The sequence below is a fragment of the Cnephaeus nilssonii genome (genome assembly GCF_951640355.1).
Source record: "Cnephaeus nilssonii genome assembly, chromosome: 19".
Lineage (NCBI taxonomy): Eukaryota > Metazoa > Chordata > Mammalia > Chiroptera > Vespertilionidae > Cnephaeus > Cnephaeus nilssonii.
This window is the reverse complement of record NC_137090.1, coordinates 8,648,202-8,784,789: the sequence shown is the minus strand read 5'-3', so window position 1 is coordinate 8,784,789 and position 136,588 is coordinate 8,648,202. Positions and strand designations below refer to the sequence as shown.

Genomic DNA, 136,588 nt, shown 5'->3' with positions numbered 1-136,588 from the left:
ACCCTGGGGTGCACGGGCTGATGCTCTACCACGGAGCCAGTCCAGCCAGAGCTCCCCACGTGCCTGCTAAGTGGCAGCACACACCCCCTGACAGCCTGTACGCACAGGCCAGGACGGAAGGCACATGCCCTTTGCGTGCATGCATTACAGCCAGGTGAGGCTGGGAGAACAGAGGTGTTGTTGTCCTTGTTAATCCTCACCCGAGGATATTTTCCCCATGGATTTTTAGACACAGTGGAAGGAAGTGAGGGAGTGGGGAGAGAGAAGCATCGATGTGAGAGAGACACATTGATTGGTTGCCTGCTGCCCAACTGGAACGGGACTGAACTTGCCATCCAGGTATGTGCCCTTAACTGGGAATCAAACCCGTGACCCTTTGGTGCGAGGGCCGACGCTCTACCCCTTAGCCATGCCGGCCGGGGCCCAGAGTGATTTCTGTCTTGGCAAAACAGCCTAGGGGGAGAGAAGGGTCTTGGGCCTGCACACCGAGATGGGGTGCGAGGGACTGAGGGAGGCGGTCAGCATGCCCAGGGTCAGCTTGTCTGACAAGCTCCCTTCTTAACCTCGGGACTGGGGCTAGCCATCTTGGTTGCAAGTGTTCTTAAAAGGCACCTTCTGGAAGAACAGATTTTCTTATCAAAACCGTCCAAGTTCCTCTCCAGGGGCCCCAGGGAGGCCTGGTGCCCACTCTCTGCAGGCCCTTTCCCAGGAACCAACTCAGACAGACGCTTCCCAGCAGCCCCAGATCCGAGGCCCTGTGGGGTAGGCCCCAGTGTGTGGCCTGGACCTCGGACTGTGAACTGTGAACCGTCTCCTCCCTTTTTCTGTTTGTTTTCAATCCTCTGACCCAGGCTGGCAGGTGAGGAAGGCAGAGGGAGGAGACTCTGATGCCAACACGCGCGCATGCACACACACACACACACACACACACACGCACGCACGCACGCACGCACAGGCACACACAACAGAGTCTCCTGAGGCCCCCAGTCTCAGTGGCTGGTCAATGATTGATTGGCATTTCACAGGCTGCTGGTTCCAGACCCCCGTCTGTTGATCCTTGGAGGTCACCTTCCCTAAGCCAGAGCCCCTTCCTGCCTCTCTAGTGCCAGTGGTCACCTCCACTGCCCAGGGGCCAGGAACCTGCCGCCCAGAGACCTTCTCGTGCGGATCTCATGCATCTGTCCTCGGGCCGGGCCCCTGGTTGGCTCCCCTCTGCCCTGTCGTCTTCCTCCCCGGGGCCTTGCTGGACCCTGCAGGCAAACTCTCAGGCTCCTCTAGCAACCACGTTGGTCCCCCCACTCCCGCCCTCCGCCAGTGCCCTCCCCTCCCAGCCTTTGTCCCTCAGACATCCTCTTTCCTTGGCGCTCCTGCCAGGCCCTGCTGGAGGGGCAGGGGAGGGGAGAAGCGAATCAGCAGCGCCCACCCCGCCCCCCTTCCTCTCCTCTTGTCAAACACCAGACAAGGCTTTTTCCCCTTCCTTCCCAGCTCTGAATGGGCTCATTCTCTCTGGGAGCCTCGGCCCTTGTGGAGCCTCCTCCCCAGAGCGTGAGTGCAGACCTCTGCTCCTCCCTATCCCACTCCCGCCCGCTGGCTCCGCCCCCCCTTGGCAGCCCGCTCGGACTGACCATTGTCTGCAGTTTGGGTTTCCTTCAGGGATCTGGGATGCAGAGAGGGTGGGCTTGGCTTGGCTGGGCCGGAGAGGCGCGTGGGGCCGGTAGTTAGTTTCCCAGATTTCTTGGAGGGCCCTCCTCTGGATCCCCTGCGGGGGCATGGGGTGAAGGTGGGTTCATGGGACCCTTCATTCCGGCTCTGGAGTGGGATGGATGAAGCCAAAGCCTCATTCATGCCTCAGTTCCCATTATCTGGGAACCTGGGGTTTCCTCTTCTGTAAAACAGGGACAGATTACACCTGCCTCCTCTGGCTCTAGGACAGAGGGCGGCGCAGAGTAGGGGGCCCCGTAAAGCTGTCGCAGCAGCTTTCCTGGCTGGACCAGGCCTCCTAACTTAATGTCAGGGGGGCTGGGGGACCCTAACACCCTGATGGTCTCTTGAAGGCCGAATACTCACAAGCCCAGGTTCACGTTGTCCAGTGTGTGACCAGCAAGTGACTCCTGGAGCCAGGTCACTGTCTTCCCCCCCTGAGAGGCACCTGACCAGGTCCTGGGCTGTGTGATGGGGGTGATTTTGCTGGCTGTTCCACTTTTTCCTCATTAGCCATGAGAGGGTCCTGGACAAATTGGTTAACTCGTTTGAGCCTGTTTCTTTGACCCTCACCCGCTCTAGCTCTTTTTTTTTTTTTTTAATATATTTTATTGATTTTTTACAGAGAGGAAGAGAGAGGGATAGAGAGTTAGAAACATCGATGAGAGAGAAACACCGATCAGCTGCCTCTTGCACACCCCCCACTGGGGATGTGCCCGCAACCAAGGTACATGCCCTTGACCGGAATCGAACCTGGGACCCTTCAGTCCGCAGGCCGACGCTCTATCCACTGAGCCAAACCGGTTTCGGCATCTAACTCTTAACTTAAACCCTAGAGAAGAGAAAAGAGGGGTTTTGACGCCCACCCCAGAGGGCAGCTGTGTCTCCATACACAGCAGGATTTCTTGACCGTTTATGAGTATTATTCAAGGAATAAATCCATTGGCCCTCATCACCAGGACACACATTCCTTTACCCACCCTTACCCTTCCTGCATGTGATGTCATGAATCTTTTCGATTCCACTCTATTTCTTTTAAAATTTTTATTTATTGATTCTTGAGAGAGAGAGGGAGAGAGAGAGAGAGAGAAGAAGGAAGAAACACTGAACTGTTGTTCCACCCATCAGTGTGCCCCCCCCCTCAATGGTTGACTCCTGCATGTGCCCTGACCAGGGATCGAACCCCCAACCCTGGTGCATCGGGACAATGCCCCAACCAACTGAGCTACCGGGCCAGGGCATTCCGTTCTATTTCTTAAACAAACATACAAACAAACAAACAAAAATTGTCTAAATTGGATTCATGACTGACCTTCTAATAGAACCTGGCCTGTGGTTTGACGATCACTGGTTAGAGCTGGAGCACGCGTCAGTTTTTGTGTTCATAACTTTTGTATTCCTTTTCCTAAAAAGAAGCCCCCAAATTCCGTAACTTTCAGGCCGCACAAAACCTAGATCTGCAGCAGTCTGCACGAACCCTGAGACCATTTACTGAGTAATTCCTATGGGCAAGTACTGTGCCGAGTGCTTCAGGAGCATTATCCTTTAACCAAAGCACAGAACGCCCGATGCTCTTTTACTAGTGAGCAAACAGCCTGAGAGAGGTGCAGTCACTCGCCTGCGGGCACACAGCTAACCTGTGGTGGAGTGGAAATTTGAACCCAGGTCTCTCTGATCCCAGAGCACCCTGTTCTCCATGCCCCCTATTGCGAACGTGCCCGCCTGCCACCAGGCTAGGGAATGTGCAAGCAGATTAAGAAAGGCTAGTGCCCAGCCCTGTCCGGTCAGCTCCGCCGTCCAGATACGCCAAGCTTGCAGGTTCGATCCCCACTCAGGGCACATACAAGGATCAACCGATGCATGCGTAAGTACTAGTAAGTGGAACAGCACATCGATGTTTCTCTCTCTTTCTCCCTCTCTCTCTGTTTTCCTCTCTCTCTCTCTCTCTCTCAAATCAATAAACATTTTTTTTAAAGAAGAAGAAATACTAGCCCTAGCCGGTGTTGCTCAGTGGATAGAGCGTCAGCCTTGGTTGCAGGTTCCTCCCAGCCTAGGCCCTGGTCAGGGCTTGTGCAGGAGGCAACCAATCGATGTGTTTCTCTCACATCCATATTTCTCTCTGTCTTTTCCTCTTCTCTTCCACTCTCTCTAAAAATTAATGGGAAAATATCCTCGGGTGAGGATTTTTTTAAAAAAAGGAAGGAATGCTACTGTCCATTGTCAGCTCCCAGGAGGTGCCTCTGATCCCCGCCTTGAGCAGCACACGCGTGCTCGTGGCTGAGGCATCCCAACCAGAGTGACCAGGTTTGGCAAATAACAAGAAGGATGCCCAGTTACATTAGCATTTCAGGTCAAAAAGTAATCACTTGTCAGTGTAAGACGTAGTGGTACATCCCGTGAAATGCTTGGTTGGAATTTCCAACAAAAACATGTCTTTCTCCCAGCCCCCCACCCCCAACCCACCCCCCACTGGCCTTAAGTATCGGGTCAGGGGCTCCGGGGGAGCGGGGGAGGGGTGGGGGGGGGACGGGGGAGGTGGACATGAGCTGCTTCTGAAAGGTGCGGGACAGACAGGAACCCTGGATAAATTGGTGCCGAATGCCCCAGTGGTAAAGAAACAAGAGGGATGTCCTCCCAATGGGAGGCCCCTCCAATGGGACCCTCTCTCCCCAAACTTGCAGACCCTCTTTAAAACCCTGCTTTTCAGACTGGAAAGCACACCTAACAGATTCGAGAAGGCAAGCCAGGGGGTCCCAGGAGCCACAAGTTAAACACGACACCCCCCTCCCCCCCTCCTCGGCTATCAACGTTACTTAAGGATGGGGTGGGAAAACCATTATTTGGTATTAAAACCAATGGGCATGTGATGGAGTAGGCTGCAAACTCGCCAGGAATGTGGACGATGAAACCAACCTGCGCCTTCAAGAGGAGGGCAGCCCAAAGCCCTTGCCCCAGACTCCCGGGGGAGGGGGCGCAATCGCCTCCGGTGCTTTTGGGGGTTCCGCACGGACGCGGGTGGGAACGGCTGCGGCACCCCGGCGTCCGGGCGCTGGGCGGGGCGCACCCAGGCCTGCGCGGAGGGAGAAAGTGGAGCCGCGAGTGGCCACTCCCCGGGCCTCGCTGGAATGTGGTTGGAGGGGGCGGGGGGCCGAGGAGCGCGCCGGCTCCCAATCACCGGCGGCGGAGGGGGCGGAGGAGGAGGGCGGCCTCGAGGAAGTACAAGAATGAAGTTGTGGAGCTGAGATTCCCCTGCGTCGCGCCCAGGGAGCCGCCCGGAGCCCCCCAGGCCGCTGCCCGCCCCTTCGTGGGGGGCCCCTTCGGTGCGGAGCTCCCGGCCCCGGCGCCCGCCGCTCCCCCCGCCTGGTCCGGCCGGAGCCATGGGACCCGAGCCGCGGTGAGGACAATGGAGCTGGCGGCCTGGTACCGCTGGGGGCTCCTCCTCGCCCTCCTGCCCCCCGGAGCCGCGGGCACCCAAGGTGAGTCCGGGGTGCGGAGGGCAGGGAGCCGCGACGGGACCCTGCAGCCTGGGAGCCCCGCCGAAACCCCCGGGCGGGCGGGCGGGCGGAGGGGGCCGCACGAGCTCCCGGACCCGAAGGGTCGGACTGTCCAGGCTCTCGGCGGGGAGGGGGCAGAAGAAGGGGGTCGGGGCAGGGGCGGGGCGGGGGGGGGCAGTTACCCCGCAGCGCCTCCCGCGGCCCCATTCCGGAGACCGGCGCTTCCCAGACTCCGGGATCGCGCCGGGAACTTGTCAGCGAAGTTCTCTGGGATTGCTCAGAAAGTTCCCCAAGGCTGTGCTGCACGCTGTGGGGTGTGTGTGTGTGTGTGTGTGTGTGTGTGTGTGTGTGTGTGTCTCCAAGCCTCTCCAGTTGGCAGCCTCCGCCTCCGGACGGGCCTGGGCTGGAGTCCTCGGGGGTCCCTCCCGCCGCCCCCTCCCCGCCCCTCTTCGGCCGCCTGGGCTCGGTGACTCCTGCTTCGGGCGAGATCTGGGTGTGGAGGGGGAGGTGGGGAGAGCGCCCTGTCCGCCGAGCGCCCGGAGGAGGGGGGACCCGTCGCCCCGCGCAGGAGTCTGGGGTGGGGGCGGGGGCGGGGGCGGGCGAGACGTGTGTTCTGAATCAGTGTCTTCCAGGCCAGCGCGGGGCCGGCGCTCGGTGGCTGCTGGGGAGCGGGGGTGGGGTTCCCGGTCCGAGGCGCAACGTGGGAGAGTTCTCCGCGAGGGATACCTGGGCGCCTGGTGCGGGGAGGCCTAGGGCTGGGGCCAGGTGGGCGGACGCCGAGGGCGGGGGAGCCCTGCCTTTCCCTCGTGCTGCGTGCGGGGAGGGGTGATGGGGGCGCCCCGTGTCCTGCCCCATGTGTCCATCTCTCTGCGAGGACGATCGAACCTGGAAGTACGCTGGGTGCCAGGCACCGCGCATGGTGTTTGCGTGCGCTCCCTCTTTTAACCGCAGCACCGCCCCGGGAGAGAAGGCGGGTGGCATTCCCATTCTCCAGGCGGGAGCCGGGCTTACGGGGGCCAGGCAGTGCGCCCCCCACCGCACACTGCGCTGTCGGTCTCCCTGGATGGAGCCACGGGAGACACTGCCCCGCATCCCCAGGTGGAGGGGGTTCTGGGAGTGGTGGGTGGTCCCAGCGGGTCCTGGTGTCTGGGGAAGGGGTGGTGTCGTCTTGTCTGTGGCCGCAGGGCCCTCCGTCAGAGCACTGCTGTGCTATCTGAGGGGCCTCTATGCTGGGGTGTTCTTGAGCTGTGTGGTCTGTGTGTGTGTGTATGTCTGGGCTTTGTGTTGCTAAACACAAAGTCTCTCTTTGCTGACTTGGGGACTTGGTTGAACTCTGCCCTCTCGAGGAAGGTGCTGGGCCAGGGCTGCTGTAAACAGCGGGAGGTGGCCCCACGCCTTCTCTCCCGGGTCCGGAGGCTCCTCTCCTTGGAGCCCTTCCCTCCCTCCCTGTTTCCCAGGCTGGCATCTTCACCCCTGACCTTCTGCTGAAAAGGGCGAGGCCAGGCTGGGCTGTCCTCACCTGGGCCTGTGAGTGGGGCAGGTGGGGCGTGGCTGGGTGGCTGCTGTGCTGGGATCTGAGGGGTCGGTTCTGCAATGACTGGGGACTCCTTCCGACTTCTCACTCCTCAGGGTGCACTGCTGGGTGCAGGGAGAGATGCGGGGTGTGCTGTGCAGGGAATGGTTAAAATGGTAGCACACCACCCCGCTGCCTCTAGCCACCCCCATTACATCCCAGGACTGAGGGTAGGAACGTGGGGGGAAGGGGAGAAGGGGAAGTCCTAGGACTTTGCTGAGACCCTCTCTTGGAGTTCAGGTTTTGTAAAGTGCAGCAAACACATTCTTTTTTATCCTGCAGAGCTCATATTTAATCCCTGTATGAGTCTCCCAACACTCTCCTTCTTCTTTTGACTATACTTAGGGAAAGGAACTTCATTTCAATATCCACAATAAAACAGTTGAAAAGAGAGTATCAAATGCAAAAAGAAAACACATTACATTCCAAATACAGAGCACTTTTTCTTTTCTCTTGGTGGGGAATTACCCACACTTCTGCTATGAACTTTCCTTGCCTTCACTTTTCAAAAATGCACGGCTGGCTTCGTCTATGCCGGGTTCTTCTCCGTGGACAGTTCCGTTCCATCTCTGCAGCAGCCCTGGGAAGTAGCTGCACGGAGGAGAAAACGGAAGCTCAGGGAAATGAAGCGACTTATCCAAGGCTTCCCAGCCACCCGGTAATGTCCAGGGCATTTTTGGCTTCTAATGAGGAGGTATTCGGAGTTGGTCAGTCTTATTCTCTTGAACAGGAATGAGTTGAGCAAAGCCTCAGGGGCAGCCAGGTGGCCAGACTGGGGTAGAGGTGCTACTCTGTTATCCAGGTGGATGAGCTTCCTTATCTAGGCTAGGCTATAGAAAATGGGGCTGAACCGGGCACCCCGCACACCCCAGGTCCCCTCTTGGCTTAGGAGTCATCTTTCCCTGTCCACCTCATGCCTGCCTTCTGCTTGGGTCCGCCCTCCTGGGATGGCAGGGGACTGAGGGCTGCAGTGGGGTGGAGGCCGGTGGGACCTGCAGGGCTGTGGAGACGGCTGCATTAGAAGCAAGAGGGACCAGGCTGAGGCTGGGGCTAGGGGAGCTGGTGTAGGGCCCAGATCTTTATGCCTGACCCTGGGTAGCTGGAATGATCTGGAAAAAGATGCCTGCCCTCTGCCTCTGGGAAACCCCTCTGGGGTGACACCCCCATCTTTTGCTAGGCCACCTTTCCTGTCTACCCCTGAGAAGAGAGAGGAGGTGGGGGAAGGGTGTGCTCTCTCTCAAGGAGTAGGAGAGTTAGAGCCAATGTTTGTGTTGTCCCAGCTCTGTTTACCAAGCCTTGTCATGTTTACAAACTGCTTTTTGATTCATTTTCTCATTTAACTTCCCTGCAGAAAGGAAGAGTTGTTATTGTTTTATTACTCCCTCCTTATAGCTAAGTCCAAGGCCAGTAAATATTCATTGAGGGCCTACTAAGTCACAGGCACTGCTGGCCAGAGAGATGAACCTGATTTGGCCTCTACCCTGGAGGTCCAGGATATGCTCAGGGTCACAGAGTGAGTGGCCCAGCTGGGTTCTGGTCTGGTGACCCTGAGCCCAGGCCCCCTGATATACCAGCTGTGTGGTCGGTGGGTCTGGGGGAGGTGAGCTTTGGGGATGCAGGTAGTGTTCATGGAAGCCAAAGGAAGTGTTGGCTTTCATGCTGGTGAGCAAGAGAAGCAGCTGGGCCTGAAGGCTGGCGGGGAGGAGAGAACCCCCTTGAGGACACCCCCAGAACTGGGACCAAACCCTGACCTTTGAAGTTTATTTGGAGGGACAGGTGGGAGGGACCGTGACCAGCCTCTCAGCAGTGGGATGGACACTGTGACCTCAACTGGTCCCTTTTGGTTTGGAGACTCTTGATTAGACTCCATCCACCCATCCATCCACCCACCCACCCATCCATCCATCCCTCCCTCCACCATCCATCCCTCCCTCCCTCCCTCCCTCCTTCTTTCCTCCCTCCCTCCCTCCCTCCACCCACCCATCCATCCATCCATCCATCCATCTACCCATCCATCCATCCATCCATCCACCCACCCATCCATCCATCCCTCCCTCCCTCCACCCACCCCTCCCTCCCTCCCTCCCTCCCTCCCTCCCTCCCTCCCTCCCTCCCTCTCTCCCTCCCTCCACCCATCCATCCCTCCCTCCCTCCCTCCCTCCCTCCAGCAAACACCGTGCTCACTGTGTGTCCTGCCCTATTTGTGGCTCCTAAGGGGCAGGTGTGCTGGAAACAATGCGCTCCCCTGTATGGAACAGGACCTCCACCCCCCCCCCCCCCAAGAAAACCATGGGGGCTGAAGGTGGGGATGGAGGAGTGGGGAGCTGGTGAGGAGATGGGGAGGAGGAGAGGAGGAAGGGTCCTGGTGAAGGGGAGGGAGGGGGCGGTAAGGGAGGTATTAGGAGGCCTTCTTGGCTTTATGTCAGGTTGGTGTGTGCATGCGGGGATTAGCACTCAAGCTTCCCGCTCCCTGGGAGTGGGTCTCAGGGCACCAAGTTTACCACCTGTTGCCAACACTTAAAAAGTCTTAATCAGACTCAAATGAGCCACAGACAAATTCACTAGTGGGGTGGGGCTACTGCTCTTTCTGCTCCTGCCCAACCCAGCAACTCTGCCCTGCCCGGCACCTGCAATGTTTTTCAGGGGCATCAGTAGGTTGGTGCGGGGTGTGGGGTTAATCTGTGTGTGCAGTTAGGCCTAGTGGAAGAAACGTAGACTCGAAAGGCACACGGACTCGAGTTCAAATCCTGCTCCCTACAGGCTTCATCCTCTTGGGAGAATAACCCCTGTCAGCCTCAGTTTCCTTCTATGCAAAATAGAGGTCCCAGTCCCAGCCTCTGCAGGATGTTATGAAGCTCCCGCCAGAGTGCCTGCTGAGCACACAGTAGGCCCTCAGTTACTGCAGCTGCCCCCGCTGTTCCATTGTTGTTGTTTTCCTATTGCCTGGCTGCCACAGCTGGTGTCCTTTGGAAGCCGCACTGGGCTGCAGGGGGTGGAGACAGCCCCGGCCCAGCGCTGCTGGTCCCTTTCCCGGGCTTGGGCCAGGGCCTTGGGGTCTGGGCCTGGAACAGCTGTGACTACAAAGCAGCTGAAGCTGCGGAGGCTGGGGGAGGTCCTGGCAGCGGGCGTTATTTTGGGCCTGGCCTGCCACCCCGCTCCTGTTTCTTCTGGGAGCTGGGAGGGGGGAGGGACCCTTGATTCTATTTCTGGGCCCTCCCCTTCCTCCCTGTTTGCTTTCTTCCCCGTCTGCCCAGAGGGGTGGGGACAGAGAGCACTCTGGAGAGTACTAGGAGGCCCAGGAAGCAATGAGGGGCAGGGTGGGGCTTGCCCCCCAAGCCTTTGCCCAGCTTTCTGGAGGCAGGGGGTATTATTACCGGCCCCCCTTTCAGGATTTGGCCTCCAGCTCCAAGCTGATGGGAGAGCAGGAGCCCTGGTGTCAGACCTCGAGGGCAGCCACCCTGCGGTTCCCCTGAGTCTGCACGTAGCCTGTAGGAAGTGGAGAGGGGACCAGCAGGAATTCCCGGCAGCTCAGGCACCTGTGGGCCTGTGTACCTGGGGGTGCCCTCCGCCCACTCCCCCCCCCCCCCCCGGCACACCCTCCTGGGCAAGACGCACCAGGTGATTCATCTTCTCACCAGAGCAGAAAAACAAGTTCAACTGGACAGTTTAATCTCCCCCCCTGCTGGCAGGCATGGTGCCAGCTGCTGCCCCCAGCGCCCCCTCACCAGGGGGAGTTTACCCTTCGGGTATTTCTGGGCTTCATGGGCATTTCTGGGTTCAGGGACCCCCAGCTGGGGTCCAGGTCGGCCTGGGGGCAGTTCATCGTGATGTCCCTTGGCTGATAGTTGGCACTGGGCAGGCACCCGGGGCTGACGTAGTGCTCTTGTGGCAGGAGTTTCGTGGCATAGATTGTGCCAGCTGCTTCTGGAGTCTTGCCCTGAGGAGGTGGCAAGGGTGAGGTACCGGAGGAGGAGCCTGCGGAGTAGGCATCGTTCTGGCCCAGGATCTGCAGCCTGGGTCCGGATGCCCATAGATGGGGTCTGATGCGCCTTGTCTCTGCCTGGGGGAATTCTAGAGGTCCCTGCGGTGGCCAGGCCGCTGGTGGTCTCCATGCCCCCGCTATGACTTCAGCTGACCCTCCTTCCCCACTTTCTGGGTGGCATTGTGGGGGTGGGTATCCCTTGCCAGGAGGTTGGCACGTGGGTGGCATTGGAATGAGCTGGGGAGAATACCCGGGAGTTTGTTGGCTTGGGAGAGAGATAGGGGGTATCCAGAGGGCTCATGATTCACCAGCACCTCCGTTGGGGGATTTTTTACCCCTTGGCCCTGAGTCGTGGCTTTGGGACAAAGAGGCTTTCTTTGCAAACAGCCCCCTGCATTGGGAGGGCAAGCTCCCTAAGGGTTACACAGCGGGGCCCTCGCTGCTCAGAAGGGGCTGAGTCAGACGGAGCTCTCCCCTGAGTTCCCTCCTCTTCCCAAACTTGCGAACTTTCTTTTGCTGTTGCACCTTCTGCAGGTGCAAGGGACATGAGAGGAGGGGTCCTTGCCCCAGATGGCATGACTCTGGGGATTGCGTGTGGAGGAGGCAGCCGGGGTGGAGAAGCTCCCGGCACAGTGCCCTCTGACCCGCCTCCTCCCTCCCGCCAGTGTGCACCGGCACAGACATGAAGCTGCGGCTCCCCGCCAGTCCTGAGACCCACCTGGACATGCTCCGCCACCTCTACCAGGGCTGTCAGGTGGTGCAGGGTAACCTGGAGCTCACCTACCTGCCTGGCAATGCCAGCCTCTTCTTCCTACAGGTGAGAGCCAGGGGCAACCCAGCCAGTCCCTGCCTCCAGCTGGGCCTCTATTTCCTCGCTGGTGGTTCCTCACCTGGAAGTCCTTTCTGCTCTCTAACCCCTATCCATTCCAGTGCAAGGCCAGCTGATTCCTTCTCTGTAGCGTGGCCGGCCATGGACATCTCTAGGAGGAACGCATCTGTTCCTTTGCTAAATTCTTTTTAAAAAATATATTTTTTATTGATTTCAGAGAGGAAGGGAGAGGGAGAGAGAGATAGAAGCATCAATGATGAGAGTGAATCATTGGTCAGCTGCCTCCTGCACGTCACACACTGGGGATCGAGCCTGCAACCTGGACACGTGCCCTGACCAGGAATCAAACCGTGACCTCCTGGTTCATAGGTTGACACCCAACCACTGAGCCACACCGGCCAGGCCCTTTGCTAAATTCTTGCTCTCTTGCCAGTATGATCACCTCCCCCTGTCCAACTGCCCAGCCACTGTCCCTCTCCCACCCGGAGTAGCGGGAAATGTGGGTCCCAGGGCCAGTTCTGCCACTCACAAACCATGCGAATGTGGCCTAGGTTCTTGTCTGCACTGGGTCTCAGTTTTCTCATCTGTGTATTGGGAGCAATAGGCATGCTTTGCCTCCCCCTTTTTGTAGATAAAATGGGGAATGTATGTGAAAGGGTCATGAGCAGGACAGTGGAAACCAGCCTGCTGAGCCTTTTCCATGGTGCCCTGGAGTGGGGTCAGGTATGCAATGCACAGATGGCATCTCATCTAAACCTTTCCTTTTATAGATGAAGAAACTGAGAAGCAGAGAGGGCGGGGCACCTGCTCCCGGCTTACCGAGTTCCCCCCCACACTCCATTATCTTTCCTGATCATACAGGAATCTGGTTTGGGGAGTGGCCTTGGTTTCCATTTTACACATGAAGAGAGCAGGACTGTTCAGTGGATAGGGGCCTTGCCCGAGATCCCCGAGCACTTGGTAACCCCGAGGAGGCCTTGTTGCAGGACCCAGGCCTGCCTCAACCCCTACCTCCCTTGCGCCCTCCCAGGACATCCAGGAGGTGCAGGGCTACGTGCTCATTGCTCACAGCCACGTGACCCAGGTCCCACTGCAGAGGCTGCGAATCATCCGAGGCACCCAGCTCTTTGAGGACAACTATGCCCTGGCCGTGCTGGACAACGGAGACCGGCTGGACAGCGCCACCCCTGTCTCCGGGGCCGCCCCAGGAGGGCTGCGGGAGCTGCAGCTTCGAAGCCTCACAGGTGGTCACCATCACCCTTGACATCGCCTGGTGATCGAGAGCTGGCCAGGGCCGCTGCTAGCCAGGAGGCTTTGGGTGGACTGGAACTTGCATCCCCTCTGGGTGGATGCAGGTGGCGCTAGGGAAGGTGTCCTCGTGAAGAACAAAAAAAAAATTCCCTCTTCCCGGCAAGTCACAGCTTGTTCCAGCCCACGCAGGTTGACAGTGAGGATGCTGGGCGGTTCTGCCCACTTCTCGGCTGAGGGCACGTGTGTGGGGAACAACCTGTGTAACTGTAGATGGGAGCCCCGAGGCTGACAGCGGCCCAAACCCCGCGTGCCAGCGGCTGTGCGTGCAATGATTCTATTTCAGTCGTGCGCGATCTCGCCAGGGAGCGTTCATGGTATTCTCACTTTACAGATGAGAGAACAGGTTGACGGAGGATCAGTGACTTGCTCGAGGTTGCACAGCTAGTTAGTGGCGAGGCGGGGTTTCAGACTCCACAGTCTCTCTTTTTACAGCGAGCACCGAGCAGAGGTGGGAGGAGAAGAGAGAGTCCCTGGGCATCTGGACCCTGACATGGACACCTCCCTCCTCCCGGGCCTCAGTTTGTTCGTGTCTGTGGGGGCGATGGGGCGGGGGATGGTCCTCGTAGGGCTAAAAGATGCTGAAGGTGTCCTCTCTGCTCCCTGGGGAGTCTGGGGTGTGTTTAAGAAGCCTGCTCCCCTTTTAGAAGGCCGGGGGCGGGAGCAGAAGCTGACAGACAGATCTCTGTTGTCCATCCCACAGAGATCCTGAAGGGAGGGGTCTTGATCCAGCGGAACCCACAGCTCTGCCACCAGGACACGGTTCTGTGGAAGGACATCTTCCACAAGAACAACCAGCTGGCCCTCATGCAGATAGACACCAACCGCTCGCGGGCCTGTAAGCCGCGCTCCTCCCTGCCTGCAGCCTCTTCTTTCTCAGCCCCCGCCCCCTCCCCTCAACTCCAGGTTACATCCCCAACCCTGCACCAACACCACCCCCTTTCTTGGTGCCTCCTGCCATCTCTCCATCTCTGTGGCCCTCTGTTCGGTCTCCCTTTGCTTCTTTTTTCTTTTTAATTTTTATTGATTGATTTTTAAAAATATATACTTTTATTGATTTCAGAGAGAGGAAGGGAGAGGGAGAGAGAGAAACATCAATGATGAAAGAGAATCATCCATCAGCTGCCTCCTGTACACCCCCCACTGAGGGTCGAGACCTGACTGGGAATTGAACCCGAAACCTTGGCATATTGGAAGCTCTCACCAACCGAGCTCCCTGGCCAGGGCTCCCTGTTTCTCGATTGTGTCCCTGTTTTTGGAGTTCCCTTTGCTCTCCCGGGTCTCACCCTCTGTGCATGCTGCCTCCTGGCCTCGGTCTCACCGCCTCTCTGTCCTCTCCCCAGGCAAACCCTGTTCTCCATCCTGTAACCCTTCCCACTGCTGGGGAGAAAGTTCCAGGGACTGTCAGATCCGTGAGTCTCCGGGAGGCCCGGGATCTGGGGGGTGGGGCGGGGTGGAATAAAGGGGACGGGAGAGGTGGGTTACCGGACCCCAGGCGTGTTCCCTGGGGCAGGGACTCTTCCCCAGAAGGTGATGCTGGTGAGGGTCTGGTGCCCGGGTGGCCACCCAGCCCTCATCCTGCCCTTTGCCTGACAGTGACGCGAACTCTGTGTGCCAGCGGCTGTGCCCGCTGCAAGGGCTCACTGCCCACCGACTGCTGCCACGAGCAGTGTGCTGCCGGCTGCACGGGCCCCAAGCACTCTGACTGCCTGGTATGTGCCCCTGGGCCCCACCCCTCGGGAAGGGGCACCCTGCCTGGTGCCGCCCTCTTGCCCCTGGCCCATGGGGAAAGCAGCCCAGTGACCACCCGCTGCCTGTCCCCCCAGGCTTGCCTCCACTTCAACCACAGTGGCATCTGTGAGCTGCACTGCCCGGCCCTGGTCACCTACAACACGGATACCTTTGAGTCCATGCCCAACCCCGAGGGCCGTTACACCTTTGGTGCCAGCTGTGTGACCACCTGCCCCTGTGAGTGCCACGGAGAAGCAGGGTTTCCGTGATGTTGCTGGGGAGGTCGGTTTACGTAAATGGGAGCCTGTTGTGAGTACCGTCTGCCCCTGGCTTTGGGGAGCTGCCTCGTTCTTCCAACAGCTGAGGAGCAGCAGAGAGGGCAGAAGCGAAGAGCTCAGTCTTGGGAGCCAGACCACTTACTGGTCGTGTGACCCTACTGTGTCTCAGTTTCCTCATCTCTAAAATGGGTACAATAATAGCCCCAACCTCATAAGGTGGTTATAAAGTTGGAATGAATGCAAATCCTGGCCCCTCCCCTCACCAGCACAATGACCTTGAGTAATTTACATAAAATCGAGCTTTGGTTTCCCTTTTGGCAAAATGGGAATCTCACTGTGTCCACCGCCTAGGTTTGTTGTGCGGAGTACATGAGTGGTAAACGCTCAGACCTGCCGTAGGGGCCTTTCAGTCCTGGTTGATTCATTCTTTTTGTGCTACCCGGGCACGGTGACACTGCTCACGGTGGGGTGTGAAGGGCTGGGGCACGTGGACACACAGTCCTGGTCTCCTCAGACAACTACCTGTCAACGGACGTGGGATCCTGCACCCTGGTCTGTCCCCTGAACAACCAAGAGGTGATGGCTGAGGACGGAACACAGCGGTGTGAGAAGTGCAGCAAACCCTGTGCCCGAGGTACCCACCGCCTCCCAAACCAGCTGTGGTTCCGGGCCCTCTCCACCCCTGCCTGGCCTCGCCCACTGTCCCCCCTCCTCAGACCCTCCTGGGACTCAGTCCTTGTCTCCCACCATCTCTGCCCTGCTCCCCCCCAGATCAGTCCCACAAGCTCCCCCATATCTTGCCCGTGTGGGGAGAGGGCATGTGGCCCTAAGAGGGGACTGTGGACAGGACCCAGGAGTCTGAGTTCCTGGTGCTCCACGTGGGGGCTGATCAGTCCCGTTGCCGGGGCTGAGCTGGCCCCTTCACCTGCCCACTCCCACAGTGTGCTATGGGCTGGGCATGGAACACCTGCGGGAGGTGAGGGCAGTCACCAGTGCCAATATCCAGGAGTTTGCCGGCTGCAAGAAGATCTTTGGGAGCCTGGCGTTTCTGCCAGAGAGCTTTGAGGGGTAAGGATACGCCGATTAAGGGCGGGCACAATGGTCGGAGGCAATATCGGGGCAGCCACCGATTCCTGAAGCCCCAGAAGTGGCAGCATCTGGTGGGGGAGGGGGGCCAGGAGACAGGTGGGAGGCCTGGAATTCAGAGGGAGTGGGGACTTCTGGGAGGGGTGCTATTTCCATAAATGACATGTTATCCGTGAACGTGCACTTGTGTGGCGGTCAAGCCGTCCAGGCCAAGTTACATTCTCCTTGAGTTCATAGCAGCTTTATCTCCTAATAGTCCCAAACTGGAAATAACACATATGTGTATCAGTAGGTGAACAAATAGATGATGGCCTGTCCGTACAATGAAATTCTCAGCAACAAAAAGAAACACATTGATTATATACATGTTCTCAAGAACATTATCTTAAGGGAAATTAGCCAGACAGGACAGTCCACACTGTGTGATTCCCTTTATGTGAAGTTGCAGACCAGCCAAACCACCCTGGTGATAGCAGTCAGAACAGCGTTGTCCTGGGATGGGGGACAGGAAAGTGACAGAAAGGAAATTTCTGGGATGATGGGAATGTTCTGTGTCTCGATTGGACGGTGGAGTCTTGAATGAATGCATTTGTCAAAACATCAAATTGTCTAGTAAAAATCTGTGCATTTTATTATATGTGAATTATCCTATCTAATAAAGAGGGAATATGCTAATTGACCATCACACCCTTACAAAGATGGTGGCACCCACAGCCAATAAGGAAGGAATATGCTAATTGACTGCCGTGCCCTCAAAGATGGAGGTGCCCACAGCCACAAGATGGCGGTGCCCAGTCCCTCAGCCCTGCCGGGGCAGCAGGTGCACGGCACCTTCCTCCGGAGTCCTCCAGTCCTCTCAGCCTCCCAGCTGCCCAGGGCTGGCCCAAGGTGCAGGCAAGCCTCAGATGGCAGCTGCCCAGCCACCCAGGGCCAGCGGGAGGCTCAGGTAACCAGGGCCGGCCGAGGCTTGCGCTGCCAGCAGTGGCAGCAGCAGAGGTGTGATGGGGGCGTTGCCTTCCCCTGGTCACCGGGTTGCCTCCTGCCCCTGAGGGTTTCTGGACTGTGAGAGGGGACAGGCCGGGCTGAGGGACTCCCCCCCCTCCAGTGCATGAATTTTCATGCACCAGACCTCTAGTATTTCAATAAAAAGGAGAAAATTCCTTTCAACACTTCTTCCACCTTTACTGCCCTTTCCAGAGGAGACACTGTTAATGGGTTGTGTGTCTTCTAGGCCATTATATGCACTTGAACACACGGAGAAACATAGTTTCAGTTGTTGTTTTTTTTTTTAATTTATTGATTTTTAGACAGAGAGAGAGGAAGAGAGAGAGCCGGAGTCAATATGTTGTCCCATACATTCATTGGTTGATTCTTGCATGTGGCCTGACTGGGGATCAAACCCACAACCCTGGTGTATGGGATCGGCACTAACCCACTGAGCTACCTGGCCAGGGCCAGAAACATCGTTTTCATAGTTCTGCTGGGGAGGGAGGGGGTTGTTTTAGGTAAACGGAGCTGGAGCATACCTTGGGTGTTGTCTGCTCCTTCCTTTAGGGGGCTGGTCGTGATGGTTCTGCCTCATTCTTTCAACAGCTGTGGAGTAGGTGGCCGCTAAGAGCCCAGGCCTGGGAGCCAGACCGCCTGGGTTTGAAACCTGGCTCCACCATTTACTGTTCATGTGACCTTGCTGTGCCTTAGTTTCCTCATCTTTAAAATGGGGGCACAGGTAGTTCCAACCTCATAAAGTGGTTATAAAGTTTGAATGAGTTAATAGGCATCAGCTCTTAGAACAGTGCCTGGCGCACACTAAGGGCTCCTGGATGCCAGCTTTTCGCCTGTAGCCTGGAGAGGTCAGGGGTATGTTCAACAGCTCCCCTATGTACTGATGGGTGGTTAGGTAGTTTCCAATTTTTGCTCTTACAGACAGTTCTGCCTTGTACGTGCCTCAGGGGCCAGTGTCCCTCCCGGCCACATTCCTAGAAGTAGAATTTCTAGATCAAAGGATATAAATACTGTTTTGATGGGTCCTGCCAAACTGGGGCCTGGGCTTTGTAGCTCAAGATGGGAACAGCCGGGCTTGACAGAGGGTTTAAGTGCGGCTATTAATAGAGGGGAGGGTGGGGAGGGCGGCAGGGCCAGCCCTGGGGGTTGTGCTCACTCCCTCCTGGCCCTGCTCACTCCTCTCATCTTTCTTCTAGGGACCCCGCCTCCAACACTGCGCCCCTAGAGCCCAAGCAGCTCAGAGTGTTTGAGACCTTGGAGGAGATCACAGGTGGGCTCTGCCCCCCGCATCTTGCTCGGAAGGGGCTGGGGGGGTCATCATCCTGTCCCCACACCCTAGCCTCCCCCTGTGCCTGCAGGTTACCTGTACATCTCCGCGTGGCCAGACAGCATGCCTGACCTCAGTGTCTTCCAGAACCTGCAAGTGATCCGGGGACGGGTTCTGCACGAGTGAGCACCTGGATGAGGAGGGCTGGAGCGGGGGCTGGGAGACGTGTGGGCAGGTGGGGCCTCCGGTTCCCCAGGGGCTCCAGGGGCAGCCTTTCTATGGGGACAGCAGGTGAGGGCAGCCCTTGCCGTCGGGGGAGGGGTCAGGGGTGCGCTGCCCACCCTGCAGCTGAGCACTCCTCTCCCTCAGCGGCGCCTACTCGCTGACCCTGCAAGGACTGGGCATCCGATGGCTGGGGCTGCGCTCGCTGCGGGAACTGGGCAGTGGGCTGGCCCTCGTCCACCGCAACGCCCGCCTCTGCTTTGTACACACGGTGCCCTGGGAGCAGCTCTTCCGGAACCCTCACCAGGCCCTGCTCCACAGTGCCAACCGGCCAGAGGCTGAGTGCGGTAAGACGGCGCCCAGCGCTGCCCGCTCCCCGTCTGCCAGCACGCAGTGCCCGTGGGCCCTCCCGGCAGCCCCTGGGGCGCCACCCTAGACACAGCTCTGGCCGGCTTGACCCCTTGGCATGGCTTCTAGCTGAGTCCTGCCTCACTGCCTCGGCATCCCCCCCCCCCGCTCCCCGCCTTCCCTCTCTGTTCCTGGGACCTCAGAACTCTTCTCTCTCCCTGCATCGCCCAGGCCCTATCCCACCCCTCCCACCCAGAGCCACCCCACAGCCTCTTCCCCTGCTTCGCCTCGACCTGAGCCTCCCTAAGAGTCCCCTCTGACTCCTTCCTCTCACTGCAGTGGGTGAGGGCCTGGCCTGCTACCCGCTGTGCGCCCACGGGCACTGCTGGGGCCCGGGGCCCACCCAGTGCGTCAACTGCAGCCAGTTCCTTCGGGGCCAGGAGTGCGTGGAGGAGTGCCGCGTCCTGCAGGGGTATGCGGGGCAGAGCAGGGGAAGGGCGGGCGGGGGGTGCACAGGGGCTCCTTCCAGACCCCCTCACCCGCATCTCTCTCTCTCAGGCACCCCAGGGAGTATGTGAAGGACAGGTACTGTCTGCCTTGCCACCCCGAGTGCCAGCCCCAGAATGGCTCAGCGACCTGCTTAGGATCGGTGAGGTGCTGGTGGGCTCAGAGCTGGGCGGAGGGAAGCAGGGTGGGTTGGGGCAGACTGCCAGGGACCTGGCCAAGTGTGGTGAAACATCTGCCGAGAGAGCCCTGAGCTCAGACCTGAACAGCAGGAGGTGGAACAGTGGGAGGATGGAACAGCGGGGGGTGGGACAGCGGGGGTGGAACAGCAGGAGGGTGGGACAACGGCGGGGGGGTGGGGTGTGTGGAACAGCGGGGGGTGGAACAGCGGGAGGGTGGAAGGAGACTCCATGCTGGGGACTGTGAGTTGGGTGGTGGGCCCTGAGACCCTTCAGACTGTGCAGAGATCCAGGGAAGCCTGCGTTCTTTTTAAAATATTTTTATTGACTTCGGAGAGGAAGGGAACGGGAGAGAGAGAAACATCCATGATGAGAGAGAATCACTCATTGGCCACTTGCTGCATGTCCTGCACTGGGGATCGAGCCCACAACCCCGGCATGTGCCCTGACTGGCAATCGAACTATGACCTCCAGGTTCATAGGTCGACGCTCAACCAGAGCCACGCTGGCTGGGCGGAAGCCTGTGTTCCTGGCTGTGGCTGTGCCAAGGTGGTTGGTTAGGCTTGTGGGCTGAGGCATCAGACTATCTGGATCCAATGCAGGTCCCACTTCCAGCCTCATCTGTAAAGCGAGTGCCATACTAGTGCCTGTTTCCTTAGGGCATAGGAAGAGTTGATGTAAAGTTGGGTTTGCACAGTGCCTGAGCCCGGGAAAGGCTGTCTACATGTTCGTACTATTACTACTTGCTGTTATACCTTAGACCCGAGGTCGGCAAACTCATTAGTCAACAGAGACAAATATCAACAGGACAACGATTGAAATTTCTTTTGAGAGCCAAATTTTTTAAACTTAAACTTCCTCTAACGCCACTTCTTCAAAATAGACTCGCCCAGGCCGTGGTATTTTGTGGAAGAGCCACACTCAAGGGGCCAAAGAGCCGCCTGTGGCTCGCGAGCCGCAGTTTGCCGACCACGGCCTTAGACAGTGAACTCCCTTCCTTGGCTTCCAGTTCTTCTTCTGAAGCCCGCAGCTCAGGGATCAAGCTTTGAAGCAGGGGTGGGGAGTGGGGTGAGGGTGGGGGTGGGCGGACCTGGATGAAGAGCAGGGGCAGTAGACACAGCAGGTGTAGGCTGTCCCAGGAGCGGTGTGGAAAGTGCTGCTGAGTGGCTGTCCGAAGCTTGAAGGGGACTCAGGCGCCTCACCCTACACCCAGCCCCTCACAGACCTCCCTGCCTTCCCAGGAGGCTGACCAGTGTATGGCCTGCGCCCACTACAAGGACTCTCCCTTCTGTGTGGCTCGATGCCCCAGTGGCGTGAAACCTGACCTCTCCTTCATGCCCATCTGGAAGTTCCCCGATGAGGAGGGCACGTGCCAGCCGTGCCCCATCAACTGCACCCACTCGTGAGTCTGAGGGCCCTTTCCTGCAGAAAGGTGGGCTTTGTCCCAGGAGCCTCTGCGGCATTGCACAAGGGGACAACTCTGCTCTGCTAAAATCTGAGACTTAAGTTTCGCCTCCTTTTTGTCTGATCACCAAAGTAACATGCTAAACATTTTTATGAAACAAACTAGTGTTGCTAGCAGTTCTGTCTTCACTGTTAATCATTTGTAGTGTTTTGCCCTAGTTTTTATCTGTGTACATGCTTACATATATATTATTCTAACATGTTATACTCTCCAGTTGTTTTTATCTGTGCATTCTAACATATATTATTATAACATGTTATATATATGTATGTCTATTATTGTTCTCCAGTTGTTTTTATCTGTATTCTAACTTTTTTTTTATAAAAAAATTTAAAAATATATATTTTTACTGATTTCAGAGAGGAAGAGAGAGGGGAGAGAGACATAGAAACACCAGTGATGGGAGAGAATCATTGATTGGCTGCCTCCTTCATGAACCCGATCATGTGCCCTTGACTAGAATCAAACCCGGGATCCTTCAGTCCCCAGGCCGAGGCTCTATCCACTGAGCCAAATCAGCTAGGGCCTTTTTTTTTTTTTTTTTTTTTTTTTTTTACCAAAATGGTTTCGTAGACCATACATACATCATACATATTGTTTGCAAATGGCTTTTTTTCACTTGACAGAATCTTGCAATGTTTTTTCATGTCCTAACACGGTGATCTGCCCTATTCTCTCTCTCTCTCTCTCTCTTTTTTTTCCCCCACAAAGCTGTCTTTAGTTACACACCAAATACGTGAATGCATCCTTGTGACAGACGTTTTCAGCAATTCAGAAGCATAAACATTGCAAAGCGAACGTGCCCTTTCGGTCCCTGCCCCTGCTCCCCCCTCCCTGGGGAGAGCCTCCAGATCCACTGGGGGGAGTGCCTCCTGCAGGCTTTTCTCTGCACATTCACATAAACATGTTGGGCTGAGTCATAAAAGATTGCTGTTTGTAGGTCAAAGATGCTCAGGAAACAGCAATTTCAACTCCCATACAATCAGTTTGGGCTTTTGTGTGTGTGCACTTTTTACTGTGAACGGGATCTGCCTTGGGACACTGTTCTGCACTTTGCCCCACCCTCCCACTGCCCCACTCTGTGCGCCCTGGACGTGCTTTCCTGTGACTGCACGTGGATCTACCTCCTCCTTTTGTGAACTGCTCGAGCGGTAGCGTGGATGTAGTGTTATTTAACCATGTCCCTGTTTGAGGGATATTGATTAGGCTTTTTTATTTTTAAATTTTTATTGATTGATTGTTTTCTAGAGAGAGAGAGGAAGGGAAGGAGGGAGGAGGGAGGGAGGGAGGGAGGGAGGGAGGGAGAGAGAGAGAGAGAGAGAGAGAGAGAGAGAGAGAGAGAGAGAGGAGAGAGAAATCAATGTTGCTGCATCACTGAGTTATGCACGCACTGGTTGCTTCTTGCCTGTGCCCTGATGGGAATAAAACCTACAACCTTGGTGTCTCGGGATGACGCTCTGAACAACCGAGTTACCCGGCCAGGGCCTTTTATTTTTACTTTTATTTTTTGGCAGTTTATTGCACGGGAGTGAACATCTTGGGCATGCCCCCCAGTGTGGGCATCTTTGGGGCACACCCTGAGAGGGGGGACTGCTGCGTCACAGAGTTCTTGCACAGGTGCCGCCGACTGCCCTCTGCAGAAGTGGGGCCGGTTCACGGCCTTCTTTCGGGGAGGGGATGGCTGGGCTTTGGGACTCGGTGCTCCTGTGGGGGCCCCCACAGGACACACCGCAGGAGGTGCAGGAGGACAGGGGCAGGGGGCTCCCCGGCTGGAAGGGACCCCCTTGTGGGGTGGTGGGAAGATCACTGATGACCTTGAGCCCCGTTTCTGCCTTTGTCAAACGGGGATAACCACGCAGCCACACCTCCCTCCGGGGTTGCTGGGCAGCTGGGGGAGCCCAGGAGGTGGTGCCCAGCCTTGTTGACGGGTCTCTCTCTCCTGCAGCTGCGTGGACCTGGATGAGAAGGGCTGCCCCGCCGAGCAGAGAGCCAGGTCAGCTTGGTCCCCAGGACATGCCCCTTGTTGCTCCCCAGTCCCCCACCGGCCCCTGGGTGGTCACTGCTGAAGGGGGGGGGGGGCGGCTCCTTTTCCTGCCCACTCTTCCACTGCGGATCCTCCTTCCAATTAGTTTCAGCCAGTGGATGGAGGACCTGCTCAGGATGCTTGTGGCCTGAGGAACAGGAAAAGATGGCAAAGATTCCCGGTACCTCCCACCATTGAGTAGCTAGACTTCTCGTAAGGGACCCTGGGACTCCAGGTAGATGGAGAAGAGAGTGCAGCTGTAGCCCTGAGGGAGAGAAGGGGGGTGGAGGCAGGCTTCAAGGAGGAGGTGGCATTTGAGCCAGGCCGTGAAAGAGGGGCAGGTGAAAGAGGGGCAGGTATGTCACCTGCCTTAGGGGGAAAGCAGCAACGTGGAGTCGGAGTCGTGGGGAAGTGTCGGAAAAGCCTCGGCTGTGCTTACTGGAAAGTTCTGGTGTGGTGCCCTGTTAGTCAGCACGGAGAAGGGATACAGGTGAAGTGTGAGTCAGGCTCGGGCTGGATCTGGAGGGCATGGGCCCTCCCTCGCCAGCAGGCCACAGGGTTGGACTGGGCTTCTGGGCAGTGGGGAGCTGGGGGAAGGGCTTTGGGGAGAAAAAGATTGGCGGATGTCCTAGGGAATCATTTGTCTGTGAAGCAAGCGTTCACTAGAGTCTGCAACGCGCCCGCCCCTGGCCAAGCAGGGGAGGGGGCAGGGAGGACAGTGATGCAGGGTCAGCGCCCAGGAGTGCCAGCTACTCCGGGCTGAGTCTGAAAGGCGATCCCACAGAGAAATGGTGGTCCAGGCAGAAGGAGCAGCATGTGCAAAGGTTGGGAGGTGTGGGAAACCATGACCTATGGGTGAAAAATTTGGCTAGAACATCAGAATCACCGGGTGCACATTCCTGGGCCCCACCCCATTCCCACAGTCAGAATCTCGGGGGGTGGGGCTCCAGACGTACGCATTTTAACAAGCTCCTTGGTGGTTTTTGTCGGGAAGTTTGAGAATCCTGGGCTAAGCCGGGGGCAAGAGCATAGACAGTTTGGAGGTGGGTGGTGAGAGCTTTGAATATCTAGCAAGGAGTTTGGACTCTATCCTGGAGGCAGTAGGGAGCCAAGGGAGGTTTTAAAACAGGGAGGAGAGGGTAGACGTCTGTGGGTCACCCTTCCAAATTCCCTTTCCAAACCCCAGTGACCTTCATGTGCCTCCCTGGGGCCCCTTCAGCCCTTCTACCCAAGGCTGCTCCCCAATCCCTGACCTTGGCCCCTCTCTGCAGCCCGGTGACGTCCATCATTGCTGCGGTGGTGGGCATTCTGCTGGTCATGGTCATGGGGGTGGTCCTCGGTATCCTGATCAGGAGAAGGCGGCAGAAGATCCGGAAGTACACGATGCGGAGGCTGCTGCAGGAAACGGAGGTGAGGGCCTCCCTACCTGCTTGGGGTCTGCGGCCCAGCCCCCCCAGGCACTGAGGCAGGGTCACCCTCTCCCCCAGCTGGTGGAGCCGCTGACACCGAGCGGAGCGATGCCCAACCAGGCTCAGATGCGGATCCTCAAAGAGACAGAGCTGAGGAAGGTGAAGGTGCTCGGATCCGGAGCTTTTGGCACCGTCTACAAGGTCAGGGGCGGGGCCGGAGTGGGGGTGGGCGGTCCCAGAGGGTGCACTGGGGTGCGGCCCCGGGCTCTGAGCTGGGGGCGGTGATGTTTGGTAGGGCAGTTACAGAGGCTGGGACAGGGGGAAGGGATCGGTGAGTGGGGCTAAATACTGAGGTGGTTGGTAAATTGGGCGGTTGGCCCAGGGGTGGGGAAACACTTGGACTGGCCATCTCCTGCTCACATCCCCCTCTCTCTGCCCAGGGCATCTGGATCCCTGATGGGGAGAACGTGAAGATCCCCGTGGCCATCAAAGTATTGAGGGAAAACACGTCTCCCAAAGCCAACAAAGAAATCTTGGATGTGAGTCCCTCCGCCCTCCCCAGCCGGGAGTGCGGGAGGGGCCCTGGTTGCAGGTCTGGGCTCCGGGCTCCCTCTTCCCTGGGGTTTAAGGGGACACGTGTGTGATCCCCAAACCTGGACGCTTCACCTCCCCATTCTGCGGGCTGTGGCTCTGGTTGGTGTTAGATGGGGCGGGGGCCCCCGGTCACACCTTGGCCCTCAGGAGGGGCGCGTGGTGGTTGGGGTGTGTAGTCTCCCACACCCCCTCCGTGTGCCCCCTTACCCCCAGGAAGCGTATGTGATGGCTGGTGTGGGCTCCCCCTACGTGTCGCGCCTCCTGGGCATCTGCTTGACCTCCACGGTGCAGCTGGTGACACAGCTCATGCCCTACGGCTGCCTCCTGGACCACGTCCGAGAACACCGCGGGCGCCTGGGCTCCCAGGACCTGCTGAACTGGTGCGTGCAGATTGCCAAGGTACGCACCGCGGGGGTCCGGGCGCCCTGGGTGCTCCTGAGAGCAAGCCTGCCCCACGCAGGGCTGGGACGGGGCGGTTTCCCGGGAGAGTGTGGCCAGAGCCTGATCAACCAGGATGCCTCCCATCCCAGGGAATGAGCTATCTGGAGGACGTGCGGCTCGTGCACAGGGACCTGGCTGCCCGGAACGTACTGGTCAAGAGTCCCAACCACGTCAAGATCACGGACTTTGGGCTGGCTCGGCTGCTGGACATCGATGAGACGGAGTACCATGCGGATGGGGGCAAGGTGGAGTGGGGTCTGGGCCCGGGCAGCACTCTGAGAATGACCGCCCCCCCCCCCCCAACACACCTAGTTCAAGGACTTCTCTTCTCTCCCAGGTGCCCATCAAGTGGATGGCGCTGGAGTCCATTCTCCGCCGACGGTTCACCCACCAGAGTGATGTGTGGAGCTACGGTGCGTGGTGGGCAGCATGGGGAGGGGTGGACGAGGAGCCACGGTCCTGCCCATGGTGGGATGTTGTGTTGGTGAAAGGATGAGAATGAATGGAGACACGGCAGCATAAATGTGGGTCGGAAGGGAGGACGCAGTGCTTCAACCTGCTAGGGGCTGTGCATGTCCCAGGGGTTGGGGAGGGACTAAAGGTGGCTCCTGCCCTCTGGCAACACATCCCTCCCCTCCCTCCCCCATGGTGCCAGGCTCCTGGGCAGAGCCTATGGGACTCAGACGCTAAAGCTCCTCCTGCTGCCCGTCTCAACCCTGTCTCTGCCCTAGGTGTGACTGTATGGGAGCTGATGACTTTTGGGGCCAAACCTTACGACGGGATCCCAGCCCGGGAGATCCCTGACCTGCTGGAGAAGGGCGAACGGCTGCCCCAGCCGCCCATCTGCACCATCGATGTCTACATGATCATGGTCAAATGTGCGTGGTGGGGCTGTGCTGGCTGCTTGGAGGTGGGTGGGAGGTGCTGGGTAGAGGCTCTACAAGGAACATGGAAGGGGGCCAAGACAGAATGCATGTGACCCAGAGGCCCCGCATGGTTACAGGAACCCCCAAGGGGTCTCGCTTCCCTTTCACAGTACCAGTCCAGGGACGCTCCAGCTGGAAGGAGACTTAGATGCAAAATGAAAAGGGCAAACTTACAGAGATTCTCAAAGTTTCTGGTACCACCTAAGAGCTGTGGCCTCGAATCACTAGACAAGCTTGGAGAGGGAGGGGGCGGGGCCGCACACGGGCTGCCACTGGGGCTGAGATGCTGAGCTTCCGCCCGCCCCCAGGTTGGATGATTGACTCGGAATGCCGGCCTCGGTTCCGGGAGCTGGTGGCCGAATTCTCCCGCATGGCCAGGGACCCCCAGCGCTTCGTGGTTATCCAGGTACTGGACCATCCACCACCTCCCTGGGGTCCCAGGCCTCCCAGCCCGGCCCCTGGCCCGACTCAGCGTGCCTCCCGCACAGCACCGCCCTGAGCCGTCCGCAGGAGGCCGCGCACTGGGCTGGGAAGAGGCTGCCACGCTGTCTCCCTCCTCCCCAGAATGAGGACTTGGGCCCTGCCAGCCCCTTGGATAGCACCTTCTACCGATCGCTGCTGGAGGATGACGACATGGGGGACCTGGTGGATGCGGAGGAGTACCTGGTGCCCCAGCAAGGCTTCTTCTGCCCAGACCCTGCCCCGGGCGCGGGGGGCACGGCCCACCGCAGGCATCGCAGCTCCTCCACCCGGGTCAGTGCCCTTGGTCACGCTCTGGGGGGTGTGGTTACCTCTCCTGACCCTAACGGACTTTGGTGTCCCCCCCAACCACCACCTCTCACGGAGATCCCATTTTCCTTAAGGATTCCTGCTGCCTTCCAACCCACGTCCCCACTCTCCCCAAGGTGACTGTGCCATACCCCGAAGGGGACCTCTATTTCTTTCCTGTGACCCTGTCACCTCCCACAGAGTCTCCATCTCAAATCTATGAATGACTCCACCATCATGACCTTCTCTCTTGTCCGCAGAGTGGCGGTGGTGAACTCACACTGGGGCTGGAGCCCTCTGAGGAGGAGCCCCCGAAATCTCCACTGGCACCCTCAGAGGGGGCGGGCTCTGATGTGTTTGAGAGCGACTTGGGAATGGGGGCGGCCAAGGGGCTGCAGAGCCTCTCCCCACATGACCCCAGCCCTCTACAGCGGTACAGTGAGGACCCCACGGTACCCCTGCCCCCTGAGGCTGATGGCTACGTCGCCCCTGTGACCTGCAGTCCCCAGCCAGGTATGGAATCCAGGCCTGAGCTGAGAGATTGGGAGGTGGGGGCCCACTGTGGGGGCTGTGTTAGTAGCTGGGACACATGGGTTTCTTTCCCTAACAAACACCCTCTCTTGCCCTTTCAGAATACGTGAACCAGCCAGAGGTTCGCCTAAAGCCCCCCTCACCCCTAGAGGGCCCTCTGCCGCCTCCTCGATCTGCCAGTGCCACTCTGGAAAGGCCCAAGACCCTCTCACCCAAGACTCTGTCCCCTGGGAAGAACGGGGTTGTCAAAGACGTTTTTGCCTTTGGGGGCGCTGTGGAGAACCCTGAGTACTTGGCGCCCCGAGGCAGGGCTGCCCCTCAGCCCCACCCTCCTCCCGCCTTCAGCCCAGCCTTTGACAACCTCTATTACTGGGACCAGGACCCATCAGAGCGTGGCTCTCTGCCCAGCACCTTTGAAGGGACCCCTACGGCAGAGAACCCCGAGTACCTGGGCCTGGATGCGCCAGTGTGAGCCAAAAGGCCACGTCTGCTTAGGCCCTGCTGAGCCCACGGGGCGTGGGGAAGGCCTGACTTCCGGCCTGTGTCGGGACCACGTGGGGAAAGGGCCCTTGGACCGTATCAGTGGAGCCCGCCATGCCAGGCCCCTTCCTTCCTATTCCAATTCCCAGGTGGCTCAGAGCTCAGCCTGGTTGGAAGAGGCAGCATCCGGAAGAGTGTCTTCAGTAATCTGGAGTCCTGTCCCAGCAGACTCTAGGGTCCAGTGGATGCCACAGCCACCATCTCCTCACCTGAGAGAGCAGCCCAGCCTGGCTCCCTCCTTCCCCACCCCTGGCACTGAAGGACTCAGGGGAGCTGGGCCTAGGAGGGGAAGAGGCCCAGAAGAAGTGTCGAGGGCAAGAACTATCCATTCAGAGACGGTCTCTGCGCCCTAGCGCTGCCCCGGGAAGAAGGGGGTAGCAGTAGTGCCCAGGTCTAGTCCTTGTACAGAGTGCTTTCTTTGTTTTGTTTTTACTTATGTTTTTTGTGTTTTGTTTTTTTAAAAAAAGATAAAATAAGGACTCGGGGGGAGTGGGTATTGTAGAAGGGGGGGGTGGTCCCTGGGGTTGGGGATGTCCTTTCTCCACACCCACTTTCTCCATCTGCAAATACATTTTGGAAAACAGCTGGGCACCAGCCTATGCCTGGGGGAAGTTCCGTGCCATCCCTTATTGCTTGCCGCCTAACATACACTCATCTTTTCCTGAGGGAGCGACTAGTAATCTTTAAGAAGCGTGAATGAGAAGCCTATCTTCCAACGTCCTGGCTTCTGGGTTGAGGGGGATCTGGGAGTTGAGGATACTGATCTGAGAGCCCTTTGCCAACCAAATCATTCTTGCTTAGAAAAACACCAATCCCTAAGGCCACCCACCATAATGAGGTGGGGGTGGGGGGTGGGGAGAAGAGGCAGTGTCTACTGTGTCACCCATTTTCCTTACCTTGGCTATGAGAAGAGATCATTGAACCGGAAAAAAAACGCACCCACCCAGCACAGCCACCCTGCTCCTCCCCCACACTCCCAGGCTGGACATAACACACACTAGTTCACAAGTGTTTGTAATGCCAGTTTATTGCCCATAGCTGACAATGCCTGGGGCTAGTAGAAAATAAATTAGAACTACCGTGGCCTCTTACAGGTGTAGCCAGGCTGGAGCGGGGAGCAAGCTTTTGTGGACACTGATCCCTGGAAGGGGTACAAGGTGGCTGGGGTAATATCACTGGAGAGACTCTCCCACCCTCCAGGCCAACGGAAGTTTCTATTCCCTCCGGGTACCCAAAGGGGCCAAAGTGGAGGCCAGGGTCTCAGCTACCTGGAGCTAAGTGAGGAGAAAGAGGCAGCGGGGAACCCTCAGCAGGACCAAAGGGGAGACCAAGGCTTGTATCCCAGAACACAACAGGAACCTGGAATCCCATGGAGTCACAGGATGACGCAGGGAGGACGGCTGTTGGTGATCTTTTCTAGGGGTTCTCCGTTACTGGCCCTTCGGATGGCCTCAATGAGCTGGAGGGCAGAGAGATGGGATGGGGATGATGTGCCGTGGAGGCCTGGTGAACGGGGGTGCTCCCGACATTGCAAATACTCACATCTTTCTCGTAAGGGAAGCCCCCATTCTCCAGCTTGGAGAACACCAGCTGTCCATTGATCTCGATCTCAAAGGCCCCTGGTGTTAAATAAACCAGCGCATGAACGGTATGCTGAGGACAGGGCAAAGGTCAGGCGGCCCTCCACACTCAGGCTTTGCACAGGCGTTCGCGTCCTCCGCACGTCCCTTTAGAGACTTGTAGTTCTTCAAGCCACTTCCCAACCCTGGGTCGGGCCAAAGGAACCCACAGGAGGCATCGCATGTGTGTGTGCCCCTTCTTTGAACTCCACGAAGGGCTCCCTCCCCTCCAAACCTGTCCTTTACCGTCTCGCCGGTTTTCCCTTACCGGGTTCACCCACTACGGAAGGGGGGGGGGGGTGTCAAGTTGTCAGGACATTTCACTCAGGTGCCAGAGACTGCTGGACGCGAAAACAGCCACTGCCAGGGCCCGAGCGGCGTGGCTGGGATTCAGAACCCTGACTCGGCAGGTGCTCGGCGGCCTCACCTGTGCCCCCCAGGCGCGACTCGATCTCGATGCCAGGGTACTGCTCCTTCACGGCGCTCGCCAGCTCCAGGTAGGTGGCCTCAAAGCCGCAGGGTTCACTAGGGAGACCGACCATACCTGGGGTTCGCTTGGGTTTCGGGGGGGTAGGGACCGCCCGTGGACCCGCCCTCATCCGGACCGGAACCTCACCGGCCGGAGCCGCTCACCAGTACTCCACCACGATGCGGACCCCGCTGCCCGGTTCGATCTCCCCGCGATGGGGCGCTGCAGACATCGGCCCCACGTCCCCGCTCATTGCTGCCGGCTCCGCTCCGGCCGCTGCTTCCGGGTGTTACGTGACGCCGCGGGCACGTGAGGGGGCGGGGCCTCGCGTTCCGTCCGGGCGCCCCCTGCAGGCCGCGGCTGCCGCTGCCGCTAGGTTTTGACTGTCCTTGGCCAGGAGGCTCGCGGCTGCAGACCACCTTCAGAGCGAGCTCGGGGGCTTGTCCTGCACCTGGTGTCCGCTGCTCTTCTCGGCCATTACCCACTTCTGGCTGGGAGGTTGCTTCTGCCTTTGATCTAATTAATGAAATATCTTTTTTTTTTATTAATGAAATATCTTAAACTGCAAAGCGCTTTCCAGGAAGAGAATGTGGTGGAGGAAGGGATCTCAGGACCCGGCGTTGGCCTATTGTATGGAATAGTTGCCATTTCTCGCTCACATGTGCATGGCATTTTAAAACTCCCCATAGTCACACACTCAAGTATTTCCGGCTCTTAAACTCTAAACTGTGGATGTAACCTGGGGCAGTGACCACCTTTCCCCCTGCATCTGGGAACAATAGACTTTGGGGCTCCCACTCCTTAGGCTCCCTGATCCCATCACGGGCCTCCAGTTCCTGCACCTCCCCTGTCATCCCAGCCTTACTACAGGCTGACACCATTGTTCCCATGTTGCGACTCTAGATATGGAAGCTGGGAAGGAGGTCTCCCTGCGTCTTCCCTCCCTGGCGTCCCACCGTAATATACTAACAGGTCACCCACTCTAGCATCCCTTTAAACGGTTCGTTTTAAAACAATGACATATAGATTTGTGTACCCATGGCTACGATCCAATTACAGAACATTTCCATCAACCTCAAAAGGTCCCTCTTGCCAGCTTGCAGTCAATCCAGCTCTCAACTCCAGTCCTAGGCAACCACTGACATGCTTTCTGTCTATAAATTTGCCTTTTCTGGATCTTTCATATATTAAATGGAATGATAAAATATATGGTCTTTCGCTTCTGGCTTCTTTCATTCCGTGTACAGGTTTTGAGGTTCATCCATGCTGTAGCCTGTACCAGCAGTTTGCTCCATTTTGTAGCTTGGTATCCCATTTTATGGACATGCCACCTTTTGTTTATTCCAATTGATGGACATTTGAAAGTCCAGTTTTTGGCTATTTTTGAATAATGCTGCTATGAATGTTCATGCAACTGTCTTTGTACGTGTGTTTTCGTTTCTCTTGGTAGATTCTAGGAATAGAATTGCTGGATTGCATGGAAAGTTTATGTTTAACTTTTTTTTTAAAAAATATATTTTATTGCTTTTTTACAGAGAGGAAGAGAGAGGGATAGAGAGTTAGAAACATCGATCAGCTGCCTCTTGCACACCCCCCACTGGGGATGTGCCCGCAACCAAGGTACATGCCCTAGACCGGGATCGAACCTGGGACCCTTGAGTCCGAAGGCCGACGCTCTATCCACCGAGCCAAACCGGTTTCGGCTATGTTTAACTTTTTAAGAAACGGACAAACTGTTTTTCAAAGTGGCTGGACCATTTTACATTCCCACCAGCAATATATAAGGATTTGTTTCCCCATATCTTTGTCAGCACTTGTCTGTCCCTTTGATTATAGTCATTCTGATGAGTGTGAGGTGGTATATCATTGTGGGCTTTGTTGTTGTAAATCCTCACTCAAGGATATTTTTCCATTGATTTTTAGAGAGACAGAGAAAGAGAAAATCGATATGAGAGAGACATGGATTGGTTGCCTCCCACACGGGTCCTGTTGGGGCCTGGGGATTGAGCCTGCAACCCAAGTACTGAGCCTGCAACCCAGATACGTGCCCTTGACTAGAATCTAACCCAGAACCCTTCAGTCCACAGGCTGATACTCTATCCACTGAGCCAAACTGGCCAGGGCTCATTGTGGCTTTAATTTGCATTTATCTGATGACGAATGATGTTGAGCACCTTTACAAGAACAACTTTACTAGCCACTCATATATCTTGTCTGGAAAAAAATCTACTCAAATATTTTGCCCATTTTTAATTGGGTTGTTTGTCTATTATTGATTTGTGAGAGTTCTTTATATATTCTGTTGTGTTTTTTTTAATATTTTATTGATTTATTACAGAGAGGAAGGGAGAGGGATAGAAAGCTAGAAACATCGATGAGAGAGAAACATCGACCAGCTGTCTCCTGCACACTCCCCTACCGGGGATGTGCCCGCAACCAATGTACATGCCCTTGACCGGAATCGAACCTGGGACCCTTCAGTCCGCAGGCCGACACTCTATCCACTGAGCCAAACCGGTTTCAGCTATATATTCTGGATACAAAGTCCCTAATCAGCTATATTTACTCCCAGTGTTTGACAATGTGTGTGTGTGTGTGTGTGTGTGTGTGTGTGTGTGTGTGTGTGTTTATTTTCTGAATGGTGTCTGTTGAAGGGCAAAAAATTTTAAATTTTGATGAAGTCTAATATATCAATTTTTTCACCTGTCACTTGTGCTTTTGCTGTTGTATTTGAGATACAAAGTCATAAAGATTTTCTCCCATGGTTTCTTCTAGAAGTTTTTTAGTTTTAGCTCTTACATTTAGGTCTATCTATTTTTTAAAAATATATTTCTTTATTGATTTCAGAGAGGAAGAGAGAAGGAGCGAGAGAGAGATAGAAACATCAATGATGAGAGAGAATCATTGATAAGCTGCCTCCTGCATGGCCCCTACTGGGGATTGAGCCCGCAACCCAGGCATGTGCCCTTGGCCGGAATCGAACCTGGGACCCTTCAGTCTGCAGGCTGACGCTCTATCCACTGAGCCAAGTCGGCTAGGGCTAGGTCTATCTATTTTGAATTAATTTGTGTACCTTGTGGGAGGTCAGGATCTAGATTCATCCTTTGCATGTGGATATTCAACTGACCCAGAGTATTTATTGAAAAGACTAACCTTTTCCCTACATTGAATGGTCTTGACACCTTTGTCAAAAATCAATTGACCAGAAATGTAAGGGTTTATATTTGGACTCTTGATTCTGTTTCATTGAGCTATAAATCTATTTTTTCTTGGTTTGTTTTTTTTTTAAATTTAAAAATTCAGATACGATTTATACACAGTAAAATTCACCCTCTTGAGTGTTTGTGAGTCCTGACACACACAGCGGTATATCCATCATCACGACCAAGATACACAACAATCCATCACCTCCCGCAAGTCCCTGTGCCCCTATGGTCAACCCCTCTCCCCCTTCCCCAAACCCAGATCTGTTTTCTGTCTTTATAGTTCCACGCCCTCCAGAAATCCATATACGTGGAATCTTACAGCACTTAGCCCTCTGAGTCTGACTTCCCTCGCCAACCTATCCTTCAACACCCAGAGTGAACGTTCCAGAATAGATACCGGCCTGTTCCTCGGTGCCTGTACGTAAGCCCAGATAGACCTTGCAGGGTCTGGCCTCTGTCCACAGTTCCTGCTGGTCTGGACAGACAGGACGGGTGGCTCTTAAACCAGGTTTACAGAACAACCACCTGAGGGCTTGTCAATACCATACATTCCTGTCTTGGCCCCAGAGACAGGTTCAGTAGGTGGGGAGGAGCATGGGGATCTGTTTTTTTGCACAAGCCCAGGGAGATTTGGAGGCAGGCGGTCACGGGCCACACTGGGAAAAGCCCAGCTGAGTCCAAAGCACTTGCCGTTCCCATACCTTCCGCACCCAGCTTCTTGCCCCACACAGCCTCCCCTCTGCTCATTGTCACTTCCACGGAGAAGACTTCCCAACTCCCTGGGTGAGTCATTCTCCCAGCATAGTTGTCACCTATCATTTCTTATTGTTTGTGTGATCCTTTGATTAATATCAGTCTCCCGGCCTGGGCTGTTTGAGGACAAGGGTGGGGTTTGTTTTTGTTGCTCACCGATGGATTCCCCAGTACCCAGCATGGGGTGAGCATGTAGTAGGTACTTGACAAATACCAGTTGAATGAATGAAGGAATCATGGAGGGAACTGTCTACCGTGGTTTGCACAAGCTGCTCCGTGGCCCGGGTGACCTCTCCCTTCCCCGCTCCTTTGCTTAGTCCACTCACACTGGTTTTTCCTAGGAAAATCTGGTTTGGAGAAAGTTGAGGCTGGAGCCATTTCTCATGGTCTCCCCCAGGGCAGACCTCTTATCACCTTGTGGATCGTTTGTTTACCCAACCATTACCCACTTCTGGCTGGGCGGTTGCCGCTGCCTTTGATCTCAAGCTTCCCAGATCCTCCTCCAGCCCTAGTGTTTGCCTAATGCTGCGGGAGAGCGCTGGAGTGAGGGCTCGCAGGGAGTCCCCTGGCACCCGGCCAGAGCTTGGCCTCGATCACTCCTCCCACCAGGAGACCCTGACTTACCCCTTCAGTTTCAGAAGGAGAAGCCGAGTCTCTGGACTTTGCTTAGAAGGGAGGACACACTCTGAGTGCCTCTCAGGGAGCCAGGATGCAGCGTGGGTGACTAGACTGGCTGGAGGTCAAGGGGCAGGCTTCCCTCTTTTGCAGAGTGCCCTTTGCCCCAGGGGGTGGGACCGATAGCCCCCTCGCTTGGCCAATGAACAGGCTTGGAGAAGGGACAAGGGGAGGAGTGGGCGGGGCCTTCCCCCCTCACCTCCCCGCCCCCAGCTTCTCCCTGACAGGCGACGTGGACTCTAGATCTTCGCTCTGGAGGCGGTTTCAGGTCGACTGTCTCCGCCTCTCCCCTGGCACCTGCTGCCAGGCCGAAAAGGACAAAAACAATCCCAGCCGGCGTCGAGTTTCAGGGAGTCCCCGCCCCTAGGGTGCTTCCTCCTCCCAGGCCCCTTTCCAGGCCCCGCCTCCACCTGCACAACAAATTTTAGTTTCCTTGGGCCTGAAGCGGGTACACACAGGGCTGCTCACGCTCCCCCACCCCCCCTTCTGCCTCCGAAGTGGGGACACCCTCCTGCCACCTGTAGAGAAGAGGGAGTGGATTGGAAATCCAGTCCAGGTATCTAGGGTCCCTAGACTGAGCCGGATTTCGGACCCTGTGTCCTACGACTCCTGCTGAGGCTTTTCCAGGTAAGGGGACCGAGATGGATCCCAGAGGACCACCTGCTGTCACCCCCCAGACGCACCGGGGCCCCAGGCTGTGCTGGTCTCAGGGCCCCGGGCTGGCGGGCTGCCCAGGTGAGCGGCTGAGCCGCCGACGGGCTCCCCCTTCCCCCACTCAGTGATGTCAGGCCGAGGGCGGGGGCAGGAGGGGGGCAGGTAGCGAAGGGCCTGGCGTCTCCCTCCCAAACCCGCGGCCCCAGCCAGGTGTACCTGCGCGCAAGGCCCCGGTAAGGACCACCGCGGGCCTTCTGTCCTGGGGGTGCGGAGCCCCGGCAGGTCCGGGTCCATGTGGACAGATTCGGCCTCCTGCCGAGTTACCCCGGCCGCCTCCCTGGCTCTTTTCCTCGAGGTTCTCATCCCGCCCCCTCCTCGCCATCTGCCCTCAGACTCTCCCCGTCCTCATCGCCTGTCCTCTCTGCATTCCTACCCTCCCGCCCCGTCGGCACCCACCCCGCTCTCCCGGGACGGCCCGGGCGCTGGGAGCGGGAAGTCAGGGCTCAGATTCTTCCCTTTCGGAGACGCGGCTTTCCCGCTGAAACTAGCCCCTCCCCGTTCCCGGAAGGCGAGCTGGGAGGGGGTCTGAATCCCGAGCCAGCCGCCGGGAGTCGCTCCCTGTTCAGCCTGGTTTTACCCCAGCGTGAGGTTCCCCAAGTTCATCCAAGACCGACGTCTCCGCGGCGGGGCCGGGGGCACCCTCCCACCCGTGTGGAGGGCAGTGAAAGAGGGGCGTTCTAGAGGACGGCATCTCTCCGCTCAGGACCGCAGTCCTGCCCTCGATGGGCCGGCGGGGCCGGGGCAGGCCGGGGCGGGGGGCGCCCCCTGGCTCAGGACGCAGTGGGCTTCGAAGTGGAAGCTGGGTCTGCGGCGCACGCGGCCTGGGGGAGTGTGTGTCCCGGGGGGGGGGGGGGAGGTGTGGACGGGGGGAAGGCGGGGGGATGGTCTTGTAGGACTGAACTGGCTGGAGAAAGAGCGGGGTCCGGGTCTGGGTCGCCCTGGCACTTTGGGGATGGAGAATGCACCTGTCGGCGGTTGGAAGGCGTCCCAGCCCTACAGCCACTCCAGAAGGCCCTTCTCGGTCTGCCTACCCTGGACTCTGCGCTCCCCCCGACCCCCTGCTGGGGGGCCCTTCTGGAAGGCAAGCGGCCTGTAATGATTAACTCCCCGGACACTGGAGCATTCTTCCCAAATTAAACTTTAAAAGAGCTGCCCCCTTCCCATTGGGTGTTTTTGTTTTTTTTTTCTAAGCGAGGGAGTGGGCGGGGCCTCAGGGTCCTGGTCCCGCCCTCCAACTCCGGGTCACAAAGGGGTTTACCGCCTCCTCACCTGGGCCCTGCATCCTAAGAGCACCCCCAAAGATTAAGCCTTGCCCCCTACCATCAATCCCCATGGAGGCGGGGCCTGGAGTACCGGACAACACCTGGGCCTTCCCGCCACGTCCAGCCCGCAGCCCAGGCCTCTGCCCTCAGCCCCGCCCCCGCCTGGGAAGCAGGACGGTGGCCTTGTTTTTTATTGGCCTAAACAATGGGCCCCGCACCCTGCGCACCTCGGGGCCTGCCAGGTGGGGCCAGATTCAGGAAGTAAACAAGGAGGCTCGGAGGGCGGGAAGGAGGGTGGGGCCGGAGCCACCGGGCAGGGGAGGCGCTGGGGGAGCCGCGGCTGGGACTTGGAAGCCTTGAGGGGTCAAATTGATTTGGGAGTTCGGTTTCTTAAACACGCGAATTTCCTAGGGCCCCAGTCTGAAAACTTTATTTATTTTTATTTTTAATATATTTTTATTGATTTCAGAGAGGAAGAGAGCGGGAGAGGGAGATAGAAACATCAATGATGAGAATCATGGATTGGCTGCCTCCTGCACGCGCCCTACTGGGGATCCAGCCCGCAACCCGGGCATGTGCCCTTGACCGAAATCTGTTTTGGGGGAGGACCCAGACCACCCCACTATAGGTCTCTGCCTTCCTGGGAACAGCTCCAAGTTGCCCAGGGGGAGAGCTAAGAGGGTCAGCCCTACTTAGCCCCTCTCCCTCCTCCTCCCGGGAATGAAGCTACCAGGGCTGTTTGACATATTAGCTAGGGGTGGTGCTGGTGGTGGGACTGTGTTTTGGTGTTGATATACTGGTGTTTGTGGATGGTGGGTGGTGGGTGTGGCTTCCCCTTCCAGCAAGACCCTAAGCCCCCTCCCTGTCTCTCTCCTGGGCCTTTCCTTATCTGCCTGTCTGTCCTCTTCCGTGTCTTGACTTTTCACTCCTGCTCCTGGGGTGCACCTCTGGCCAGGACACTGGGACAATGTGTTTGGAGGACCCTCATCCCACGGGGAGGTGTGGATGAGTCTCCCCCACCTGCTGAGTCCTGGGTGCTAGAGGTGGGCTGCAGCAGCAGAATGAAAGCCTGGGAGGTCCCAGACAAGGGACGGAGCATTTTGAGGTTTCTTTGGGTGAATGAGGAACACCACTGGGAGGTTGGCTCCACTCCACATGGGCCTCTGAATCCAGGCCAGGCTTTTCTTCTCTCTTTCCTGGGTGAGGGGGCTCCTGGGCTGGGTGATAGTTACTGGACTCCCTAGGAGTGCAAGTCCCACCTGGACTGGAGAAGTGGAGGGAGGCCAAGGGTAGGGAAGGAGGAGATGATGTCAAAGGAGCCTCAGGCCCTGCATCCTCTCCCTCCCCCATCTTGTTCCCTACCCTGTGCCTCCCATTCCTCCAAGCTGGCAGGTTGGGGGCGGGAGTAGAGGGTGGGTGGTGGGTAGAGGCAGGGTTGTTTGTGTTTCTCCTAAGCCAGGAAGTTGTGCAGATGAGTCAAGCTTGAATGGAGAGCCCCAGGCAGTGCTGCCCCGCCCCACCTTGACTCACCTGCCCCCCAAATCCCCTCATTCTCTCACTTAAGGGCCAGGGGCCTGTCACATCCTTGGGGGGTGGGGGTGGGGGTCAATCCCAGGTGCCCAAGACAGCCTAACAACACTGGTCTAATATCCAGAGAGCGGGCCGGGGGCTGGAATTAGCGAGGTCTTCCAGGTCCTCCCAGGTCTCAACCAGCCAAGGGGGTCTTGGTTCCTGTGGAGGAGGGGCCTGCACTACCTCTACCCCACAGTGGGCCTCTTGGCCTCGTTTCTCCTACTCTTACTTGTCCTGGGTTCCCATGCCCCTGTGGGTGCTGAGATGTGGGAAGACCCTGGCCTGCCGAGGAGACCACGGGGTGGCTAAGACAGGAGCACGGTGATTGGCACGAGGCCAGCACAGTGCCCTGGGAGCCCTTTGGACTTCATGTGGAGATTTCAGGAAGGCTTCTCCGAGGAGGTCGCTCTAGCATTAGAACTTCGAGAGCCCTGACTGGTTTGGCTCAGTGGATAGAGCGTCGGCCTGTGGACTGAGAGGTCCCAGGTTCCATTCGGGTCAAGGCCATGTACCTTGGTTGCGGGCACATCCCCAGTAGGAGGTGTGCAAGAGGCAGCTGATCAATGTTTCTCTCTCATCGATGTTTCTAACTCTCCCTCCCTCTCCCTTCCTCTCTGTAAAAAAGCAATAAAATATATATTAAAAAAAAAAAGAACTTCAAGAAAGTTGGGCAGGAGGAGGGCCTGGGGAGGGCACACAGGTTAGGAAGCTACTGGGGCAAAGGTATCCTTCTCCCACCACAACTGAGCCTGCCGCCTGCCTTCCTGGTTCCTGTGCCTCCCCACCTCCTTCTCCCCTCTGTGCGTCACTCAGCACGCGGGCATGCGTTGCCACAACAGGCTCTGGCAGCCAGGCCTGGCAACTCAACAAAAATCCCGCGCAGAGCCGAGGACTGAGGGCCCCACACGCCGGAGACAGGGAGGTGACCTTTTGGCCTGACCCCGAGAGCTGGAGCCCAAGACAGTCTGTGCCTCGTGGAGTCTGTGGCTGCGCCTTGGCTTAGCTCTTCCCCTGGGCAACTTGGGGCTAAAGGAAGGACACTGGACTAGGAGTCCCAACTCTGGCTTCTACTCCCTGGCTCACCTGTGGTGGGAGCAAGAAGGTTTCCTTCTCGCCCTGGCTGGTGTGCTCAGTGGTTAGAGCGTTAGCCCGGGCACCAAAGGGCAAGGATTCCAGGTCAAGGGCACAAACCTGGGTTGCAGGTTCGATCGCAACTCCAGTCGGGTGTGTGCAGGAGCAACCAATCTATGTGTCTTTCTCGCATTGATGTTTCTCTCTCCCTCTCCCCCCCTCCCTCCCTTCCTCCCTCCCTCCCTCCCTCCCTCCCTCCCTCCCTCCCTCCCTTCCTTCCTTCCTTCCTTCCTTCCTTCCTTCCTTCCTTCCTTCCTTCCTTCCTTCCTTCCTCTCTCTCTAAAAATTAATGGAAAAAATATCCTCAGGCCCAGCCAGTGTGGCTCAGTGGTGGAGCCTAGACCCAGGAACCAAGAGGTTGACCTTTTGAGTCCCTGTGGGGGCACAATCTGGGATTGCGGGCCTGATCCCCAGTAGGGGGCGTGCAGGAGGCAGCCGATGGATGTTTCTCCCTCATCAGTGTTTCTCCCTTCCTCTCGCTCTAAAGTAAATAAAAACAACAACACATATTTTAGCCCTGCTGGCGTGGCTCAGTGGTTGAGCGTCGACCTATGAACCAGGAGGTCATGGTTCGATTCCCAGTCTGGGCACATGCTGGGTTGCAAGCTCCATCTCTCATCATCGATGTTTCTGGCTCTCTGTCCCTCTCCCTTCCTCTATAACATCAATAAGAAATATATTTTGAAAAACATTTAAAAAATATATCCTTGGGTGAGGATTAACAACAACATGTTTCCTTCTCAGGACTTAGTGCCCCCTTTTGCAAAAAGGGCTCACTCTTTCCCCAAAGGCTCTAGGAAAACTCCAGGTAGAGGGGGGCGGGGTGGGGGCAATGAGGTGCTGGGTAAACTCCGAGGGGCACCTGACAGCTGTGGGGGGTCAGGAGATCTGGGTCCCCTCGGCCCCTCTCCCCAGGACAAGGCACAAGGGCGGCTGCATTCAGACCCCTCTTCTCCCTCAGATGCCATGGAGCTGGGCCTGTCCCCACCTCATCACAGCAGCTCCCCAGAAGACCTGTACCCAGCCCCTGGGACCCCCCCCGGGACTCCCCCGCCGCCCGATGCCCCTCTTCCTGGGGAGGTGAAGAGGTCCCAGCCGTTGTCCATCCCGACCAGCAGGTACAATGGGGTGATGGGGCTGAGGGGGGCTGGGGGAGGGGCGCGGTCAGCATGGGGAAATACAATAGAAGCTTGAAGTCAACTCTTCCCCAACCCACACAGGAGACTTCGGGAGGAGGAGCTGCGGACAACCTCTCTACCCTCCATCCCCAACCCTTTCCCTGAGCTGTGTAGTCCTCCTTCACAAACCCCCATTATTGGGGGACTCTCCAGTGCCAGGGGGCTGCTCCCTCGAGACACCAGCTGCCCCCATGTGAGTTGTCCTGGGAAAGAGCAGGCAGGGCTCTGGGCGGGCTATGGGACCGGGATGGGTACAGCACCACTTCTTGGAGGTGGGGGATTTGCTCAGGGGTCCCTGAGGGTATAGCAGGTCGGGGGAGGGGGAGAACCACCCTTTGCTTTGCCTCAAGTCATCTGCGATTCCTGGGGTGCAGGTAGTGAAAGTGTATAGCGAAGACGGGGCCTGCCGGTCCGTGGAGGTGGCGGCGGGTGCCACCGCGCGCTACGTGTGTGACATGCTGGTGCAGCGAGCTCACGCCCTCAGTGATGAGAACTGGGGGCTGGTGGAGTGCCACCCCCATCTAGCACTGGGTGAGTTGGGGGGCAAGGGGCTGCCTGGGCCAGGAGGCAATGCTTCACACCTTGGGCAAAGCAGATGGCTCATCCCTGAGGTCTGGCTGATCTCCACTGACGCCTGCTTTTTGCCCTTGACCCCAGAGCGGATCTTGGAGGACCATGAGTCGGTAGTGGAAGTACAAGCTGCGTGGCCCATCGGCGGAGACAGCCGCTTTGTCTTCCGGAAGAACTTCGCCAAGTATGAACTGTTCAAGAGCTCCCCAGTGAGTGTGTGTGTGTGTGCGGGGCGGGGGTCGGGGGGGAGGACTCTGGGCAATGGGACACCCTGATCCCTAACCTGGACCCTCAGTCTTTGATTCTGGATGCCCCTCTGCCCCAGCACTCCCTGTTCCCGGAGAAGATGGTCTCCAGCTGTCTGGATGCACCGACGGGCTTATCACATGAAGACCTCATCCAGGTGAGGAAACTCACGTTGTCCCGATTCCCCCGGGGTGTGTCCCCCTTGCTTCTCGGCCCCTAAGCCTTGTGCCTCCCCTCCGTGGGGTGGAGAGAACCTGGCGAAGGTCTAAGTGACTGTGGACGTGTCTTTTCCCTGCGTGAGCCTTAGTTTCTTCATCTGTTAAATGGGGACAATAAATGCATGTGGAGCAACTCCTTTCGTAAGGGCAGGTCCTGGGAAGGTGCAGTGCCTGTGTGCTGCGTGTTTTCTCTGTGTGTGTGTGTGTGTGTGTGTGTGTGTGTGGCCTCTGCTAGGCCTCTCACCCTCTTTTTTTAAAAATTATTTTTATTTATTATTTTTTAAAATATATTTTATTGACTTTTTACAGAGAGGAAGGGAGAGGGTTAGAGAGTTAGAAATATCGATGAGAGAGAAACATCAATCAGCTGCCTCCTGCACACCCACTACTGGGGATGTGCCCACAACCAAGGTACATGCCCTTGACCGGAATCGAACCTGGGACCTTTCAGTCTGCAGGCTGACGCTCTATCCACTGAGCCAAACCGGTTAGGGCGGAAAAAAAAATTATTTTTATTGATTTCAGAGATGGGAGAGGGAGAGAGAGATAGAAACATCAATGATGAGAGAGAACCATGGATCAGCTGCCTCCTGCACGCCCCCTACTGGGGATCGAGCCCGTACCCCGGGCATGTGCCCTTGACCGTAATAGAACCCGGGACCCTTCAGCCTGCAGGCCGACGCTCTATCCACTGAGCCACACGGGCTGGGGCGGCCTCTCACCCTCTTGCTCTCCTCCGGCCGCAGAACTTCCTGAATGCGGGCAGCTTCCCGGAGATCCAGGGCTTCCTGCAGCTGCGGGGGGCAGGACGGAAGCTCTGGAAGCGCTTCTTCTGCTTCCTGCGCCGGTCTGGCCTCTATTACTCCACCAAGGGCACCTCCAAGGTGGGTCTTTCGGGTGACGGTCCCAGCCCCTCTGAAACCCCCTCCGGGTCCTGCTAGGTGTTGCCTCCTCCCTGTTGGAACTCCTGGACTTCTCTCCCCTTGGGCCCTGAGACCCTCAGCGGCTCCTCTCTCCGGCCCAGCTTACCTGCCCCAGGAGGCAGCAGTGAGAAAGGCAGGTGGACTGAGTTCGAGTCCTGCCTCTATTTCCATTTGCTCTCACCTGGGGCCCTTCTCCGCCCCTCTCGGCCTGATAGCTCCTCAGCTGGCTGGGTTGGGCAGGGATTGGGGGCTGGAGTCTGCCCGCACCAAGTCCCTCTCACCTGTGCCGAGCAGGACCCGAGGCACCTGCAGTACTTAGCGGATGTGAGCGAGTCCAACGCGTATGTGGTGACTCAGGGCCGCAAGCTGTATGGGATGCCCACGGACTTCGGCTTCTGTATCAAGGTGAGGGCCCGGGCCTGGCCTGGGAGGGAGTGGGGACGGCTCAGCCCCCCGGGATCCTACCTGGGGCTTCTGAGCTCTGCCTGGGACACCCAGACTCCTCTCCCTGCGCCCTGCCCCTGCCCCTGCCCCACGGAGACAGGGGACAGGAGACGGAGGCCAGGTCCCAAAGGCCGATAAGGAATCAGCCAGTTTCCTTCCCCGCAGCCCAACAAGCTTCGCAATGGCCACAAGGGGCTGCGCATCTTCTGCAGTGAGGACGAGCAGAGCCGCACCTGCTGGCTCTCCGCCTTCCGCCTCTTCAAGGTGAGGCCCCGCCCTCGCCCTCGGGATCCCCAGCACCCGGGAGGAGTGGGGGCCCCGCCCTCAGGAGGTCTCCAGAACGAGGGGCATCATTCTGCTCTCTCGGGGTCCTGCGTCCCAGGCTGGAGTCACAGCTCTGGCTTCAGCACGCTCCCGATCCCGGGGCAGAGACACGGCCCTGCTCTCGGGGAGGCCGGTCTGGGGGTGTCACGGCCCACACCCCTGCACCTGCTTGACCTCGGGCCCTCTTTTCCTCTCTCCACACCCCAGTATGGGGTGCAGCTGTATAAGAATTATCAGCAGGCTCAATCTCGCCACCTGCGCCCGTCCTGTGTGGGGTCCCCACCCCTGGTGAGTGTACACAGGGGCATGGGTTGGGGTGGGTACCAGACCCCGTTCCGGGTACACTGGGGTCCTGTTCTCACCCGTCCCCTCCCCGTTCTGTCCCACGGTGCAGAGGAGTGTCTCGGATAACACCCTGGTGGCGATGGACTTCTCTGGCCACACGGGGCGCATCATCGAGAACCCCCGGGAGGCGCTGAGTGTCGCCCTGGAGGAGGCCCACGCCTGGCGGGTGAGGCGCCTGCACTCACCTGCATGTTTGTCCTGGGAGCGTCTCTCCACATGGGTTTCCATGGAGGGGGAGGGGGAGAGTGGTGAGGGGAGGCCCCCAGGTGCAGAAAGGGGCTCTGTGTTCTTTGGGGCGGGGCGATACCCCAGCCAGGCCCTGCCACCCCCGACCCTTGTGTCCCCTCTGCTCTGCAGAAGAAGACGAACCACCGTTTCAGCCTGCCCACCCCATGCTCCAGCACCAGCCTCAGTGCAGGTGGGTGAGGGCGCAGCCTCCCCGGGGCTGGGGGCGTCTCTGCGCCCTCATGGGGGGGGCGTGGTTCATAGGAGGACCCCCTCCTCAGAGTGACTGCCCACCTGTCTGCCTCTCACCCCAGCCATCCACCGAACCCAACCCTGGTTCCACGGACGGATTTCCCGTGAGGAGAGCCAGCGGCTCATCTCCCAGCAAGGCCTGGTGGACGGGTAAGGGGCAGGGCTGGGCAGGGCTGGGCAGGGCAGCAGGCCCAGGGGTAAGGGAGACCCCGAGTGAAGGCAGCCGCCCGGTGTCCTCGGCTGATGTGGCCCCGTCTCCTGGCAGACTGTTCCTGGTCCGGGACAGCCAGCGGAACCCACAGGGCTTTGTCCTGTCGCTGTGCCATCTGCAGAAGGTCAAGCATTACCTTATCCTGCCGGTGAGTCAGCCCTCTAGGGCAGGGGTCCTCAAACTTTTTAAACGGGGCCAGTTCACTGTCCCTCAGACTGTTGGAGGGCCGGACTATAGTTTAAAAAAAACTATGAACAAATTCCTATGCACACTGCACATATCTTATTTTGAAGTAAAAAAACAAAACAGCAAAAACACCCGCATGTGGCCCGCGGGCCGTAGTTTGAGGACGCCTGCCCTAGATCATTGGTCGCCAACCGGTGGTACCTGGACCACTGGTGGTCCGTGAGGTCCGAAAGGTTGGCGACCGCCGCCCTGGATGCCCGCAGTGGAGACACGGGGCTCCCAGCAGCCTGTGGCCTCCACCCTCCCCTCCCGGTCCCCGGCGTGTCTGGGGTCTCGTGCTCTCTCCGTTCTCCCTGCACAAGCAGTGGGCACCTCAGGCTTGGCCCAGGAGGGAGCCCCTCAGGCTCACGCCCCTCCCTGACCGCCCACCCCCTGGCTCTGCCCCAGAGCGAGGAGGAGGGCCGCCTCTACTTCAGCATGGACGACGGCCAGACGCGCTTCACCGACCTGCTGCAGCTCGTGGAGTTCCACCAGCTGAACCGCGGCATCCTGCCCTGCCTGCTGCGCCACTGCTGCACCCGCGTGGCCCTCTGACCCGGTGGCAGCCGGCCTGTCCCAGCCCTGGGCTCATCGGGCCTGTGTCCCAGCCCTGGGCTCATCGGGCCTGTGTCCCAGCCCTGGGCTCATCGGGCCTGTGTCCCAGCCCTGGGCTCATCGGGCCTGTGTCCCAGCCCTGGGCTCATCGGGCCTGTGTCCCAGCCCTGGGCTCATCGGGCCTGTGTCCCAGCCCTGGGCTCATCGGGCCTGTGTCCCAGCCCTGGGCTCATAGGGCCTGTGTCCCAGCCCTGGGCTCATCGGGCCTGTGTCCCAGCCCTGGGCTCATCGGGCCTGTGTCCCAGCCCTGGGCTCATCGGGCCTGTGTCCCAGCCCTGGGCTCATCGGGCCTGTGTCCCAGCCCTGGGCTCATCGGGCCTGTGTCCCAGCCCTGGGCTCATCGGGCCTGTGTCCCAGCCCTGGGCTCATAGGGCCTGTGTCCCAGCCCTGGGCTCATCGGGCCTGTGTCCCAGCCCTGGGCTCATAGGGCCTGTGTCCCAGCCCTGGGCTCATCGGGCCTGTGTCTCAGCCCTGGGCTCATAGGGCGGACTCGGAGGGTCAGAGGGTGGGGACAGGATCGAGAAGAACTGGAAGGCTCCCCCCACTCCCGTTTTCTCCTCTGCTCCTTTGCTTCACTGAGACAGTAAGTGCCCCCCCCCGCCCCCCAGTTCACCCTTAATCCCTCTTCTCAAGGGAAGGCACGTGGGGTGGCCGTCTCCCCTTCAGGGAGCTCCTTTCTGGGCACTACTCTGGGGCAAGGCATTATGGGAGAAATGGGGGTATCCCAGGTGGTCTGATGCCCCTCACTTTGTACAGACTGAGGCCAGTTGATCTGCTCTGTTTTATACGCCTTACAATAAAGGTTATTTTTGGATACACTCGTGAGTTCGGTCTGGCCAGACCTGGCTCGCTGGGGCCAGGAAGGGGAGCAGGAGAGGTGTGCACCAGGCCTTGGTGAATGTGTCAGGTGGAGAGATGCCGCTGACTGGCCAGCCGGGATGTTTCTGAGGGGAGGGCCGTGGTCTTGGTCATCTGAGAGCCCCCAGTGCCCAGCATGGAGCCTGACCCACAGAGGGTGCCCAGTAACTGCTTGTGGAATGAATGCGTGGACAAGGGACTGTCCTCCGGATGGGATTTCCTAATAGGCCTCCATCTATGGAGGTAACTGATGGGCCTGGGCTGTGGAGATGCGTCAGACAGCATCCCCATCCTCTGCAAGGCCTGGCTGACTGGTCCTCACAAACACTCAGGTGTATGGTCACCACCAAGTCCCAGAACGGCCCCAGGACCTACCCCCACTGCCAACCCCTCTCTCTCCTCCCCAACCCTAGATCTGCTTACCGTCCTAATAGTTCTGCGCCTTCCAGAAAGCCTTTATGGAACCCTACAGCACTCGGCCCTCTGAGTCTCCCTTCCCTCTCCAACCTAGCATCAACATCCAGAGTGATCTTTTCAAAACAGAAATCTGCTCACACCCCTGTGCCTGCCCTCACACCCAGACAGACCCCCAGGGTCAGGTCTCTCACTGCCCCTGCCGGCCTTTTTTTTTTATCTGAAGACTTTTGTTTAAGAGTTTTAATAATTGTGGCTCTTTTAAAAATATACATATATAGTTTTATTGATTTCAGAAAGGAAGGGGGAGAGAGAGAGATAGAAACATCAATGATGAGAGAGAATCATTGACTGGCTGACTCCTGCACGCGCCCCGCTGGGGATCGAGCCCACAACCCAGGCATGTGCCCTTGGCTGGAATTGAACCCGGAACTCTTCAGTCCACAGGCCGACGCTCTATCCACTGAGCCAAACCGGTTTCAGCCCGAAAGAATTTCTAAAGCATACACTACCCGACTATTTAGTCAGGGGCACTGACCTCTTTTCCCTTAGATTGGCAAAAAAAAAAGCAAAAGCCAACACAACAATAACCACCCGGAGCGAATGAATCAAAATTATACCTATTTTTTTGGTCAGGTCAGCAAAAAATATATTTGTTGGTGTGCCGCAGAATTTTAGTAATTAGTTTACGTGTGCCAGGAGGTGAAATAGGTTGAAAATCACTGGACTAGTTTATCGGAAATACAGGGAACAGGAACATGTGGGATGACACATGGAGACGCGATGACCAAAATCCAGACTGGGAAACTTCAGAACACACAACCCAGTTTCTTCAACAGCAAAACATATTTTGAGAAAAGATGGGGAATCTAGTTTTCAAGAAATTTAGACATACATCAACTAAATATAATGCGTTGACCTTATTTGATTCAAATCCAAACTAGTTAACTGCAAAAAAAGAAAACAGGAAAAAAAACCCAACCAAAAAAAAATATTTATGAGCAATTAGGGGAAATTTGAACTCTGATGAGATATTTGATGATATTAAGGAATTAATTTTTGAAGGTGTGACACTAGTATTGTGGTTATGCTTTTTTAAAAGTCTTTCATCCTGAAGTATTTATTGGTGAAATGATATCTCTGCTTTAAAAAATATGCATATATGTTTTTTAATTGATTTAAGAGAGGGAGAGATAGAAATATCAATGATGAGAGATAATTATTGATCGGCTGCCTCCTGCACACCCTCTACTGGGGATGGAGCCTGCAACCCTGGCATGTGCCCTGACCGGAATCAAAACGTGACCTCCTAATAAAAAATACAAAAAACCCCATGACCTCCTGGTTCAAGGGTCGATGTTCAACCACTGAGCCACACTGGTTGGGCTCAGCTTCGTTTCTAAAATAACCCAGAGGTTAGGGGGAGGGAATGGGTATAGTCATGGGTTGGTTATGAATTGACATTGGATTAAAGCTGGGTAAAGGGGACACAGAGAGTCATTAAATTCTTCTCTAAGCTGGAAAATTGGATTATTAAATACATGTTTACTGTAGAATCTCCCAATAGGAAGGAGTGTCTGGGCTGAGAAGGCTTGTCCACTGCCTGGCCCCTAGTGAGGCCTGCCAGTCAGTCCACGTGCTTTGAACGATGGATTGTGGCGCCCCCTTGTGGGGTTGCATCTGCCCCAAGGAAGGGGAAGGGACAGGTTTTTAAAATTTTTTTAAATTTTAGAGAGGACGGGAGAAGGAGAGTTAGAAACATCAAAGAAGAGAAACATTGATCTGCTGCCTCCTGCACGCCCCCTGCTGGGGATCGAGCCCGAAACCCGGGCATGTGCCCTGGACCGGAATCGAACCCCGGACCCTTCAGTCCTCAGGCCGTGGCTCTATCCACTGAGCCAAACCAGCCAGGGCGGGGCAGGTGTTTCTTTGCTGGGCACCTGGGCTGTTGAGCTGTGGCTGCGTTTCCGTGGTGTGCGTTTATCTTGGGGTGGTTTTCAGGAGACAGGGAGATGGGGAGGCCAGTGTCCCTCTTTCAGGGCCACCGCGTGGATCCTGCTGGGGTCTCCGTAATGGAGCTGGGCCCTAGGACTTGGAGGGGATGCTGTATGCAGGGATGGGATGGGCCACCCCCACCCCCACGGAGCCACAGCCAACCGGGCAGGTTCCTCTGCATCTACCTGCCCAACCCGCGCCCCGAGTGAAATGTGGGGTGGTAGAAGCGGGCATTCCTACCGGACTGCTCCAGTTTTCCAAAGCTTCCACCTGTCTCCTTCCTCCCAGCCTTGGCTCACCTGCACCCATCGGTCCCCATGCAGGTTCCCACCTTTCGGTTACCTTCTCCCAAACGGAGCCACCCCGTCCCACACATCTGAGGGGTGAGCTGGAAGGTGGGGGGCACTGGGCCGTAGGGCAGGGTGGGGGGGTGGTGGAGTGCAGGCACCTTCTCAGCAGAGGCACCCCCGTCTCTGGAAGGCGCGGCCGCTTCGCCAGGGGGCGCGCTTGGCGGGGCGGTGTCTGGCGCCGTCGGTCCCCGTAGCGCGCCAGCAATGAGTCCATGGGTCGCGCGGAGCTAGGGGGTTAGCTTGTTCATTGCGAGTCTGTGGGCTGAATGGCAGCCCCCAGAGACCAGGAGGATGGATGGAGGTCTGAGCGCCGCCTCCTAGCTTCGTGGTGCGGCATCGGGGGAGCGAACGCCAGGCAGAACCTCGCGGGCGCGGGGGCTGGGTCCTCACACTCCCGGCGGCCCGCGCCCTGGCCGGCTCAGCCGCGCGGCTGCAGTGACACCCAGCGGCCGTGGTGGGAAGTGCAAGCGCTGTTCGCTCCTCTCCTGGTGAAAGGTCGGCGCCCCTCGAGGTTTCCACTCGTGGTTACCAGCGGGCACCCCGGGGAGCGAAGGCCGCGCTCTGCAGACTGTCCCGCGGGGCCCCTCTCCTCCCCTCCCCCAGCTTCCTCCCTGCAGGCGCCCGAGCGCTGGGAGATCCTGCAGGCTGCAGTGTCCGGAAGGGCGGGGCGGGGCGCAGCGCCGGCGCTGGGCTGTGACCTCGAGCAGTTTCACTTCTGGATCCCGCCCGGGTGTGATGGGAGAGTACCTGGGTGGGGGGGGAGGGGGATACGCGGGCGGGCCGAGGTCCAGTGCTCGGGACCCCGAGTGAGGGGTGGTTTTTACTCCTCGGTGTCCTGCACCTCACACCCCCGCCCCGTCCGTTTTCCATCTCCCTATGGGTTCCACTCCGCTGTCCCCCGAGCTGTCGCTCCTCCCCAGCTGCCACCGCCTCCGCGGGGGCTGCCGACCCCCGGAGAGGCCCCGAGCGGCGTGGGCGGCAGAAGGAGCGAGCTGTGAAGCCGCAGGCAGGGGGGTTAGGCTGCGGGCTGCTGAGACGCCGAGCTGTTTCTCAGAAGTGCCGCTGCCCCTCCCCTCACACCCCCCTCAGCTCCCACCTCGCACCGCACCGCACCCCTGCCCCCCTCTGCCCAGCCTGAGCTTTCCTCTCTCAGGCACCCCCAACCTGGGAATCTGGTGTCTGGGTTCACGCAGAATTAAGACGAGGTCCTGAGAGAGGACCCAGCCTCAGTGCCCATCTTCAGAGCTTCCCACTGTCACCTCCCTGTCCCCTGCACGCCCGTGGGCCAGGACTGGAAGTTCCTAGACCCGTTAAAAAAGTGGCCACTCGGGCAATCCCGGCCGCCATCGCCCTAGCTCCAGCGCACCACCTGGGTGGGCGGGAGAGCAGAAAGAGGGGACAGGCCTTCCCTGCTGTTCCTGCTTCTGGAGTTGGAGGGAAGGCCTGGCTGGAGCCATGGGGTTGAGACCAGGCTGAGTCCCAGGTGGAAGCAGCTTCAGAGATCCGACAAAGGGTTGGGAGGGAGGGAGGGTCAGGGCCAAACGAGGGAAAGCAAAGTGCCCAGGGCACCCAGAGAGCCGCAGGGCTAGGACAGGGACCCAGGGGTCCAAACCGCCCAGCTGGCGTCTGCACCAGGCAGTCATTTGCTTTATTGAGACTTCAGAGCGTTTCTGGAGTCAGGGACTCTGGCTGCTTTCCGCCCCCCACACACACACAGGTCTAAGGAGGACAGTTAGGGCCTGTGAGAGGGAGGTGGAGGTGCTGAGAATGCGATTCCAGTGGGGGTGGCATGGGGATGAAGCAGTGGAAGGGTGAGCCTGGGGGAGGAGGTGGCATCTGCCCCCCTAGTTCCCATCCATCAGCTGCCCCGGGGCTGTGGTTTGTCTGACTAGGTAGCTCTTCTGGGCTAGGGGGCCAGAGGGCTGAGGGGAGGGAGGGAGGTGATGGGAAAAGGCTGCTCTGGGGCTTCCTGCCCCCTCAGTCCCAGGGAAGGGGGGCAGTTTACATCACCCTCTAACCTCCATTCTTTCCACTGCAGCCTTCTTTCCTTGGGTATGTGCATGTTATTTTGGGGGGAAGGTCTGTTATTTGGGGGGAAGGGAGGCAGCTGCCTACTTCACAGGTCAAGACAGGGTTAACAACAAAACCACAGCAGATTCAACACCCCGTGTCCTTCAGGGACTTTCCATGACACCTTCCTTCCCCCTCTCCCCCCAGCCAGGGAGTACCTCCCCAGAGGGCCTCCCCACCCCAGGTGCAGTGGCTTTTGGCTTTTATGCAAACAACTGTCTGGCCCAGGAATGCTTTGCAGCCAGAACTTCTGTCCTGGGCGGCATGCACTCCTCCACCATCCCTCAGCTTTCCTGGTCTTCCCAGAGCGCCCACCTCCACGCTTCCTCAAACTCCGGTGCTAGGAGGTGGGAGGCTGGGAAGACAGTCCTTATCCCTCTGCCTGCCCTCGGGTGGCAGTTGCCTGCAGGTGGAGGTTTGGGCACCACAGCCTGTGTGAATGGCCTGGTTGTGTTGAGTGGGGGTGGGGGGTGGAGGGGGGGAGGATGCAGGTGTGGGGTGGCCTCCACTGCCAGGCCCACCACCCTCTAAAGCATCAAATTAGTTCCCAAGAATTAGGAAACTGTCCTTGAGCTGGAAACCCCTTCAGCCCCAACCCCAGCACCAGCCAGCTGTGACCTCTCTCTGCTGCTCATTGGCAAAGGGGACCTGAGTGTCCCTGTCTCCCTTTTTCTCCCAAGCGGCTTCTGCTTTGAGAAGGGAGCGGGATGGAGACAGCCGCCCACTGTTCTCTCCAAGGCTGAAAGCCAGCTACCGAAGGGCGTGTTTGAATGTGTTGGATGTTACCATACAAAGACGGGCTGCAGTGCCGGTCCCGTCCCTGCCCTTGGTGGTGAGACTGGACAACCTGCTGCAGAGCCTCCACAGTGTCCGGTGGAGCTGAAGGGAGGGATCTGGTGCTGGAGGTGGAGCCGGCAAAGGCTGCCAGCAGCCTGGCCCCCCATGTTCGCTAACCCTGAACCTCCTGCCGCTTCCACAGAAGAAGGGAAAGGGAAGGTGGTTTGGGTGAGGCTGAGCAGCCAGACCACCTCTCAGACTCCCTTCTGACATTTTCTCAGAGACAACCGAAGACATCAAGACAGGAAGAACCCTGTGCAATCCCTGTGCTAGTCTCCCAGTTTCCCCAGCACCTCAGGTGGGGCCTCCAGGCGTCCACACACTCTGGTTAAGTGCGGTTCAGCAACTGCAACGTGAGTTTCCCTACATGGATGTTTCTGGAACCCCAGAGAAGAAGTCAGGACTTGCCTATCTTTCAGGAAGCATCCCTGCTGGGAGGGAGGGCAGAGTGGTGTCTTGAAATTAATTTGAAGACACTATGCTCAATGTATTGATCCTGTCAGGCCCAGGCCCCAGACTCCTTGGGTCCCCTGAGCGAACCAAGGACCAGGGCAACCAGAACCTCACCACGGAGACAGGATACCAGGGGCAGGCTCAGCAGGGCGCCCGGAGGGATGCTTTATTTTGGCGATAGTTCCGTTCATCTTGGTCCTTGGACGTCAAGCAATAGCCGGAGGGGCTAAATCAGGAAATACTCCTGGAGGCAGGATTGAAGCCTTCCATTTTCTGGCAGCAGCAACTACAGACAGGTATGCACAATGACTAATTTTAAACACACCAGTATTTTTTTATTTTTCAGTGTAAAAATCAAACACAATAAAGAAACTTTGAAAACTATCAGCAGGGTCGGTTTTAATGCGAGGATGCACTCATTATGGTTCCGGCAAGGTTAGCATTGCTACATTTCAGCAGCTGGCTCTAAACACTTTATGGAGATCAGGGCACCTTACCGAGCTCCAAACGGTTGGACTTCAAGAGAAGTCAAGAGGGAAGGTCACTGCTGGGCAGGGAGGGCATTTCTGAGAAACCCAGAGGAGAATGCTCTGAGCACAGGCTGTGGCAAACTGCTCAGCAAAGTCTCCCTCCCTCGCTCCTGGTGGAAAGGCCACGGAGCCCCAAACCACATTCCCTCCCTCCCCTGTCATTCTGCAGACTAGGGTCATCCACAGACCACACGTGTGGTGGCTTTGGCAACCAGAAATTAAAAATAAGCTCTGGTTTTTCCAGCCGCCGAAATGATCCCTCACCAAAGCTCGCAGACTGAGAACCTGAGAACCACAGTCTGGGTGAAGGGATGTCTGCTTTTCAAATGACCTGCTAATTCTTTGCAACCCACAGTAATTTGGTTTCTGGGAACCCACAGAAGCAGGCCCACCAAAAGGGCCTAGTCTGCTAACCTGGAAGAGCCCGTGTATGAATGAGTCACAGGCAATGGGATCAGTCATGCTTAAGGCTGCCCCATTTTCCCGACATGTGAAAATATACTCTAGAAGCAAAGCTACACTTGCATTGAGAATATGAAACAGGCCCCACAGTGCATGGCACAGGCGGGGGACAAGGCGGTGGCATCACGGGACAGCTCTCTAGGCTTTCTGGAGTGGGTCAATGGGGAGACGGACAGCAAGGGCCATCTGGAGAAACTCTAAGTTGCTTGGGGAATTAATGGCTGAAGGCTCCTAGGACAATGAGGGAGCAAAGCTATTCTACTTCCCTGGCTGCAATGCCGTGAAGTACCTGGAGCATGTAGTTAACTCACTTTGGTTCAACATATTTTTTACTCTTATGCCTTAAAACAACATGAAGAAACTGTGTTAGAGACCAGTTGCCTCCACTGACAACTGAATTATTATTATGGCCCAGTATGGTGCTTGAATACTTTCCATGTCCTTACATCCAGATATGGTACATACATAGAGTGAAAAATTTGCAAGCATCCAACATAATCCCCCAGCCCCTTAAAAAACAAGTAACATTACCTTATACACAAAATTACATAAAACCTCACATCATCTTTGGGAGGTAGATATCATTATAACCTTACATTTTTAAATCAAAATATTAACATTATAGTTTCAAATAACAAATCAATCTCAATGTAAAGGTCAGTCCACTATTATGACATTTAGAGGAAACTTGCATCCAGTTTCTTCCAAATACAAAGATTTGTTTACCATACTGGCGGCATGTGGGGTACAGACTATATACAGCTTGGATAAACAGATGTACAGTCTTGTGTTAGGAGCTCACGCAAGTTTAAAGCCAACACGTCTCTTCTGAGTCCAAAGTGCTTAGAGGCAGCAGTCCCCAACCCTGGTTCACTGATCCTCCTCAGAACCGCTCAGTCCTTTAGCCTTAGAGAACACAGTCCTTTTCCTAGGGTGGCCCAGGGCTAGCCTTTGGTTTTAGGTCACAATTGTCCTCTTTATAGGCACTCAAATCCCCAATTATTCTGCTTTTCTGAACTCTGCCTACAGAGAGTCTCTGAACTATACTGTCTGAGCACAAAAATAGTTCCCAATTTTTAAAAAATGATAGATATCTCTGTATCATAAACACAGAGGGAAAGGGGGTGGGGAGGTAGAAGAGGGTCAAGGGGGAATAAATGGTGACAGAGAGTTGACTTTGGGTGGTGAACAAACAATATACAGATGGGGTATTGGGGAATTATACACTTGAAATCTATATAATTTTATTATTAAACAATGTCACCCCAAATAAATTCAATAAAAATGAAAAGAGAGAGAGAGAGAACACTGTATTTCTTCTTCTGCACAGCCTGATGGTATGTTTTAGCACAAAATTTTCATCTTTTTTTACTCTTCTTGAGCTCACAAATCCTAATTTTGAGTCTTTGTGAAAGAGCTCAGACATGTTTGAGGGCTCAAATCTTGAGTGTCCCTGAGTTTCCAAATCTCCATTAGAGATCAAGATACCTGTTCCCAGTGAGATATGCTTTAAAAGTTAGAACTTTAAAAGATTTAACATTTGACATTTCCATTATGGTCTTACTGCCTGCCTGGTAGTAAGACCAGGTCTTACTGCTTTTTCCCTTAAAACGTTTTAAACCTCACATTTAGCAAAGGAGAAAAAGAATAGTGATATAGAGGTTATTTGGAAGAACTTTATGTTGATTTGAGTTTTGGTAATACAGTGTTTCAACCAAGTAAAATTTTGTGTTTTTAAAATTTTCTCTTTGCAAAAGAAATCTGAGGTCATTTTATATCTGGGCCTTAATGAAGGTGGGCATCCTAACAAAATGTTAAGCATTTAAAAGGTGAGAAGTTTTGGTGACACGAAGAAGGCACCCCCAAAGCCCATCTACTCTCCGCGGGGAGCCCCCGCCCAAGGAACACTCAGGAGGCTCAGGAGACCTGTGACTACCCCGGGACACGACACGAAGACACTGCGTCATAAGAAGGACATGAAGAGAGTTGGAGCCCCTGTTGGAGGATCAGGAAGACAGTTCTCCTTTTGACCTTGAGGACAGAATATCGAGTGAGGAATTTGGGGAAATCCTGGACGATTACACAGGTGGTATGAAAAGGTCTCTCCTGAGGAAGGAAAAAGAACTATTCATGGAAGCCAATGCTTGCGTGGAAACCATTTCCCAGAAGCTTGGAGACGGCTACAGGGAGAGGCAGGACCAAAGGGAGGAATGCTATAATCAATTAAAGACTTTTTTTGAAGAGTTGGAGAGAGCTGAGAAAACCCTCATGTTAGTAGAACAAAACTTTAAGGAGGCGTTTTTAGAGCAACAAAAGTTTTTTCGAAAAGTTAGAAAAAGGCTAAAGCAGATCCTGCAAGCAATGAAAGCTGCACATAAGCAGTACACACAGAATGTGGCAGCTTAAACAAAGAACAGCATGTTGCCAGGGAAATAAAAGAATGTAAAGAGGAATCAGCTGAATTGCACAAAAAGCTCGTGAATGATACTAAACAGCAAGTGCAAACAAAGCTGGCCTTTATCCATCACTCTGTTAACCTGATAGTTGAGGACTCCGAAGAACAAACTGGCACTTAATTTCCACCTCTCCTTAGCATTGTTTGTTTTTAAAATTTAATAAATATTTATTGTTGAGATTAAAAAAAATAAGAAAATAAAAGGTGAGAAGTTTTGTCACTGACAGAGTCAGAAACTGAGTCAGGACAGCTCAGAGGTAACAAAGCCTAAGATTAGCTAGCTTATCTGTACCAAGGCACGTATCTTTTTGGTGATGGTGGTGGAGGGCGATGGGGGAGACACTTCCATTTAGTTCTCTGCTAGCAGGACATACCTAGGCCACACTTCAAATAATGAAAAAAAATTGAGGGGGCCGTTCTTTTCCTTTTCCACCCTCACCCCAATTCTGTCATCTTGGCTGCAAGGGAACTTTTCACGGGGTTGGTCGTTTCTCCGATTGTGGCCTCCTAGGTATGTGGTGGGAGGCCTGACTCATGAGGGCTGGTGGGAAATGAAGCAGAGACCTACTAGGCTCCTGTCCAGAGGGGCTCTGGCTGAGAAGGTAAATGTGCTGCCTGAAGCTGCTGTAGGACTTCCCTGTCCAACAGGGAAAGATGTGAGTCTCTGAGTGTCTTGCTAAGATTCTCCCTCACCCTCTTCCACTACCCCCAGCAGAGGATGGTAGGGGCCATTAGTCAGTAGGAGTGCCTACAGAAGGCAGTGTTTACCTATGTGGTGGTGAACATACCACCTGGTTCAACTCTAAGATTTAAGAATGTGGAGCTTCCACATATAAATTTCACCTGGACTGGAAGTGCCCCCCATCCAGGCTCAGAACGTTACAATGAAAGTGCAGCCTTTGGAAACCATTCAGAAAACCCATTAGTCACAGGGAAAATGAGGGTCATATAGACAAAAAGCATCCCTAGGTGGATAGGGTGGGCCTCAGTTTCACTACCTTGGGGTGCAAAAGTTGGTGTCTTCAGTGAAGACTTTGCCAATAATCTGGCAGAAATGTTCGATTCCCCTAGCTTTCTTTCCTATTAATCCTTGCTTCCAGATTCTCTTTCTTTTGTCCTCTGAAGAGTCAACAGGATGTGTGGTATTTCAAGAATATAATAAGCAACGAGTATAAGGAACCTGGCACAGTTTGGGAGTCTAGGATTATGGAAACACAGTGATATAGTGAAGACTACACACCAAAACACATATAGTCTTTTAGCTGAAATCTCCAACATGTTGGGACTGTTGCCATGGAATTTCACAAAATCTTTTTTCCTGAGACAGACGCCATGCTACAAAGAGGGGATAAGCCATTTGTGCAGTCAGAGGTGGAACATTTTAATTACATAAACGAGTCTGAGCCTAGTGCTTACACCCTTTAGGAATATCAAGGCAGACACATAAAACACAAATTTACCAGGAATTTGGGATTCTTGGCTCTGGTAGAAATGTTCACGAAGGAAGCCGACTCTTAATTTGTAAACAGGCTCCGTGAAATTGTCCCTGGAAGCAGAATCTATTTTCCCTAACACAAGCTCTTACAAAGGAAAAAATAAAAAAGGCTTTGGCAGGCAGCTGCAGGTGCCAGTTTGTGTGTACACTTTGGGGAAGATCAAAATACCTTCCTGTTTTTTGTTCCTCTCCACCATCCTCTTCACATTCACAACTCAGTGGTTAAAGGAAAAACTTAAACTTAACAACACTACCATTTTCACATCAAAGATATGTGGAATAGATATTCATATACAGATTCTTCTGCTTAATACTTAATGCTGCATAAATGCTTACTTTTACAAACATTCATGGGTATTTAATACCCGTACATTAAAAGCTTTGAAAAATAAGTGGTTAGGGCATAATCACATAAATTTAAAGTTGGAAGAGATCTTAGAGAATGTCTAAATCCAACTCTTATTCAACAGTTGAGGCAACTTAGTTTTAAGAGTTTAAGTGATTTGCCTAAAGTCCTACAGCTAATTAGGGGCAAATGTGAAATTAGCAAACAGATTCTGTGACCCCTCTTCCAGTGTTAATTTTACAATTATAGCAGAGCTTTTCCTTGATTGCATGCTTCTCTTAAGAGTAAAGATGACCAGAACCATCTGCAAAACTAAGATCAGACATTCAGGAATTTCTGTGGGATACAGTGGCTCCATTTAAAACGAGGAGAAAACAACCTATCTGACAAAGAGCCTGCCAGTGGAGGTGCCCCCGCCTCACCCCACCATGAAGCTCAGCTCTGACCTAAACGACACTCATGGTGTCTATCCCTGAGTCCTCTCCTGTGGGGAGAGGGAGATGAAGTTATACTTTTTGGATTGTTGTTTTTTTTAAATTGTTGGAAAGTTTGCTTTGGGTCTGTACACTAATACCCCATGAAGGAGACAAAGAACTTCAGGTAGGTGGTGGTATTGCTTTTTCTCCCCTGGTGCTGCTAAACCATCTTCCTCCTCAGAACCCAGCTCTATCCATCTTTTTTTTTTTTAAATCCTCACCCAAGGATATTTTTTCCATTGATTTTTAGAGAGAGTAGAAATGAGGGAGGGGACAGGAGAGAGAGAGAGAGACATCAATGTGAGACACATTAATTGGTTGCCTTCCACACGCGCCCCTATTGGAGCTAGGAGTCGAACCTGCAACCCAGGTATGTGCCTTTGACCAGGAATTGAACCCAAGACCCTTTGATCCTTTGGTGTGTGGGCTGACCCTCTAACCACTGAGAATACTGGCCAACGCCCAGCTCTGCCCATCTTGATCACAGGAAATGGATGCCATAGCCCACAGTGGACAACTTCCTGGAGTTTCCATGACAGTCTATATTGAAAACCATCAGTTTTTCTGTGTAGAATTTCTCCTGTAGATGACTTCTTTAACCCAAAGCAGCTTTTAATTAGAGACGGAGGGTAAAGAGTAGAAGCAGATGTATTATCAGATGACTTCGGTTTTTTTGGGGGTTTTTTGCTTATGTGGTAAGAAAAGGATCTGATGTTCCAAGACTGAGTCTTCAGTTATTGATAACAGACAGTTATTTTATGGATCATCTTTTCCTTACTATCAGACTCTAATTGGGATGGGGAGATTAGATCCTAACTCTCCGCCTTTTGTTAAATGCAGAAGGACAAGACTTCCCATAAGGTCAATTGGCCAGCTCTTCTTCTGTGTGGACCTGGGCTCATGACCTTTTGGCACTTCTGGCTGACATATCTCAGAAAGAGTGTTTCATGCAGCACTACGAGGGGGACTCTTTCAACTGGCAACAAACTCCAAGGTATGCCTGTCCTGTTGATGCAAAAGAAAGTGATCAAATACTTCTTTGGTTTTTAAATATCATAAAATTCAAGTCCCTGATGGGCAAACAAAGGTTTCACAAAAGCAGTAACATCGGCATTATCTGCAAACAACTTCTGAATGGAGACAGCGCTTCTCTTTGCCCATGTGAGCATGACCCTTTGAGACTAAAAGTGGTACGAGAGTCTGGAACTGAGTTTGTTTTGAGAGGGATTTGTTAGGTAGGGGTGTCGGTTTTTAAAAACAATGTGGAATGCTCAGGCGTAATCATCTTTGGGGCCAGATGTTCACTTTAGCATGGCTCTGTGTTCTCCTCGGGCTATATGAGATGAAAACTCATACCGATCATGGCTTCGATACCCACACATGTTACACTCAAAAGGATCACGAAAGCCGTGGCAACCCATGTGAATGGTGAACATCACATAATCCAGAAAGAGGACTCGACAGTGGTCACACCGATACACATCCATCATCTCCCCTTCTTTGTTGATCACTTTGATGGAGTCTCGTGGGCAGATGGGTGGGGGCTTGAGGAGTTCATAAGAGCGGGGTATCTCTTTCAGAAGTGGTATCCCATTGCGGGCCCGAGGAGGGACCAGGTGATTTTGCTGGTAGATGTGGTTCTGGCGTTCTTCATGGTTGCTGTCAGTGTCTGTGGAGTCATGGCCACTGTTGTTGGGGGAGAGGCCTCTTTCAGAAGGCAGGCTCTTCTCTGGCAGGTGGATGTGCTTCTTTTCCAGGTCTTGGACGGCACCATTCGGCATCTCGGCACGGGTGAGGGCTATGGGATACATGCTGCTGATAACTGGAACCATCTCCGAGGTGGGAGCAGGCGGCGTCTGGACTAAGGGGCGCAGTGCTTCGGCACCGAGATAGCTGATGGCATTATTGATGGCTTGGTCCATCATCCGGGTCTGTATTATCTCACTCTCTTTCTCATACATATAGCTGGGATTATAGTTGACATCAAAGCAGTGGCGCTTCTCACCTAGAACAAGTAAAAATAATGAATTACAAAAGGAAAAACACAAAGGCAGAGCAATTATAAAATGATTTTCCAGAGTCCTTGAAAAGAGAGAAAGGACATGTTGCCTGCAGGTACACCCAGCCCATGCAGAATGGTTCCATACGGTGCTGAAGTCTCAGGGGACAGTGGTTGACAGCACACGTTAGGGCAGTCAACATAAATTAGGTTAGCAGGCAAAAGGGGGAGTCAGAGATGTCATTATGTTGAAACTACAATGTGAGTTGTTTCCACTGCTCTTGTCAGAGGGAAACTCTGGAGGAAATGAAGCGAGAGAACACGAGGACAAGGTTTAGTGGGGGCTCCTTGTGCAGGGGCACGGGGGCATCTGCACTTCTGCGCATGAACTACTAAGACCAGTCAATTCTCCCAACTTTTATTTTGCTTGTTATTTTCTTCTGGTAACACTAAGGGAGCCAGGAGGATGGACGTATTGCCAAAAGCGGGGATGATCTATGACTGGCCTGCAGCTTTTAAAATAGCTGCAGGGGTAGAAATAATAGCCCCAGAAACTCCCCACTCCCTGTACTTGCCACTCCCCAAACACATCAGTCACCAGACAGACTGAGATTTAAGTAAGAGAGCTTCAAATGTAGAAAGTTTTAGAAAAGCTTTCTTGATGAAAGATCATGATCTTTGTCCCTTTCATAAAGTGTGTGATTCTTTTGCTTAAAAAAAGGTATCACTGATACATGTGTGATCATTAGGACCTATCTCACACTTAACTGACAAAATTATCTGTGGTCACCCTTTCCTACTTCTCATGTCAAACTGCTGAGAGATTTTGAAAACAGAGTTTAGCCACCTTCGGGGCGTGTGGGTGTTGAGTGTCAGAAAACCAAGGCTCTCTGGCCACAGGAAAGGCAGGAGCGGGGCCTACAGTGATGGCAGATGTGCTCAGTGGTGAGTGGCTGGTCGAAGGGAGAGAAAGCGGGAAAGATGTGTCAAGAGCTGGAAGTGGGCCTAAAATGTGATGCTTTTTCATTCTGTAGACGTTGGGTTCTGGCGCGATTTGCAGAACCATATCCTCTCTTCTGTAACATTTCCTAGGCATGCTGTGGTTCCAAATTTGTCACCACCAGACAGTAAAGGGTTCAGCAATGAAAAACCAATATAAGAAAACAAAAGGATTGGAAGAACAAGTTCCTTTTCTTGAGGTCTTTCCAACCTGCATATATGGAACTGGAGAAAAAGAAATGTTAAAAGTGGTGAAAGGGATGCACCCTATGGAGCCTTTGATTTTATTCTAAATGCCATGTTTGAAGCATTCAAGCAGGAGAGTAATGTGTCTTCTGTAAAAAGAATTATAAGGCAAGGTGGTTTGGTACAAATCATTTACTTAAGTGTTAAGTGAATGCAAACATTTTAGGAATACTTGGGGAAGGGAAATCATTCTTGGAAAACCTAAATTTTGAGACGAGTCTTGAAATGGTAGGATTTTTATTTTTTCAGGGGTAGACGGGACATCCTAATTGAGGAAGACGCATGAATGGAGGTAGAAAAGTGGGCCTACAGCAGGGAAAACGGAAAGTCTGGGTATAGCTAATATCAGACGTATAAAATGAAGTATTTCTCAAGCTTCACTTATTCCTTCACATTCTGCAATATTCACACACCAGGGTGGTGTGGTGGTGGACAGCATGAACGCTAGAGTCACATGGACTGGATTTGATGCTGGCTCATCAGTTACTAGTTGCATGACCTCGGGCAAGTTACTTAACCTCTTTGGCTCCAAGTCCTCTTGTAAAATGGGGATAATAATCATATCTACCTCACAGACTCCATGGTAAGCACTTAGAACAGTACCTGGCACATAGAAAACACTTGGTAAACATCAGGGTTTTTTGTTTTGTTTGAATCAGTTTCATTTCTTTCTTTTGTTAAAATAAATCTGTTTTTTAAGAAAACTATGTCACTAACATATATGGAAAACCAGAATCACTTGCCACAAAAAGAAGGTAACTATGAAAAATAAAGACGATGAAACAGAGTAATTGATTCAATTTTGATCAGACTCTACTGTGAGTACTGGAGACAAAGATCCACCCTGTCTTTGTTCAAAACAGAGATCACCAAGAGTGTTCAACGACTAGCATCAAAATAAGTTTCAATCTTTCTCCTTGATATAATCAGGGAGACTGAAAGAGAACTAAAAAGAAAATAAATTTCTTGCCATGTGAATGAAGGTTTTTAAAAGGCCTGTGGGCCTCCTGGCATTTTGTATCCCACATTTTGGGAGATACTGAAGAAAGGTAACACCTGGTGGGACCACATGTTGGGCATTCTGAATGGTCAACCATAAGGTTTGGATTTGAATAAACAGCAAACCACGTCAAGCCCTTGAGCACGGCAAGCTTGTGGTCGAAATGTTGTTTTCAGGATATTAATGTAATAGCAATGTGTAAAATGAACCAGAACATAGAGAACTGGAGCCAGAAAGACCAGCTAAAAGATTTAACCTCTTGCACTCGGATGTCGAGTGTGACTCGACACGGTTAGCATTAGGATAAAGGAATCGAGGAAAAAGCAAGCGAGTGCAAAGGGTTAATGTAATCAAATGGATTTGTCCTGCATCCCCACTACCTTAAGGCCAACCTGATAGATTCTACAAATACCTGAGAGAAAAAATATGCAAAGAAAAACATCCTGCCTTGTCAACTCAACAAAAAGCAACAGAAAAGCAGACATTTGCTTTCTTATTTTCAGCTTCCAGATCAGATGTATCTTTGATCAAGGCTGTTTGGAAGAATGAGACTAATAACAGGAAAGCCAGCTAAGGTCACAATTGTTCATTCCCCAGAGAGTGACACAGAACTTTGGTTTCTTGGCTTTTTCAAGGTTATTGATGATTTTCCAGTGTGGCCAGCTCACTCAACTCCCCATACCAGGGGTCCCTGAGCATCTTTTTATCTTTCCTCCCAACAGAGAGGCTCCATAAAGTTTCTATGGTGGGGCAGGTACAACACAAACTCTGCTTTTATCCTTTCTCCCAAGAGTTGGCTTTACTTCATTAGGCCTACAATTTCACAACCTATACCACCTGCAGCACATGTCAGAGAACAGCTGAGTGCTAAAGTTGTAAGAGGCAAAACATTAAGAGGAAAATGAACCCCTGGATGAGTGGAAATAGGTGACTGAGCTCTGCGGTTAACGCACACCATTGTTCATTGTGAAGAGGATGGGAGAGCCTCAGATCTTCACGTGCACGCACCATGCAGTCATCAGATCCCCTCATCTCTGGGTTACGGTAACTTGAGTCGTGCAGATGATTATCAGTCACCTGTAGACTCGATGACTCAATGTGTATGAAACTCAGAAGGGGTAAGCTACAGTAATTGAAAAGCCAATAGCTCACGTTTCTTTAGTAACACACTCATAAAAAAGGTTAGTCAAACCACAACAGTGTAACTGCTCCCAAACCTGCACGGAGCCTCTAGTCTAGCTTCTAGTCAAAATCATACCACACCTTCGAATGACTAATGATAGCAGCTTCAGGCTGAATTAGAGGTTTTGCTTCCAATGAAAATACAAATGGCAACAGCAAGTCATAAGTTTAGAAACCGAGACTGCTTGCTTGGGCCATTCCTTACCTGTGATTCTTTTTTTAAATATATTTTTATTTATTTCAGAGAGGAAGGGAGGAGAGATGGAAACATCAATAATGAGAATCATTGATCGGCTGCCTCTTGCACACCCTCTAATGGGAATTGAGCCTGCCCTTGAACAGAATTGAACCCAGGACTCTTCAGTCTACAGGCCGATGCTCTATCCACTGAGCTAAACCAGCTAGGGCCTGTAATTCTTCTTTTTTAAAAATCTTTTTAAAAATATATTTTATTGATTTTTTACAGAAAGGAAGGGAGAGGGATAGAGAGTTAGAAACATCAATCAGCTAGCTCCTGCACACCTCCTACTGGGGATGTGCCTGCAACCAAGGAACATGCCCTAGACCGGAATTGAACCTGGGACCTCTCGGTCCTCAGGCTGACACTCCATCCACTGAGCCAAACCAGCCAGGGCGGGCCTGTAATTCTTTTTTTAAAGGTGTTGATCCCTAATATTTAGGCTTTGGTAACACTACTAAGCAACCACCTGTCCTGAACTGCTGCAATGTGGCCAGGGCACATGGTTGTTGGCTTCTAAGTGCCAACTTCAAAGAACAGAATCACAGCCTAAAGCTAAAAGGGACCTTCACTGAGCATGTGGATTCCATCCTCTGTCTTTGGGGTCAAGGGACAAGACTCACCACCCTAATCTGTATACTTCTGGTCTTTATAATTCACAGTACCCAATACTGTGCCTTATATGTAATACTAATAAGAATAGCTACTATTTATTGAGCCTCTACTATATACCTAGTGCTGTCCTAGGTACTTTGCATATTGCCTCATTTTACCTAAGATGAATTATCATCTCTCAGACAGATGAAGAGCCTAAAGTGCAAACAGGTTGATTAACTTGTCGAGGTTGCTCAGTTGGTAAATGGAGAACCAGGATGCAACCCCAGTATGTGTTTCAGCGTTAACTGCTGTTTCCTGGTCGCTACCTTGCCCAAGGTGGCACAATCCCAGCACTGGCAGTGACTTCAGGGAAAAGCTACTGTGCTTTGTTCCCTAAGGACCAGCACCATGCATTCAAGATATCTATGATGCAGAATTGTGACGTCTGCAAGGTGTTCAATGGAGTGTCTGGCATATGTAAGAACTCAATAAATGATAGATCTATCATCATCATCACCATCATACCATTTTAGGAGCTTTGAGGAATACACACATAACTGCAATCCATAGGAGATGCAGCATTTACACAGTTTCTTACAAATCAATATTCTTAATAATATGTGGTGAAACCAAGTATAGAGTAGCCAAGAGAGTGAAGAGAGAAAAATACAGACCACTTCTCAAGCATGCCACACATAACATGGCACAACTATCAACCTATTCTTTTCTTTAAATTTTTTTTTTTTTTGCCCTGACCAGTTTGGCTCAGTGGATAGAGAGTTGGCCTGCGGACTCAAGGGTCCCAGGTTCGATTCCGGTCAAGGGCATGTACCTTGGTTGCGGGCACATACCCAGTGGGGAGTGTGCGGGAGGCAGCTGATTGATGTTTCTCTCTCATCGATGTTTCTAACTCTCTATCCCTCTTCCTTCCTCTCTGTAAAAAATCAGTAAAATATATTAAAAAAAATTTTTTTCTTGTAATGGGAGGTGGTGATAATGATGGTGGTGGAGACAGACATATATATAACAAAAAGCAGACTGTTAACCGTGCCTTGAGTGCAGAGGGAGAGAGCTGAGAGAGAGCTCAGGAGAGTAGAGGAATGTAGACCATGTGTACCTTTAAGGGCAGATGTGAGGGTGGGCACTTCAGACAGAGCATGGGAAGAACATTACATAGAAGCAGAAAAGTATAGAAGTGTGAGTACATTGTGGCTGAATGAAGGGACTAGTTGGCTGAAGTAATAATATTAGAAAAGGTAAACTGGAGACAAAGTGTGGAAGACTCAGACTGCCTGCATTGTTTGGATTTTATTCCAATGGGGAGCCATTGAAAGTTTTTTTTTGCGGAGGGGGAAATGATTTGAACATTATAAAAATAACACAATTCCAATATTACCATCATCATGATGGGTAATGTGAAATATTCAGATTTGCTTTATTTTTAAGTTTCTTCAAGTCACTTGAATGTATTGCTGTGACCTTCATATAATTTTCCATGTGTATTATCACTTACTGCAAGCATATATCCAAAGAATAAAAAGGCAGGTAAGTAGGGTAAATGGAATATCTGATGATGATTATGGCTCTAATCTCAATCTAAATAAGACTAAAGTGACTAACACTTCTCCCAGGAGGAGGAAAGCAGAGGGGAGCCACAGAATACGAAGCAGGAAGGAGAGAGAAGAGAGAGAGCTGTGGGGGTGGCAGTGAGGAAAACTGAGCTGTGGACCACATTTTTTTTTTTTTTTTATGCTGCAGAAGCCTTGTCCTCTGTGAAGGGCTACTTGGATGTTGTCTGTCCTGATGGAATCACCAGTGGGAGATAACTTCTTTTCTCAAGAAAACACACCATGGGGGGAGGATGAAGAGGGTAAAAGGGCCACATATATGGTGATGGAAGGAGAGCAGACTTTGGGTGGTGAAATAGAAATTATGTATCACAGAACTATAAGCTTGGAACGCATATAATGTATTAACCAACATCACCCCAATAAATTTAATTTAATAATAAAAAATGAAAACACACTCTTGCAGCAGAATGACTGCCCTTTTTCAGAGCTTTTCTTCCACGAGCTTCAATGTCTATACTCATTCCTGTCCACAGCCCCCGTGTCCCACACATGACATGCGCTGCTCTGGGTGCCCCTTAGACTGCAGTACTTCAAGCTCTAGGTTCTGGCCCTGCTCTGTCACCTACTAGCCCTGTCTCTTTATCTCTCTGACCCCCTTTCCCTCCTTGGTAAAAGAACTTCACTGGGTGCTTCCTAATATCCCTTCAAGATCTAAAATGCTATGACTTTTTAATACATATAGGAGCATGGATTCCAGCCTTTTGGGAAAGGGTGGGAGAAGTTACTTTGTGCTTTTAGAAACAGGTATTAAAACTGCTCCTATCACTCTGTTAACCAAAGCGGACAATTTCTCTTTAGTTACTTCACAGGGAGAATTGATGGTGTTTGTTGAAGTGTCAAAACCTCACTCATGTTTACCGCAGGTGAGTGAGATCTTTTTCATGTTCATTTAGACATGAAAACTTCCTTTAATAAAGTAATGCATAAAATTAAATAAGAAGATGCTATGGTATGAATACCACATCTGTTTTTGGAAAAAGAATGAAAATCAGAAAAAGCAATATGCAGAAATGTCATCATTTCCCTCCTCCCCCCAGGAAAGAAATCTGGCCTCTATTTTGAGCCAAGTATTTGAAGATGGCCTAGTTAGAAGTATAGTCCAACAAGTTTATAATAGGAGAAAAAGATTCAGAGAAAGGACAACCCCTAAAAGGCTTGGGCACTAAAAGTAAAGTCTTCTTGTCCTTTGAAAAGAACTAAGAATAATTATTTTGATGTTGGAAGACTCTGATTTCTAATGAATGCGTGCCAATTTATTTTCCATTTTAGAGAAAGTGATACAAAATTTATTGGAGAATTAGGAAAAAAAGATTTTTATTTTTCTCCTATTTGGGCAATGCAATTGCACTCTTACTCTTCAATAGAGTCATGGTTTTTTTTGTGTGTTTCTAAATGCATTTAAACTTAATCCAATAGGTCCCACTTCCTCAGTTCAATTCTAATGGATGAGAAATGTTACCTACTGGTAATTATCTCTAGCCTGCTGGGAAAGTATCAGGCTGACCTGATTATATAATTTCACCCTTACCCTCATAGTTCAAGAGGGCAGGGAAGCCAAGGTATGTCTGAGTGCTGTGCAACTGTCAGCAAGGATTAAAGGGAGTGACTCATTCACACTTTACCCACTGCCATTTCCCTGGCAGCTGATCTTTTCAGAAAACGGAGAGGAAATATAGGAGAGAGAAGAGAGGAGAGAAGAGGGGAGGAGGGAAACTTTAGCCCCATATATTTTACATCACTTCATATCACACTGTCATAATGTTCCTTTTCCTGCCGCCCTTGATATTTTCTATCAAAAAGATTGATTCAGTTAAATGACTAAAAAGCTTATAAAAATATCTCTAAAAGGTTCAGGATATAAGCTAATGCTAGAAGATTAGAATAATGTTTAGGAACAGGAATATCACGTGTGGGGCAGGAGCTTTATAACCATCTCATGATGAATAAATGGACAAAAAAGTGAATGAACAAGTATGATTCCTAAGTCAAATATATGACTATTGAGCTAACACAGCTGTTTTATAGAATATCAGATTCATCTTATTAAAAATACCCCCAAAATATATGATATGGTTCCTAACATAAACACCATACCTATACAACCTTGAGAAAAGAGTTATCTAAAGTCATTCAGAAGGGCTTGATAAACACAAAGGGTATTCATAATTGCTACCTTTTCTAACTCATCTCACAGACTTGTAGAATGATAGAGCTGGGAGGGACCTTTCTGATCACTTCATCATCTATTCGGTCTCCTCATTTCACAGATGAGTAAACAGAGGCCCAGAAAGGTTACGTGATTTGTCTAAACACACAGTTAAGAAATGACTGAGCTAGAATCAGAACCTGGGTCTTTTGGCTTCTAATCCAGGGTTCTTCCTACTGCACTATACCACAATTTACCAAAAAAACTTCCCCCAATTATTTGGGGGCCCTGAAGCTCTGCAGTTATTACACCTCAGTGCAAATCAAGAGCTAACTCTACGGGGTTTCCTGATTCCACAAAGAGAGAATGTGATGGGTTCAGAAGATGAAAGAAATCAAACTACAAGATCAGCATCTCTCATGAGTCTGGAAATGGAGGCATGAAAATCCTCTGGTCACAATGGTAACAAACAAATGGAACATCAATCCCTGATGCAACGAGTAAAATGGCATGGACCTGGACATATGAAACATGTGGGTTTCTGTTGGTTTGTTTGTGTTAATCCTCACCCAAAGATATTTTTCCATTGATTTCAAGAGAGAGTGAAAATGAGGGGGAAAGAGAAACATCGATGTGAGAGAGACACATCGATTGGTTGTCTCCCACATATGCCCCAACCAGGGGCAGGGATTGAAACTACAACCGAGGTACATGCCCTTGACTGTAATTGAACCTGTGACTCTTCAGTCCAAGGGCTGACACTCTATCCACTGAGCAAAACTGACCAGGGTGAAACATGTGTTTTTAAATCCATGAAAATACCAAAGCAACTTTTATTATATTAGGTAGGACTGTAGCTCAACAATAGGTGTGAGATAGCTATAAGAACTAGGTACCTTCTCTCATATTTTAGTTCTCTTAGACCAAAATGTATTGATCATAACTGAATTTAAATTAAGGCACTTTACATTTTTTTCTTGCTCATTTCCCCCCATGAACCTCCCCACATCAGCTAGAGTCAAAACTTTCCCCGAATTAAATTATGCTCATGGCATAGAATAACAATCAAAGCTTTCTTCTGTATTCCAGTCAGAACTTCTTCATATAAGCAAAGCTCAAAAGAGATATGAGCAACATCTAAAATAATATCTTGGCATCTCAGTTGGTCCACTGTGCCATATGAAAGTCACTACATACCCCCTGACTTCTTTCAACAAAGAGAGGGAAGATGGTAAGGAGGAAGGGGGTCTCTCTGAGCTAAAATGCAACAACTATAGTCTGACAAAATTTATTCTTAAAGTGACTAAAAGGGTACAAACACTTTTCAGCTAATCAAAATAAGTAAGCATAAATATCAAGTTAGGTAATTTTGAAATAAATGGGTTCTTTCATTATATCTTTATAATTCACATAAAATGTCAGCCTGTAAGAAATTATCTAGACCAGAATAAATTAACAATATTTAAAAACCAGATAGGCATTTAATATCTGTAAAAGCTATTGAAAAGAATAAACACAAAAGGACTGTAATAAGAAATCAACAGCAACAGCAGCTTTGGAAAAATAGACTGACAGATTTCTAAAATATCACTGGTGTTGAGGGAGGTCTATTTTAATGTGATAACTATTTTTGTTCAATAGCACTTTCAATTTATAGCAAAACTGATATATTTAATTCAGCTGCCTACTTCACAAATACAAATCTATTTTAAATATCATGGTCATGTTTATGTAAGCATCTGGGAGAGTTCAGCAAAATATCTCTGCCCTTCAGCAGTCCTAATAGTTTAATGGACATAATTATTTCTTAGTCATCTCCTTAAGTTGTATTTTTTGACAATGTGAAAACCAATGGCATAAAAATTAACTCCAGTAAGATAAATGACTAAATTAAATCTTATTATTTAAATCTATGTTTTCCCAAACACTTTCTCTTAAAGCCAATTATGAATCAAATTCAAGAAAACATGGCAATACATTTTAGAGCATGAAAAAAGTTTGAGCATGATAACGGAACCAACTTGTAAAATATAATTACAAAAGATTACAAAAATGTTATCTTGAACATCTTACTTGCACAAATTCATGCAACATATGTCATTCAGAATAAAGAGGAAGGAACAGCATTTTAAACACCCACTCCATTTAGGAAATTGGATACCAAATACTCCCAGCTTCAGTCCTGAAGATTCTTTAGTTAAAATATTTTATTCTATTTGCTCTAGTTCTCAAAATGAATCACAAAAAATAAAGGTGAACAATGGAAAACCAATAACCTTATTTTAACAGAAATTGTTAGGAAGGGCCAGTGTAATAAGCATCCTATGTTATCTTATTCAAACTATCTGCTAACAGCAGCAGGAAAAAGGGCTGTATTCTTACCAATGAATTTCTGAGGCATTGAGCTTTTTCGTTTTGCCACATTGCTTGCTAATCTGTCCAGAACCAGCGCTCTTTCACTTCCCATCTCTGCTTTGATGTGTCTTGCCTCCGCACTTGCTGGTTTGGGAAAATGTAAAAAGAAGAGGGGAAAAAGTTGGTAAATGGGGAAGAAGAACAAATAAACTGGAAGAAAAAATGTCAGATATCTGGTACATAATCTTTTGTTACCGGTCATTACTGCTCAGATTCTTGCCTGGGGGACCTGCTGTGGTCAGGGAAGACAGCAACAGGGCACATTCAAATCTTGCAGTCCTTATGCTGAGATGGAAAAGCCCAACCCATCCCCAAACAGTACCTTCATTAGCAAGAGGAAGTATTAAATAAACAGAATGGACGTGGTTGGTTGCAAAAAGATAGAGAGATCTTCTAACCTCCGATCAGCCTTCTTTCTGATTCTGAGTAACTGCGTGTGACACCTGCAGACTGATATAATTCTTCTTAACAACTTTGGAAAAAAAAAAGTATGGTGCCCCAGATTTACTGCTCTGTTTATGTTAATAGCACTTTTGAAAATAGATACTCTTACCCAGACAGCAAGAAATCTACTCAGTGATTTGTGTATTGAAATTCTGAGTGGTTTTTTTCTTTCTTTCTTTTTTCCCCCTCAGCATGCTTCTTTCAGTTCCTATCTTTTAAAATTCTATTTCTCTGGGCTCTGCATTATCTGTTTCATATGTTCTTCACATTAAAAAATGGTCTCAGTTAAAATTTCCCTGAGCAACACTTCTGTCTTGAAATTAAAGAGCAATTTGTATAATGCGTCTTTATTACATTTCTAATGAAAAATGTGAATAAAAATTGCCTAAGAAAGTGATCTAATTGTTAATCCACAAACAGACCTTCCAGTGGTGTAGGCCTGTGGTTCCCAGATGTGCCACTGGTTAAGAGCATGTAAGACACACCTATGCCCAAGCCCCACTTTCAGATCAATTAAATCAGGATCTCTGGTGTAAGGGCCTAGGCAACAGATTTGTAAAGGTCTCCAAATTATTTTAAAATGCAGCCAGAATTGAGAACCACTAGAAGAATATCTAATCAATTAAACAGTTAGTGGGAATAAATAAGTATAATTTACCCTTATACAGCAAGCAGTCCCCTATAAGAGTTCATGCTTAAAGTTCAGAGATACAAGCTGCTCTAAATACAGGGCTTTAAACTTTAACACATGATGCTAACCCAAGCTAGACACCAGCAAACTTTTTTTGTAAAGGGCCAGATAGTAAATATTTTAAACTTTAATGGGACACATATTGTCTGTGTTCCATAGTCTCTGTGGTTTTTTAAACTCAACCCACCACCCTTTAAAAATGTAAAAACCTCTACACAATCGGGCTGCTGGCTACATTTGGTCTGAGGGTCACAGTTTGCTCACTCCTGCCCTAAGCAAACATATTGTGATACTACAAACATTTCTCTCTGTTTCATTATAAGCATTTCAGGAGGTCCTAATTAAAATGAAGGATCCATACATTTCTAATGTCTTTAAGGAAAAAGGAATTGGTTTTAGTTACATGATGAGAGTAAAAAGCAAGTGATGATTGCAGAATAGATCCATCTCCCCCGCTCTGCCACCCCCAATTATATACATAGACTTAGGAATTGTCAGTGCTTGTTCTGAAGGTGAAGAGTTTGTTGTGTGAAGAGTTTTTAATATATGGAAATAATGTCACCAATTCTATGATCTCTCAGTGCCACAAATGGACATGCCCAGAGAGAACACTGGCCCCCTATGCAGTAAATGAGACAGAGAAAGACTTCCAGGGCAAGACTATCAAGTATGGTCAGGGCAAAAGAATGAAAGCCAAATTAGAAAAAGAGAAGTCAAAGTATTAAATATTTTTTCATTTTTTTATTGGCATGTTTTTGATTTTTTAAAAAAAACACTACACCAATCATTACACAATAAGTTATAAACTCAGGATTTTAAAAAATCAGAAATAAAATGAAATCTGGCTCCAGAAATTATTAAGAAGATGATAATAATGGTCATACTTACTATACTTTGTGAGTTTCTTATAAAAAATAATTCTATGTTCTAAAGAAATAAATCCCACCCTCCAGTTTAAGCTATTAACAATACTATTTGTGTAATGAAAACAGTAAGGTCAGAGTAAGAGGCTTGCAGCTTTGGGGCTAGTGGTGAAGTATTGCAACTTTGACTGACAGCTATTGTAAACAACTGGCACTTCAGTGACAGGACACTGCTATTGAGTGAAGTGTATCAAATTCTGTCCAGCACAGGAATAAGTTTAAATGACCAAACAGGAAACTATTATATATATATTATTTCCTTTCACACAAACCACCACCAGATGTGGTAGTACCCAGATCCCCAGAGCAGAGAGATGAAAGACAAAGGCCTGGGATTTGAAATAAGTTCCTGAGGCTGTTAGAAGGAGGCTTTTTCTCAGAAGCATCAGAGAGGCAAAGTTTGTGCTTTGACTGGGAACATTCATTCTGGTTTGAGCACCTTTGAGAGGATTAAATCCAGGTAAGGCTTCCCCCACACCCTGTATTTATTATATAAAAAAATATTTAAAGTGAAATTAGAATGAAGAACAGTACTTTGGGAATTTTTAACTTTATCCCCATTTTGCCACTATTCTTAGTAGTCTCTTCAGTCACTACTCTAATGGCCCTGTCATTACCCAGAGGTATGGCGTTTAGTCCCAGGACCTTCCCCAAGCATTCTGCTGCCAGTCTAGTTTTCTCTCTTATCTCTCAATAGCCGCTGTCTACATTTTACCAAAGTCACTATCAATTACCACAGCAGTTGTCTGAGGACACATACTCAATATCCTCTATATATTTGGGAGGATGCCAAAGCGGGGATACATTGACCTAAATAATGTAATTAGGGCATGTCACTAAATGGCAACCCTCCGAGATAATATCACCTTTTTATCCCTGGTTACTCACCAAGCTTGTCTTGACAGTTATTTCTAGATAAATCTTACCCTATAAATCAGTGACCAAATGACTCACATTTAAAACACAAAATTCTGGAGGTTATGGATAGACAGATAATTTGAGGCATAGGTGGAGACTTTCCCGTTTCCATAATTCTGGTTAGATTGAAAGAAATCCTCTGAAACTAAACCAGAGGGCTTCATCCACCCACACCCTCACTCAAAATATCAACTCCATGAGTCCAACTCTCATTGTATGTGTGAATACACTCTAAAGAGTAAGTTAATCTTTATTGAGTTAACTACTTTCTAATTAGCAAGTTAGGCAAAGGCTAAACTTTCAATTGAATATGCTGCACTCTCATTTTCTTTCCCAAACTGCTAGTCTTTGCCTTGCAATTCTTGGCCAGCTGCTGTGCAATACCACTAAATGAGTGCTCTTTAAAACACAAAGAAATGCTTTGGACTTAGACAATCTTTTGTGGATTACAAAGAGTTTAGATAATACACAAAAAAGGAAGAAAAAGGAGACTATTGGCTTTTGGTCCTCTGCTTCAACTTTAGGACCCAACTGTCTATTTATACAAACAGTCTAGACTTGTTATCTTGCTGCATCATGTCTCAGAAATGTAAGTGGAGGGAAACCAGTTTGGCAAGATAGTAAGGGAACAAGATAATGGGCTTAAATGATGAAATAGGAAATCCGTTCCTGGGTGGTGTTTGGCAGTTTAATGTTGCAAGGGGTGGGTGTGGGGATATGGGATTGTGGCAAGGAACTACTTGCACACTTGGTTCATGAGAGAGCACAGGAGTAGGACTGTAATTCTGGATCAATTCCCCTTCATGTCACTTGTCTAGTATATAGTAAATACACAAATTTTCATTAGAAAAATGATTTTAAAGACATGCTGAAAAAATAATGAAATGAATATGAAGTCTTAATTACAGAATAGATTACTACTTTTATTTCTGTGCAAGTCTGAAATAGTTTGTCTGGTTTTTGTTAACTGTTCCCATAATGCCATTTCTCTCTGAAAGTGATTGCAGATTTAAGTATGTAACCTGTTGTACTTTTGTTTTTGTTCAAAACCCTTCATTAAATCTTGAAGTGTTAAACAGAGCTCAAGTAAGAGGCATGCTTCCTGCCTCCTCTATGGTGTCGGTAGCTATGGAGAGTGGAACAAAGGGGTGCTATTGTGCCATCAGAATTGTCTAACAAGAGATTGCTATCAAAGTCCAAGGCAGGTTCTAACAAAAATGTTACATAAAATTACTGCCGTTTTTAGCAAGTAGAATGAATATTACCTGTAAGATAGTATCAATTTTAAAAATATATATATTTTATTGACTTTTCACAGAGAGGAAGGGAGAGGGATAGAGAGTTAGAAACATCGATGAGAGAGAAACATTGATCAGCTGCATCCTGCACACTCCCCACTTGGGATGTGCCCGCAACCAAGGTACATGCCCTTGACGGGAATCGAACCTGGGACCCTGGAGTCTGCAGGCCGCTCTATCCACTGAGCCAAACCGGTTAGGGCAGATAGTATCAATTTTTAAAAAAATATTTTTATTGATTCAGAGATGAAAGGACAGAGAGAGATACATTAATGATGAGAATCTTTGGCTGCCTCCTGCATGCCCCCCACTGGGGATCGGGCCTGCAACCTGGGCATGTGTCCTGACCAGAATCAAACCATGATCTCCTGGTTCATAGGTGGATGCTCATGAACATCCAGCTAGGCGATAGTATCAATTTTTAAGCAAAATAATCAGTTGGGAAAATAGACTTTTAAAAAATTTTAAACTTTTTCTTTGGTCTGTTACTTGATAAGTTTATTCAGAAACTCTCATGCTTCTATTAGCACAATTGAAACAATGAAAATGAAGATAAAAGGTTTTGACTACTAGATTCTAAAATAAATATAAGTATCCAATTACTTTAAAAAATCTTTTAATTGCTAAAACTTGTCATACAAAAATATGTCCTGGTCCAAGAATGCATAATTTGTATGAAATGAGGCTAAATGAATCTCTATATAAACTGTTAGTCCCTATCTGGAATAAGGATCAAACTAATGAGAAAATGAAATCTGTGGGCTTCCCTGTTCACTCTTCTTTTATATATACTGCATTAAGACAGCAGAACTGGAATAACTTGATCATGTCACTTGTGACATCTGGTGAAGAAATGTGGACTGAACTAACAATATCACACATATCTCTATTAGACCTCTGTATTATGTCAATAAATCAAGTGCCCATTCCCTTGTTGGATTTTCTTTACAAACAGCTCTGACACAGAGCCTGACACACAGAGAATACAACAAATGCTACCTGAATAAGAGAAAATGATGAGTAAGGTCAGAAGTCCTGTTGCTCAACGCGGCGTTCTTTTGCAGACTAGACTCCAGCCCCAAGCCTTTTTATCTGCTCTGCTTCCATAAGGGTCTACTTCCTGATGGGGCAGGCTGGTGCCAAGGCTTGGCTCTCACACTAGGCACTTCAACTTACAACAAGCACTTGATGAATAAGTGCTGCATCCACAGTAGCTATGGAGCATCATCACTTTAAAAGCTAGGAATGAAGGGGTAAGGTATACCATTGGTGATACTCTTATCATCAAGCTCAGAATGGAACACTATGTCTAGACTGGGATTCCCAAATTTTAAGAAGGAAACCATATAGAAAGCAGTGGCAATCATTAAAGTATTGGCTTGTGTTGGATTAAATATTCTTTACATTTTGGACTTCAGGAAAAATCATGGGAACTATTTGAAATAGAAGAGAGAATAATATATTGACTGACATGAAGTATTTATTATACTTGATTAAACTGTGGCTTTATACACTCTGTAACCTGAAATCACCATTACAACGTATTTGTTTTATTTAAATCAAAACTTGCTGACTTAGTTAACCCTTTATTTTTTTTGCTGAGACTTAAAGTATGCTGCACGCATCCATCAAACCACCCTATGAAATGCAAATTAACCTCTGTATTTCAGCATTTCCTGAATCACCTTCTACCACTAAAGATAACTAAAATACTTCTCTTGATAATTCCTAATTTGAAATTCCTAAAAAAGATTATGGATGGGAAGTAAGGTGGTAACCTAATTTCAAAATCAATAATTTTGAGCTTATTGTTCATAGAGGGTAGGGTACTGATTTTTCCCCTATTCCGGAGAATCAAGACACATATATATACATATGTATGTGTGTTACTATATGTCTTTTGCTAATCAGATCTACCCAATAAAAGAGTAACATGCTAATTGACTGAACCTTCGCGACGCCCACCAGCCAGTCAGGAGTGAGCATGCAAATTAACCCAACAAAGATGGCGGGTTAATTTGCTTATGCAGGTGCCAAGTGGCTGGGGAAGGGCCTCTGGGAAGCATGGGAAGGCAGAAAGGTGGCTCCAGCCAGAGCGAAGGCGGTGCCGGCAGCCAGGGAAAGGAAGGCCCATTCTGGCACAAATCTTCGTGCATCAGGCTTCTAGTAATATATAACCTAAAAATATAGCCATATTTTCCAAAAGTAAAAAATGTAGGAAAAAACTAAACATCTATTAACTGATGAATGGATAAATAAAACATGCTAAATCCATAGAATGGAATACTATCCTATATAATAATCCTATATAATAAAAGGGTAATATGCAATAGCGGAATGATCGGTCGCTATGACATGCACTGACCACCAGGGAGCAGACACTCAATGCAGGAGCTGCCCCCTGGTAGTCAGTGCACTTCCACAGGGGGAACACCGCTCAGCCAGAAGCTGGCTCATGGCTGGCCAGCGCAGCGGTGGTGGTGGGAGCCTCTCCTGCCTCGTGGCAGCGCTAAGGATGTCTGACTAATGGCTTAGGCCCACTCCTCGTGGAGAGTGGGCCTAAGCCAGCAGGTGGACATCCCCAGAGGGCTCCTGGACTGCGAGAGGGCACAGGCCGAGCTGAGGGACCCCCACAAGTGCACAATTTTTTGTGCACTGGGCCTCTAGTTCAGCCATAAAAAGGAATGAAATGCTGACACATGCTAAACATGGATGAACCCTGAAAACATGCTCAGGGAAAGAAGCCAGACATCAAAGGTCAAATATTGTATGATTGCATTTATGTGAAATGTTCAGAATAAACAAGTCCATAGAACACAGATTAGTGGTTTCCAGGGGCTGGAGAGAGGGGAGAAGGGGAATGATTGCTAATATGGACAGGGTTTTGTTTTTTTTAAAAAATATATATTTTTATTGATTTCAGTGAGGAAGGGAGAGGGAGAGACAGAAACATCAATGATAAGAGAGGATCATTGATTGGCTGCCTCCTGCATGCCCCACACTGGGATCAAGCCTGCAACCCGTACATGTGCTTTTGACCACAATCGAACCCGGGACCCTTTAGTCCACAGGCCAACGCTCTATCCACTGAGCCAAACCAGCCAGGGCTGAGACAGAGTTTCTTTTGAGGATGATGAAAATGTTATGGAATTAGTGGTGATGGTTGTATAATTTTGTGAATATATTAAAAACTACTAAATTGTGCACTTAAAATATGAATTTTATGGTATGTTAATTATCTCTTCCGTAAGTTTAAAAAATGTTTTATTTATTGTTTTTAGAGCAAGAGAGGAAGGGGAGAAAGAAATATTCATTTGTTGTTCCACTTATTTATGCAGTCATTGGTTGTTTCTTGTATGTGCCCTGACCAGGGATTGAACCTGAAACCTTGGTTTATTGAATGACACGCTAACCAACTGAGCTGCTCAGCTAGGGCTCTTCCATAAATTAAAAAATATATATACAGCTAATCATTAAAACAATGACAGTTCTAGTGATTTTTAAGTCAGTCACTGAACTTTTGATAAATCTCTATTTCCTTACCTCTAAAATGAAGACGTAGGATTAGATGTTCTCTTTAATTTTCTAGCTTTAAATACTATGCTTTATTTGGAATATGATAGATTTTCATAAGTTGGGGATTTCTCCCAGTAAGAGCTTTGTCTATAGTATGAAATATAGAACTACAAGTGAAGATGCCTAGGTTTTGCCTGACTAACCTTAAGAATGTTGCTTAAGATGTCAAAACCCACGTTTTGGAGGGGTTTCTTTTAAAGAGAGTAAATATTTCTCTTTAGAAATAAAGAGGAAATCCAACTCCTTGATAAAGCCAAAGATGCCATCAGGATAAAAAGCAGAAGCAGTGTAAACCAACAGAATTCAGTTGGCCAGCTCCTAACACCGTAAAATAGGCTTTATCTATAACAAAAGTTTCCTCTCACTCAAAACAGGTACAGTTAAACTCATGATTTCCACTCCATTTTCCCTGAGTTTCACATTATTTCTATCATCTTTTTGTAATCTTTTTGCTTTAGTATGTTTAAACTATTCAACTGCAACTACTACTGTCAAACACCAAATCTCATGAGGATTTGTACCTAAGCAAGTACTTCAAGTGACCAAATAAAGTGCCAGACAACCCAAGTTACAGAACCAGGATGATGGTCAGTGGGATAGGACAAAGGACAGCTGCAGAGATGCAACGCAAAAAAGTTTCAGGCTGTTTCGACTGAAGAATGAAAATAAAATAAAAGCACAATTTATACATGGAAAGAATTTAGTGTTTCAACCAATCATCACGGGGCATATAATTCAAAACACTGAATAAAATATAACTAGAGAAGTATTTGATGTTGGAGCCTTGTGCAAAGAAAATCCTTGCAGTTTTAATCAACTCTGTCCTAGTCACCCTTCAGGCTGTTCTACCCTCAAGAAATTTGCTATTTCAGTTCATGGCAACTGCATTCTTCATCACATCCCACATCAATCTGTTAGGAAATCCTGTTGGTGCTACCTTTAAATATATATAAAATTAGAACACTTCTCACTGCTCCTACCACAAACCAAGACACAATTTTCTCTTTCTTGAATGATTGCAATGGCCTCCTAACCAGACTCTCCAAATGCCAATCTTGCCCCAAATACAATCTATTCTCAATAGCAAGGAGAGTGATTATTTTCAAAGGAGAAGCCCAATCATGTCACCTCTGTTCAAAACCCTCTAAAGATTTCCTATTTCACTTAGAGTAAAAGCTGAAGTTTTTACAATGGCCTACAAGGTCTGATAAGATCTGGTTTCCCATTTCCTCTCTGGCCTTCTGTCCTATTACTCCAACTACACAGGACTATTTATACTTCTTCAAACTCAAGCCCCAGGGCCTTTGCACTTGCTATTTCCTAGTTATCAGCAGGGCAGGACTCTGTCCGCATCTCTTTAAGTTTGTTAAATGTCTCCTGGTTGAAGCCTTCGCTGACTTCCCTCAGTCCCCATTTTTTCTTTTATTTCTTATTAAATCTGTTAACATTGGTTAATAACATTCTATAAATTTCGGGTGTACAACTTTATAATGAAACATCTGTATGCTCTATTGTGTACTCACCATCCTAAGCCTAGTCTCCTTCCATCACCATATATTTGATCCTCTTTACCCTCTTTGTCTTCCCCCAACCCATCATTTTTCTTGATACTACTTACCACCTCCTAATACACTGTATACATTACTTATTTACTTTGTTTATGTTCTGTCTTTCCCCATGAAAATATAAGCTCCATAAGTGCAGGATTTTTTTTTTTTTTTGTCTTTTTATTTACTATTGTATCCCACACCCAGAACAGTAGATGCTGTGTAGAATGAGTGTTGCATGAACTCACCGGTTTCACCAAGGTCACTGCTCTGAAGAAATGTACGGCAGCGCTCTTTGTGCTCCTCGAGGGAACTTCTCTGCTTGTAACTCCTTCCGCAAAACTCACATTTATAGGGTTTCTCAACTATAAGGAGAGCACAGGGGCACTCAGTGACCCTCAGGGTTACAGAACAAATGGTGTATCGGAGTTCTATGAAAACTGCTCACTAGGAATGAGACTTCTGAGGGCAGCCAGAGAATTTGGATACTTCTGCAACTGCATTACTTTTAAATTAAATAAACTGAAGTTTGGTTATGGTCTATGATGAATTATGATGTATTCTTTGAAAGGACAGTCTCCTTTCACAAATAAAAGGATTTGGATTTAATGATTATCATTGAACATAGTGGTTTGGCTCCAGATCCAGTCTTGCTTCTTTAGAGAATAATATGGGGCCTTTTTATTCAAGGAGGTTAGTGTGGTTTAAGAGAGAAATAGAAGGGATCATTTATTTTGTGATGTCCATCTGGTTGTAAGTAAAAAATGCTCTGTGTTGTGGGAGTTAGCCATTCAGCTAGAAATTGATGGCCTTAGAGCGTTGACATATTTGGATAAATTTAGCTCATCCTTGCCAAGTGGATATAAAGTTTGCTAAACTGATAAAAACTGAGCAATGAACTAAGGATAATTTTGAATAACAGAAATAAGGATGGATTGCAAAAATGACTTCATCTTAATTTCTAAGATGAAATAAAGGTTTCCTCAAAAGTTCATCCATACAATTCAGGCCATTTATCATCCCAACTCTTCCAAATGCTTTATTGCTTAAAATATATAAAAAATAACTTCAACTCTGTGCAGAGCTGGCCTTTCTGATTTGTTGATAAAATGTACCCTATAAATTTGTCAGTTTTAGAAACTGAGATTTTTATTTTATAATCCTCTTGCTCTGTTTAAAACAGAGCCTTTGGGACTTAAAGCACTAAAAGATCCGTATGGAATCCCAAATTAAAATAAATGTCAGTTTGCTAGGGCTAAAAATGTTAAGTTTCTGCATAAATTGGTGTCTTCTAAAATCTGTCTTTAAAATAACTACTACTGTTAGATCTTAGTTGAAAAAAAGCAACAGAAGAGAACTATTCTAATTTTTTGAACCAAACTCAGCCTTAATTCATTTCTTTGGACACTAAGCTGTAAACAAAACCCTTCTTTTGCTACTTATGATGTCTCACGGTGGATTTTGTTGGGGCTGATTTGATTATTCCTTGGTCTCTGAATTGTGATCATTTGAGGATTTGGGGCTGAGTTTTAGTCAAAGCAGTGTGTGGATTGACATAAAAACAAACCTTTTTTTTTTCTTCTTCAAATTAAAATGTTGTCAGATAACATCAAGAACATGAGGTCCCAAAATTGAAAAATAAGGTCAGTTTTATTTTTCTAGGAGGGAAAGTCTAAATGTTGAAAACAAATTTATCATCTTGCTTGGTTAAAATAAGAAGTGAAAAAACAAGATAGAACATTGTTTTTAATGAATTCTTATTGCTGCTCCTCTTTTAGAGATTAAAAATAATTAGGCTGATAAAGAAGAAAGCTGAGTTTAAGAAATTTAGCCCATGTACACTTAAAACTAATACAATGATATATTATGTCAATTATATTTCAATTAAAAAGAAATTTAGCCAAGACTGGCCAAAAAACTTCAAGTTTAGCCCAGAGTAGCCGAAAGTAACCACCTACTAATGATTTATACCCAGTATACAGTTTTACATAATTTACAAACTATACAACATTGGCTTGTCCAGACTTTGAATGAAAAGTGTGTGTGTGTTTTCAAGGAAAATAGTATTTTAATAAAGTTCACCATAAGAAAATACTGATGGCTCTAATTTTTTTGGCAAAAAAAAAAAAAAAGTTAAAAAGGCATTTTTATAGGGCAGGCTCTTCCTGTCTGTGTTGTTCTCTAGGGGAGCAAGGATGGTAAGGAGATGATCATCCCCATTGAGCCAGACGGAGAGCAATTAATGCCTTAATGGAAGTGTAATTAGCCCTAAAGGTCTCTGCTGTTGTAACCCTTCAACAGTAATGACAGATGAAAATCTCCATACTTAACTCTTTCTAGTTTCTGCAATGGGCACTGAGAAACATTTATTAGGTATGGAATGCTCCTTGCTCTCACTTACCAGAATGTGTTCTAAGATGACCTGTGAGTGCATCTCTTCTCTGGCATGCGTAGTTGCAGAGGTGACACTTAAAAGGTTTTTCCCCTGTGTGCAGTTTAATGTGGCGGAGGAGGTTACCTTTCTGAGTAAAAGATGCCCCACACTGATTACACTGGAATGGGCGTTCACCTTTAAAAAGGACAAAAAGGAGATTTCTGATCATTGGCAAATGGTGAAGCCTATGCACAGATTAGATGCTTATGGCAAAAGCTCACTTTTTAGACAGTCTGTTTTTATTGGGGTCAGCTTGGAGCTGTATTTCCAGGCGAACATAAGACTTCCTTATGAAAACTTCCCTCCAGAAGAGAAAAAGCACTCACCTTGCAAGGCTATTTTAGTTATCACCTTGTCTTGAATCAGAACAAAAAAAACAAAAATAAGAGTAGCTCTAGAAGAGCTTTCTAGATGTAAATTTTTACATTACTTAGCATTCCTTTAAAAATATAATCTCAATTTGAAAAAAGAGCCACAGACTAGCTACTAAGGGAGAGAAATACTTCTTTTAAAAGTATTCATAACAGATAGACTCTATTGGGCTCAATGGATCTGTTATATTTGTATATATTTCTATAGACTATTGTTTGAAGATAAATTTTTTAAAACTGGTAATAAAAACTATATCCTTTCATCTACCAAATTTGAACCCAATATATGAGATCTGCTTTCCATAAAAGTTATGCAAAAATATAAGAAAGATGCTTAAAAAGTATACCATACAATTCAATTCCTACTTATTAAATGAAGAAAATGCTCTCTACACTCATTCTGTTATTCATAGCATTTGCAATATTTGCCAAATGCATTGTGAAGCAGAAATAAAAATTACTGGGTAAATGGAAATGCAGAGAGAGAGACATACATCAGAATTATAGCAAAAATCAATGAAAGTAATCAAAAGTTGTCCCACATTCATTTCTCACATGGTTGCATTAGGACAGTTTTCAGAAGAATGGATAAAGGAGAGACTATTTACCAGTATGGCTCCGCTTATGAACCATTAAGACATTGAAGCTAATGCAGGATAATCCACACACATCACAGTTCATCTTGCCACTGGTCGGCCTGCCACTATCATATGAGACAACATGTCTCTCCAACTTAATGTTTTCAAATTCATTATACTCTCTGGAATAGCTGTAAGGAATTTCAGGCTCTTCTGCATTTCCCATGGGCTCTGGCTTCAAAACATTCTCATCCCTTTCACTATATTCATCTTTCACTTTCGTTGAATCGTCTGCAGGGAGGAAAATGCAAGAAATAAACAATGATTGCATTTGGATCTATCAAAGCAGCTCAGAGAGCAGACCCACAACTGACAAATACCAAATGAAGCTAACATAAAATTGTACATATACAAAACAAGGAAACACCATTAAGATGATCACTCATCATTGGAATTCAGAACCATAGTCAGGGAAAACACACACACACACACACACACACACACACACACACACACACACACACGACAGACCATTTTAGGCCATTCAGAAAATAGGATATAATAGATTTAGCTATGACTTCTCAAGCAACTATGAAAAAATCATTTTGAGCAACTCTTCTTTAGTACTGGGGAGAAGAAAAGTTTTCAGATCTAGTACCTTTTTTGGTGGCTTCAGTTAAAAGCCAAAATGATATGCTCTTTGGTTTCAAGAAGAAAACACTGTTTTAATTCTTCCAATGCATCCATTTTAAACCACTAAGATTGAAAGTTGAATAGTTACTACAGCTTTTCTAATTTTAAGCCATGCTTTGCCTCTTCCTTTTCCATGTAGATGAACTGCTAAAATGAGTCTTATCTATCTTGGAACTGATAAAGAGACAACATTGAAAGTAGAGGAAGCTGGCAGTACCAGTGAAATACTGTTGAGAAAGATAAAAGGAGAAGTAATTCTTTAACATAACCTTCTGAGGAGTCACTTTCATTGACATAACTAAATGGAGCTCAACCTAAGCAAGGGGAAAGGGACCCATACCAACTAAACTCAAGATCCAAGAATTGTAGGACTGGATAGGGAAGAGGGTCTGGTCTAAGTAAGTTGGCTGACCAGGTACTATCTTTAAAAGAGTTGCAACATAAGAACATAAGAAATGAACAAGGCAAAACTATGTACTGACACTAACCAAACCTAAATATTTGCCTGATGTGATAATAATAAACATTTGTAAGGGATTTTTCATATCTAAAACATGCTGCATAAATGCTTACTTTTTAAAATATTTGTACTTAGAAACTGGAAGTTATACTTCCTCATGAGGAATCATAAATCAATGGAACTTTAAGGCTGGAAGGGAATTTGGAGATTATTTAAATTCCTTGTTTTTCAGATAAGAAAATCTGGGAACAGAGATGTTCTTGGTGATTTGTTTAAGATTACAAGGCCAGTTAACAGGATTAGAATGCTGAACTTGGATTTGACCTCACACACTAGGCACATCAAGTCTAAGTAGCTCATTACTGACATATTCCATACTCCACACTCTCCCATCAATGGTGTAGATGTTAAAAACCAAAACACTCTGAAGAAAAGATATTTTAAAAAACTACATCCCTTCAAAAACACCAGTGAGTGCAGCTCCTGTTGCCACATAGGAGGAAGTAAACTGCAGCTGTGCCTGGCTTACTACCTTCAACCAAGTTTCAATTTTCACTTCTATCAAGCTTACCTTTCATCTATATTAACTGTGTTTGCTTAATAGAGCAAGACAGGGCCTAACCACCAACAGAGGAGCCATTGCTGCAACACTGTTCCACCACTTCTCACCACGGTTCATGGTTCACAACCTCTCACTCTTCGATTAAAAGAGATGTAGGACTGCAGGACAGGGCCAACATCTTTCAAATTTGCTCATCCCATGCATCTGGGTTATATATGAATTGATATCCATTTCCTAGATGGAAAGAGGTTCATTCCTTTCTTTCTCTAGACAGGTCTTGCCTGCTTTCAGATGGAATTTGTTTGCTTAAGTGGTTTTTTTTTTAAGAGAAGGATGCACCTGAGGTGTGTACTCTCCTCCCTTCCTCCATCACTCCAGCTGTGGGTGATATCCCACCAAAGCTTGAGTGCTCTTCAGTTTGCATGTAGGCGTTAAAAAGAACCTCAACGGAAAACTTCAGCTACAGAAAACAAAAAATAGCAGATAGAAAAGAGCCAGCAGAAAATAATCCTTTTAATTTGGGTTATAAATGTTAATATGAACAGACTAGCCATTCCGTGGTCAGTGACAATTAAAAACAAGATCAACATGTTGGGTCTTTCTAAAAATACAAAACGTAAGAGAATTAGTTGCTCCTTCCCTCAGGATTTTGGTTTCAATGAACTTGACTTAAAACTCAATAATACACTGACAAGGCTTAAGATAAAATCTCAATGCTTGTCCTTTGGGACTTAGCTGTAGAACAAGGAAGACAGTATTTGAGAATAAGGACCCTAAGGGAAAATGGACAGGCATTAGAGAAGTTTCTTGGACTTACTGGACCAAAAGAGTTCTCAGTATAGATGTTGGTTTGCCTTTAAGGTCTTACCAGTTATTTATTTATTTATTTAGAGAGGGGAAGGGAGAGAGAGAGAAACATCGATGTGAGAAACATGGATTGGTTGCCTCCCATATGCACTTAAACCAGGGATGGAACCCTGGTATGTGCCCTGAGCAGGAAATGAACCTGTGACCTTTCAGCGAACAGGACAATGCTCCAACCAATTGAGCCACACTGGCCAGGCTAGGGTCTTACCAGTTTTAGATTAAAAATCTGGATAGCTTCTCTGTATGGTTATAGGGGATCAACAATTCATTATGGTCTACCATGTGAAAGTAAACAGAGTCAAATATTAGAATATATTAGTATCTAAGATACAGCTGGGATTCCTGAGAGATTATTGGGCTTAGCATCCAGCCTCCAAATATAGTTCATCAAAACTATCAGAGAGACACTAGCCTGCTCTAAGGAAGAGATTCCATCCCCTGGGTAGATTTATTGGAACAGAGAAAAAGAGGGCATTCTACTTATTAGCTCTTGAAAATATTAATACACTAGTGGCCCGGGGCACAAATTTGTGCACATTGAAAGGAAATTAGAAGAAATATTTTAATATCGCTATTCACCCTTTTTCTATAATAGAAGTGTCAACCAAATTCACGATCGACAATGACAGATGGAAACACATGCTTACGATTGGTGCCAGTGAGAGCTTTATATGTATTGTGAATGCGCAAGTCAACTTAGCCTTTTATATATATAGAATAAACTTGCTTAATTCGACCTGCTTTCTGATTTACTAGCTAAACTTTTTCCAGCCCAGTGAAGCACCCCATCTTTCCTTCAGGTAATTGTCAGCAACACAGCAGTAAATATCAACACAAAGCAGATTATTATTGTAGATCACACAGGGAGAACAAAGGGTAAAATATTTAACTGTAGCAGTGTTTGACTATATTCTGTGCAGTGAGAAAACCTGAAGTCATTTTCAAGGTCCACCATTTCTTACTTCTTTTCAGTCGGGTCAAGTTTCTAAGTTTTCTAAATCTCTGTTTTCTGCCTAATTAAAAGAAAATAGGATTCCACCAAGTCTCCTATCTACCTTCTCCAGGACTTCTGTGAGGATCAAATGAGATGAGGCACGGGAAAACACTTCACAGACATCTGGTTAAAGTGTAAAATGTTTGCACCTGGCTATAAAGCAAGTCGTGTTCCTGGGCTGTAGAAACTCCAAGGAGGCTAGTTGCTAGGGAGAGGAAGCTGGGCGCTGCTACGTGACATCATTATCCAGTGCCCACAGTGACGTTTTCGAGCTGGGCTGGGCTGTGGGCCGCATTTTGCACCATGGGGTCTCGACAGAGTCGGCTGCAATTTTGTGGGCTGCCACTCCAGGGTGGTGGCGGGGCCTGTGTCCCACTTCGGGGAAGCTGAGTGTTTTGTGGGCACCAGGTCTGCAGTGCCATTTCTCTATAAATGGCCAGTGCGCATCACGGCAGCTCCTATGTTGAGCATCTGCCCTCTGGTGGTCAGTGCACGTCATAGCGACCAGATGGTTGGACACTTAGCATATTATATATATATATATATATATATATATATATATATATATATATATATATACTAGAGGCCCAGTGCACAAATTCATGCACAGGTTGGGTCCCTCTAGGTGGCCTGCAGGGATCAGGCCGAAACCCGCAGTCCAATGCTGCCTGCAGCTCCTACCTGCCGCTCCCGCTCATCCCAGCCTCACTGTGCCTACCTCGGGCTCGTGCCCAATCAGTTCTGATTGGGAGAGGCTTGCGCTGCCACAGCAGCACTAGTCAGCCATGAGCCCTGAATCTGGCGCCCTCCCAAGGGGTGTGGTCTGCAGGATCTGGCTGAAATCAGCTCTCTGACATCCCCCGAGGGTCCCAGATTTCGAGAGGTTGCAGGGCAGGCTGAGGGACCCCACCGGTGCACAATCCGGCTGGGGAAGGACCACGGGAGGGCTCCAGGGCGTGTCCGGCCCATCTCACTCAGTCCCGATCAGCCAGACCCCAGCAGCAAGCTAACCTACCAGTTGGGGCATCTGCACCCTGGTGGTCAGTGCACATCATAGCAAACAGTTGAGCAGCCTTAGCATATCATTAGCATATTATGCTTTGATTGGTTGTTTGGTTGTCCTGCTGTTCGGTCTATTTGCATATTACCCTTTTATTATATAGGATATCCTCTCTATAAAATGGTAATATGCAAATTAACCATCACTCCACTACATAAACCACGCCCACCAACCAAGCCACGCCCACCAGCCAATCAGGGCGGGTATGCAAATTAACCCCAATCCAAGATGGCTACAGCCACAGAGAGCAAGGTTTCCCAGGTAACAGAGGAAGCCAAGCTTTCCATAGCCGTTGCAGGCCTAAGCCTCCACTCAAGCTACAAAGTTTCAATTATAGAAGGTAAACAAATTCAAACAAATGGCAGCAGAATGGAGCTTGAGAGAGCAGGCCAGGGTTGCCGGTGGCAACAGGGGAAGCAAAGCTTTCCGCACACCCTGGCCGGGCCCACCCGCTTAAGGCAACAAAGTTTCAATTGTAGAAGGTGAATTAACTGCCACAGAAATGGCTGCTGGAGCCCCAGGCTTGGCTCTGCTCCAGGCTACAAAGTTTCAATTGTAGAAGGAAAATAAATTCCAGATACCAGGGCCTCCCTTTGGGTTGCCAGGGGGTGTGGCCAGCCTGCAAACCACCACAGGCCCCTCGCTCAGGCCGCCCCACACCCCAAGGGAACCCCCACCCTTATCTGTGACACCCTTCAGGGCAAACCAGCTGGCCCCCACCCGTGCACCAGGCCTCTATCCTATCTAATAAAAGAATAATATACAGATTGATCATCACTGCAACACACAATATAGCTGCCCCCATGTGGTCAAAGATCCTGCCCCCATGTGGACACAAGATGGCCACCACAAGATGGCCAGCAGGAGAGGGCAGTTGGGAGGCACCCGGCCTGCAAGGGAGGGCAGTTGCGAGGGACCAGGCTTGCAAGGGAGGGCAGTTGGAGGTGATCAACCCTGCAGGAGAGGGCAGTTAGGGGTGACCAGGCCGGCAGAGGAGGGAAGTTGGGGGCAAACAGGCTGGCAGGGGAGCAGTTAAGCATCAACCAGGCTGGCAGCGGAGTGGTTAGGGGGTGATCAGGCTGGCAGGCAGAAGCGGTTAGGGGCAATCAGGAAGGCAGGCAGGCAAGCAGTTGGGAGCCAGCAGTCGGACATCCCTCCAGGAGTCCCAGATTGGAGAGGGTACAGGCTGGGCTGAGGGACAACCCCATGCCGTGCACGAATTTCGTGCACCGGGCTTCTAGTATACACACACACACACACACACACACACACACACACACACACACACACACATATATATGTAGATGTCTAAAATGAAACTTGTCATCTTTGAACCCAAACCTGCTTCTAATGTATGGCTTCTTAAAAAATATTTTTTTTTATTGATTTCAAAGAGGAAGGGAAAGGGAAAGAGAGATAGAAACATCAATGATAAGAGAGAATCATTGATCGGCTGCCTCCTGCACGCCCCACACTGGGGATCGAGCCCACAACCTGGGCATGTGCCCTTGATCAGAATCGAACCCGGGACCCTTCAGTCTGCAGGCCAGTGCTCTATTCACTCAGCCAAACTGGTAGGGCTAATGTATGGCTTCTTTATATTTACAAATGGCATTCCTTCTTTCAGTCTCCATGCACTGAAACTGGAATTCTTTTCCTTTCAATCTTCACATCAAATCAGTCTCCAGGACCTATAGATTCTATGTCCTCAGGCTCTCTAGATGCCAAATCCTCTCTTCCATTCCATTTGCAATTCAGTTTAATCTCTCATTTCATCATATCTATACTCATTCTCTCTCAAAATTATTTTCTAGATGATGCACTACAAAAGTAATCTATGCTTACTGTTCCTATAGCCTCAAAACTGGTATAAAATTCCCTATAATCTGGCTTCAGCCTGCATAATTCACTGAATCTGTGCCCCTGAAAATCAGTAATTTCCTGATTCCTAAATCCAATGGCCTTGTGTACTATTCTCCCCAATTATTCTGGAGCCCAACACTGTAGATCACTATTCCTGTTCTCCTCTACTTATACCTCTCCAATGAAGCTATCTTCTTTCCTTGACTTTCAGATTGCTTCTTTAAAGCTCCTTTTCCTCCCTCTGCCTCCTACTGTCCTTAACTCTCTTTTCCCCCCTCCTCTACCCCTTCTCCCCTATGGCAATTTCATCTACTCTTAAGGCTTTAACTAGCATTTTATATGAATAATCCCCAAATATATATCTCCAGGTATAATCTCCCCTTCTTCAGACTTCTATTTCCAAAGGCATTCTACTAATCTTCTCAGTTATTCAGGCTAGAATCTTTACAGTCATCTTTCCTTCCTTTTGTTTGTGCCCCACATTTAATCACTCATTGGTTCTGTTTTTGTACCCTCTTTCCAATCTGCATGCCCATTATCCTAAATCTCAGACCCTTTCCATGATCTATTGTGGTGGCCTCCACATTGTTCTCCCTGCCTCTCTCTCTCTCTCTCCTTTCCAGCTCATCCTATGCACTACCACCATATTGTGCTTCCTAAATGATAGCTCCGGCATATCACTGCCCTGTCAAAATTTTTCAATATTCTACACTGTCAACAAAATAAAATTCAAACTCAGAAACAAAGACTTTAAAGGGCCTTTCAATATCTGGCTACAACCTATTTTTGTAATATTGATATTTTAAAATATATATTTTTATTGATTTCAGAGAGGAAGGGAGAGGGAGAGAGAAACATCACTGATGAGAATCATTGATCGGCTGCCTCCTGCAGGCCTCCCTACAGGGGATTGAGCCAGCAACCTGGGCATGTGCCCTTGACTGGAATCAAATTTGAGACCTTTCAGTCCTCAGGCCAACGTTCTATCCACTGAGCCAAACCAGCTAGGACTGTAACATTCATTTTGATTACTCAGATGTCGTCTTGAACCAAACTAAACAACTAAGTATTCTTGATGTCATTATTTCTACTGCCTAAAAGATCTTTCCCCACATTGCCACAGGTCTAAATCCTACACATCTTTTAAGGCCAAACTAGTATGTAATTTCCCCCCAATATGCTTTCCCTGGTTCCTTCAGCTACAAAACAATCTATCCTTTTTCTGAGTTACTAACAAACTTGCCTCATCTCCTGTATGAACATGGAAACTGTCTGAGGTCAGAAGATACACAATTTTTTTTGTTTTTGTTTTTAACTTAGTATCCCCTGTAACACTGCTTAACTTGTTTATGTAAGACCAGAGGTTGTGTAGTTTTAAAATAGAAATTTTTGGAGTCTCACCATATATCTACTAATTGGGAAATTTGCATTAAAAACATGCTCTCTGGGTAAATCTTAGGCATAGTGAAATTTGAGAACCATTGCTGTAGAGTTTAACACAGTATTCTGCATAAAGTATATACAGAACACTTAGTACATGAATATACCACTGCATTAGCCTCCTAACTGGCCCACAGACTATGTAACCTCTATTAAAACTATATCCTATAGCCAGATTAACCATCCTGTTGCACTAAAACCCTTGTTCAGAAACTTGCAATAATTTCATTTTGCCCTGATCATCCCATTTCTCACTACTGTCCTTGAATTATCCTTTTTCCTAGACAAAGTGAGGTCCTTGGATCAGCAATTCCAGCATCCCCTAAGAGCTTGTTAGAAATGCAGACTCTCAGGCCCCATCCCAGACCCACTGAATCAGTGAGCATTTTATGAAGATCCTCAAAGATTCTTATGCACATTAAAGTTTGAGAAGCACAGGAGCAATATGACTAATCACAGTTTTCCAAGCCTCTTCTCCAGTCTTTCCCCCACATCAACATTCTATCCAAACTTCCAGATGCTGTTTAAATGCTTTTGCTTCCAGTCTTCCTTGATATTCTAAATTAGAAATTTTTCCCCCAATTTCTGTGCTTTCTCATATACATACTTCATTCTACTTTATATTTAGCATGATGTTATTAACCTCTACAGATTCACCTTGTATAGTTGATGTGTTCATAAAATGTTATATGTAAAACCAATAATATTGTTCCACAGATTTACCTTATACATTCAGAGATGTGTTTATCTGGCAACATCTAAACGCAAAAAATCTTTAAAATCTGGCAAGAAATACTTGAGTATACTTGAGGAACTGCCCTACAGTATCCCCAAGTCTTTTGTAAAGTGAATACAGCTTTTGTAATGTGAATAATTTTAATTTTGTGAATTCCAGTCTCTTGTTATATGTATCAGGTTTCTTAGACACACAGCTAAAATTGCCCCTTGAAAGATTATCAAGAATCTTCATAGGCCCTAGCAATATTTTGCTTCTTAAGCCAGGTGATGGGTTCATGGATGCTTTTTTGTTATTCTTTAAACTATACATGTATTTATATTTGCCTTTTTGTAAGTATGCTACATACCACAATAAAGAATGTTAAAGGTTTCCTGAATAAATCTTTTATAATTGAACTTGTGGAGAAAAGGATATACCAAACCACAAATTGCTGATAAAGGTAATTGCTAAACATTCCCAGAGGGGAGCAAAAGATGTCTAAATTGAATATAACCTATAGAAAATTAACTTCTTTCTAAAGGAGCTACTCTAGGGTACAATGCTTCCATCTTTGTCTATGTTCTGGAGGCCTCTTAGGAAGATCACACACACACATACACACACACACACACACACACACACCTCCCCCCCTCCCCCCGAGAATTTTGTAGGCTGAAGAGAACAAAGGCTTGGCTCACTGGGGCTGATGCACATGGTTTCATTTCCTGGGGTGATGGTTATCACATGAAAGGCTTGCACTCCAGAGTAGACATTTTTGGTTTCACCTGAGACATTGCAAAAACAATGGGTCTTGGAAAGGATCCAACATCTAAATCCTTCAGGGGCAATAGCCGTCTCAGCCAACTGTGCCTCAGTTTGTTTTTACAGGCACATAAAATGCTCAGTTGGAGAGAAGAACCTCTCAAAGATGGCGAAGAGAACAGGCAAGTTGGGTGTTTTAGCATGTTGTAAGTAGGAATTTCCCAGTGTAAAAAGAGGGCTCTGAATTTCCACTCTGAACTATGAGATGTAACTGAAAGAAGGACAAAGTTTGGAGTAACAGCCTCATATTTGCCAGAGATATTGTGAGAAGGGACAAAATAAATAAATAAATAAAGGCTGTTAGACAGGGAAGACACAAAAGGGTGATGTTGTTTAAGTGTTTTACAAGGATTGGGGGTCATAACCATGAAATCCTCAGCACATGCAAAAGTCAACTGGATAACAAAGAAGCTTAATCATCTTAATGTGGCATTTTAATGATGCCACTGATTTGCTATGCCAATTCAGAGATAATGAGGCCCTAATGCTACAGATGTTCAGCCAAGCTAAAAGAAAGGGGGGTGGGCTTTTCTAGCATGCCATTTTCTAACTATCCAATTAAACAAATTGTGAAAGCATCTAAATAGTTTACCAGGTTTTGACAGCTGTTAATAGGATTTAGAAGCTCGAAGCACTAAAGAGCAAAATGGGAGATGTATGGATTGTAGACATTTAGTCTACAGCGTTTGTTGCTATGACCCAATATAATACAAATACATGAACTAGAACAGTTTTCCTTATAAAATTAATTTCTGTTCTCTTTTCCCACAATGGCCTCTTTGTATTATGAACAAGAATAGTGAAATTATGGGTCATTTTCATTTTCTAATATACATTTTTATGTGTAAAGTGAGGAGGGGAAAAAACAATGATATTTTGAGAACTAAAGAATAAGAAGTTTTAATATTTGCTAACCGGTAAAATTATAAAGCTTCAATTAAAATGAAAGTTTGGGTCATTGATTTATACAATCCACTATGTTTTCATTTTTCTCTTCTTTAAAATTTAAAGATATCTAGTAATTTTTAAAACACCTATTTTAAAGTTAGGAAAAAACTATCAAAGATTAATCAGACCAATAAGTGATAAAATATTAGTATCTCAATTGTGGTGAAATAAGAGATAGCAGTATAATATTTGGTTTGGTTTAGGTTCTCATTAAAACACAGACTTCTAAATTTGCCCTTAAAGAGCACTAGCATGAAAACATGAAGACAGCCCTAGCCTGTTTGGCTCAGTGGATAGAGCGTCGGCTTGCGAACTGAAAGGTCCCAGGTTCGATTCCAGTCAAGGGCACATGCCCGGGTTGTGGGCTCGATCCCTTTGATTCCAGTCAAGGGCACATGCCCAGGGTTGTGGGCTCGATCCCCAGTGGGGGACTTGTAGGAGGCAGCTGATCCATGATTCTCTCTCATCACGGATGTTTCTATCTCTCCCTCACTCTTCCTTCCTCTCTGAAATCAATAAAAATACATTAAAAAAACAAAAACATGAAGACAGTTTCAGTTGCAAAGGAACCAAGGTATCACCCTCAATTTTACTAATGACATTAATCTGTCTTTTTTTTTCTTAATCCTCACCAGAGGACATGCTTACAGAGAGGAAAGCAGAGAAACAGAGAGAGAGATATCGATCAGCTGCCTTATGTACACGCCCCGAGATCAGGGATCAAACCCACAACCCAGGTATGTGCCATAACTAGGAATCAAACAGGCAACCTTTTGGTGCACAGGATGATGCTCCAACTAACTAACCTACTCCAGCCAGGCTAATCTTTGTCTTTTTATCTATCGAATAGCTCATTCATTGCCATAATAATAAAAATAATTTTACTTAATAATTTCAATGCAATTCTTTGCTTTCCCATTAGAACAAGAGATTTGTTACTTTTTAAAAAAATATTTTTTATTGATTTCAGAGAGGAAGAGAGAAGAAGAGATAGAAACTTCAATGATGAGAGAGAATCATTTATGGGCTGCCTCCTGCATGCCCCCTACTGGGGATCAAGCCTGCAACCCGGGCATGTGCCCTTGACTGGAATCCTGGAATCGAACCTGGGACTCTTCAGTCCACAGGCCAACACTTGAGCCACTGAGCCAAACCGGCTAGGTGACTTATTACTTTTAACAACAGGAATATACTACACATGAGCAGTAGGTAAGGTTTGAGCTGCTCAGTTGGGCTAAGCTCTTCAGATATGGGACCAGGTGAATTTTTTATTTGAGTTGTTTGGATTGAAAACCATGATGTGTGAAAGTTCCTTCTAAACTATAAAGAAGTGCCCTAGCTGGTTTGGCTCAGTGGATAGTGTCGGCCTGCGGACTGAAGGGTCCTGGCTTTGATTCTGGTCAAGAGTATATGCCTGGGTTGTGGGCTCAATTCCCAGTAGGAGGCGTGCAGGAGGCAGCCAATCAATGATTCTCTCTCATCATTGATGTTTCTATTTCTCTCTCCCTCTCACTTCCTCTCTGAAATCAATAAAAATATATACATATATTTTAAAAGTACACAGATATTAAGTAGTTTTTCATTTCTGTCCATTATAACTATAAACTTTTTCTATTGCTCATTTAACCTATGTAGTATAGTATTCTAAAAAATAACTGTTATCAAATGAAAGTTAATAAATGAAAATGCATTTAATGAGGTTAAGGCTTTAGTTGTTGCTCCACATAATAGAGGAAAGACTAAAGTATGTACCTAGTACACATTTCAATTATAAATCCAGATGAAAAATTTTTATTTTCATTCATAATACCCTTGTGTAAAATAATTCACTCTTTCTTTGAACAGAATTCAATAAAAAATTTAAAGCATATTAAAACGTGATTCTTAGAAAAATCCAAAAATTGTCATCCAAATATAATTAAATTGACTGAAAATATTCTGATTGTCACAACACAAAACTCAGGATCATGAGTAAGGGAAGGACTGAATTGTTTTCTACATCCAGAGCATTAAGAAGTTCTTGGTATACATAGTATGTGTCGTGTTATATGACAGTTAGCATGTTTATTTCCCATAAAGATGAGAAAGATCTTCAAGGCAGGGGCCAGTTTTTAATAATATTTGTGACCCCAGAACCTTTCAGAGGGCCCAGCTATTATAGATATTGAATGAATAAATGAATGAATGAACTATTTGGGCAACTTGAACCAATTTCATGATATTAAGACCAGGCAGGGAAGAAATAATAAGTCAATCTGGCGTACCTCTCCCTAACTTGTCTATAACATTTTATTTTTATTACTTATTTATTTATTTTAATCCTTACCCGAGGACTTTTTTTTCATTGATTTTTACAGAGAATAGAAGGGAGGAAAGAAAGGAGAGAAACATCAACATGAGAGAGACACATTGATTGGTTGCCTCCCACACATGCCCTGACAAGGGCCAGGGCTCGAACCTGCAACCCAGGTACACGCCCTTGACCAGGAATCGAACCCCAGACCCTTCGGTCTGTAGGATGACACTCTAACCACTGAGCAGTACCTCTCTAGATCATTTTGAAGGTGAACTGTAGTATGCAGAGTTTCTCCTCATGATACATCAGAATCAGCCAGTTCTCTAGTTGACTTCTTTGCCTGCAGTGGTCTGGCAATAAATAGCATTTTTTACTTAAGGTATGCCAACCAGACCCAAAGGCTATAGGATTTTTGGAAGAGAAGGAAATGATATAAAAATTAAGTATTAAAAAATTCTTACTCTCTCCCCACCCCCTGCAAAAAAAAATTATTGCTCTTTTTGCCCTGACCAGTGTGGCTCAGTTGGCTGGGCATCATCCCACGCAGCAAAAAATTGCCAGCTCCATCCCTTGTAGGGGGCATGCAGAAGGTAGCCAATCAATGGTTTGCTCTCACATCAGTATTTCTCTCTCCCTCTCCCTTCCCCTCTCTCTCTAAAAAATCAATAAACTAAAAACAAAAAAAAGATTAATTAATTAAAACAAAATATGTACAAGAGTCTGTTTGGGCAGGCAGCTGAGACAGGAGCTAAAGAAAAAAAAGGACTCATCAACAAAGTGAATAATGTTCCTTATGAAATTTGCGAGGAGCTAGCACCTCCAAGAAGAAATGGATTACTCTTTCAAAACTATGAAAATGGACATTCGTACTAAATATGAGAGCATGTAAGAAGACAACATTTTGTCAGAGAAACTGCCCTTTAAAAAGCAGCAGCAATACATCCATTGGTTGCTCTCTAGTGACAGATGACATTAACAATTGGTGTTCTCGGGCTGCAACCACCTGGACAAATCTAAGATTCTTCAGTGGTCACAATGGAGCCAGTGGATGCCAAGGACTTCAACTACCATCTATAACAAGTCTCTTTTACTCGGAGCATGGCTTAACCTCTTTTCTAATAAAGAGAGTGTCTTAGGTTCTGGGGGGAAAATATGTACAAAATAATATAAAATTTACCACATGCTATATATTATTTGGACTTTTCTTCTTCTCTGCTTCCTCCATATTCTCTCTCTCTCTCTCTCTCTCTCTCTCTCTCTCTCTCTCTCTCTCTCTCTCTCTCTCTCTCTCTCTCTCTCTGTCAAATAATGGAATAGAGCACTAAGAAACATGAAAAGAAACTCACTTGTCCTAGGTGAATGTACAATGGTAAAAGCATAAGGGAATAAGCTATCTTGTCACTGGAACATGTTCATCCCTGGGGGTAAAGTATAACAACTGTTTAACAGCTGCCCCGTAACACTTAAGGGTTTCGAGCAAAGATGCATCCTAGCTCCACAAGAAACTGTGGAAGAAGTATTGTCTGGCAGAATAAAACTAGAATGAAATCTAACCAACAAACTAGAGTACACACCCCTTTTTATTTCAAAAGGCAACTTTTAAGATCATGGATAGACCTGGGGGGTGGGTAGGGACTGGGAGGAGGGAAGTAAAGGGGGATGGGAGATAAATGTAATACTATCAACAATAAAAATATATATTTTAAAAGAAAAATCACAGAGAGGTTTCTACTAATAGTATTCAAATAGCATCAGAATGAGTATTGGTAATGATAAGAAAGGAACAATGTTATTTCCCTCTTATTTTGCCCACTGAAAATATATTTGAATGCTTTTTGATTTTAAGTTCTGATGAAAGAGCATGGGCTTTGGAATAAGACAGAATGTCAGTTCAACTTGTATTAACTAGCAGTGTGACCTCAGCAAGTCTCTTGACTTCTGTGAATTTTCTCATTTCTTCAATGACGGATAATATGTACACCTAACAGGGTTGTTACAGTAATTAAAGTAGGCAAAGTAATGTATATAAAAGCCTAGGATAGTAGCTGACACATATCTTCGTGACCTTGGGCTACACAAAGATTTCTTAGATTTGATACCAAAAGCATGATTCATAAATGAAAATATCTTACAACTCAATAAGACAAATAACCAAATTAAAACTGTGGAAATGATTTGAATTGACATTTCACCAAAGACATTATACAAATGAACAATAGGCAAATGAAAAGATGTTCAACATCAATAGTTATTAGAGAAATGCAAATTACAACCACAATGAGACATCACTTCACACCCACTAGAATGGCTATCATCAGAAAGACAGGCAACAATTATTGTTGGTGAGGATGTGGAGAAAATGGAATCTTAATGTGTTGCTGGTGGGAATGTAAAGCGGTGCAGCCATTTAGCAAAAAGTTTGGCACTAGAGTAGGCAGCCTTCTAACACGGCTCCCAATGATTCCTGACTTTTAGAATTCATATCCTTGTATAATTTATCCCCTTGAATGTGGGCTGGACCTAGTGATTTGCTTCTAATTAATAGGACATGGCAAAAGTGATGGGAAATCACTTCTGTTATTAGTTTATAAAAGATGTGAATTCTGCTTGTTCTTATTTTCTCTCTCTGGTGCTTCTCTGATGAAGTAAACTAGAGAGCCCACATGGCAAGAACCGAAGGCAGTTAATAGCCAACGCCCAGGGAGGAAATGAGGCCCTCAGTCCAACAACCTCAAGGAACTGAATCTTGACAATCACATGAGTCTGGAAGTTGATCCTTTCCTCATCAAGCCTTCAGGTTTTTTTTAAAAAGACCCCTAAAAGGATTTAGAAAACCAAACTGACAGCTAGTTATACTGATACTGACTCTGTCTCAAGAGTTCTGCTACTCATTCACCACGACTACAGTCCAGGTCAATGCCCTGTGAGACTGTGAAGCAGAGGACCCAGGTAAGCTGTGCCTGTATTTCTGAGATAATAAATTTCTATTGTTTTAGGCTCTAAGGTTTGGGGTAATTTGTTATATAGCAATCAATAACTAATATAGACAGTTTCTTTTTATTAAATTTTTTATTGATTTTTTTAGAGAGAGAGAGAGACAAACACATTATTAATGCATTCATTGGTTGCTCCTCATACGTGCCCTGACCAGGGATCAAACCTGCAACCTTGGTGTATCAGAATGATGCTCTAACCAACTGATCTACCCAGCCAGGGCACTAATAATAGACAAGTTTCGTACAAAAGTAAACATAAATTGACCATACAACCCAGTAGTTCCACTGCTAGTTATCTACTCAAAAGAAATGAAAACATATGTCCACACAAAGACTTGTACACAAATGTTCACAGCAGGATTATTCATAGGAGCCAAAAAATGGAAACAATCAGAATGCTGGTGAACTGATAAACAAAATCTACTATACCAATATGATGAAATACTATTCAGAAGTAAAGAGGAAAAAATACTGATACATGCAACAACTTGATAAACTTAAAAAACATGCTAAATGAAAAGAAGTCAGAAGCAAAAGACTACACATTGTTATTATTCCTTTTACAAGAGATAGCCAGAAATGGTAAATCTATAGAGACATAAATCAGAATAGTGGATGCCTGGGGCAGAGGGGCAAGAATAGGGATTGACTGCAAACAAGGTGAAAGAAATGTTTTAAAACATAGCACTAGTTGCACAATTCTATAAATTTACTAAACATCACTGAATTGAACACTTAAAGGTATGCAAGTTATAATCACACTAGAGGCCCGGTGCATGACATTCGTGAACTGAGGTGGGGGCATTTCCTCAGCCAGGCCTGTGCCCTCTCCCAGTCCAGGACCACTCAGGGGATGTCTGCCTGCTGATTTAGGCCCACTCCCTGTGGGGTCCTTAGCGCTGCTGCGGAGGTGAGAGAGGCTCCTGCCACCGCCGCTGTGCTCGCCAGCAGTGAGCCGGGCTTCTGGCTGAGTGGCGCTCCCCCTGTGAGAGCGCACTGACCACCAGGGGGCAGTTCCTGTGTTGAGCATCTACCCCCTGGTGGTCGTTGCACATCATAGTGACCAGTCGTTCCACCGTTTGGTCAATTTGCATATTCACCTTTTATTATATAGGATTAAAGTTGTTGTGTTTTTTTAAAAAGATCCCTAAAAGGATTTAGAAAACCAAACTGATAGCTAGTTATACTGCTACTGACTCTGTCTCGAGAGTTCTGCTACTCATTCACTAGGACTACAAGAAACATCATAACAAGTGTAGTCTTTTGAGCTACTTCCATATGACAAATCCTCATAAGACTATCTTTAACTCCTTTTGGTCCTATACAACTGATTTCATGCCCTTTTCAAAGAGTGTTATGTTAAAAAACACAAAGTGCAGCCCTGATCAGTGTGGTTCAGTGGTTAGAGCATTGGAAACCTGGTCAAAGGCATATACCTGGGTTTCAGGATCAATCCCAAAGCAACCAATGACCCATCAATGTGTCTCTCTCATATAAATATTTCTCTCTCTCCTCTCCCCCTCCCTTCCATTCTTTAAAAATCAATGGAAAAAATATCCTCACTCCTTGGATGAAGATTAAAAAACAACAACACAAGGTGCAGGCTGAAATAATCAACTGTAAAAGAGTTGGCCTCAGGACATCTCCCACATTTAATTACTTTATTATCAACTTCAGAGAACACCTAAGTAATTACTCATTTTTGCTCTTCCTAAATTGTTCTAAAATCTCTAAATATCCATAGTTTTCTAGTTATATTGCTCCTTTGTAATATTTTGTGCTTTATATGTCTTTTTATGTGCTTTTAGGCCTCACTTTCTCTTATTAATAATTTAATGTGTTTTACTAACCTTTATTATTTAATTAATGAGCACTGTCCCTGACCCAGTCAGCAGTAGTATAAAGTCCATGGGGAAGCTCTCTGAGGGTTCATTGGGGCTCTCATAAGAAAATAAAAAATTACCTTTTCTATACAGTCTGAGAGAGAGAACCCTGTATAACCTGAAGGACTAGAATCAGAAATTCAAGATGATAATGAGCAAGGAACAGTTCATATAATAATGCTAGAGCCCTGGACAGTGTGCTAAATGGTTAGAGCGTCTGCCTATGCACCGAAGGGTTGTGGATTTGATTCCCAGTTGAGGGCACATGCCTGGGTTGCGGATTTGATCCCCATTCTTAGTTGGGGTGCGTGGAGGAGGCAATCAATTGATGTGTCTCTCTCACACGAATGTTTCTCTCTGTGTGTCTCTCCCCCTCCCTTCCACTCTCTAAAAAAAATCATTGGAGAAAATATCCTCCTGTGAGGATTAACAACAACAACAAAATCAATGGGAAAAAAATGTCCTCAGGTGAGGATTAACAAAAACAACAAAAATGCCAAAAATAGTTCTGGGCTCCAAGCAATGAAGAGAGGTAACAAAGGTACATTAAGTTGTGTCCAAATTTTGGTGATAGAATCATGGCCACAAGCCTAGACTGACTTAAGAGAAGCTAATTAAGAGCCTTTCCTATTTCTCTGGGGCTGCCATGAACTTCCTTGAGTTTGACAAAGGGTAACAAAGGCATGACTGGGATTTCTGCTTTTGTAGATGCAGGTGCAGAAAAGGTTGGTTCTAACAAATCTTGTCAATGTCTTTAATGCCATTAAGACTGACTAATACGGTGAAATATCTACTATGAGGTTACAAATTATTTTTAATTATTAAATCATGGGTCTCCCTAGGTTACTGTTTAGACAGCATCACCCACTGCAGAATCTAGTTTTTAAGACTGTCATTCCTGCAATCTCAAATCTAGACCCAATTGCAATTGTTGGTTAAAAAGCAGATTTCAATAAGGCAGCTGAATGAGAAAACATCTGGACCTACCAGTCAGAATGAGAAAGGTCACATGTTAAATCCAGATAATCTTGTTTATTGGTATTTGAAGGTTATACACCAAGGGGTGGATTACCAGGGCCCTCCTTTAGGCCTGGCACTGACATCTTCATTCATCTGCTATGTGTGTGACACTTTAAAATCCAAAGCTTTAATACTACTGTGTTGTCATTTGAATTTTATTAAAGGAATTGTAATTTCCAAATGTAATTTTCCTAATTCTAAACCTGAACACTATGCCAACCTATTACTAGACTACTGAGTATTAGATGCTGGAAGAAACCACATAACAGAATTGTCAAGGGCAGACGATGTCTATTCTGTTAAAAACTTCCAAATTTCCATCCAGCATTTTACTATGGATGAAGCATCTGCAACTTTCCCCATCAAAATTAAGAAAAGGCTTTGAATCAGCAAGGAACAAAACTAAAAGGTTGCTTTAAGACAGGTTTCAGGTCCGTGTTGAAGAAAGGGGGATTGTGCCTACCACATGACTTTTTCATAATTAGTATATATTATTTTATATCTATACAAAACTGAACCAAAATTGGTTATATTGGCAGCAATTCTATAGTCCATTACATATGAAACTATTATAAAAACAGCAAAGTTAAGATGCCTTAAGACCTTATACACTTTGGTCAGGGCTTTTTCATCTTTCCTGAGTTTTAGAACTCTCTTAAGAACTGTACTCTTTGCCCAGAAAAATGTATACATGCCCATAGACACAAAATTTCACATACCGGTAGTTTTAAAACGTTTCTCAAATCTTGAAATCTCAGGGTGAGAATCTTTGTATTATGCCTTTAAACAGGCTCAGGTTTAAATCGAAGGCTCGTCTGTGCTATATTTTATACGACAATGGTTAGTCTTTAAATTTTTTGTGGATTATAATAAAAAATTTTAGATGTCAATTTAATATCTACTCTGTATAAGGAAGAAACAAAATTTTTCAAAATTCTTTCAAGGGTACTCGAATAAAAAAATTAAAGGCCTAAAACAATTTTTGTTTATTGTAAATAATGATGGTTTAAACTGTTATTGCACCCTTTCAAATGTATCTAATGGAATATACATTTTAGTGATTTAATCTACTCCATCATAAATTTAAAAATATACTTTTTTTAATCATAAATTTTATCCTTAAATTTTTATTTCAATTTCACTTTCCTCATTGAATTTTATCTATATCTACTATTTTTTTTAGGCTTGCACCTTCTATTGCTCATCCTGTCACATGTCTCTTCAACAACAATATATATAAATTAAAAATATTTTTGTTACCATGAAGTTCTATATGTTAGAAAATTTCTTCTGGATTGAGTTATTATTATTAGCATACAGTTGATAAAATATAGGTATATTACAAATCTTAATCAATAATTATTAAATATAAAAAGTAAAAATTTGGGGAATGTATCTCTTAAATGAGATGGATGAAAGGAGATGCATTTATGAAATTTTTTTATTAAAGGAATTATCCAATTGACCCTTTTTTTGGCATCCTGGAAGTATGTATTCTAGTACTTCATGGCAAAGAAGTAAGATTTGGGATGGGTGAGAGATACGCCTTTCTTTATAGAGTGGAGAAGGATCATTGTGAAAGGGGAGGACAGAAAGGAGAACCTTAACTACACCAGCCTTATGGGGCAGAGAGTTTTAGGAAAGAACACATAATGAAATTGAAGACCTGGCCATTAATTCTCTTAAAATTATCCACACTCAAGTAATCCTTGGAAAGTCTTCCATTTATCCCAGGTTGAAGAACACTGCTAAAAAAGACCACATTGTCAAGATGTAGGCAATATGTTCTTCTTCACTTTACGTAACCGACAATGATTTAGTGAGCAATAGGAACAATGCAGGGGATGAACGGATAAATGGCTGGGTAGAAAGGCAGAAAGAAGAAGAAATACTGAGCTTTTACTGTGTACCCCAAACTATAGCATAAAAGAATAAGACTAAAAAAAGACTCTGTCTTTGCCACCTCATCAACTCTTTGGTAAACAATAAAGTACAGTGAGACCCTGCCACAATGCAATATGTATGGATTTGGATCCAACAGGAATGGTGATTGCCTCCAGTTGTCCTCTGCTCCTCCCGTCTCTGACAAGAGCAAGCTAAAATTCTTATGCCACAGGATTCGGTAGGAAGTGACTGTCTCATGATCACTTGGGACTTTTTAAATTTAATGTATGGTCAATTGTGTCTAGTCTAAACTTCACTGCTGTTGCTTTATGCTTTTTGTAACAGTATCTAGCCCAAACTCCTATATTTCATTAACTTTACAATAATGTGACCTCTGTATTTAAAGATGAAATTTTTGAATCCTATCTACTTTTTTGTGGAGAGAACTCATCTGATCTCCAAAAACTATTCTCCTTCGTGCAAATTACAAGGAAAAAAAAAAAAAAAAGCCCCTCTGACAACTATGACCTAGTGAGCGAGAACAGGATTTCATTCCTCAGGCCAATGGTGTGCTGGTAAATGCTTACAAATCAAAGAATGGAGGACGGGCTTTTTTTCTGTAGCATTTGCTGATGTCAGTGGTATAAACATCATGGCCTATTTCAAGCTACCAACATGAAGTCAGCCAGCTCACAAAATTCCTGAAAATTTAACAATGGATTATGAGCTGACTGTGGCATATCACTGGGACTCCTCACGTATCTCTTAGCAGAGTGCCTTCATGTGGTTACCAAACTGCACCAGAGTATACAATGGCCCAGGACATCATGACTGATGTCAAACTTTGAGCAGATGAACTCACTTGGCAAGGACTGATGCTAGGCGAGTTAGCAGGCACATATAGGTATTTCACATACTGCTAACCAACTGGACTGGGATCCATTTTATTTCATACTCATCCTGTTTCACTGCAAGGAGGCACCACTACCACTGCTCCACAGTTAAAGAAAAGCAAAAGGAGGGGAAGAGTCTCAGAAGACCCACTAAGGACAGTGAAAAGGCCCATTTTTCTGTCAACTTTTACAGCAGTCCATTTTTCTTTGGCAGATGTCAATTATCTTCCTATAAGTTCCTTGTAGTTCACTGTGCTATTCAGCTTGGTTAAGAAAAATTCTGATATGATGTTTTTTTGTTTAAAAGATTCAAAGAGAAGTGTCTGGGTTTTATCACCAACAGAACTTACCCGTTGACACAGTAGAAGCCATAACGCCTCTCTGCCCATTGTGAGTATTTACAGAAATCCCCTGTGAGTGAACTGCTGCAGCAAAGTACTGCTGATTTTGTAAGATAACCCCTGCATCCCTTGAGCAACAGGTCTTGATCTGGGCTTGAGAGATGTAATATTTTGATAAAAAACGGCACTTCCTTTTGAAGCATATATTTGCGTGTATGAGCAGTACCGCTGGAACCTCAGTGAGCGCCTAGGCGAGGCTTACTTGGTCTCTCCCAGCTCGCTCCAGCCATAGGCCCCTCCTTCACATATCTGAATGTAGCAGTAATTAGCATCCATAAACCGCAAATGTGGCTTGTTTTTTTCTCTCCCCTTTAAGAAGCATCAAAGTAATTTGTATTTCTCATGAGTGCAAAAAGTTGTACACCTCAAAAGAGATTGAGACTCTGACATGGAAAGCTACTGAAGATGGGAACTTTATTTCCTAAGAGGGAAAAATTTTTTCAGCACACTTTCTAATGAAAGTTCTTATCTTTGATTTAAGCTTCACATAAGGTATTGCAAGAGAGAAAATGCAAGGCCTTTCAAAAAATTATCAAATTCAACTTTTCTCATGGAATTAGGTACTATCCTAACTCTTACACAACGAAAGTACTTAAACAAATACACTAATTGATCACCACTGTACAATTCATTAAAAAGAAATCTATTTCATGAGTACCAGGTATATTTTATATTCAGCTGTAAAAATTTGGGAGATGAAGGGTGTAGTGCATTGAATATCCCCCCAAATTAATGTCTGTCAGGAAGCTCCAAATGTGGCCTTATTTGGAAATAAGATCAATGTTAAGATGAAGTCACATTGGATTAGGATAGGCCCTTAATCCAATGACAGTTGTCCTTACAAGAAGAGAAGACAAGGAAGAAGACCATGTGCTGACAGAAGCAGGGATTGGAGTTATGCTGCCACAAGCCAAGGAACACCAAGGATTGCTAGAAGCTACCAGAAGCTAGAAAAAAAACAAGGATTCTTCCCTAGAGCCTTTAGAGGGCGAGCCTTTAGAGCAGCAGTTGCCAACATTTTGGACCTCACGGACCACCAGTGGTCCACGGACCACCGGTTGGCGAGCGCTGCTTTAGAGAGAGAAAGACTGTGCTGACACCTTGCTTGGGACTCCTAGTTTCCAGAACTGTAAGAGAATAAAGTTTTGTTGTTGTAAGCCACTGTGGTAATTTGTTGTAGAAGCCCTATGAAACTAAACAAAGGGTAAATGTACAACTTAGGGTAAATAGCTGATGCTGATGGATAGTGAGGTACATTGTGTGTTTTTTGCCCCATAGCATCTCCAGAACAAACTGCTAGTGTAAGTAGAAAGAAATGGTGGTTGGCAGGGGGCTGCTGAAAATGGGGCCAGTAGAGTGTTCAATGCAGTGAGTTAGTAGACAAATAAATATTCCCTAATTATTCCAAGAGAGAAAAGTAATGCCACCAGCATATGCATGTAGAATCACAACTTCAAACCATACATGCCAGGACAGAATCTTTCCTTCCGTATTCTAAGTGGGAAATGGCAAAGATGAGGATCCAATTTCAGAGGAAGAAGGACTAAAATAAAAAGCTGAGGTTCTACCTTAGTTATGCAGCCCTTAACTGCATTTCTCTCTCTCTCTCTCTTTTTAAAATATATTTTTTATTGATTTTTTTTACAGAGAGGAAGGGAGAGGGATAGAGAGTTAGAAAAATCGATCAGCTGCCTCCTGCACAACCCCTACTGGGGATGTGCCCACAACTAAGGTACATGCTCTTGACTGGAATCGAGCCTGGGACCCTTCAGTCCACAGGCCGATGCTCTATCCACTGGGCCAAACCGGTTAGGGCTCTCTCTCTCTTTTTTAAATGGTTTTTATTGATTTCAGAGAGAGGAAGGGAGAGGGAAAGAGAGAGAGAAACATTAATGATGAGAATCATTGATCGGCTGCCTCCTGCACGCCCCCTACTGGGGATCAAGCCAGAAACTCTGGCATGTGCCCTGACAGGGAATCAAACTGTGACCTCCTGGTTGATAGGTTGATGCTAAGCTAGTGAGTCACACCAGCTACTTTTCAATTCTGTTATTTTATAATTTAGCATGTATAATTTAAATATACTGTTCATATTATAGTTTTTTAAAAGGCGAGGGCATGGGGAGGGTTTGGGGGTTAATGGAGGGATGAGGACACATATGCAATACCTTAATCAATAAAGAATTTTTTTAAAAAAGGCAGTAGCCTGTTGATGCTTCTGTCTCTCTCTTCCTCTCCCTTCCTCTCTGAAATCAATCTATAATAATAAAAGTGTAATATGCTAATTAGACCGGACGTCCTTCAGGGCTGCAAGGGAAGCCCGGGTTCCAGGTGCCAGAGGGGAGCCGGTGCCAGCTGCCGGAGCGGGGGTGGGGGGGGAGAAAGAAGGCCTACTCTTGCACAAATTTTGTGCATCAGGCCTCTAGTAAAAATATATTTTAAAAAATAAAATAAAAAGGCAGAGGCCTGGTTATAACCTGTTCCAAATGTATGTGACCCAGATTAAATGCCAACATTAATAACACAGTAATCAATTTGGAGCTTAATCATGAAATAATGGATTACTTTTTCAACACTAAAGTTAACCTATTCATTTCTTTCTAAATCAGGCTTAGAAAGAAGAACCATTTCTTCTCTCCCAAATTATTTAGAATGGTTGATTATACCTTCTAGTTTATACCAAGTACTGTATGACACTCCCAGAGCCCTAATAACTGAGAAAAACTCACAGATATTCCATCAATCCACTGACATGTATTAGAGGTAAGGTGATAGAAATAGCAAAGGCAGCTACAGCAGTTGAAAATGACCCCAAACAAGTGGATCACAGGGGCTGAATCTCTCTTTTCTTCTTGGAAGCACTTCTGGAGCAGGTCTAATTCAGAGGCTGCAAACTATTGTATGGATTCTTAGAGAAGTGCTGAATGAACCACATAGGTTTTTACAATATTTGTTTTAAATTCCTATTGTTGAATAGAAATTATTTGGCTTCTTTTTTATTTTGGGTATTTAATCTGCACCCTCCCCCCCCCCCCCCGCCAACTACCTGAGAATATAAAAATCATAGCTATTTCTGAACCCAGAGCAAATTCTAACATAAATTATAAATTTTCAGACAAAATGTTGTATAGGGACCATCATTTCAAACATATACGTAATGGCATTACCTACCAGAACTAAGAAACCCTAACACAGAAAAATGCAAGCTGAAGGTAGTTATTTGCCTCATTCTGAATGTGGCTCCATGGATGTCACCTTCAAGAAATTGCATAAAGCTGGTAGAACACCATATGCCTTTCCTCAGCACAAATGACCACATCCTGTGCCAGGCAGCATTTTTCAGTCTCTGTGGTTAAGAACTAGTACAAATTAAAGTATAGCTAGGCAGAGCTGGAATGTTAGTTGAAGCTGTGATTTGAATCTCAGAAGTTTTAGACATAGAACTCTATTACTTGATCCCTTAAGTATCTAAGACAAAAGATCCCAAGAAACATTTTTTTCTTTTTTCCTTTAAGAAACACATATATAGCCTGACTGATGTGGCTCAATTGTTGAGCATCAACCTATGAACCAGGAAGACTCATGGGTCAAGGCCAATAGCCTGGCCAAATGGATATGCGGAAGGACAATGGAAACTTGGTCTATTAAAGGATGCCCATACGGGGCACTGCCTTATGGAAATCACTATGGGAATATGATGGGTGCATTAAAGTAGGGCATGTCAATACCCATCAGAGAACCCTCTTCCAGGTTTGAAAAGGTGACTAGAACCAATGAGTGAATATTGCAATGTACTTGCTTAAGGTGGCCACTTGGGTCCATGAAATAAGTAGACATTTGAGGACCACAGAAATGAAGAGAGGTGAATCTGGACATATTCCTTTTTTTACCCTCTGAGGCTCAGAATGCCAACCAAACTGTTCTATTAACAAGTGACACAGAGGCTGCAGATGACTATGGTAAGGTTCCTCAGGAAGAAGGCACGGCACATAGCTGACAAGTGGATTATAAAGAACCAATGGCAGTAGCCCCAAAAGGGCTACATATGGGTTTTTGACAAAATAAGCATTGACTCTGGACTAGACTTCGCTTACCTGGTGGTAGATGCAAATGGTCAGAGTACTAAAAAAGAACTGAAACAGGAGCCATTACACCAATTTGGACTGCCAAGTCATATTTCTTCAGACCAAGGCATACATTTTATAGCCCATAATGTCAACCAATGGGCAGAGAGGTAGCATGCTCATAATAATATTTTCATAGAGAATTGGAACTGACAACTGGAACATTGATTGTTTAAGATCCCCTGAAGTCCTGAGGTACCTTACCTCATCCTTAGCTCAGAATGTCATATATACCTCATTTTCCCTTTTTGTCTCTGAACCTCTCATAATGTGGGATCTCTGACTTTCATCCCCATACAGATGAAAGTAATTAGATTTGGTTATTTTCTCTGGTTAACCTGCCTCCTGTAGGTTTAATTATTAGAAGAGCTGAAAGAACCCTGAAGGCTAGAGGCAAGTTTCTTCCTTCCCTATACCAGGATCTCTTGACCTTTATGATCCTTTTGCTATAAGAGATTCATGGTCAAAGACCAGAGGGTGTCCTGTGGTATAGTACAAAAATATATTTGGTCTTAGTCTCAGATTCCTAGCACAGAGTTACTAATTGAAAAACCCTTGCAATTTCCTTCGTGATAGTATGTTTCATTATTCATAACAAGCACCTTTCATTCACACCTGAGTTTATGCTACTGAGGTGACTTAGGGTGGAGACCCTTAATTGCCTTAGTATGGTGTGGTCACTAGAAAAATCAAGTGACTAGAAAATTGGAACTTTCAGCCCCATCTACCAACCACCAGGAAGAGTAGAAGGGACTATAGATTGAGCACTATAAAAACTTTTGAACAATGAGATTCAGAGAGCTTCTGGGTTGGTGAACACATTAAAGTTGTGGGAGTGTTATGCCCTGAGGGCATGGAAACTCTCCCACACCATATCCTGTTCTATGCATCTCTTCCACTTGCCTGTTCCTGCATTATATCCTTTATAATAAACTGGCTGTAGTAAGAAAGGTGCTTTCTTAAGTTCTGTGAGTCGTTCTAGCAACTTATCAAACCTCAGGGAGGTTTGTGAAAAACCCTGAATTGGTAGCCAATTGGAACTAGTGCAGGTAACCAGGGGACCTGGTACTTACAACTCGTGTCTGAAGTAAGAGCAGTCGTGTGAAACTGATCCCTTAATCTGTGGGTTCAGCATTAACTCCAGGAGTTATTATGATAATTGAATTGTTGGATTCCCAGTTGGTGTCTAAGATTTGAAGAATTGGTTGTTGGTGTTGGAAAACACCCCAGACAAATCTTTCTATAATGAACATGTATTGTTTTTATAGTGAAAAGGAGTAAAAGTAACATTTTAAAAAGTTAGTATAACTTGAATACTGAATAAATACCTTAAATTCTCAAAATTTGCTGATAACCTATATAGCAAATTATTAAATGCAAATACTTGTAAACTAAATCAATCCACAAATACAAGTTTTCCTTGGAGAATTCCTCATTTCTTCTTCATATTAAGTCTTAACCATATCTATAACCATAAGTTGTACACTATGGCTCACCTTCCATATCTTCATCTTCATTAGTTGGGCATTCTGCACTGTCCACATTTTCTGTCTCATGAGGTTTGGTTAAATTGTAGTCATTTAAAATCACTGGACCTTCTAGGAGATAAAAAGAATTTTAACTATGCAGTCAACTTAAACAATTTTTTATAAACATGTATAAAGTAGATTCCCATCTCAGCTTCACACAAATTCTTAGTGATAGTATCCCTTTCACACATACTCTAAGTGGGATATACGTGAAAACTCTTGAGGTTTAGAAATATATCTGGGGTTCATGCACTTTTCCATTAAACATGATTTTCTTGGATATTTCTTTCACCTGAGTTAAAATGAACTCAGGTTCTTTCTGTACAGAAATTTTCTCTCCTTTGGGATATCTTACAATATCTGGTAGGATGTTATTGCTATTTATGACCAAGAAGTATTGATATGTAGTGATGAGAAATATTTAGCCTGAAAATACTAATATAACCCAATTTTGGAAAGATGCTTTCCTTAGAGTAAGCTTCCTATTTTCCTTTTCTGTTAACATTATAAATGTAATTATGTGGAGCCAGAATAGTGTGGCTCAGTGGTTGAGCATCAACCTATGAACTGGAGGTCAATTCCAGGTCAGGGCACATGCCCGGGGTGCGGGCTTAATCCCCAGTAGGGGGCGTGCAGGAGGCAACCAATCAATGATTCTCTCTCATCATTGATGTTTCTCTCTCCCTCTCTCTTCCTCTCTGAAATCAATAAAAATATATTAAAAAGAAAAAAGAATCAGCCCAGCAAATAACAAAATTCCTACATGAAAACAAATGTGATAAACAGGATCAAAACTCACCCCAAAAAAGAACACTCAGAAAAATTGGGGCCAACTCACAGTAACATAAAAAGGCATTTAAGTGATAAATTTTTTAATGCAACATAACCTTTATTTAAAAAGTGAGTTCATCAACAGAGAAAACATCGGAGTTATTTGGGGGAAATAAATGATTTTAAATGTTTATAGTTCATTCTGAAGCAGGGGTCAGCAAACGATAGCCCACGGGCCAAATCTAACCATGGCCTGTCTTTGTATGGGCCCAGGAGGTAGAATGGCTTTTACATTTTTAAAGGGTTGTAAAAAATATAAAGAGGTTTCTGCAATAGAGGCCATATGTGGCCCAGAAAATCTAAAATATTTATTATCTGCCCTTTACAAAAAAAGTTTGCTGATCAGTGTTCTAGAGTGAAAAGCTCAAGTTGTTCAAATAGAAGCTACTATATTACTCAACAAAAACTGTCTTTCTTCAAACGAATCAGTAGGTGGGGTATGGCTTGGTCCTAAAATACCAAAGAACTTATATTACCTAAATTGATGAGTTGTTTTTGTAACAGGAAGAGACAACCATATTTTTCTTCCCCAACACATTTCCATAGCATTTTTACTGCAATCAGAATGTTCCTCTTTCTTTGGTAATTTCAGTAAAGTTCTATTTCTAGACAGGAAAGAACTGATGCTACTTTACCTGTAGACACAGACTGCTCCTGACTGCTTTTCAGTTCCACATTTGGTTTTATATCTGAAAAAGTATACATAATAAATATTAGCTGCTTAGAGAAAAATTTTTTCAGATTTGAGAATCCTAAAATTAATAAGGATACCATTTTGGAAGCTTTAGCAGATTTCCTCTTTAGAGCAGGACTATTCTTTCCCTATATCCTCCTTAAAAAGTGCCTCAAGGAGTATAAAAGGTATTAGCTACACAGCAATTGTATTTTACAGAGATTAAGAAGAGCCCTGGCTGGTGTGGCTCAGTTGATTGGAGGTAGTGGGTGTGATTTTCAGTCAGGACACATATCTAGCTTGCAGGTTGGGCACATGAGGGAGGCAATCCATTGATGTTTCTCTCTTTCTCTCTCCCTTCCTCCCTCTCTAAAATAATTTATTTTAAAAAGAAGGAAAAAACTTGCTACATTGTCTTTTAAAAAGAGAGAGAGATTAAGAAGAAAAATTAGTGCTTTGTATTTACCCACATACTTAATATGTCTGGTGCTTTTGCTTTTTTTTTTTTTTTATGAAGACCTGAGCTCCCATCTGTGGAACTCAGTCTAAAGAACTTCCTTTAGCCCTCGCCAGTTTGGCTCAGTGGATAGAGCACCGGCCTACGGACTAAAGGGTTGGATTCCAGTCAAGGGCACATGCCCAGGTTGCAGGCTTGATCCCCAGTTGGGGGTATGCAGGAGACAGCCGATCAATGATTCTCTCTCATTGATGTTTCTATCTCTCTCTCCCTCTCCCTTCTTCTCTGAAACTAATAAAAATATATTTTAAAAAGTAATAAAAAAATAACTTCCTTTTGCATTTTATTTTTGCCACTGCGTGAATGACAACTTAGTTTTAATTTATTTGGAAATATCTTTATTTTGCCTTCAATTCTAAAGGATATTTTTACTTGATATAGAATTCTGGGTTAACAGTTCTCATCTAGCACTTTAAAAATGGCATTCTAGGAGAAACCAAGATGGCAGCATAGGTAAACACCTAAACTGCTGCCTCGCACAACAATTTCAAAACTACAATTAAAAGACAAAACGGACATCATCCAGAACCACAGGAAGGCTGGCTAAGTGGAAATTCTACAACTAGAAGGAAAGACAAAAGCACACTGAGACTCAGAGGAGCTGCAGAAGGCAGAGGTACAGAGGCGCGCACGGAGAGGGCTGGCAACTGAGTACGCAGCTGGCTTTCTCAATCGGGAGGGAGACAAAAGCTCCCGACTGCTCTGAACTCCAGTTCCGAGAAAGACTCTGGGGACCCAGACTCATTCGGGGAGAAACTGGACTGTCTGACAGTGGGCGAAACTCGAGGACGGCTTTCTCTCAGAGGTGCTTGCAGCAATTACTGTGGGACACTGAGACCCAGGGGCCTCATAGGGCAGGGCTGATGGGAAGCCATTGCTGTCTGCTCTGCCCTGAGACTCCGCCCCATCCAAGCTGAGCACAGAGGCTTTTACAAGTCTTATCTCATAAGGGTGTCTCCAGCACAGAAGTTCTCCCAGCGTAGACACAGCCAATTGGTCTGGAGGTCAATTCCTCCCAGTGATACAACAATCAAGGCTTAACTACAAGACTGTGCACATAGCCCACAAAGGGGTACACCAAGAGTGTCCACCTCAGGTAACTGGGGAGGCTGAGCCACTGGGCCATATAGGACACCTAGCACACAAAGCCACTCTATCAACTCAGGGAAGCAGCCAAAATGCACAGACAAAGAAACAGGTCACAAATGAAAGAAATGGAGGAAAGCAAATGATTGGATATAGAGTTCAAAACCACGGTTATAAGGTTTTTCAAGAATCTTCTAGAAAAGGCCAATAAATTTAGCGAGACCCTCGAGGATATGAAAAAGGACCAACTAGAAATTAAGTATACACTGACTGAAATAAAAAATAATATACAGAGATCCAACAGCAGACTAGAGGATTGCAAGAATCAAGTCAAAGATTTGAAATACAAAGAAGCAAAAAACACCCAACTGGAAAAGCAAAACGCAAAAAGAATCCAAAAATATGAAGATAGTGTAAGGAGCCTCTGGGAAACTTCAAGCGTACCAACATCCAAATTATGGGGGTGCCAGAAGAAGAGAGAGAGCAAGATTCTGAAAACCTATTTGAAGAAATAATGACTGAAAACTTCCCCCACCTGGTGAAAGAAATAGACTCTGCAGAAAGTGCAGAGAACCCCAAACAAAAGGAATCCAAAGAGGACCACACCAAGACACATCATAATTAAAATGCCAAGAGCAAAAGACAAAGAGAGAATATTAAAAGCAGCAAGAGAAAAACAGTTAGTTACCTACAAGGGAGCACCCATACGATTGTCAGCTGATTTCTCAACAGAAACTATGCAGGCCAGACGGGAGTGGCAAGAAATATTCAAAGTGATGAACAGCAAGAACCTACAACCAAGATTACTCTACCCAGCAAACCTATCATTCAGAATTGAAGGTCAGATAAAGAGCTTCATAGATAAAAAAAGCTAAAGGAGTTCATCACCACCAAAACATTATTGTATGAAATGCTGAAAGGTATTCTTTAAGAAGAGGAAGAAGAAAAAGGTAAAGATAAAAATTATGAACAACAAATACATATCTATCAACAAGTGAATCTAAAAATCAAGTGAATAAAAAAATCTGCTGACCAGAATAAACTGGTGAATATAATAGAATTAAGGGCATAGAAAGGGAGTGGACTGACAATTCTCAGGGGGAAAGGGGTGTGGGGGGTGCGGGAAGAGACTGGACAAAAATCATACACCTATGGATGAGGACAGTGGGGGGAGGGGGGTTAAGGGCAGAGGGTGGCGGGGGGTTAAGGACAAAGGGTGGCGTGGGAACCGGGTGGAGGGGAGCTATGGGGGGGAAAAAGAGGAACAATTGTAATAATCTGAACAATAAAGATTTATTAAATTAAAAAAAAAATAAATAAAATACCAAAAATAAAATGTAAAAAAATAAACAAATAAAAATGGCATTCTACTGTCTTCTATCCTCTACTGTTTCTGATAAGTTAGTGATAATATTTATATATTACTAGAGGCCCGGTGCACGAATTCATGCACGGATTGGGTCCCTCTGGGTGGCCTGCAGGGATCGGGCTGAAACCCGCAGTCCAACGCCACCTGCAACTCCTACCTGCCACCCCCGCTCATCCCGGCCCTACTGTGCCTGCCACGAGCTCGTGCCCAATCAGTCCCAAACGGGAGAGGCTCGCCCTGCTGCAGCAGCGCTTGCCAGCCTTGAGCCCTGCAACTGGGGCCCTCCCAAGGGGAGTGGCCTGCGGGATAGGGCTGAAACCGGCTCTCTGACATCCCCCAAGGGGTCCTGGATTGTGAGAGGGTGCAGGCCAGGCTGAGGGACCCCACGGGTTCAAAATTAGGCCGGGGAGGGACCGCGGGAGGGCTCCAGGGGGTGTCCGGCCCATCTCGCTCAGTCCTGATCGGTCAGACCCCAGCAGCAAGCTAACCTACCGGTCAGAGCTTCTGCCCCCTGGTGGTCAGTGCATGTCATAGCAAGCGGTTGAGCAGCCTTAGTATATCATTAGCATATTACTCTTTGGTTGTTCAGTTGTTCCGCTGTTTGGTCTATTTGCATATTACCCTTTTATTATATAGGACTAGTGGCCCTGTGCACAAAATTCATGCACAGAGGGAGGGGATTATCCCTCAGCCCAACCTGCACCCTCTCCAATCTGGGACCCCTGTGGGATCAGGCCTAAACCGGCAGTCGGACATCCCTCTCGTAATCCGGGACCACTGGCTCCTAACCGCTCACCTGCCTGCCTGCCTGATCGCCCCTAACCACTCTGCCTGCTCGCCTGATCGCCCCCAACTCCCCCCCCCAGCTGACCTGATCGCCCCCACCAGCCTGCTCGCCACCCCTCGCACCCCCCCACTGGCCTGCTCGCCCCCAACTGCTCCCCCCTGCTCGCCTGATCACCCCCAACTGCCTTCCCCTGCCAGCCTGATCTCCCCTAACCGCCTCTGCCTTGGCCCCGCCACCATGGCTTTGTCCGGAAGGTCTCCCGGTCTAATTAGCATATTACCCTTTTATTAGTATAGATTCTTTTTCTCGAATATTTTCAAGATTTTCTCTTTACCTTTGGTTTTCTCTTTACTTTTGGCTTGATATGCCTAGGTAGATTTTATGTGAATTTATCCCACTTGGGTTCATTGAACTTATCTGTAAAATTATGTTTTTCACCAAACTTGAGAAATTTTTGGACATTATTTCTTAAAATTTTCCTCCTCCATTCTCTTGCTCCTTTCCTTTTAGGATTTCAATTTCCCCACAGTTCCCTCAGACTCTATTCTTTTTTCCCCTCAATATTTTTTCTCTGTTGTTCAGATAGAATACTTTCATTGATATATTAGAGGCCCGGTGCACGAATTCGTGCACAGGTGGGGTCCCTTGGCCTGGCCGGCAATCAGGGCTGTCTCACCCAGTCCCAATCGGGCTGATTAGGGCCAGTTGGCTGGCTGGGGGGAGGGACCATGGGAGGTTGGCCAGCCGCGGGAGGTTGGCTGTGGCAGCAAACTGACCACCAGGGGGCAGCTCCTGCATTGAGAGTCTGCCCCCTGGTGGTCAGTGTGTGTCATAGCAACCGATAATTCAGTTTAGGCTTTTATATATATATATATATATATATATATATATATATATATATATATATTTAAAAGCCTAAATATTTGAATATATATATATTCAAATCCACTTACTTTTGTCTGTTAAGACAAAAGTGGATTTGAATAATAATTTGCTGTTAAGCCTGTCCAATAAACTTTCTATTTCATATATTATAATTTTTAGTTCTAGAACTTTACACTTTGTTCTTTTTTAATAGTTTCTTTGCTGAGATTTCCTATCTGTTAATTCATTACAAGCATATATTCCTTTATATCTCTGAGTATAATTATTATAGCTGTTTAGGATCCTTGTCTTCCAATTCCAATATCTATGTCATCTTGAGTTCAGTAACCACTGATTTCCTTTTCTCTTAAGTACAGGTAACATTTTCCTTCTTCACATGACCTAAAAATTCTGGATAATACTCTGGACATTGTAAATGGTGTTATAGAATTTATGTATCCTGTTATGTTCCTTTCAACAATATGGGAATTTTTCTTTATTTTACTTTTTTAAAATAAAGCATATAGTTAACTTGCCTGGATTTAAACTAAAATTCTGTCTCATTTGTGGTGGGCAGCAGCTAGGGTAACCAGATGTCACAGTAAGCCTGGGATTGAGTGTTTCCCAGACCACCCTTTTAGAAGCACAAATTTCTGTTCAGATGGGCTGCTCAGAGTGTGACTCATATAAGTGTAGTTCAACTATCAGCTACCGATTTGAATCAGCCAGAGAATTTATTTTTTTATTTTATTTTTAAAAAATATTTTTTTATTGATTACAGAGAGGAATGGAGAGGGTGAGGAGGGTGAGAGAGATAGAAACATCAATGAGGAAAGAGAATCATTGATTGGCTGCCACCTGCATGCTCCCTACTAGGGATGGAGCCTGCAACCTGGTCATGTGTCCTGACCAGGAATCGAACCAGTGAACTCTCAGAGCGTGGGATGATGCTCAACCAACTGAGCCACACTGGCCAGGGCCTTGCCATGGGTCTTTTGTTTTGTTTTTTAGGACTCATCCTATCTCATTCTTTAAGAAATATATATTTATTATTGAAAGTATTACAGATATCCCCTTCTCCTCCCTCCCCTCCCCCTACTGACTCCCTCTATCCCGCTCCCCCTTGCCCCACCCCAGGCCTTCACCACACGTGATATTCCGCCAAATATGCACAACATGAATCTACCATGGGAAAACAAACTAAACTCTAATTGGGGGACAGTTTACAAAATAACTGGCTTGTAATCCTCAAAAGTGTCAAGGTCATGAAAAACTGAGGAACTGTTTCAGACAGAAAGAGAGTGAAGAGTTATGACAACTAAATACAAAGTTGAATACTCTTGTAGTAAAGGACATTAGAAAAACAATTGGAGAAATCTGAATGGGGTCCAAAGATTAAATGGTAGTAATGTATCTATGTTAATTTCCTGATTTTGATAGTTGTTTTGTAGAAGGTGGAACATACATACTAAAGTATTCAAGGGTATCATATCAGCAACTTACGCTCAAAATTTCCAGAAAAAACAGGGTTTTTTTTGTACAGTATTGCAACTTTTCTCTAAGTTTGATAGTGTTGTGAGTTTCTGGGTTTTTTTAGTTAAAAAAAAAACTACCTGTGAAACTTTTAATTGCATACTAAAGGGATTCTTAACAGAAAAAAAAGGAAAGAAACCTAGTTCAAAGGTTTCACATGAGCAACCTTCATGTGAAAACATCTTCTAGTTACTACAGAGAAAGATGGCTTTTGATTTGGTGACCTAAAGGAAAAAGGTCCTGGTCCCCTGAACCTTTTAAATCCTCTGACAATGACATTTAAATAACTCTAAATATTTTTTCAAGAGGCCTTTTTGTGCTGTAAATAACACTAGAAGTAACTGAGTAGTTTCTAAGAGAAGATTCTGACTCAGTATTCAGAATTTTAAGGAGACATTAAACCATGCATAATCAGGCAGCATGGATGTTCTTCTTAGGTGCTAAAAAAAATACTTAAAACACAAGGACAAAATAGATTGAAGTACACTTTCTCTCCCTGAAATTAAGGTCTTTATAAAAACATGAAGTTGTAGGTAGATGGTAAAGGAATTCCCAACTATTAAATATGTCTAAAACTTTACAGTTTTTAATGGATCATTTTGTAATTTCTTATACTACAGTTAAAAAAAACTCAAAAATTTTCCATTTAATGGGATATTCTGGGGTCTTTCAATGTGTTGGCAGTCAACATACCTTTAAAATATTTAAAAGAACGCTCTAGAAAACTAAGAAAGAAGGGTCTATATATTGCTTTTGATAGAAATACAGTTTTCTTTACTGATGTTTATACATATCCAGTACAGATGATGGAAGAATTTCAAAGTAGGTTAATTTCATTGAAAAACAATATTGTCTATATCTCTCCTGTTACTTGAATAGGCAAAGCATGCTCCTGCCTCAGGACCTTTGTACTTACCTTCCCCTCTTAACAGAATGCTCTTCCCCCAGCTAGCTACCTGGCCACTTCCTATCTTCATTCAGGTGTATGCTCAAAAGTCACCTTACCAAATAAGCTTTACATAACTACCCTATATAAAATGTCATCCTCCATTGTCACTTTGTTTTCTCTTACCTTGCTTTATTTTTCTTCATAAAATTTATTTATTGTTAACACCTGACATATTTTTGGTCATTTTTGTTTTTATCTGCCTCCCCACACCAGAATGTAAGTCCATGAGAACAGGGATGTTATGTGCATTTTTTCTTGCATTTTTATGTGCATCCCTATTCTGCTGTGTCTTTAACTCCCCAAATAGTGCCCATTCATGATGGACATGAATTTTTACATCTCTACCATGAATTTTTACATCTCTTGATCCTTATGAACACTCTAGAGTAAGGTTCCACAAACTACGACTTACCACTTGTCTTTGTGTGGCCCGTGAATTAAGTATGATTTTTTATATTTTTAAGTGGTTAGAAAAATAATGAGAAGAATATTGTTTTGTGCCACTTGAAAACTATGTAAAGTTCGATATCAGTGCCCATAAATAAAAGTTCTATTGTAAATACAGACAAACCCAATCACTTACATATTGTCCAGTGCTGCTTTCATAGTCCAACAGCAAAGCTGAGTAGTTGCAACAGAGACTATATGACTTACAAAGCTTAAAACAGTCACTATCTGGTCCTTTACAGAAAAGTTTGCCAAACTCTAGATCTATTACTAATACTAATCTAATAGTAATACTGTACTGTCTAACAAAGTAGTTACTAGGCACTTGCGGTATTTAAGTTTAAATTTAAATTAATTAAAATTGAAAATGTAGTTTTTCAGCCACACCAGCTACATTTCAAGTATTCAAAGAACATGTAGCTAGTGGTTACTCTATTGCACAACAAAAAGAACATTTCTATCACCTCAGAAAGTTATACCAAATAGCACTGTTTTAGAATATCTCACTGCTGCTTGGGATACCACTGCAAATTTTAAAACAAACATGAAAACTCTGGTTTTTACATTTTTAAGTGGTTAGAAAAAAATTAGAAGTATATTGTTTTGTGTAACTTGGATCAAGGGGAAAAAAGTAAATCAAACCATGTAAAAAATTAAACATTAACCAAACTTTCAAAGATATTATGCCAGGAAACAACTTAACAAGGACTATCTCCTATCAATATTTCTATTTTTATAATTGGAATCCTAGGAAACAGTTGTGATTTCCATTAATGTAGTTATCAAAGTTATAAGTCATCTAGACAGCACCTTTCACACAAAATATTTTACAAATGTGACCGATTGAAAAATTAATGTGACTTTTCAGAGCGTAAAAAAAAATCCACCACATGATGCCAAATATTCAGATAAAATGTATGTGTACAAATATATATGTGGCATCATGCTTCCATTAGGATTTTTTGGTATCATTAGATAAAAAAATATTTCTTATCTCATTTAAAAGCCAAAATTATAAACCAGCAGAAAACCCTAGTTAACACTCATTCATATCAGGTGCCCTTCTTCCTTTCCTGCAACTTAATACTCAATCTAATATTTCTTAAGCTTAATTAAATCATTAGTGCTTTCCAGTGACACCTTACCTTTTAAAAACAAATCTTATAAAAGGCATAGCTATTCTATTACTGAGATGGCTGACAGATATATTGGACTGTAAAAGTTAAAGGCTATTTCTTTTGTAGCTTTCCAAAGCACTTCACCAATTCAAAGCTTTATTAGCAATATCAAGTTGTTTTCTACCAGCACTGAAAACAAGCCTTCCTCACATGCTTACTGGAAGATGACCATTTCAAGTTTGTTTTTATTCCTTCAGATTCTCTTTTCATTGACAAAGATGCCATTTTAAAAAATTTCACTAGCTAGAATTTTTGTTATAATATCAATATTTTTCTCAGACATTCCAGCATTTTTATGTGCTGCAAAATTAAAGGGAGTAGATTACAACTAAAATTTAAACTTGGAAATGGCAGGAGTCTGGTTAATTAAGATTTCATCAAAGTTCACACGGGAATGTTATTACCTCTTTGCTCTAATATAAACCACTTACTAACAAAACCAAATATTTACATTAGCAACAAAATTTGTAACCATATTTTTAACTTGAATGGTTATGAACTTGCCTTCATTTTGAGACTATTATGTAATTATTATTCAATTGAGAATACCAGCTAACAAAATTATACTTTAAGTTTCAGAGATCAGATTTTCACTGGCTGTTCTGTTTTCCCAGTAGGAAGTTGTAGGTGCTAAAGGAGAGCAAAATGTCAAATCTCAGAAAAACTGCTGCATTGACTTTGCCAGCTGCCAGCAGTTCTGGTGTCTGACGGCTGCCAGAAAGCTGTCCCTGAACGCTGACATTCCTTTTTATCTTCATAACAATAAACTGACTCTTATTCCCATGTCTCTTAAAAAATAGTTCTTTTTAAATCTAAAATGTTCATTTTTACTCTTTTAACCAAAATCTTTGGAAACTGAGTCACTCACTATAAAAATGTACTCACATTTGCAACATTAACATTAGGGACAGAAGTGTTAGCTATTATTTCTGAAAGGACCTTCACCATTTCTTTTTATTACTACCACATATAATCAATTCCTGGAATCTTGGCATCACAAGAACAATTCTGCATAATGAAAAATGATACCTAAGACTAATGAAATCAGAATATTAGAAATGGAGTAGATATCTTAACTAGCTAAGTGACCTTCCTCTGCCACCTGATGCTTGAATTTCCTCCAATATCTCCCTATTCGGGCTGTATGGGCTCCCCTTAGACACTTCCAATAATATAGAAGTTATTCCTTTCCATTTCAGGAAAAACGTTTAATAAGTTCCTTCTTAAATGTAGCTGAACTCAAATTTCCTGAAATGTCCATTTCAGGTCCTAGTTCAGCTTCCTGGGAGCACACAAGATAAGTTATTACTCAGATGCTATTACTCAGTTCCCTAACTGTGGTGAGAGCTTTCTTCTGAACCTGGTTTTGTTTGCTTGTGGTCCTCCAAAAAGGTATCATGAAGCACTTAAATGAAATTTCACATTATCTCACAGCATCTCTGGAAAATGAAGAGGTATAATTGCATTTATTATTCTCCCCATTTTACCAACAAAGTTCATGACACAAAGAGTGACAAAATATAGTCATCTAATTGTCCAAGGGTACAATGTCAGTGACACATTAAGGAGAGAAGCAGGACTAATTTCTTGAGTTTTACCTTTGTTTCAAAGAATTTAATGTTTTAATTAAAGTGCTTTCCTATAGATTATAGATCTTAGAAGAACAGAAATAGAACAGATTTTAGACTCAATTAATTTCAAATGATTATGATTGAAGGGGAATGAAGACATAAAAACAAGGAGCATGCCTTAAAATGAGAGTAATCCCTCCAACCATGAAATACTTCCTTTCTTTCTTCCTTGGATTAAGGTAAAGGTTAAGAGATATCAAGACTACTTTCTGAGGGCACCGGATCAAATACAGCCCATGTTACCATTCCAATTCTTTCTACCTTACCTCTTTTTAAAATTAAGTATTCCATTTTCCCCCTAGGTTAAATGTCTAATGAAGAAATTATAGACTATGGAACACAGGTTTAAAACAACAAATTTAACATCTAGTGTTATTTTCCCTTGAAAGGTCAGTTACTCTGAATTTATAGACAGAAATATTTCAATTTTACCATGACTATCACATGCCATAAATGAACATGTAGAGAGAAAAGGAAGAATGTGCATTTCATGTCATTGCTACTTTTAAAAAAAATGTTTGTGCTAATATAAGTGAATCCCACATATTCCTAGTAAAATTTTCATTTTATAAATGTAAAATGCCTATATTTTTTAAAATAAAATAACTGGGGTAGAAAACAGAATCATTAATTTAAACTGGGTAATATATCTAAATGTGAAAGTTTAAAAAAAACAAATTTCTACACAAGAGAATATTTTTATGGCCTTGGAATAGGCACAGATTTCTTCAACAGGACATAAAATGCACTTAATCCCAAAAAAGAAAATTTGATAAATTAGCCTTTATTAAAATTAAGAATTCTAGTCATTAAATAGATTAAGAAAATAAATAAGCAAGGTGTAGACTGGGAGAAAATATTTATAATACACTTTTGACAAAGTATACATTTCCAAAATATTTTTGAAATGCCTACAAAACTAATTAAAAATATAAAGAACCCAACTTTTAAAAAATGCACTTCAGGCACTTCAGGAAAGAGGATATCCAAATGGCCAATAAACATATGAAAAGGTAGTCAACATCAATATTCATCAGGAATATGCAAATTAAAGCCACAATTAAATACCATTACACACCCACCAAAATGACTAAAATTAAAAAGGCTGACTGACAATAGCAAATGTTGGCAAGACATGGAAGTGGAACTCTCAGACATTGTTAGTGGGAGGGTGAACTGGCCCAACCACTTTGGAAACTGCTTGGCAATATGTATTAAAGTTAAATATACACCTGCCCTATGACCCAGAAATGCTAATCCTAAATCTATACCCAAGAGAAATGAGTGTATATGTCCACTAAAAGACATGCATAAGAATTTTCATAGGACAGACAAACACTGGACATAATCAAATGTCCATCAAGAGTAGAATGAATAAACAAATTGTAGCATATTCATACTATTCAACAACAAATGAGAATGAATAAATGTTACAATATGAATGGATCTTGAGTATATTCAGCAAAAAAAAAAAAAAAAAAAAAAAAGCCAGACATTAAAAAAGGACATATTGTATGATTCCATTTATATGTAATTCAAGAACAGGAAAACTGATATATGATTTATGTAAGTCCAAATAATGGTTAACTTTGGGTGAGGAGGGTATATTAATTATAAATGGGCATAAGGGAACCTTCTGGGGTGATGCAAATGTCCCATATCTTGATCTGGAAGGTGTGTATATAGGTAAAAATGAATCAAGCTACATACATTAAGACATGTGTACTTATTTTAAAAATTTCTGTTGGCCTGGCCAGTGTGGCTCAGGGGTTGAGTATTGACCTATGAACCAGGAGGTCACAGTCAGATTCCCAGTCAGGGCACATGCCTGGGTTGTGGGCTTGATCCCCAGTGTGGGGTGTGCATCAATAAAAATATATATTTTTAATATATTTTATATTTTTTATTTTATATATGTAAATATATAGTTTTACTAGAGACCCGGTGCATAAAAATTCATGCACTGGAGGGGGAGGTTCCCTCAGCCTGGCCTGCCCCCTCTCACAGTCTGGGAGCCCTCAGGAGTGGGAGGCGACCCGGCGATCAGGGAAGGCAACGCCCCATCACACCTTGCTGCAGTGGCCTCAGTTGGCCCTGGTTACCTGAGCCTCGGGTGGCCCTGGGCGGCTGGACAAGCCATCCAAGGCTTGCCTGTGCCTCGGGCCAGCCCTGGGCAGCTGGGGCCTGAGGGGACTGGGAGACTCCAGAGGCAGTAGTGACAGCGGCCGGACCCGCCTGGGGGTGGGCCCGGCCATGCGGAGCGCCTGCCACCCCCAGCGGGGCTGAGGGGACTGGGCGCCGCCATCTTGTAGCTATGGGTGCCACCATCTTTGAGGGTGTGACAGTCAATTAGCATATTCCCTCCTTATTGGCTGTGGGCGCCACCATCTTTGTGAGGGCCTGAAAGCAATTAGCATATTCCCTCTTTATTAGATAGGACTGATTTCAGAGAGGAAGAGAGAGGGAGAAATAGAAACATCAAAGATGAGAGAATCATTGAATGGTTGCCTCCTGCAGGCTCTACACTGGGAGATCGAGCCTGCAACTCTGGCATGTGCCCTGACAGGAAATCGAACTGTGACCTCCTAGTTCATAGGTCAATGCTCAACCACTGAGCCACACAGGCCGAGCAACCAAAATATGTATTTTTTAAAAATCTGTTGAACACTCAAAATATTCTCACAGATCTAAAATCCAAACCTTACAACTGCAATTAGAGCAGTATGTTCCAACTTTTGCAAAAAGTTTGAATTCCAAGGGTTTTAATGATTCTTCTAATAGTCTTTATAGATTATATCTACACTAACCATCCACTGAAAAGACACCATATATCTTAAAATTTTTCATGGTTAGGAAATTTATTTACATAAATTTAATTGTCATAATATCATGTGACAATTAAATATGAAGATAGTTTCAGTGATAGCTAATTCCCCAAACTTCCCTGAGAATTGAGATTTCAAGATGTTCTGTCATGTGATTTTTTTTTTTTTGCCTTTGATTTTTTTTTTCAATTAACTTAGGATACAGGTTGTTTGCCATTCATCTTTGAAAAACAAACAAACAACATTTTTTTGATTCACATTTGTCTCCAGCATCAGCCCCACTTATTTATGTGCTTCTCACCTTTTAGCTAAACTTCTGGAAAAACATGGTCTGATCAATGTTTCCACTTCCTCTATTCCCATTCCTGCTCTAACCACTTCAATTTGGTTTCCATCCCCACTACTCCACAAAAAAACATTTTGTTAAAGTCAATAGCAGGTTATATGTCACCAAAATTAACCCACACTCTTTGTCCTCACCTTACATGATTTTTCAGCAACATTCAACATAGCTGACCACCCACTCCTTCTTGGAATGCTCCTATCATGAATTCCATTACACCACACTCTGCTGATTTTCCTCCTGTCTTGCCCTGTTGCTCTTTCTCTTTTGCTGTCTCCAGCCTCCTCCACCTGACTACCTAAATAAGATGTTTCTCAGGCCTCAATTCTGAGTCCTCTTCTCACTACATGCTCTCTTTAGGTGATACAATTCATTACCATAGCATTAAAAATCATTTATGTGCTAAGGATAACCAAACTTCTATCTAGCTCAACCTCTTATTTAGAGGAGAGTTTCAACAACCCTGCCCCCACTACTGTTCTCCACATTAGCACTCTTTTTATTTCCTTCATAACACATGGCATAGTTTTAATTATTTCTTTTGCTATTTACTTGTTGGGGGGCCTGTTTTTCTTACCTGACTATAAATGCCATGAGGGCAAAAGCATTGTCTATTTTCTTTACCACAGTATTACCAATATTTTTGCATACATGGCACATAACAAGCACTCAATAAATAAACATTTTTTGAATAAAAAAATGAAGACTTCTGATTTATATCCAATATAATAAAGAGGTAATATGCAAATTAATCCTCACACCCTCACAAGATGGCTGCCTACGACCAGACCGGCAGTGGGGGTTAGTGAGGGACACAAACAACTGAACAAGCAGGCTGCGTGGGGCGATCAGGCCGGCAGGGGGGTTAATGAGGGATGACCAAACGACTGAACAGCAGGCTGCATGGGGCGACCAGGCCGGCAGGGGGACAGTTACGGGTGACCAGGCCAGCAGAGGGGGGCAGTTGGGGGCGACCAAGCCGGCAGGGGTGTGCAGTAAAAGGCAACCAGGCTTTGGGGTGGGCAGTTAGGGGTGACCAGGAAGGCAGGCAGGTGAGTGATTAGGAGCCAGTGGTCCAATATTGTGAAAGGGATGTCCGACTGCCGGTTTAGGCCCGATCCCCGGGATCAGGCCTAAACCGGCAGTCGGACATCCCCCAAGGGGTCCCAGGTTGGAGAGGGTGCAGGCTGGGCTGAGGGGACCCTCCCCCCCATGCACAAATTTTGTACACCAGGCCTCTAGTTGTGTTATAAATGTATACAATATCAAAATTAAATGTTATAAAACTTTTGTTGTTCAACTATCTTTTAAAGTTAGCATTTAAACAATAAAAATACAGTCTAAATATATATATAAAGATGATCCACTGCTAATCCATAATGTGCTATAAGAGTGATGATAAATTTCATGGATATTTTTCAAATAGTGGGTAATATTTCTCAGACTATAATGTGCATAAGAATTCCTTAGGAATCTTGTTAAAATGCGGACTCTGATTCAGCAAGTCTGGCCTAAGAGTCTGCATTTGTAATAATTCCCAGATGTTGCCTGCTGCTGGTCTAGAGACCACACTTAGATTAGCAAGAAAGGATCCTTATACATAATTTGTGAACCAAACAAATATTTGCTGGACCCTAATTTTGTGTCTAGTATAAATGCAAGGTGATTTTCGTGCATGTTATCTTTTTTAGGCTATAGCTGGTCTCTTGCAGTATAGTAAACTTAGAGTGGTTCTCAATCTTACCAAGTGTCCCCCATTTAGCAAAAATATTTTATAACTAGAGGCCCGGTGCATGAAAATCATGCGTGGGGGGGAGGGTTCCCTCAGCCTGGCCTGTACCCTCTCGCAGTCCAGGACCCCTTGGGGGATGTCCACCTTCTGGTTTAGGCCCGCTACCCCTGGGGATTGGGCCTAAGCCGGCAGTCAAACATCCCTCTCGCAGTCTGGGGCTCTCGCAGTCCAGGACCCCTTGTTCCTTACCTCCCGCCTGCAGCAGAGGCGGGAAAGGTTCCCACCACCACCGCTGCGCTCACCAGCCGTGAGCCCGGCTCCCCCTGTGGGAGCACATTGACCACCAGGGGGCAGCTCCTGCATTGAGCATCTGCCCCCATGGTGGTCAGTGCATGACATAGCAACTGGCCGGTCTGCCGTTCAGTCAATTTGCATATTAGGGTTTTATTATATAGGATACCTCTTTTATCATCATGAATTAACATAACCTATCTTCCCATACAAGTTGTTTTTAAAATAAAGCCCTAATATAAAAGTGAAACTGATGATAACTTGTATTTCAATACGTAAATGTACCAGAATAATTATTCTAAAAGACATAATAATAAAGTAGTCAGATATATTTGTAGAATCACCATGAATGCAAGAGCTAAAAATGCAGAAGAATGCAGGTTGTATCAATAAGGGCCAAAGTCTTGGCTCCGAACTAAAGAATCATCTCTTAATTTATATAGTAGTTGCATTCTTAGACAATTTGGATCATATTAAAACCATGCAAAAATACTTAAATCTTTATATATAAAATGCAGTTCAGTTCTAGCAGTCATTAGACATATATAAAATGTTACCAAGTATCAGAAAAGAGAGATTCCAACTTCGAATGAAGGACATAATGGATGAGTGAGGATTTCAATTGGCACAATGGTGATCATATTAACAGTGTTGAAAAGTCAGACGTTAGTTTGGGTTGGAGAGACCATGAGTTCATTTTTGGATTGTTGAGTTTGAACAGCATTAGAAAAATGGGGAGTTAGACAAATCAGGAAAAAGTAAGCAGCCCAGAATAACATGAGGGGACAAAGGATACCATTGGCAAGGAATATTGAAGCTACATTGTGAGTTATCTGAAATGCCCAACTAAGAAATACTTAAAATGGCCCAGCTGACCTGACTTAGTGGATGAGCATCAACCTATGAACCAGGAGGTCATGGTTCGATTCCCGGTCAAGGCATATGCCCAGGTTGCGGGCTTGATCCCTGGTGTGGGGTGTGCAGGAGGCAGCTGATCAGTGATTCTCTCACCATTGATGTTTCTATCTCTCTCCCCATCTCCCATCCTCTCTGAAATCAATAAAAATATATATTTTTTAAAAGAAATACTTACCCTAACCGGTTTGGCTCAGTGGATAGAGTGTTGGCCTGTGAAATGAGGGGTCCCGGGTTCGATTCCTGTCAAGGGCATATACCTTGGTTGCAGGCACATTCCCAGTAGGGGGTGTGCAGGAGGCAGCTGATCAATGTTTCTCTCTCATCTGATGTTTCTAACTCTCTATCCCTCCCCTTTCCTCTCTGTAAAAAATCAATAAAAATTTTTTTTTTTTAAAAGAAATACTTAAAATGGTTTTTGAGTAGGGGAGTAACTTGAGATTTTAGGAAGATCATTTTGGCAGCAATCCTCAAATTGGATCGAAAGAGGCAAGTTTAGATACAGGGTTACCAATAGAAAAAAAAAAAAACATGCAGCCATCTGAATCAGTAATTTTCAAAATGTGTTCAATGGAACTCCAGGGTTTCAGAGGGCTGGCACAAGTATTGATCTGTGGCTGGGGAAGGAAAGGGCCAATAGCTAGATAGGCCTAGCAATAGTCTCTTGCCCTCTTTCCCCATCTCAAGTGGAATATCACACTTGCATCTGTCCCACATAAGATTTTTTAAAATATATTTTTATTATTGATTTTAAAGAGGAAGGGAGAGGGAGATATAGAAACATCCATGATGAGAGAGAATCAATGATCGGCTGCCTTCTGCACTTCCCACACTGGGGACTGAGCCATTTATGTGCCCTGACCAGGAATTGAACTGTGACCTCCTGGTCCATAGATTAACGCTCAACCACTGAGCCACGCCTGCTGGGCTATTTTTCAAATTCTGAATGGTACAGCTTAAGCCTTTGTACAGGGAATAGGAAAGTTACTGATACTCTTACTTAAATAATTTTACATGAACAAATATGCACAGGAAAAAATACTATGGAAATTTCAGTGCTTCACTGAAATAAAGAATGTAGCAGCCTTAGCTGGTTTGGCTCAATGGACAGAGCGTCGGCCTGCGGACTGAAGGGTCCTGGGTTTGATTCCAGTCAGGGGCACATGCCCGGGTTACAGCCTCGATTTCCAGTAGAGGGAATGCAGGAGGCAGCTGATCAATGATTCTCTGTCATCACTGATGTTTTAATCTCTCCCTCTCCCTTCCTCTCTGAAATCAATTAAAAAAAAAATGGAGCAAATCCAAAAGTTAGAAGGAACTATATTATTTTCCTCAGAGCAGAGAAGAGCCAATATTGGATTAGAAAGATGGTAGTATTCATCCTATTGGATTTAGCCAATATTTCAAACTCTTCTACCAAACCTCTCAGTGTCACTATTTACCTTACTCTCTTTACCATAAAAGCCAAACCAATGGTCAAATGACCAAACATACAGGCAACTCATTCATTAATTCACTCAATAAATATGACTGCACTCCTACTATGTGCTGGGGACTGGGCCGTGATAAAAAAAATCCCAACATTTTGGAATGTGACAGTCTAGAAGGGGTTAAAGGTGTATTAATATCCAAAATATGTAAGTAATCTAGTTAAATAATCTTTAGATAATTAAGAGTTAAAAATAGAAAATATAGTTTTGTATTATGATGCTATTGAAATGTTTACTATTTCTCCTATAAAAAAGTTTTCTTTATAAACCAACAAATAACCTGATGTTTTCATTTCTAAAAGCACTCAATAATTAGTTTGTTTTTTTAATAATTCTTTATTGAGCCGAAGCCGGTTTGGCTCAGTGGATAGAGCGTCGGCCTGCGGACTCAAGGGTCCCGGGTTCGATTCCGGTCAAGGGCATGTACCTTGGTTGCGGGCACATCCCCAGTAGGGGGTGTGCAAGAGGCAGCTGATCGATGTTTCTCTCTCATCGATGTTTCTAACTCTCTATCCCTCTCTCTTCCTCTCTGTAAAAAATCAATAAAATATATTTAAAAAATAATAATTCTTTATTGTTGAAGTATTACATATGTCCCCTATTCCTACACTCAATAAGTATAATTTGTGATATGTGTATGTGTTGCCAATTTCATTGATATAAAATGTTAGGAGGTGAGCTGATTTTGAATTACTGATAATGAGTAAAGAATATTGTTCTAGCCCTAGCTGGTTTGACTCAGTGGATAGAGCATCAGCCTGCGGACTGAAGGGTCCCAGGTTCCATTCCAGTCAAGGGCACATTAGGGGCATGCAGGAGGCAGCCGATCAATGATTCTCTCTCATCAATGATGTTTCTATCTCTCTCCCCCTCTCCCTACCTCTCTGAAATAAATAAATAAAAATATTAAAAAGAATATTGTTCTATAAATGCTTTTATTCTGTTTCATATCCGTTAGTAAACACAACTTTTTTATCTCTCTTAGATGGGACACATCCTATATAATCAGAGGCTAATATGCAAATCGACCAAACAGCAGAATGACCGGTTGCTATGACGCGCACTGAGCACAAGAGGGCAGATGCTCAATGCAGGAGCTTCCCCTGGTGGTCAGTACGCTCCCACAGGGGGAGCAGTGCTCAGCCAGAAGCCAGGCTCACAGGCTGGTGAGCTCAGTGGCGGTAGCGGGAGCCTTTTCCACCTCCACGGCAGTGCTAAGGATGTCTGACTAGGGGGAGCGGGCTTAAGCCGTCAGTCGGACACCCCCTGAGGGCTCCCAGACTGCGAGAGGGCACAGGCCGGGCTGAGTGACCTCCCCCCGTGCACAAATTTCGTGCACCAGGCCTCTAGTATCCAATATATGGTATCAACTCCATATTATTTTGATTTACTGTACACCACAACTTTAGACTCTAAAAACTGAATGCAAAAAGCAGGTTTCAATTAAGACTGAAAAATTTATCATTCATAATCACTGGGGACTACAGTATTTTGAGATATTACATTATAGTAATAGTTATACAAAGGTCACATTTATGTATAATAGAAATATACTGTAATTACTTTTATATTATTTTACCTTTTTGTAGTGATTTAAAAAGCCTTAGGGTCATCCTTATGATTTTTAATAATTATAAATATACCACTTAATGGAGAATTTTATTTTTAAAAAGCCAGGTAGCAGAGAGCACTGTATGTCCTTATGATGTTTAGGGTCTCTTTTCACAATAATTAATGAATCCTTAGCACACAAAAAAATTTATTGAGCACTTACTACATGCAGGTTTCTGTGTTAATCACTCGGTTCTCATACATGACCTAAGAACTATATCTTGAGTTAGGAGCCAATTAACAGTGGCTGGCCAATAAAATACCTATCAATGATATTTTAGTCCCAAATAAGTGTTAAGTATATACTAGTATACACTTATATACTAATGACAAATTTATAATAAGATATTTAAAAAGTATCACTGGAAATTTTTATGCTAATTTTAATCATCTATATCTTGCCGATTGAGAAAACAAATTTCTGCTTATATCTGATCTGTATTTCAATGAATTAATATGTGATCCTAAAATCTGCTGATATAAAGTTAATAGATAAGATCTGGCTTTAAGTGATAGGCTAGCCAAAAAACACACAAAAAAACCAAAATTTTTGTTTTCTAAGCTTCCTTTTTCTATTATACCATTTAATTAAGTACTTTAAGAATTTTCTGAGTTCTATCAAAGAATTGCTAATACCAATCCCCTACTCACAAAAATTAATAAAAGGCATCATAATAAACATAATAAAAATTACTCCTCAGCACTAGTTTCTTAACTGAATGCAACAAACCCTGAGGGTCTTTTATGAACCAGGAACTATTTCCGGCACTGAATGTAGAAAAATAAGAAGCTTAAAGACTAGTGGGGAAATAAACACTTAAATCAATAAATATTTTCAGTACAATTGGCAGAAGTATGCACAGAAAGGAAAGGCCTCTAGCCTAGCTAAGGGAAGTGAAGAACTGGGTAGAATAAGTACCAGAAGGTACCAGGGAAGGTCATCAGAAGGAGATTATGCCTGAGTCTTGAAAGATGAGCAGACAAGCACAGCCAGGTAACGAATGGGGTGAAAATTTTAGCAGACATAGAAGAAGTGTGAAAGAGTCTATTTCATTGGATTATAGGAAATTTTCTAAAATTATGTCCTACTAGAACCCCATGGCCTTTCTGTGGCTTTTGTTCCTTTGACCTTTACCATTTCACCCTTCATCAGCTCATAATGGAGGGCTAGTACACGCCACCATCCGAAGGGTATATCTCTGTAAATCTCAACCATCCAGAGCATGGAAAGGGACCTTGAAATGAAAAATGGCTTCCACAAAAGCAATGTGGTAAGAAGTAGAAGATGACATCAAGAAGGAGACAAAAATTGCACAATAACCAGGGAATATTTAGTGTAGAGGCATTCAGTTCTGCACAGTTCAAAACCCCTGTGAGAATATACTATAGAACAATATGTTAGCTGATAGTCAAAATAGTGACCCAGGGTCACCAAATCAAAGTTATCTCTTGTGCACCTATTTATAAAGCAGAGGGCTGTAAAACAAATACACTTAGAAAAATCTCTATCCAATATTGTTTAAATAGAAAGATTTTATATTTAATGAAAAACATGCCAATACTTGTGAAATTCATATTTATGAACCACCTCATTTCTCAACCATACCAGATAGATGAAACTAATTATTACAGTACAAATAACAAAATTTAGCAACATAAATAGTCTTTGGATAGAAAATATTTAGGATCATCAGAACAAATAACCAGCGCATAATGCTATATAAACTGGATTACAAACGATTATTCGTGCTCACCTTTCACTATTCTATATAAGTAAAATATGTACTATGAAAAACAAACAAAAAGCAAATATTTAGGATCACAGATCGTGAGAAAAAAATTATAGCTTCTAATTTATTATGTACATTGACTAATTTTATATGACAAGATTTCTATTTCAAAGGCATATTTTATCTATTTGCACACATAAAGTCTCAATAAATGTCTATTGAATAAAAATATGAATGAATTTAAAAAGATTTTGTATGCTAAAGAAATGACTAACTATATAGCTTCACAGTAAACTCTAGCATATCAATTTGGCCAACAAATTGGGCAAAAAATAAAGACATTCCATAAAGTACTCCACTTTCTTACACTGTCAAAAAATGAGTATAGAATATAGATCAAATCTCTATGCTAGATTGAGACCAAAATATCAAAATAATATAAATATGCTTTAAATATCACACACACGAGCCATATTAGTCAATCTTGGATGGCTATCAATGAACAAGATATTTAACTACATTACTCTGTCCTCAAGGACTTGACGTTTGAATAGCCTAAGTCACACCTTTAACCATTTTTAAATTTTTATTTTTTGATTAAGTGTTGATGTTTTTGCATTAAGCTTACTATATACTATCCATCTCCATGGACCTATGAATTTAGTCATCTAAACTCACAACTGACCACTGATCTATATTCTACATTGTATCTCTTCCCATATATAGTACGTTCTGAATTCTATACAAGTTTTCATTCCTTCCTTATCCAGAGAGTCTTCATCCAGGCTTATCTAAAAGTCTTTGTTAGGGCATTAATATCCTAATTTATGCTATTTAGTTAATAATTTCTTTACTTCATATTAAATGAATTTGGTAGTAGTAACATTTACAGAGAAACACTCTAATTTCCATGAATTTACACTATTCTGTACATTATTCTTGAGAAGTGAAATGGCTAAGACTAGAAAAAGTAGTGTTGCTTTTTCTGATTTATAATTTCATAAAAACAAATTCAGCAATTTATTTATAATAAAAGCATGAGAATTCTTAAAAAGTACTTTTTTCATTATGTACAGTAATCTAATTTTTTCCTGTCTTTGGCCAGAACTTTTACAAGTTAAAAATTACACTTCACAAACCATTTTTAAAATATTCAAAATGCCAATTTTTAAGTTATTTAAAAAACCCTAATAATTAAAAAATTTTTAAGCATAAAGAATTTTTCATAAAACACTTGAACATTATTCAATAATGGCCATTTTAAAGTTTCTATGAACACACTAAATACATACTGTTCATTGACTTATTTGGCATTCTACTTAGAGGGGAAAAAACGTGTATATGGGCCAAGGTAGTTTAAAAAAATTGTTAGCATACCCTTGTACAAACTGAGGATTTAGGACCACACCATTGCACTCAATTATATTGTGAAATAAAAGCTTCATCATATTTATTTTCATATCCCAAATTAATCTAACTTTAATAACTTCATATGCTCTAGACCTAAAGCTGCCAAAGATGAAAGTTCATTGGCAATAAGAGATCCTTTGATTTTTTTATGAAGAAAAATCCATGCTATTCATGATATTTATAAAATTAACATTTCAATTAGGTGTCATTCTCTCATTTATTAATTGAACGAATACATTTCTCATAAATTCTGATTTTCTAAATAGGACCACCTCCCCCAACTTGAGATATATCTGCCATTTTCAAGATTTTAGTAACACTTGTTGAAAAGACTATTGAAAAGTTTATAATAGTGTGAAATTTTAGTTATCCCAAAGAAGTACATATTGAAATTTTTTGGAGAAGCGAAGATAATTTTATGGCTTTCAAAATTAATTCAAATGAAACTCAATGTGAGCCTTATTTTTGCTATGGGTAAAAAAAGGATCATTGGAAGTTCGAGTTCCAAGGGACCAGCAGATGCCAACCACTTTAAAAGTTACCTTTCCTATATGACAGCATTTATTCTTAGAAGAAAAAAGTCACCTTTCTTTCTAAACATGCCACTCAGATTAGCCTAAATCCAATGGACACTGAGGCCATAGATGAAAAAAGAAACATCCAAAGGGATTATTTATTCCAAGCCATGTTTGCTGCCATTTCAGGGTCGCCCGTGAGCGTTCTTCCTCTGTAGACTTAAGAGTTGGCCCCTCATGTTTGACACCCCCTAAAAAATTACATTTCGGACAAGTTACCCCTTTCCAAAGTTGGCAAGGAGAAGGGAAGCAAATGAGAGATGTATGAGAACCGACGCGCTTTTCCCTCTGAAATGCCTCTTGCTTACTTTTGACAAAAGAAGCAAATAGAAGCAAAACCGAGATTCAGAAGGAACTCTCTCTGCTGCGTGCCCTGGCCGAGCTTTTCAAAGACCCTTTACAAAAGAAGCAGGCTGGAGGCTCACCTTCCATCTCGCCGCCTGGCTGGGCTGGAGCAGCAGCTCTGGCTACCCGGCCACTCCACGTGCTCCTGCCGTCGCCAGGACGCAGCTCGCAGCTGGCGGGAGATTCCCGGCTCGGGGAGTCCCCAAGATCCGCTGGCGAGTCGGCGCAGATCGAAAAGGGCAGGAGCCCGCGACCTGCTGGTGCGCGGGGTTACAGCGGCGCTGGCTGGCGGCGGCTCTAAAAGGCGCTCACTGAGGAGCGCAGGAGGTTCCGCGCCTCCATCCCCTTTTTGAATGTCAAACTGGAGAACCCCTATAGGATGGAAATGGCGCATCAGCAACTTGTCTCAAAATGTCTATTTTAGAAGAATATGGATGGGAGAGTATTATCACATTGGGTGAAGGGCGGGGGAGTCTGGATGGCTTTCTTGCAAGTTTAAGTTAAAAGAGGTTTGTCTTAAATTGAGCAAGATCTGGAACTTTTGGTCTAGATTCCAAGATCATAGCCATGAATAACAGTGAGAACTTCATTAGAAGTATTATGCTTTTCTTCCTCAGTTTTTCATTTCACATGATAAAAGTTCTTGGTCCA

The 136,588-nt window shown here is 46.3% G+C and overlaps 4 protein-coding genes across 5 annotated transcripts; 2 read left to right on the top strand and 2 right to left on the bottom strand.

Annotated features, from left to right (window-relative positions):
- The first annotated feature begins 4,894 nt into the window (after positions 1-4,894).
- ERBB2 (erb-b2 receptor tyrosine kinase 2) lies at positions 4,895-28,710 on the top strand. The gene is made up of 27 exons (XM_079798998.1): positions 4,895-5,177; positions 11,416-11,567; positions 12,610-12,823; positions 13,591-13,725; positions 14,231-14,299; positions 14,484-14,599; positions 14,714-14,855; positions 15,411-15,530; positions 15,838-15,964; positions 18,181-18,254; positions 18,343-18,433; positions 18,621-18,820; positions 19,161-19,293; positions 19,380-19,470; positions 20,746-20,906; positions 22,915-22,962; positions 24,264-24,402; positions 24,480-24,602; positions 24,842-24,940; positions 25,209-25,394; positions 25,526-25,681; positions 25,774-25,849; positions 26,168-26,314; positions 26,671-26,768; positions 26,927-27,115; positions 27,391-27,643; positions 27,763-28,710. The coding sequence occupies exons 1-27, from the start codon at positions 5,105-5,107 to the stop codon at positions 28,131-28,133; spliced, it is 3,783 nt and encodes a 1,260-aa protein (XP_079655124.1). The 5' UTR covers positions 4,895-5,104; the 3' UTR covers positions 28,134-28,710.
- A 500-nt stretch (positions 28,711-29,210) lies between these two features.
- MIEN1 (migration and invasion enhancer 1) lies at positions 29,211-34,978 on the bottom strand. The gene is made up of 5 exons (XM_079799019.1): positions 34,873-34,978; positions 30,454-30,805; positions 30,248-30,345; positions 29,744-29,820; positions 29,211-29,660 (listed from the first exon to the last, which is right to left on the bottom strand). The coding sequence occupies exons 2-5, from the start codon at positions 30,540-30,542 to the stop codon at positions 29,577-29,579; spliced, it is 348 nt and encodes a 115-aa protein (XP_079655145.1). The 5' UTR covers positions 30,543-30,805; positions 34,873-34,978; the 3' UTR covers positions 29,211-29,576.
- A 283-nt stretch (positions 34,979-35,261) lies between these two features.
- Positions 35,262-46,192, top strand: GRB7 (growth factor receptor bound protein 7). 2 transcript variants are annotated; one of them, XM_079799017.1, is made up of 15 exons: positions 35,262-35,550; positions 40,564-40,720; positions 40,823-40,973; positions 41,155-41,311; positions 41,438-41,559; positions 41,676-41,753; positions 42,561-42,698; positions 43,032-43,142; positions 43,347-43,445; positions 43,713-43,793; positions 43,900-44,016; positions 44,208-44,268; positions 44,390-44,477; positions 44,593-44,686; positions 45,172-46,192. In XM_079799017.1, the coding sequence occupies exons 2-15, from the start codon at positions 40,569-40,571 to the stop codon at positions 45,316-45,318; spliced, it is 1,596 nt and encodes a 531-aa protein (XP_079655143.1). In that variant the 5' UTR covers positions 35,262-35,550; positions 40,564-40,568; the 3' UTR covers positions 45,319-46,192. The 2 variants fall into 2 exon arrangements, with proteins under 2 accessions (XP_079655143.1, XP_079655144.1); XM_079799018.1 differs by lacking the exon at positions 35,262-35,550 and adding an exon at positions 35,561-35,810.
- A 13,228-nt stretch (positions 46,193-59,420) lies between these two features.
- On the bottom strand, positions 59,421-136,331 carry IKZF3 (IKAROS family zinc finger 3; the record flags this gene model as incomplete). Its single annotated transcript, XM_079798999.1, is given in 9 exon segments — positions 59,421-60,124; positions 70,540-70,656; positions 80,218-80,334; positions 82,371-82,538; positions 83,383-83,643; positions 110,773-110,874; positions 112,272-112,325; positions 136,018-136,052; positions 136,054-136,331. Coding segments are annotated over 9 exon segments (1,836 nt in total).
- Between the last annotated feature and the right edge of the window lie 257 nt (positions 136,332-136,588).

Excerpts from the sequence above, each read along its gene's own strand:
- GRB7 (XM_079799017.1), top strand. The coding sequence starts at position 40,569 with ATGGAGCTGGGCCTGTCCCCACCTCATCACAGCAGCTCCCCAGAAGAC. Across the intron at positions 43,794-43,899 it reads GTGTGGGGTCCCCACCCCTG|AGGAGTGTCTCGGATAACAC; the intron begins GTGAGTGTACAC and ends CCCACGGTGCAG. Across the intron at positions 44,269-44,389 it reads CAGCACCAGCCTCAGTGCAG|CCATCCACCGAACCCAACCC; the intron begins GTGGGTGAGGGC and ends CTCTCACCCCAG.
- MIEN1 (XM_079799019.1), bottom strand. The coding sequence starts at position 30,542 with ATGAGCGGGGACGTGGGGCCGATGTCTGCAGCGCCCCATCGCGGGGAG. Across the intron at positions 29,821-30,247 it reads GTCGCGCCTGGGGGGCACAG|GGGCCTTTGAGATCGAGATC; the intron begins GTGAGGCCGCCG and ends ATTTAACACCAG. Across the intron at positions 29,661-29,743 it reads GCTTCCCTTACGAGAAAGAT|CTCATTGAGGCCATCCGAAG; the intron begins GTGAGTATTTGC and ends TCTGCCCTCCAG.
- ERBB2 (XM_079798998.1), top strand. The coding sequence starts at position 5,105 with ATGGAGCTGGCGGCCTGGTACCGCTGGGGGCTCCTCCTCGCCCTCCTG. Across the intron at positions 18,434-18,620 it reads CGGGGACGGGTTCTGCACGA|CGGCGCCTACTCGCTGACCC; the intron begins GTGAGCACCTGG and ends CCTCTCCCTCAG. Across the intron at positions 20,907-22,914 it reads CCCATCAACTGCACCCACTC|CTGCGTGGACCTGGATGAGA; the intron begins GTGAGTCTGAGG and ends TCTCTCCTGCAG.